At 38.5% G+C, this 144,179-nt stretch overlaps 3 protein-coding genes across 6 annotated transcripts in view; 1 reads left to right on the top strand and 2 right to left on the bottom strand.

Annotated features, from left to right (window-relative positions):
- CAPSL (calcyphosine like) overlaps positions 1-21,273 on the top strand; it is a 22,276-nt gene extending 1,003 nt beyond the window's left edge. Inside the window, exons 2-6 of one of the 4 annotated variants that reach the window (XM_039709821.1) lie at positions 5,091-5,206; positions 15,744-15,877; positions 16,716-16,893; positions 17,539-17,748; positions 20,392-21,273. In XM_039709821.1, the coding sequence (XP_039565755.1) occupies positions 15,744-15,877; positions 16,716-16,893; positions 17,539-17,748; positions 20,392-20,493 (624 nt within the window). In that variant the 5' untranslated portion in view covers positions 5,091-5,206 and the 3' untranslated portion in view covers positions 20,494-21,273. Of the gene's footprint in view, positions 1-5,090; positions 5,207-11,945; positions 12,183-12,397; positions 12,438-15,743; positions 15,878-16,715; positions 16,894-17,538; positions 17,749-20,391 lie in introns of those variants that run through there. The other 3 variants (XM_039709820.1, XM_039709819.1, XM_039709818.1) reach the window with 3 other exon arrangements.
- Positions 21,274-29,726: 8,453 nt separating this feature from the next.
- IL7R (interleukin 7 receptor) lies at positions 29,727-45,496 on the bottom strand. Its single transcript, XM_039709937.1, has 8 exons — positions 45,197-45,496; positions 40,284-40,422; positions 38,897-39,051; positions 37,068-37,222; positions 35,152-35,329; positions 34,211-34,301; positions 32,311-32,386; positions 29,727-30,338 (listed from the first exon to the last, which is right to left on the bottom strand). The coding sequence occupies exons 1-8, from the start codon at positions 45,285-45,287 to the stop codon at positions 29,835-29,837; spliced, it is 1,389 nt and encodes a 462-aa protein (XP_039565871.1). The 5' UTR covers positions 45,288-45,496; the 3' UTR covers positions 29,727-29,834.
- A 26,298-nt stretch (positions 45,497-71,794) lies between these two features.
- Positions 71,795-140,967, bottom strand: SPEF2 (sperm flagellar 2). The gene is made up of 35 exons (XM_039710015.1): positions 140,751-140,967; positions 136,470-136,607; positions 135,371-135,441; positions 134,289-134,505; positions 128,944-129,132; positions 127,493-127,680; positions 126,066-126,234; positions 121,431-121,647; positions 120,835-120,965; positions 120,540-120,618; positions 119,948-120,045; positions 119,751-119,816; positions 119,554-119,619; positions 119,357-119,422; positions 118,252-118,355; positions 117,517-117,764; positions 116,005-116,107; positions 115,059-115,216; positions 113,281-113,471; positions 111,725-111,852; positions 111,489-111,627; positions 107,003-107,140; positions 104,594-104,754; positions 103,537-103,711; positions 102,586-102,745; positions 100,460-100,561; positions 98,713-98,851; positions 97,327-97,568; positions 84,808-84,914; positions 83,629-83,811; positions 81,503-81,595; positions 80,715-80,888; positions 77,273-77,461; positions 77,016-77,138; positions 71,795-72,051 (listed from the first exon to the last, which is right to left on the bottom strand). The coding sequence occupies exons 1-35, from the start codon at positions 140,919-140,921 to the stop codon at positions 71,968-71,970; spliced, it is 5,007 nt and encodes a 1,668-aa protein (XP_039565949.1). The 5' UTR covers positions 140,922-140,967; the 3' UTR covers positions 71,795-71,967.
- Positions 140,968-144,179: the final 3,212 nt, after the last annotated feature.

Here is a 144,179-nt window from a genome sequence, read left to right as displayed (position 1 = left end):
GGAAGAGAGGTATTGCTTTTTGTTCTTCCTTTTCTTTCCACATGCCTCAGTTTGGGTAGCAGGGGTAAACTGAAGTGTTGATGATAGATAAAAAACTACACTGACCTGAATTTCATACCTAGAAATGTTTTGTATTTTATTCAAAGTACAAGATCCACCAGGGATATACCTGGACTTGAAACTGCAGGATTTAACTCCTTGAATGTATTTATCTAAAATCTATTTTATCTGGCTGCATTAGCTTTGACTAGGAATAACATGGTAAAGAATTGGACATGCATGGGGAAGGAAGAGAAAACTTCCACTTAATGACTTGTGCAGCCTTATTTCATTATTTGAAGCCTGTTACTTAAAAAGCCACTGTCTGGGACTGTGAGGAATGGAGATGGGATTTGCAGATAACTCAAGCTGCTTAAGGAACTGTACACAGTAATGACAAAGACAGTGTACCTGTCCTCCACAAACCTGTCAGTACTGCTGGCAAACCCTATTTTATACACAGCAGTGCAGTCCTGGCCATCAGAGTAGTTAGTACCTTGCTAGGGACTCAACTACTCTCATTTTAACTCCCATGATAGTTCCACTATTTTTGATTGGGAGACATTTTCATATACTGCCTTTGATTCAGCCTTCATTTCTTTTTCCTGTGAATTCTTCAGAGGCTAAAATTAATCTTTTCTTCACAAACAAGGAATAGGTAACACATGTTTTCCCACCACTTTGGGGTAAAAGGGGGCAAAGAGTTCACAGTTTGTTGTGATTTGAATCACATTTGTGATGATGGCTGTAGGAAAAGAGGTCAGGCATCAACCTCTCAGAAAGACCCACTGCCTGGGGGCAAGCAACTCAGTCACCCTCCCACTTTACCCATGTCCCTAACTAAGAAACAAGCACAGTTTTGTGTCATGTAATGACAAATCCTCCAAGATATGGCTGGAGCTCCAAATTTTCCAAAGGTCCTGAGCCCTCTGTTTTTCTTTAGATAAGGTCTGGTTCCTTATAGGCAATGAGGGACTGGTGTGACAGTGCAGTTAGGAGTATTTACTTGACATTTGTATCAAAGCACTGCTGAAAGCAGCCAAAGCCACCTTCCTTCTTGATGCTGAATGCCTTTTTGGTGATGGCAGGACAGGACTGTGCCAGGTCAAGTGCACGCAGGGAGCCATGTCAGCAGAAAAGCTGGACTTCTACACTGGAGTTTCTGCTCAGAGGAGCCTCTTACACTCCAGGAAGCTGCATGTCATGGACTGCAGCACAGCACTGCAGCTTCTGTCCCTGGCAGAGACAACTGGTGGTGGACTGAATGTGCCACTCTTAAAGCTTACATAATATTTATAGTACAGTTAGAATGAACATTTGTCTTGTAATATTCTATTCTAAGAAAAGTTTTGTTACTTTTTATGAGCTTTTTTTTTGGTTTTGGGTGGGTGTTTTAATTTGTTTTTTTTTTTCTTCTTGGCATCATCAGAAGAGCCATCTTTGGTGGCATCCGGGTGGTATGACTGTTTGTACAGAAACTTGTGAGGTTTCATCCATCAGAAGATAGTGACTTTTCCCTGCAGATAACAAACATACCAGATTATGCAATTTCTGGGTAGATAATGTTAGCAAATTCTTGATAGTATTGTCTGGCCTCAAATGCAGGAATGGTGTATGAGAAACATGGCAGTAGTTGTAGTCTGGTTTCTTGTTCACGTATCTGAACTAAATTTTTCACTAGTATGAATGCATTTGAGACAATATGAATAATTTGTTTTTAAAAAGGATAAGACTTCAGACCGAGAAAGTAGTTTGCAAGCACTTAAATGCTTACTTGTGGCAGTATCCTAGGGTAATTGTGTCCTGGTAGCTGCAAGTGGTTTGGTCTGTGCCAGGATCCCCATCAACATCAGTGTCTGTAATGGAGATGCACAAGACACAGAGCAAGAACATTCACATGTGTGAAGGGCTGGGACTGGGTGACTAACTTGAGGGAGCAATATGATATCAGGCACTTCATTTCTGTTGTCTCAGGCCTAAACATACAGGTTAGATACTACACTTCTAAAATCACCAGGAACTTTGTTAGGGAGTAAAGTTATGACGAGTAGTGGAAAAGATCTTGAACCACAGCAGGGTCTGTAACATGCTGTAATTGGGCAAATGGAGTTTGAAACATTTGGGGAATCCTGCTACCATTTCTGCAGCACAGAGTGTGCCTACTTCTCTGCATTTCCCTCTTTGATGCCCTCTGCAGCATGTCCCTGTAGAATGTGCCACTGTGCCACTGTTGAATCCTCCTTGGTTCCTTCCCCCACAAAACACACAGGTTTCTACTGCACTGCCAAGGTGGGGCCGTGAATGATGGGCTGGGAACAATGCTCTCCTGCTCCTGGTGGCTCCTACCCAACCTGCTGCTCGGCAAGAGCATCTGGTTTATAAAAGAAGGTTTTGGGTGCATTTGGGGAATTTAACATATATTTTGTTGTTCCCAGCAGATGCTAAACTAGAGGTCAGATAGAAGCTTTCTGGCTGGTGTGCTAGAAAGAGTAAATCAAAGAGAGGGCATGCTCCCTCACAGGCTGGACAGGAGGGTCTGTGGTGGATGATCCAAATAACCGATGTTAAAATCTTCTGGGCATCACTAAGACATATTATCATCTCTGTTTAAAGTCATTCTTGATTATCAGCTAAACAGGGGCAAGTAAGGGACCTACAACAAAGACATCACTCACTACCCTGCAGCCTACAGAGAGAGAGATATCACCTGCCTAACTTCCCAGCTAAGAAGAAAACCACCATCCCATGTCAAAGGAAATGGTAACAGGGAGGGGCAAAGCAATCTCACTGCTGAGACAGACCTCAGCTCTGTGGGTGTGAAAATAATGACACAAAACATAACAGTCTAACTTCCCATTAAAGCAGTTCGCAGCTGGCAAAATGTGTCACCTTCCTCAGAAAGAGCAGGAGAAATGCTACAGAGTGCCTTTTGGCCCCCTGCTAGGAGCTGAGTTTGAAGAGGCCCTCATACTCCTCTATCCTCCACTGTGTTATGTTCAAGGTCTTGTTTATGGGCAAAAAGAGCACCTTACATACAAGAAAAGCCAAGATTTTATTGTTTATTGAGATCTGCAGAGTATGTTATCTCTAATCCAAATCCAATAGAGAAAAATAAAGAATAACAAGACAGTTATTCTGCCTTGTTAGGAAGGGAATAGGTCCCTTCCAACTCCCTTCTCAGTTGGAAGGGACCTATCAGGATCATCTAGTCCAGCTCCTGGCCCTGTACAGGCCATCCCAAGAGTCACACTGTGGGCCTGAGAAAATTGTCCAAACACTGTCAGGCTGGTGCTGTGAGCACTGCCCTGGGGACCCCATTCCAGTGCCCAACAACCCTCTGGGTGAAAATATTTTTTCCTGATATCCAGCCTAAACCTCCCCTGACACAACTTCAGGCCATTCCCTCAGTTCCTGTCCATGGTCACCACAGAGCAGAGTTTAGTGTCTGCCCCTCCTCTTCCCCTCATGAGGGAGCTGTAACTGCAGTGAGGTCTCCCCTTAGTCTCTTCCAGGTTGAACAGCCCAAAAGACCTCAGCCACTCCTCGCATGGACCTCTTCAGCATCCTCATTGCCCTTCTTTGGACACTCTAATAGTTCAATGTCTTTCTTACACTGTGGCACCCAAAAGTGTCCCCACCACTGGAGGTGAGGCCACCCCAGTGCCAAGCAGAGTGGGACAATCCCCTCCCTTGCCCGGCTGTTGATGCTGTGCCTGATGTCCCAGGACAGGGTTGGCCCTCCTGGCTGCCAGGACACTGCTGGCTCGTGTTCAACTCACCAGTGACCAGGAGCCCCAGGTCCTTTTCTGTAGTAATTACACGTCTTCTGAACAGAGAGAGACATAGTTCTCCCAGGAAAATCCTGGGAAGCTGTGTAAAAACTATAAGAAACTTAGATGAAAGAATTCAAACAATTATTATCTCTCTTTCTGTAACCATTGTTTATAGGTATGGTTCTTCAAAGTGTGCTATTCATAGTTCACCAATAGTGTAGATGTTTCACTTTGAGACCAATCAAGTATCACCTTAGTGAGTCACATTATAAAAAGACTTGCTACTTTCATTAAACACTTTTACCTACTGAAGGTATTAAACACTATTACCTATTAAACACTTTTACCTACCTCCACCTGAAGACTGGAGTCTTCTTTCTGTCCCTGATTCAACAGCACCATCTTTCCATGGCAGTGCTTTTCCAGCCTCTCCTTCCCCAGTCTGTGTTTTCATCCAGGGTTGTCCTGGCCCAGGTGCAGAGTCCAGCACTTGCCCCTGTTGAGCTTCATGCAGTTGGTGATTGCCCAGTCCTCTCATTTGTCCAGGGCCTCTGTGCCCTCAAGGGAGTCAACAGCTCCTCCCAGTTTTGTATCATCTCTGAACTTGCTTAGCATCTGTTCCAGTCCTGTTTCCAAACCATTTATAAAGGTGTTGAAGAACACAGGGCAGAGGATGGAGCCCTGTGGAACCCCAGTGGTGACAAGTCACCAGCCTGATGTCACCCCAGTCACTGTAACCCCTGTGCCCCACTCATGAGCCAGCTGCTCACACATCACAAGGTGTGTTTGTCCAGCTGTGGGCTGGACATTTTGTCCAGAAGGATCCTTTGAGAGACCGTATCAAAAGCTTTGCTGAAATCCAAAAAGGTTATATAATTTGGCTTCCCGTGATCAGCTAGGTGGGGTCCCCTGTTGCAGAAGGAAAAGAAGTTCCAGAAGCATGACTTTGCCTTCATGAACATATGAGACCCTCTTCTTCATTGTCCATTGTGCATGCTGAAGACATAGACAAAGAATGCCTTAAACAAATCAGAATTTTCAGCCTGCAGACTTAAAACTAATTCTTCAGCTTCTGGTGTCCTTTCTTGAAAAATTATCACATTGATGCTCTAGGATCTTATCAAGGTCATTTGTCTATTTCCTAAGATGCAATTATATTACACTCTTTTCCCCCCACACATCGGCAGCTACTTTTTACAGCTGAATTTACTGGTATATGGTTTATTCCACATACACTAAAAGCTCATTTTTTGTTCTCTTTGTATCTCCTAAACCCAGCTTTGTCCAGCTCCAAGTCCATATTTCTCTAACTGACCACTGCTGTGGAGCTGCAGGGCCTCTGCTGCCAAGCCTGTGCCCCAGATTTCATCATTTCATGCCCTGTACTATTAGGTGTAAGTATCTCCATTACTCATAGAAGTACTAATTGTTATTTCTACCTATATAAATCTGCACCATACAAAGAAAAACAAAATTTAAATTAATTAAAATTAATTACCACTCACGTAATTACTCATCATTTAGAGAAATTACTGTGACAGAATATGAAACAAATCTATGGGCAGATCAAGAAAAGTTCAGACAGAGCAAGCCTGCAGGCTCTTGTCCTGAAGCTCTGCAGAAGTATGGTGTTTGTTTCTGGCAATGGCAGTGCCAGTGCAGGTCTACCCTGCAGCACTTCTTGCCTGCCCCCTCAACAAATTGGGCAAACTGTCATGTGGAGAAGGCCTTTAAATTGTTGAGTAGTAGAAGTAGTAAATCCAGTGCCAGTCCATATGTCTCATGTTGAATGTTCATTGATGGAAGAGATTATCCAAATTTTGGAATTTATAGAGATCAATAGCTGTGAATGAAACAGTAGAGCAAGGAGCTGGTTTTTTTAATTTTTAATTTTCAAATCAAGCCTTTAGTGCACAAACACACATTTCAGGACCTTTCCTACCACTAATACTGTGCTGCCTAGCTGGAATCAAAAGTTTATGTCAAAGGCATGAGAAAATCTTTCTTGTCCAAGAATTCCCTCAGCACTGTGATTTTTTAATTTCTGTGGTTTGTAATACACAGGGGGTAGTAAGCAGATGGAACTAGTTTATATTTGCCCATTCATGTGAATTCTTTTTTAAAAAGTACTTTTATAGTGAGATCTGTTTTGCTGGAGCCTTTAAAGTCATTGTCGTAGAAAGAGACAGAACAGTATAGAAAGACATCTCTAATTGGATTCCCAAAACTGCAGTGTGGGGATTTGGCCGTTTCTCCTGCTCAGCACTGACAAAGCCACAGTTCACGAGTTCTAACTGGGGCCTCCTGGCTCAGTGGTCTCCTTCGTCTATGAGGAGCATGTCCAGACTGGATACTGGAGGTTGATACTGGAAAAAAACAATGCACAAGCAAAATTATACAGGGCCAGAGATAGTGGAGTAGGGGCCTGTCTTCATCTTTATCCCCTGAGCTGTGGGCTCATGTCAATACCCCGTGCTGTGATGGCAATTCCCCTGCCTCTGCTGGGCATTGTGAATGTCTGTGTTTGCTCCCTTGGAAGCTTTGGGGGAGGTTGACCCCAAACTCCCTTGGGCTTGACTGGAATGTGCCAAAGATACATACACATGTTCAGGTAGGGAATGCATGCACTTATTTTAAGAGAGACACTTACCCAAAGATCGAAATTTTAGAGACTTATGAAACTGGAAGGGGTGCTAAGCAATTTTAATTCCACCAAGGCTGAAGGTTAGCATGCTCAGAAAGCCTAATGACGTAGACTGGAATTACAAATGTTTAAATCAGACTTCTCTACCAGGGCAAATGGGAAGAAATGAGGAGTTTGCCAGTGTGTGCCTAGGTGACCAAGAAAGCCAATGGAATCCTGGCCAGGATCATCAATAGCCAGCAGAATCAGGGTAGTGACTGTTCTCTGTGCTGGGCACCATACCTTTAACCCTGGCTTCAGTTCCGGACACTCACTTCAAAAAGGACATTGAGGTGCTGGAGAGAGTTCAGGGAAATGAAACAGACCTGAAGGGTCTGGACCACAAACCTGATGAGGAGCAGCTGAGGGATCTGGGTGTGTTTAGCTTGCAGAAAAGGAGGGTCAAGGGAGACCATATAACTCTCTACAATTTCCTTAAAGGAGAATGTTAGCCAGGTAGAAGTCAGTCTCTTCTGCCATGTCTCAAACCAAAGGATGAGAAGAAATAGTGTTAAGTTATGCCAGGGAAGGTTCATACTAGATATTAGGAAAAATATTTTTTTTTCTGAAAGAGTGGTCAGGCATTGGAATAGATTGCCCAGAGAGGTGGTGGAGTCATCTTCTCTGGAAGTGTTCAGGAGGCACCTGGATGTGGCATTTGGGAATATATTTAGAGGTGATTATTGTGTTGCTGAGTTGACAGCTGGACTGAATGATCTTGAATTTGGAATAGATTGCCCAGAGAGGTGGTGGAGTCATCTTCTCTGGAAGTGTTCAGGAGGCACCTGGATGTGGCATTTGGGAATATATTTAGAGGTGATTATTGTGGTGCTGAGTTGACAGCTGAACTTAATGATCTTGAACGACTCCTCCAACCTTGATGATTCTGTGATTCTGTCACTCAGGACCATGCTTAGACTTTTGTCTCCTGGTCTTCTTGTGCATGTGCATCTGTGCTATGGAGGCATTTGACCTGGTTGCCAGCAGTGCTGTTTCCAGTGCTGGAAAATGGTAGGGCCACCCCATACCTCTTCTCCTTCTCAGGCTTTTGTCACGTGTCCCCGCAAATCTGCATTAAAGCCCCTGTCGCAAAGTTGGCAAGCCTGTTGGCAGAGACACTCCTGTGGGACTTTTACGACCACATCACCTCTTTCCTTCCAGCCCTTGTTTATGAGTGAGGATGCATTCATCTGTTTTGAGATCTGACTGTCTGTTCTATGTGCTGACTCATCCCTGAGTTTCTTATTCACAGACAGAAAAGAGACCTTTGCTGAGGCACAGCAGCTCCTGTGCCAAGGTGGCAGCCTGGCACAGGCCTGCTGTGCAGTCCTCTGGCAGTACCTCATGCTCTGGGTGACAGAAGTCAGTTCTGAAATGCAGAGGCTATGGAGAGAAGGGGCTCTGGGACATCACAAAGCCCTCTAGAGTGAATGTATATCACCAGCCATGCTGATGAGTATCCCCATCATGCTGAGCGCTGAATTGTGCTGCCATGTCAAGCGTGCCCTGGTTCCTGGTTGGAAAAGGCATTCAGCTCACACTCACATACCACCAGCACATTTCTGGAGTCAGAAACCAAAACAGTTCCTGATAATTTGGAGAGGAAGCTCCAATGAATAACAAGAAAAGAATACATCCCATTTGTGGTTGTTCAAGAAATGATACCACACAGGCCGAAGTCATAGCTGCAGTCAGTTTGGCTCCACGGGCTGGCAAGCACAGAGTTCCCTGCCCTGGCAGCCAATACAGCTCCCCCCTCGTCAGCTCCTCCAGATACTCCTGCAGCAGTGCTTGGCCTGGCTCTGCCCTGTATGATACTGACATTACTTCCCACCACCTTTTCCTCTCCTGCCTAATTAATGGTGCTTGCATCATCCAAGATAACTGTAAAAATCCACAATTCAGAGGACTGGCAAGGTTGTAAAAAAATGATCAAGACTCCCCCTCTTGGCATATGTCTGTGCCAAGAGCAGACTTCACAACTGCTCTTCCTTCCCCAGGACATTCCAGCACTTGGTGACTGTCTTTAGGGAGGCCTCTCTGAGGAGCAGTTTGCTGAAACCTTCTCCTCTCTGGTTTTGGCTCCCTCCTCTTTGCCCCCTTCATTGAGGACAGATTGTTCTGGTTGTTGTTGAAGCAAGCTGCAGACTGTTCTTGTTCTATTCTTTGCTACTTCCCCCACTTCGCAATGATTAAGGACAGCTTTTCAGCATCAAAAGGTATTTGATCCTAATAAATGCTGGGGCAATTTAACTGTTTTCTTCTGTGGACAAAAGAGAGAGGGTTGAGCACAGAAGTTTCTCATGCATGTCAGACCTCCATCACATTGTTTCACTGTGGTTGACAGAAAATTGCCAATATTTTTGAGAAATGCAGTAGAATAAGAAAAAAAACCCTAACACCCACAACATTGTTTTTCTATTTGGCCTGAAATGTTCAAGAACTTACATTGCCATTATTTCAAGGCACAGGATAAAAATAATCAATTTCTAGTAAACATTAGTTGCTTAACTTCTTAAAAACTGAAATATGTAGTGTTTTCATTTTCCATCCTCCAACTGAAAACAGATTTGTGGTAGATCTTCAAAAAAAGAAAAGTTTTAAAGACAACTGCCTCTTTTTCTGGAATGTTCCTGGTCTCAAATAACCTTCAAAAAAACTAGTCAAGTGCATTTATCAGCTGACATAGCATGAAAAAAACCAAAATCTGCTTCTGCTTCCCAAGAGCAAGGGAAAAAGGCAAGCGAAGGTGCAGGTTAGGAATGCTGTAGTTGTGTAGGCAGGCAGAGCAATCCATCACACAGGCGCTGCTGGCAGTGTGCACCCTTCGGGCTGGAAACGCTCCTCAGCGCGGAGCGGCGAGATCAGGGTCGCTGCTGTGGGGTCAGACCTACATGGGGACGGGGCTGGGGCTGTCACACAGCAGCTCTGGGGCCGGCACCCAGCAGGCAGGTTGGTGGTGACCACTCTCTTAGGAATTAGCTCAGTAGCATGAGTACAGTCTGCATGTGCCAGCTGGTGTCTGCTCTGAAGAGAAGACAATTAATTTCAGCTGGATAGCTACAAACCACACAGGGAGACAGCATTTTTGGATATAAGAGCATTTTATTCAGAGTCAGAGTTCAGTTGTGTTTGGAACTAGATGATCTGTAAGGTCCCTTCCAACACAAACCATTCTCTGATTCTGTAATTTAATTGGATTACATCTTGGTTTAAAATCAGAATACTTTTCCCTTGACAATGTACTCACCATGAAGGTTTCTTTTTTAGTGTATGTGAAACTTGCTTAATTTTAATGGCAGGAAAAAAACCCAGAGACTTATCCTGTAATATTAATCTTCTTTGCTACATTGTGTTCTGGGACTTCATGCTTGCTATTTTTTTTAATCTGTATTCCACACAAACAACTCTACTGATTTCTCTACCAAGGACAAGCAGATATCTCATATCTGTTCTTCACATAGCTGAGGAGCTTCTCCACAACAATGGTCACAGATGGCAGATTAAGAAACTGCTAAAACTTGTAAACTAAACTGCAAAACACAAGGGCCACTTTTTTTTTTTAAGACACTTCTTACAAAGTTTATAAGGCATTACACCTTTCCTCCTGCCTAAATTCAACACAAAATCTGAATTTTTAGAAACTTCAATTGACTTAAATTTACTCTGTCATGAGTTTATAGATCATGTTAGGCCTCATAAGATATTTTTCTTAGTTAATTCAGTCCAGTGCTGAGCTACAAACTGAGCAGACAGCCCAGGCTGTTCAGAAAAAAAACCAACAATCAACTAGGTATGTATGTATTCAGTGCTAGTTAGAAAATGATGAGGAAAAATGTCAGAGTTCTGATGAAATCTCTATATCCTTTATGAAAAATTCTGAATTCACTGAACTCTGCTCACAGCTTTGTGCACAGTAACAGAACAGGTGTAACCAAATAAATTTCATCACACCCTGATACAATCTGAGACACCTGAAAGCCTGTTAATACTCATTAACCATCTCAGAAATGTCACAGTCCAGTTTCCAGAGGAGTGTAGAGTAAACATCCATTGTGTTTGTGTGTCTCTGGGCTCACTGGCAGAGGGAAGAAAAGGCAGCAGAATGCAGTTGAGTGTCCAGATATTGAATTAACTTTCTTTTTTTGCTTTCAAGAGCCCATCCCTGTTGTTTCAATCTGCTGCAAACCTCTGAAAGTCAATGCAAAATCTGCACTTGAAGAATTTCTTTATTTGGGTGGGAGGCTGACTTCCAAGGAATTTGGAATTTCAACTTGGAAAACCATTTTTCTGGCCCTCAGTGCCTCTGTTTTGTCTTTGCAGAGTGTGTGAACAGGCGGCAGCCTATATAATGTTCATAGCCCTTTATCTCTTCTGTATTCCCAGAAAGTCTCTGGAGATCAATTCACAAAACAAAGATAGTGGATGGAAGGATGTTACATTTTCACAAAGGAAGTATTTCTGAATCAGTAAATGATTAAATAAGCCTTATTCTCTGCTTGTGCATTAATGTGCAATCAGCTGCCATATGAGAGACATAAAAGAATATTCTAAGTCTTGCACAAGCTTCGGTTTAGTACCAGGAAGTACCTGTTGATGAGAGATAAGCAGCCTGCCAGGATGCAAGTCTAGCAATTGCCTAAAATAATTTTTTGCTTTTGCCAGGAAACAATGCACATTTTCATTCTTGCTCAGTGTTTCATCCTTGGCCAGAGCAGGGCTCTCCCTTAACTTCCCACTCTGTCAGTGCTCTCACACTGACTTCTACATTCTGCCTTTGCCATCAGCCTTGATCTTACATGTTCACCTTGCTGCTGCTCCACAGGACCAGGGAACACACACAGGCTATTTCCTACCCCTAAGGATCATCTTGATTCCCTACCAAAGTGGTACATTATCTTACTGACAATGTTTGTGACCTTCTGCAGACCAAGTTGCTAATAGCTGTGTCTAGGTAGAGAGCAATTTTTCCTAATCGTATGGGTGTTTAACCTTTTCAGCTTTCTTCTTGCTACAAATGAACACAAGCTCAGCATCTCCCCAGAGGTTCTAACCACCAGCCGGTCTTCAAAGTGGCAATTAATCATCAGGAAAAGGGTTTTTTCTTTGTGAACCACAACTGACAGTCTTTTGCTTACATGCTTCTACTATGTTTTCAGTAAACAATTAAACCAGAGAGTTTTTTCAACCCTATCAACTATGAAAGCAGGGAACATGTTCTAGAAACACAACTGTGCAATGCAGCACTTTTCCACAGCCACTTTCCCTCTATCTTATAACTCAGCAAGGGGCAGCACAAGGTGCCTCCCACTCTCTGCTGCTCTTCAGCCCATGTGGGCAAAGATAAGAAGAAAAGGCATTGTTTTTAAAAGAAATAAAATAAAAAGGATCTCAAAACACCAGAGCAATTGTCCAGGGAAGCAGCGCAATTGCAGATTGGGCCAGCCACAGCCTACAGTGTCACCTTGGAGACTAGCTGGCAAATCCAGGCCTCCCACAAAAGGGGGGCCAAGGCAGCCGTGTGTGTAAACAGGTAAAACGAGATGGATAAGGAAGCTTTGCAGTGAGGCTGTGGCCCATTATCACCTGAACTTGTTGCTTGAGCCTGGAGGCACAACACTATCCCAGCCTCTGTAACACCTTCCAGTCCTGAGTGGAAAACCCTCAGGTTCAGAAAAACATTGCAGGTAAAGGATCTTTTTTTCCTGTTTGCTACCTAACAGTAAGTTTCTCTGATCAGCCAAGAGCAGTTTAATTAATTTCAATTAAATCTATTTTTAATCTGATTTTTAAATTTATATATATAAATATATGTATATAAAGTTATACATATATATGTATATATGCAAAAGAGCAATTGCAGTAATGTCCACCTCTCAGAAGGGTGAAGCTGGATGATGCTGGTCATGATGGAGAGAGACATGGGAGGGAGCTGCAGAAAGGTCAGTGAGGCTGGGAAGCCAAATTTTTAAGCAGGTGTTTAGACGGTTGTCAAATACTCCTGCAGTTTTTGTGCTTTTAATGATTCAATGAAATTATTAGAAGTGAACTAAATGTGTGCAATTGGTTTAGGCCACTTAATTTATTCTGAGATCCTGAGATCTTCTGCTCTGGAGTGAGTGGTGTGCTGCTTGTGTCTTTGGCCAAGACAGCAGCTTTCAGGAGCCTGGGCAATCCACATGGAACTCTGCCTGACATACTGCAGTGGCTTTAGGATTTTCATAGGAGGCTCTTGGGTGGGCTCAGCTGAAGGATAATATCTAAACAAATGTTGCAGAGCTTAGTCTGAATCTGACTCTTTTCAGGTTTAATCCTCAGGCACAGAGGAATGTAAAGTGATCTGGTTGCTGAACAGCCTAAGATTCTTCTGGAAAAATCCAATCCAAAATTTAAAGTTTTGTATTTGTTAGAAATAAACGCAATCATTTCTGTTTGGCCTGCACAACACAACATCACCTATAGAAACAAACAATGCTGACAGAGTGGGGTAATTGCTCATAGCCTAGGCTGTTAAACAAAACAAAACTCTCTAGCATTCAAAATTCAAATAAACACTGCTGGTTAATTTCACTGAAGGAGACATCTGATGGTCTTGGATGAGATACACAAATTAAAACCATTTGGAATTACTTTTATGAGTTATTCTTGTTTTATTAATGGTATTAACTTTTAGCACATTTGTCAGAGAACAGTTATATTCAACAAACCCTGACTGCATCATTATGACTTCACATTATTCCGAAAGGAGCAAGAGCAAAATGAAAGGGGAGGAAAGAGGATGTGATTCGTCCCTCCTTGCACTGATTTGCAATCTCTTTTCTTACAATATAGCCTAGGAAGGGTTTACCTTGAACATAAGCCTGCAGCCAACAGAAATAGGAAAGTGATATAAGTGACACTATGGACCAGGCTTGCATGTAGCAGGTTTTATATTTAACTGGTTTTCTGTATCTTCTGGATGTATAGAAAGGGTTCTCAAATGCTTACTGCCATGTGGAAGCCAGGTCCTGTTTGAGAGGTTTTAATGTGATGCTAAAACTCAATTACTTTGCAAACAGACTTTAATTGCTAAGTTTTGTATAGAAACTTGTTGGTGATTTAGTTAGTGAACTTTATAGAGAATGCAGATTTGCAAAGAGCAGCAGAAATATTTATTATTAGTGGTTTTAACCATGATATCTGGGGCGAAAAGAAGTGGGAATATCTTTACCTATGATATTAGTGAGATTATTGGAGTGCTCTGACCCATTTCAGAAAGAACACTGGGAAAAAATTGAAAAGTTCAAGAGCAATAGCAGAATTATCTGACATCTGGAAATTCATTTTTTGCCAGGAGTCCTGAGCTATGCCTAATTACTAAGCCAAAGTTAGTTTAAAAGGGTACTTCGAGTACTTACACCTGGACATTTTTTAATAGGTAGCTCTTTAATCTTGTAAGAGTAAACCAGCATCTAATATGGTGGAAATTCGGACTGGAAACAGCATACATCAAAAGAAAAATTATTCAGTGCTGGAACAGCTTAGCCTAGAGATGGTGAGGCAGAAATGCTCATAGATGTAGAAGCGAACTTTATTCTTACTGCAGAAATTACAGAGGACATAACATTGTGTAGAGAGAATCACACTGCACAATGATACACTTGCATCATGTACTCTGTATATAGATGTATAGTTGCTACATATTATAGATAAGCAATAGTACATTTTTATATAATGTAAATATAGTTTGCACTGTATTTCTGTAACCTCATTGTATTTTAAAGTATTTCCCCTTTAAGGACAGGTCATTGTTTTTAAAAAACATTTTTGGCTGCTGATCTCATACAGCTGTGAGATCTGCCTGGTCACTGGTTAATGAGTTCCCAGAAGAACTTTTCTTGCTCTGTCTGAAGCAAAGGCCAAAATGCTCTGTATTTTACTTCTCTAGACTTCTGCATTAAGCTAGTACTGAAACCATTTGGGGAGTACAAAACCATTTTATTTTTCTGTTTTTTGAAGCCCAGCTGGAGTAATCTAAAGTGGTTATAAAATTCAGCATATTTGGTATTACCAGCAGCCATAGCCAATGCTCTGTAAACAGGAGTGGATGAACAGTTAAGATGAAACAGTTTAATTCCATGTTTCTTAGATGTTTTGTCTGATCATTTAAATTCACACTTCTTCACGTGGAATGACAATGGGATTGGAAGTGCCTCACAGGGCTGCTCAGCTTCATCTCCTCATCCCAGCATGGCCTCAGCACAGCACCAGCCACCCTCTGAGTCTAGTGCTCTGTTGTAACTTCTGTGACTCTTGTGTGCCTCCATCCCATGACGCTTGAAAGGCTGGAAAATATTTTGGGAATCTTCATGGTCTGCTGCAGACCCATCAGCCAGGCTATGGAACAGCAGTCTTGGCAATGAGCATGTGCCCAGGATTCATTGTGACCCCGAAATATCAGCATGGGCATGTGCAGTCCCACTTTTCTTAGCACTAGGCACAAATAATCCCTGTGGGAGAAGCAGTGGGTCTCTGCCAGCCTGGGCATGCTTCTCTTGGTGGTGCTGCTGCAGCACTGCAGAGTCACAAGCTGGTTTTCCCGATTTTTATTCCACTGTTTTCCTCTGAGGGAAGGTGGAAGGCCTTTGTTGTCAGCATGTCAAATCCTGGGGTGCTAAATACTGTGGAAGTTTAAGGTATTAATTTGTTCTGCAGTTGTGTTTAAAAGCAGTAGGTGTCATGTGTAGGTGACTGCTGCTGCTCATATATGCAGTGGGAGAAATCTCTGCTCTGCAGAATCGGGACCTCAGTGGAACAAAAGTGAATCAAAGGCAAAGGTCCTCAGCCAGAAAATTTTTTTTCTTCCTGTGGTCAAATGATAGCTGCAAATCTGGCCATGTGGAAGATGTTTGGCAAGGATGCTATGGACACACAGGGAGTCACACACTCCTGAGTACACTAATCAGTTGTCACAGTGTTCTCACACTGTAGGCAGAAATTTCTCACACACAGTTTCCTGTCTGCATCTGGATTAATCACAGGGTGGTTGCCTGAGCCCTCCTTTCATGGTCAGTGGCCTATATTGGCAATTTCCCTTTCTGATAGAAGGATATAAGGAAAAGGAAATAGAGGGTCAAAATGGGTCCTCATGAAAGAGTTGCTACCAGCATTTTGCAAGTTAGGAATTTGGGATGCTTTGTATACTAAGGTAGGTTTCAGCACTGTGTCTGAATGTGAATCCACGCCACATAAGTGGTTTGGTCTTCCAGATGGGCACATCAAGGCATGACCGAGAGTTGGCAAACGTTGCAAAAAGAAGCCTGCCCAAAATCACTAACCCTTTAGAAAGACTTCGCCTGCAGTGTTTAGCAAGGGGATCTGCTGGCATCAAAGGACTTGGCAAGTGAGTATGCAAGATGTCAAATCTGTTATTCAGCCTAATAGTTTTAGGTGCAAGAGGCTCACACCCTAAACAGGGACCAAAACTCGAGTTTTCAAGTTTTCCTTGAGTATTCTCATTTCAGTGTAAATGCCACAACCCACAGAGCCTGCCACTGAGGCTTATGTGTTTTGGGATGCAGGACTGACCTGATCTTTTGAAGGATTGAAGACTGTGAACCCCTCATGAGAAAGTCCTTCTGTGAGACCCAGAATGACTCCTGCCAGAGAAAAGAAGGGAACATTAACCATATATCTCTCCTTGGTGTTTTCTAAAATTATCTTAAGTATTTCAGCACTGGAGATTTTAAGCTTCCTTCCCTTTTGGATATGATAGCCTTGTTGTAATGGTCTATTAGGTGTCTAGTTTATGGGAGGCACCTAAAACCTTTCTGCAAGCATCCCATCCCTAGGAAATGGGTGTTGTATCTCACCCTGAGATCCCTCCCAGGCCCCATACACCACAAATGGACCCAGATGGTGACCAGCTAGAACTTCATCTAGATGTGCAACTTGCAGGGGCAGAGAGCTATAATGAACAAGAGTACTATGTCAGCCTTTCCCTCATTTAACTTCAGACATTAATATTCATACACCCTATCTAAACAAGTCATCTCTACTGCCAACAAGTGTAGGGGGTTTGTTGGTTGGGGTTTTTTATTTTTTTTTCTCCCCTCAGAATACAGAACAAGGAAGAAATGTTATTTCAGTAAGGTGACTCTCTACTCCAGTAGTGTACTGAACCACTGCAGCATTCTCCATGTCTTCCTATGAATTTTCCTCAAATTTCATGTTTTCCACAGAGCATTTAGGATTATTGATGATAACAATAGCAGAACTCTTGATTTCAATGAGTTTCTGAGAGGACTACGTCATTATGCTGTGCTGATCAATAAGGAAGAAGCACAAGAGCTTTTCCAGATATTTGATAAAGACGGCAGTGGAAAAATTGATTTTGATGAATTTCTTGTTACACTGAGAGTAAGTCTTGGTATTTATGTTGTTATTGCATTAAATTGATTAAGATATAGTGGAACAGAACAGAACAAAGTAGAATAGAATATTTTCAAATAAGCAGTTGTGATTTTTTCTTTCAATTAATTGAGGCCTTAATTTAGATACTGAAATTCCTGTGCTGCAGTCTGGGTACCTGTGCAGTTCAACCCTTCAATCTCACTTCTTTGTCGGCCATTTTATGATGCATCTCTTTATAACGTTAACTTATTCAGGGGATACTTTCTCCAATCCACCACAGTAATTGATTTTGTCTGAGGTATCTTTGTTCTGCTGATGCCTAAACAATTAAGATAGAAAAGACTAGTACTTTGGGTAATTAGTAATTTATTGTTGGAAATATTTAAAATGGGAAGCTGATAAAAGTGTTCTAGGTAGTATTTTCTCTCTTATTTTCCATTTGCTTTTGTATGGGTAGACACTGAACAGTCTCAATCGTATTCCTCTTTTGAAGATATGTTGCCCTTTCTAGCTCCTGGACAGTGTAAACTATCACCAGTATATTGTCCCATCTACCTTGAAAGTTTTGCTATTAGCAACAACAAGTACTTGAATTTGGAACTGGGCAAGTAGTTGGCAAAAAAAAATTATTCTGTTAATATTTCTTTACAGCCTCCCATGTCCAATGCAAGAAAAGAGATTGTCATGCAGGCATTTCAGAAGTTAGACAAGACTGGAGATGGTGTCATAACAATTGAAGACTTACGCAAGACTTTTAATGCAAAATATCATCCCAAATACCTAAATGGAGACTGGACAGAAGATCAAGTTTTTAGAGCCTTTCTGGATAATTTTGATTCACCCTATGACAAAGATGGGAAAGTAAGTGAAGCACCTGATTGCAACCTATGAAATCATCATCTGACTCAGAACTTGACTTAGGTTATTAAGTGGGGGAGTAATTGCAGTACCAAACATCCATTTGCATCACATTTATATGGAAAATCAAAGTAGATGCATAACCTGTGCACAGCATCTGATACAGCCTTCGCACATTCTGAAGCAAAGGGACTCTGCAGGAGGTACAAGGGTGGTTGTGAGATTGCATTAAGGCTTGTAGCCTTAATAATCAATTTTCATAGATTACACTAAGTACGTCTTCAGACTACCCCACAAAACCACATAAATTGGGGGATTTTTCACTTTTTAGGAGAACACATACTAGGATCCAGTTCAAAAGCAGGCTCCCTGCTTTTTTGAATACTTTACAGTTAGTTCTTCTCCAGTGTAATTACTGAGACACTTGACTTGGATTTATATACAGACAGTAGGAGGGAGGATGGGGCTGGGGCTATTGCCACAGGCGTGTACCCTGAGGAGCCACAAGCTAGGACAGAACCATGAGCTGGGAGCCCTTCCTCCATTCTGGCTCAACTCTCTGGCTCAGGTGCAAAGCCTAGGCACTTTTATGATGGACTTCTTATACATCCTCTGCAACCATCTCTGAGCCAAGCATGCTCTTTCCCCCTTTTATGTGCCTGCAGACTTATTTGGTCTGAATTTACATCTGTTGACCAGCTCAGAGCAATCCTGTATCTCTGTGGTTCACTTGGTGATATTCTCAATCTGAGCAGTTAATAATAATAAACTAGGCTGTAAGTTTTTATCAATGCTTTGTGGAATGATTTTAACACTTCCCACTCTCCAGGCAGCACATGCTTTTCAGGCCTGCATTGCACTGGTGACTCCTACCTGTCTAATGCTCCACCCAAATCCTTAATTTGCTTTGTTCTTACCATTCAGGCCCTCTGTTTTAGAGGTGATGGCATTTATCTACTTTAGGCATGACTTTGCACTTAGTAGAGCTGAATTTCATCCCCTCTGCTGCAGTGTCATCCTCAGAGACACCAGTTCAGAGCCAGCTATCCCCTTCCACCTCCAGTGGTGACACCTAGCAAATTTCAAGCAAAATGTTCCTGCTTTTTGTGCTGAGGTCATACGTGAATGAACACATTAAATGAGTTCCCAAACTGATCCTTGATGATCAGAGTAACCAGTGCCTGGTTACTCTGATCATCTACCCCTTGGTCAGCAATCCTGATGTTAGCTCACCTGATTACTGTTTCTTCTGAGAACAGACTGTGGCTTTCCTGAATCAGAAGACACTAATGATACTGAATACCTAAAATGCTTTTAGCAGAAATGCCTCAAGGCTGAGCATTTGCTAGAAAGGCCCTCTTCACCGTGGTCTTGCTGGGTGCCTCTACAATAGGGGTGCCTCTACAATAGGCAGTTTTAGTGAGGCTTGTAATCATCTTGTGATGGTAGAACAGTCTGAAGTGGTCCCTTCTCCCTACTGTCATGTTTTATTAAGTTCTCAAACACACAATGCAATCAGAGCAGATATCATGGAATCACAGAATATGCTGAGTTAGAAGAAACCCATCAGGACCATCAGATCCAAATCCTGGCCCTGAACAGCACACCCAGAAATCACACCATGGGTCTGAGAGCATTGTCCAAATGCTTCTTGATCTCTGTCAGGCTGGTGCTATGACCACTGCCCTGGGGACCCTGTTCCAGTGCCCAACAACCCCTGGGGAAGAGCCTTTTCCTGAAGTCCGGCCTAGACTTCCCCTAACACAACTTCAGGCCACTCCCTTGGATGCTGTCACTGGTCACCAAGGAGCAGAGATCAGTGCCTGCCCCTCCTCTTCCTCTCATGAGGGAGCTGAGGCTGCAGTGAGGTCTCCCCTCATGTCCTCCAGGCTGAACAGACCAAGTGACATCAGCCATTCCTCACACAGCTTCCCCTCTAGACCCTTCAGTGTCTTCCTGGCCCTCCTTTGGACACTCTATAATAGCTAAATGTCTTTTTAATATTGTTTTGTATTTTTCAAATTTTTCTTTGTTTATTCAAAGAATGACCTACACAATTCAAGAGTTAAGGCATCACAAGAGACCTGCACAGTTTTTGTCTTGGCTAATTTGATTATTTATTTTTATGGTAATTTTTAAACCTCAAAATATCCATGAAAGCTATTCAAAACCTTACGTATTTGAAATTTGCTTCATTAAGGGAGACTTGTTTAGAGCAATGATATTTTCCCTCTAGAGGTGTCTATAAAGTTCCAAGCTGTCTCTGAATTGCATCAGAAACCTCACCCACTTTATTAATAATTATGCGAAGAAGCAGATTATAGCATCCCTGGAAAAAAGTGCATAAAAAATTTGTCTTCTTAGTCAGAAATGATTTTAACTTCAGTTCCTGGTAAGGTTAGTCAAACTTCACATGTTTCATCTCCATCCAGGTGTTGTGGAGGACAAGAATTCTTGTTTCTAGCAAAATGAAATTAAGGAAATTATAAGTGTCTTAATTCGTCCTGTTGGATTCCTTTTTGTTAGCCACAACATGAAATAGCAGATGTTCAGTTTCATTAAAGGTTCTTCTCAATGTGTTGTTTTGACTTACAGCATTAAATAAAAGCAAATATTAATTTTCCTATTCTTATTTCTCTGTCTCAGGTCACAACAGAAGAATTCATGAACTACTATGCCGGAGTCAGCGCTTCAGTAGACACAGATATCTACTTTATCATCATGATGAAGAATGTTTGGAAACTCTAATTGTATACTTAAAGAAGCAAGACTTTTCCTTCACCTTTTATAGGCTCCTCTAATAAAGCGTACATACAGCAACACTCCCTTGTTCCATAACAACAGTTTCCAGTAATTGTGCCAATTACTTTCAATCTGCAGAATTAATTCCCAGATACTTCAGTAGGCTCAGCCTCAGGGAATCAGAGCATAATCAGAGAGCAGATCTGATCTGAAATTTGGCCACCCCACACATCTGTCTTTTTCCTCTTTCCATCCCTTTTCTGAGATGAGCTGTTCTTTTCTTTTCTGACATCTGCAACAGGTCGCTGTGGCTCCTGAACCTCCCCTTTGCAATGTTAGATACAGCTCTGTTTTGAAGAAGATGCAAGAGATGGAAACCAAAATATTCTGAAGTCTGGTGGTCTTGGACAGGATGTTTTAAATGGAAGGCAGTCTCTCCCAGGAAGGTCATGTAGACCTGTCACTTGTAGCACTGCAGTATCTCTTGGCTTCGTGGGTCTCAGTAGTGTGATAGAGCAACTGCTGATCTTGCTGCTGGGAACATGTGAGTTCCCAGTACTGGGAGGCTGGAGGGGCAATCAAAGACGGGGAGACATGGACCAGGATAAATGAAAAATGCTTTTTAAAGCCCTCTTTTTTATCCTGGCTCACAACTAAACATACAGACAACTTTCCTTGTTGTGCTCATGTAGAATGTATTCTGGAGATTGTTTACCCGAGGTCACCCATTGCATCCACGTGTGTGTATGTGTCAGGACTGTCGGGAGACAGTCACAAAATTCAGTGCAGTTGGGTGCTTGTGCAGTTTCAGTTTAGATGTAGTGTAATATAGAATAGAATAGAATAATATAGTATAATGAAGTAATTAATTCGCCTTCTGATATCATGGAGTCAGATGCAGCATTCTTCCCAGAGGTCGGGCAAAAATATCGTTGATATTAACCCCCTCCTCCTGCTTTGATTCCTTTATTCCTGTACTGTGAGGTCATTTTACTTCTATTTTTCTTCAAAGGGGATACATGTGTTACAGTAATTTTTTCCTTCTGTTCCTGGAATGTTTCTTGACCTGGTAGCAGTTGCTCTACATACCTACACTAAAAGTTGTTTACTACTTATTTGTATTTGCAGTGATATATGACCAAGATGTGACTTCAGAGAGTTTTCCAAAAATGAAGACCTCATAACTTTCTTATCTTGCTGTCTTCTGTTTCTGATGCTGAATTAGGACTGGGAACCTACCCTTCTTGTCTCATCAATGAGGCTGTCTAAGTTCATCTGTTGTCCTTTGTCCATACAGACAGGGCAGAAATGGTACACAAAGGAAACTGGGAAAAAAAATCCTGAAAAAACCTAGTGTGTGGTGTCTAATTTTTCCTGCTTTGATACCTTTTTCTTTTTCCTTCTACTTTCTGCTCCTGTCTTATCATTTTGCTGCTCTCCCAGACTGAGACGCTGCTGCTGTAGCAGAGAATAAATGCACTTGCATGGTAGCATTTGCTCCATTTCAGGCTGGCAGCCAATTAAAAGCAGTACAGGCTGATAGAATGGACTTCAAAACAGCCTTTCTCATGAAGTTGCAGCTCTTAGCCTGGGTTGCTAACAGTTCAAACACTGAAGTCCTGAGTGCTTGCTGCACTGATCCTCTGCAAAACTGATTATTCTTTTGTCCAGCAATGATCTCAGCATGACTAAAATCTGCTTGCAATTCCTTAGTGAAGGTTGTGCAAGCTATATTAGTTTCTACACCAGTAAGACTCTGGATCTTGTATACTGGCTGACACTGGAAACTGGTGGAGAAACTCTCTTTATGATTGCCAGCCATCATAAGAGGAGCCTTTACTTACTGTAATGCTACTGAAGTGCCAATATATATGAAAACCAAACTTACTATCAAATAGGGGCTGTATGTGGTCTGGCAACTTGAATAGAATCCATTCACTTCTCTTTTATTAATTGTTTTCACAACATGGTGTCATGCTATCTGTCCTCTCTTTAAAACAAGAGAAAGAAAGTAAGGTGGATGGATTGTGGGAATCACAAAATAAGAGAAATATTTCCTTTTGACTTGCTATCTCATGTCTTCACACCCTGCAGTGCTCTGACAGGCTGATATTTGTTCAAGGAAAGTAGCAGTTTTAATTTGAGTAACTGCAGCCAGTTTGTCTTTGGTACTAATACCTTCCAATTTTATTTAATCCCAAACCAATGTACATTTTCAGAAGGGAGGATTGGTACTGAAAACAACTGTACGTTTTGGGAACCAGCAGAAGTTTTGCCACTAGGTTCTGGGAGCCTTAGCTGGGCCTGTGGCAGCTGGAAAAAATCCTGTGCTTCAGGACAAGAGTTTTACACTGAGCTGGACAAATGGGGTTTGCGTGGGGACTTGAAGGATGCGATCCAGGAAAACTTAAAGCCCCTCACTTTGGTGGTGTATCCCTGGTACTTTCAGAACCAGTTCCCAGCTCAGGTCTGCCTGCGTGTGGACCTCATTACTCACTGGATATGTTTTCTGAGAACATGGTTCCCAGCGGAGTAATTTCAACATTTGTACAGAACCATGTTTCCAAGGGGTGGTTTCAGGTGCTTTGGAAGTAAGGGGAAAAGTTTCCTTCTACTTCTGTGGAACAGAATTGCTCTTAGAGCAGTGTGAATAACAACTGGTAACTTCAGAAAAGGAATAGTGCTTGCACGGGAAAAAAAATCTGGGAACAAAAAACCCATGATTTTTCACTAGTAATCAGATGTTGTAGAACTCAAACTGGAATCTGTCCTGTATGAAATGTAGTTTGATTAATATGTGTGCAAATTAATGGAACAAACACCAGCATTAGCTGCTAGTTAGTAAAATCTCTACTGGTGAACATGCAGCCATAATGGCACACTAGACACACACACTGGATGTTCAGAGGAAGTACTTTTCAGGGATTAAAAGGAAAGTTACAGGGATTTGAACCAGACAAGAGGGATTTTCAAGACTAACACCAAGTGCCCAGATCCTTTCTTCAGCACTCCTCTCTTCCTCTCTGTGATCTGGGAACCCAAAAATGAAGCTGAAAGGCCCCTTTTCAGCTGCATCTGCAGTGTGCTGGTTACAGACCCAGCAGATGTAGGAGATAGATAAGTGGTGATGCTGTCCTGCCAGCCTGTGGCTTCACAGCACACACAGCAGATTTTGTGAGATAGGTGGCAATGCACACCATTGTATCTGGTGCTAGCATCAAGATGGGAGATCTTGGTTGGTGCTTCATGTTCAAAGCATTATTTCTTCATTTTGATTGTGCAACTGCTGCTGAACAGGATGGCACAAACCACAGGAACATCTGATTCTGCAGGGCAGGGGGGCAGTCCCAGAGGTGCAGGTTTTGCCTGCAGCTCGAGTTCCAGCCTGCTGCCTGGTACAGGATCTTGTCAGGAATAAGGTCTACCCTCCTCAACAGCATGCACTGAAGTTTGCTCCAAAAATGTTGGTAGAGCCCTGTGGGAGCAAGAGAAAAAGGCTCCTATAACTCTTCCAGAACTCTGCCCCCACTTCTTGCCTCTGCATGAGCCATCAGAGCACCTTGGTGACACCACCCCACTACCCCAAAAGAGCACAAGGTACGGGAAAAAAGATGTGTGGGACGGCCTTTTCTCCTGATGTCTTCCTCCTGGAAAGCCAGCACTTCAGCAGCTTCCTTCACTACATTTCCATTCTGGCCTCCCTGTGCTCTTTGTGGCTTCATGTTTCTGTCTGTGAGAGGAAATTTTTGGCTTGATGTGATACAGAAATGTTTTCTGTTTTATACTGCATTCTGCAGAACAAAATTCTGATTCAAGCACCTGAGTTTAATGCAAGCCTCACTCTGCCATATATTCTTGAAACTAGACCACAAGAGATTTGATTCATTCTGCTGCTCTTGTGACACAAAGCTATCCTGGCAGAGGCAGATGACAGCAGCAGAAGTCTTGCAGATGAAATCACCTGTGCACATTGCTGTATGAAAGCCAACTTGCCTTTATGTAATTCCTTGCACACTGCTACCTCAAACCTCTGCAGCCATGTGGGCAGAGCACGGCTTTGCCATCACAGAGCTGTCACTGGCAGAAGGAGCAAGACCAGTGATTTTGCTGATTATTGTCTTGCATTTCCTATCCTCCACGCTGGGAGCAGTAGCAGCAGCAGCACACTGAGGTTTCCCACTAAAGAGGTAATGCCAAGAGCAACCTGGCACTGCCAGCAGCTGCCTACTGTCTATTGTCACTGTGATTATAGCCCACCCTGTTCCTCTAGCTTTCCTCTCTTGTAGGGTGAGCAGAAAGCAGGATTCCCAGTAGCCTGTGCTTAACAGCAAGCCCTCAGGTGGCTGAAAGCTGCCTCTCTGTTTGCAGCAGCCCCCTGGCTATACTGGTGTGCCTCATCAGAGTCTGAAACCCCTGTGGTTTTAAAGCGAGCTTGGTTTTGGCTCTAGCACCTCTTCCACGCTCATGCCCGGAGGTTTGCAGTCACCCCGGGTGCAGCAGCCCCACCTCCACAAAAACAGGGACCCAGGCTTCCCTCCAGCTCACAGCACTGCTGCTGATCCCAACGGGTATTGCAGCTGAAGACTAGGGACAGGATACAGCCTTTGTTGAATGTCTTGGAAAGAAAGGACACACAAGGTTTTGTGGAAGTTGAATCAAGTCTTGTTTTCTGTGGAAAAGCAGAGATTGTGGTAAAATGTGAGAAGTGGCTTTGTGTTTTTTTTTTCCTGAGATAAATCTGTTCCTTTTTTTATTTAAACGTGGTATTTTTTCCAAAAGCTGCAGTCTTTTAGTCTTGTTGGGTTTTTTGTTTGCTTGTTAGTTGTTTTTTTTTACTTTCAAAAGGTGGAGTGTTTTTTTTAGCTTAAGTACATTTTCCAGAAACACAATTGTCAGACTGTGTTGGAGAAGCCCCAGCTTTGTGGCATAGATTTCTTCCTTTAGATATTTTCATCAATGTATTTCTGCTTTGTGCCTCATTTTTTCTGTTGCTTGGCAAACTTTTGGGACTTTTTGTAGTCATTTACTGATGGTCCTGATGTTGGACTAATCTTATTTTGCTGCGACATGTAAGTTATGCCATCAATATTTAACAATAACTGGGATTTTTTTTTTTCCCAGCCCATAGCAGCTGCTCTGTTTCCCAATGAAAGAATCTCAATCCATTTGCCTTAGTGTCATTAAACTGAATTCTGTGTTGGAGCTTGCTGCAGCAAAACATGTAAAAATCAGACTTCCCTGGAAGATGCAAAAGAAGCTTTTGCAAAATATAGATCTGTTGAGTCACAATATATAGCCATCACCCTTGTAAACAGTGTTTTTCTCATTCTTAGGTTACAAAAGATAAATTTCTGAGTTACTGCTATGGAGTTAGTTCTTCTGTGGACACTGATGCCTACTTCATTTTAATGATGAATAAATTCTGGAAACTCTATTTTTTGCTTTTTATTTGCCCAAACTTCTTTGGGGCCATAGACTACAAATAAGTGAAATACTGCTTAGTTTGTTGTGGGCTTGATTGTTCCCCCAGGTCCCATCTGAGCAACGCTTTTGGAGCTGCACGATGTGATGGCACCAGCGAGTGTCCAAGCGCTGGGCTCTGACAAGTGGCTTGGTGTTTCAGCAGGTGGCGCTTAGAAGCCAAGGAAAAGCCATCCTGACTGAAACCTGGAGCTGCCGCGTGAGCAAGGGAGTCGGTATAATTTAGCAATTGCATTTTCTGGCATTATCACTTCTTTTCTTGTGTGTCTGTACATTAGATTTGTTTTGCCAATGCTCTGTGACACACAGGAGTGCTAATTTGGGTGGCTTCATGATCACAGTAATTAGGAGGTGTTTGACTCCACAATAATTCTTCACAGAGGTGGTAAGACTTCTTTACATCACATTTTATCTGTTTTTAAATGATAGCTTCAGAAACCCTACAACCACTGAGATAACTAGCTTGATTTTAAAGTGTATTGACTAAAATCCAACTGCTTCTCCCCCCAGGCTGCAGCACTGCTGTACTGCTGTACAATACAGGCCTTCAAATCAATAAACACTACTGCTAAGAAGCTGAGAAGGGGCTGTACTCATGCCCTGCAGAAATACCCTGCCAGCATCACCACGTCCTTTGCTGCCAGAAGAGATGGTTTCATAGTCAGCTTCTGCCTGCCAAAAATTGCCCTGGAGTCAGCCACACGTCCCTGCAGCAGTGCTTGTCAGGCCACCCTTTCAACGTTTATTTCGTAGCCCAGAATTCACTGCACATCACAGGCATTTAGCCACCCCTCCACCCTGGCAGAAGCAGCCCTCCTGCCTCCCCACACTTAGCTAGCTGGTCATCTGCTGCCCCACTGACACACACAGCATTTGTGTGCGTTTTTTCAGCCTGCCTAATGAATGTGCACAAGGGGAGGAGATGTGGTAAACAAACTAACGCTTTAAGCGGGGGCTGACTATTGCCTTGAGATGTAATTAGCATTTTTCAGCATCATTAGAATTAGACCATGACTCATTGTTATAACTGACTATAGTCTAAGTTTGTTTGTGTATAGCTAAGAGAGGTTTGCATAGTGCAGGAGAGGAGTGCTCATAGTGCTAGGAGGTGTTTGCATGGGCTGCACACTGTGTGCAGGGAGAAGCAGAGATGGGAGGGTGTCTGCGTGGCACCACGACTGCAGGAGAGGGGCTGGAGCCCAGCGGGCACGTAGCAGGGAGGAGCAGGCAGCTCCAGGCACTGTGCCATAAAGCAGCTACAGAGAAACCAGTGCCAGCAAGCTGGGTCTGGGTGTGCAGCTGCGTAAGAGCAATTGGAGGCAGAAGGGGGAGAAGGAAGGTTGTGCTGAGCGAAAGGAAGTGCATGAAGTATGTGAAAGCTGAGCAAAACTCCTGGGTGATTACTGAGGCAGATGGGAATTTGTGGACAGCTCTGGAGAAATTGTCATGTAGAATAAGGAGACTACTTGACAGATTATCCAGACATAGCCATGTCCTCAAATATGGACTATATATAACTTGGCCATAGACAGGAAATGCTTGTGGTGCTTCTGGCTTTGGTGCATATTTGGCTTTATTTTTTTTTTTTCCCCGAAACAAAGCTGAAAGTGATTATATCTACATACATCCAACAAATGTGTTACAGAACTACAGAAATATAAAAATTGAAGGAAGCATAGCACATACTGCAGAAGATTTTCCTGATGTGCTTTTGCTTCTTCCTCTATCCCCTTTTTGTTTGTCACTGACACTGGAAGAAGGTATCATTCTAGTATAGTCTGTCTGTATCTACAGTCACACTGTGCAATTTCTCACAGTATAAGCATTACTGGCAGCTCTGTTTGAAAGGAAGTACAAGCACTATAAAGAAAATTAATGCCCAGGGCTTTGCTCTTTTTCTTCTGCATCAATTAATGCTTCATTTGGTGGTAAACAGCAATGAAAACCATTCTGTAAAATGTCACTGGAATACCTTGAGCCAAATCCAAGGCCCCTTTGCACACAGTAGCTGTTAAGCTCTCCCCACTCGAAAGTTTCCCTTGCGCTGGGTGGAGGTGGAGGAGGTGGAGTGCTGTCTTGGGAAGGCTGGTTTTGGCTTGACGTGGTCCAGAATTGCTGTTTGGTTTGTACTGTCTCCTGCAGCATTAAATTCTAATTCAAGCAACTGAGTGTAATGCAAGCCTCACTCTCTGCCATATATTCTTGAAACAAAGCCACAAGAGATTTTCAGTGATTGGATTCATCCTGTTGCTCTCCTGGCACAAAGCTGTCTTGGCAGAGACAGATGGAAGCAGCTGAGGTTTTGCGACATCTCCGTGACCATTACGAGTCAGAACAAATGAACGTCTAATCCTCTGAGGTTAAAAGAGGACTGTTTTCATCCTTAGACTCTGGGAGTGTGAATATACCTAGGTAAAGGAGAATTTCAAAAAGCTAGAGGAACTGAGACTGCACAGTGAAGTGAACCCCAAGTCCAGAGTGCAAGAAAGCAGCTTGGATGTCCCATGGCCACACCGCTTTGCTGTCATGCAACCATGTGGCTGTAGCAGCTTTATCTCCAAGTGTGTGCTCCAGAATGTGCAGCATCCAAGGACTGTGAAGTGGCTCAGCCATAATGTAAAAAAAACCCAAAAACATAATACCATAAAAAAAAGTCACAATGAAAAAATAATTAAAACTTAAAAAAAAGAAAAAAGAAAAAAAGAACACCCACAAACAAAAAACATCTCCTGGTAAACTATAAGATATTTAAAAAAAAAAAAAAAACCAAAACAAATTAGGTCTTGTGATCACTGGAAAGGATCCACAACATTCCATCCATCTTCCTCTGTTAGATGTTGCATGAGAACCTTGCCTGTCCAAATTCATAGTACTTGTGTGCAGTCACAGCCATTGGGGATGATGCTAGTAAACAAGCATGGTCAGCCCAGTCTCTGGAATAGAAAGCACTTATGCTACACTAATAATTGCATAAGAGCTACAGAAAAGGACAGCATCATGCAATTTACAGATCTAATTCAGCTTCTAAGAAGAGAAAGGACTTTGCTTCTCATAGTTGGTACATGAAATGTTGAAGACCTCAAAAGTATTAGCAGAAATACCTGTGCATCCTGTAGTTGGCTTAAGGGCAGTTCTCTGCCAATAGCAAAAAGTAGTGGCATTTAGGATTTGCTTTGTTTTAATTTGAGTCTCAAAAAAAACCCCCAAAATAACAAACTACCAAAAAACCATCAAAACCAAAAACTAAATTCATTTCAGGAAACAGCTCCCTCAGATGGACCCATGTAACATTTTTGCTGGGCACTCAGCTAACTCTCATTGTGGTGTTCAAGCTCCTGAATCATCAGGTATCTAATAATTGATAGCAACTCTAATTTCCTGTTTTTTTGTCTTTTTACTGTCTTTTGACTGACTGGGGGGGAGTTAGTCTTGACCCACCAGTGTTTAAAAGAGATTGGGTTCTATTTAAAAGGAATTTACTGTCATATTTCTTGCTAAGGCATTAATAAGAGCTTAACTTTGTAACCAAGAGGGTAACAAAAGAGTTCATTAATTTCTATGAGACATGCTGTGATCCTCAGCTGGGACTGCATTGTCACTGCTCTGGATTAATTAGATTTGAAGATCAGAATCAGGTTAAATTAAGTTTAATTTCTGCTGCAGTGAAGACTGCTAGCAGCACACTGAATGCTGAGATAGGCTACTTCTCACTGCAGTGTAGGAGAACCCCCTTCCCTGCACCGTGAGCAGAACACCGTGAGCAGAGGGAAGTGGGAGCTCATAGGATATGGGAAAACAAAACCAGAAAGCTTCAGTATCCTGCGTGTGTTAGAGAAAAAAACTGCATGCTGTAATTCTTGTGAGATTTACTGAATTTTGTAGAAGTTGGACATTGTGACGTAGGCTTCCTCATTGTTTGGTGATCTCATGTCACTGTTGGGCAGCATCTGGGATCCGGTGTCGTGGCTTAGGGGCTCTGGATGGGGCTGGCCTGAAGGATCCAGGGGACAGGTGGAGGAAAGGTGGAAACCATAGCTGTGCAGGGGCACCCTGTTGCTGTGGCAAACCTCATACGTGCTGGAGCTGCAGCTGCCCTCAGTGACTGCAAACTGGCTGGGGCCCAGAAGCCTGTGCAGGGCTTCAGCTGGCCAGACTCCTTCGTAAGACACCGGCAGGTTTGGGTTGTTTTTGTCTGCCATCGCAGGGATCGTCTTCAGGTCTGATCCACTCCTGAATTTTTCTGGAAGGCTTGTCTCTGGAGCAGTTGACGGCTGCAGAAAATTTTCCAGTTCAGCTTTTGCCCAAAGGCCATCCACTTTATGGATATGAACATAACCAAAACTCTCTGGGTTAAAGCTTATATCAAAATTCTGTGTGGCAAAGGGAACAGCACAGTTAGTCAACAGTGGGTGGTAGCTTAGGATAAAAAATACTTTGATAATTTATTTTAGAAGGGTATTTATTATTTCTTTAACTTTCTTTAACTCCAGATGTAACCCTGAGCAGTTACAGTAGGTTAGCACAGAATAAACTATCCCATGGCTGAAAATCCCTTTCCCTATTAACTTCATTTATCCAGTGTCCTCTTCTGGGCAGTACCCCTGGCGAGTGTTTTATGCTCTATAGAATGTTTCAGAGACATTCACTAGGAAGATTCTTTCCTTGTATCTGGAAGAAGTTTGCCCTGAAGCAACACATGCTTGCTGCCTCTGTTACCAGAGGCATGTGTTTCCTGTCTCCACACAGCCCTGTGGTGAGGGCATCTTTCCCATCTCTCTACATATACCTTATGTATTGGAAGGTTGTAAAGAGTATTCCCCACCCAAGCTTCCTTTTCCACCGGCAGGTTTGGGTTGTTTTTGTCTGCCATCGCAGGGATCGTCTTCAGGTCTGATCCACTCCTGAATTTTTCTGGAAGGCTTGTCTCTGGAGCAGTTGACGGCTGCAGAAAATTTTCCAGTTCAGCTTTTGCCCAAAGGCCATCCACTTTATGGATATGAACATAACCAAAACTCTCTGGGTTAAAGCTTATATCAAAATTCTGTGTGGCAAAGGGAACAGCACAGTTAGTCAACAGTGGGTAGTAGCTTAGGATAAAAAATACTTTGATAATTTATTTTAGAAGGGTATTTATTATTTCTTTAACTTTCTTTAACTCCAGATGTAACCCTGAGCAGTTACAGTAGGTTAGCACAGAATAAACTATCCCATGGCTGAAAATCCCTTTCCCTATTAACTTCATTTATCCAGTGTCCTCTTCTGGGCAGTACCCCTGGCGAGTGTTTTATGCTCTATAGAATGTTTCAGAGACTTTTGTGAGACACACATTTATTGCCTGCCTGCCATTTCACAGGAAGGAGTGTGCCCACCCAGGTGGTTTCTTTCAGTTTTGACTTCCTAATTTAGCAGCATGGGAAGAAAAAATTTGCCATGACTTCCTGAAAAACGTTAGGAATCCCTCAACTGGGGAGCAAAGGGGCTGGGGGAGCTGTGTTAGACCTCCTATGAAATTAAGAACATGCTAATAATGTACCTGGAGTGAACAGCACTAATGACTTGTCCATCTGGCTTTTAACTGGCAAAGGAGTTCATATACTGCATGATATATGAACAATGCTGCTGACCATGTCAGGGTGCATGGACACCACCAGGAATGTTTGGAAGAGGTCCCCATCCAGCCCCATGATCAGTTTTGTAGAATCACCAAAGCACCTTGGTTGGAAAGGAGCTGTGGAGTCCAACTTTCTGTCAGAAGCAGGACCTGGATTAGGCTACTCAGAGCCCTATCAAGCCAAGCCTTAAACCTATTCCCAAAGGGGAACCTACCTATCTCTGGGCAGGCTACACAGTGTTTAATTCTCTTCACAAGGAAGATTCTTTCCTTGTATCTGGAAGAAGTTTGCCCTGAAGCAACACATGCTTGCTGCCTCTGTTACCAGAGGCATGTGTTTCCTGTCTCCACACAGCCCTGTGGTGAGGGCATCTTTCCCATCTCTCTACATATACCTTATGTATTGGAAGGTTGTAAAGAGTATTCCCCACCCAAGCTTCCTTTTCTTCTATAAAGAAACTTAATTCCTTCAGCCTTTCTTCATACATCAACTTCCCAAGACCTTTGTAGATACTTTGCACAAGTCAAACCTCAGGACTAGGTCAACTGTGTGTTATTTCCATACCCCTGGCTGACATCTGCATGAGCAAATGTGGGCTCTCTTCAGTGAAATGTAGAGGTAATTTCTGAAAGATGTCCTAGTTCATGCAGCAAATGCACATGCTGTGTCTCATGTTAGTTTTGTCCCCAAGAGTCTATACTCAGGTGGAAAGAACAGTGGAAGAACATACGTTTTTTGGCTTCTTGCATAGTTGCTCCAGCGTTTTTTTATGGTCCGGAAGGCTTGGCCAGACAGCAGGCTTGATCCTGAAACAGCAACAGTCGACAAAAAGCAGCATAAGGGGGCTATGGTGAGGTATCAGAGGTTCATATTGCATCATTTGTACCAGCTCTCACAAAGCCTTAGGGCTGGCTGGCATTATCCAGAATAAAGACAGAGAAGCCTCAGGATAAATTAGACAAGAGAAGAGGAATTGTAAAGATCACCAAAAAGTCATTGTTCTTTGGAGTGCACAAATTGCCATAGTTAAAAGAAAACACTTCACTAAGTACTGGAAATGCAACAAATTATGCTGGCAAAGAGTCTGTTGCTTGTTTTCATCTAGCTGTGTAAACAGGACTCTCTGTGGTGAAGCTGTTTTCCCTAAGTGCAAGAAGATGCTGTGGTTAAAGTGGAAATTTGCTGATACTTGCTTCTGTATGTTCAATTAATTCAAAGAATGGCATATTATCCCACTCCTTGGCCAGCAATTTGAGTTTTAGACATCTGTCCATAGCCTTGTTCCACAGGTCTCATTTTTACTGCCTTGATCAGCAAAGTTCTCATGTTGTGCTGCTTCATACTGTCAGCTATGATGTGTCTAGAGGATGTCATCCAACTGATATTCAATCATTGCAGGGTTATAATTATACATATATATATTTAATTTTATTTATGTTTCTGTGTGGCTGTATATATGCACATGCATAAAACCCTCTTCTTTCTAAAATGGAAATCAAAAAGTCAAAAAGTCTCATCTGGTTTTGCTGCAGTTTTATATAAGCAAGACTTGTAGCAAAGTTAGATAACTGCCAGTTCCCAGCAACAGTAAAATGCAGAACAAGAAATCTCAAGCTCCCTCTATACTTGTGAATAAAGTAGCACTAGGGCAGATAACTCCAGTGTCTAAAATGTTAATTATAAAAATTGTTTGTGGCGTGGTATGGCTGAGATCAGCTAGCACTGTGCAGGTAATCCCCTTGTATTACTCTGGAGTCAGCACAGCCCAAGCATTGTCCCAAGAAGCAGCTCACACAGAGTTACCTCTCTTGAGGTCAGTGTCATGGACAGACTCTTCTGAATGTTGTTGAAGAGTCCTGGGCTTTCTGTCTTGCAAGGAGTTCATCTTCTACAGATAAACTTGGATTTTATCCCTCCAGATTCTAGTTTCGTAACATTATCTACATATCTGTTCATTTTCTTAAGCTTGTCAGCTCTAGTGAGCCATGTCATTAAAAACATATCTACAGTCATCCATCTACTGCTATGTAGCAGATATATGAAAAGCCCTGCTGCAGACCAAGGACTGCTTGGGTAATTAATGTATCCTTAGTCCCAGTTTGGGCTGATCTTGCCTCTTGGCTGGCTGGAAGAGGATTTGGCCAGGCTGGTGTCTGACACCAAGTCCTGTTGCAGAGGACTCTGCCCTGCTGCTTCTGAAAGCCCTGCAAAGCAAACACCCTGCTGACTCAGCTGTGAAAGGGAAAGAGTTCATCAGTCTGGCATTCTGTTTCCACACTTCTTAGAAGTTTACTAAAACCCGCCGGTTCCTTTCTTTTCTGGATTTTGCTTGAAGTTTGTGAGTCAAATTTGCCTCCAGTGGGACACTGAGTCTGTTAATTGTTTTGTGGTGACTTTGGCTCACCAAAGGTCCCAGTGTTTTGAGCTCAGGACTGAAATCCTGTCCAAGTGGCAGGTCATCTTCTGCCTGCCAACACTCTCTTGTATTGCTCATTTCTACTCTTTGCTTGCCATCAGCTTGATACAGAGTTCCAGAGATGGAGAGAGAATAGTTCACAAGTAAAATGGGGAAAATAAGACTGTCAGAAAAGGATTGGGTTCCAAAACCTTTTCTGATGCAAAGAGATTACCTGTTTTCCCAAAAAGCTACGATCAGTGCAATCATAACAACGGACAGCATGAATCCCAGGATGGAGAATATAACCATGACCACACTGCTATCTAAAAGAAAACAAAGAACATCAGCCAATGCATGTAAATGTCTCACTGTTAAGCCACCATAACAGTGATGTCTTTTCAGATGATAAATTAGAAATTAACACCAACCATTACACTTGCCTATCATTGGGCTGAGCTCACTTCTTCTGCCTCCATGAAGGAGGTGGATGATAGGCTGCCACAGCATCAGCACTTGGCTGAGCTGGGTTCACACTCTGGATTAAAGGAGCTTGAAGTGTGCTGTCACCTCCTATGCATTGAAATCAGCATCCACTGTGTCCTCACAGCAGCACAGAGGTGACTTCTAACACCTGTAATTCCAAGGTGCCCCTGGGGACTGAAGGGACCCAAGGACCACAAAGATTATTCATGTGCAGTGAGGAGATTTCATCCTGTGATGCATTAATGATTCAAGTCCCATGTTCACACCCAAGCCCAGGCTTCTGAAATGGGTCATGTTTCACAGCTCTTTGTGCCTTACCCAAAATGCCTGGTGCAAGTTCTTCCTTCCCCTGGCAAGCCAGCCAGCAGCAAGCAGTGAGTCAGGCTTCATCTCCCTCTGCACCCACACCCTCATGCTGTTATGGCAGCACTTCCTCTGACCTTATTGCCTTTGAATGAGATTTAAATCTTCATGGAGAGCCAGCCCCAGACCAGAGTGAACCAGCTGCTCTGTGAGTCACCTCCTTGGGGTGCCTGTGTCTGTGAGGGCTGACCCTGCTGTGGCTGTGGGCTCCTCCCTCCCCATTCTCTCATCCCTGCTGCTGCTGAGGCTGGCCAGGGAGCCCAGACCCGTCCCCCCCCCCACCACTCTGCTTTCCTCCAGGAGGACCAAAGTGTTTTCAGCCCTTACAGCTTTCTGTGGAGTGCTGCTCTCTTGCTGTCCTGAAGCTCTGGGAAGTGCTCCATTCACTCCATGTGCCCTTAAAATAATCTCCATTGGGCTGAGAACGTACTTTCACCTCATATGATGCTTCATTTTCAAGGTTTTTCCCCAGCAATTTTATCTGAAGGTATGGTGACTCTATTGTCTAAACACACACACACACACACAAATACAATTATTTTTCCAGCAGACAGTGGAGAATTATCCTCGAGTTCAGCAAAATATGTGAGATCAGGTGCATCCCTGAAATACTGTGCTGTTTACTCCATCTGTCTAGCTATTACACAGGTGCTTATCAGGGCATCAGCCTAGTTAAACAGGAGCGTAGTCCAGATAGTATTGAGAAGAGAGACAAATGCTGGGTAAAAGCTTTTTAGGAAAACAGCTGTGAGTATTAACTGTGCTTTGCAGCAGCTGACACTGCTGTAGGAAATATATGCTCCCATGAAAAGGCTCAGAGGAGAGATGGGGAAAAAATACATTTTTGCAGCATAAAATGACAATGTCTGAGAGGAGAGTTACAGGGAAGAAGCTGAAATTCTGCAGTGCAGCTCTGGTGCTCTCCATTTCAGTGTATTTTGCTGCCTGAATCCATTTTCTTTTCCCCTTAAGTTCTTTGATGTTTGATCTTTATATATTTTCAAGCCTAATCAATCAGGGAGGGAGATTTAATCTGTGAAACGGAGAGCAGCTAATAACCAAGCTCTAAATGATGTCCAGATGTTAGAAAAACAATTACTAGTGAGTAGAATTGCCTTGTTAAAATTTGGGTCTTGACATGCTTCGATGGTGTGAGACCTGGGAGGAGGTTAACAAAGCTTGGGAAGGAGGTAGTGATGGTAATGGACACAAAGAGTGCAGAATTCTTGGGCCATAGTAGAGGACACTTGGTAGATCCCCAGGATAAGGAAGAAACTAATAAAGACAACTTGGTAGCTGTGCTGAATCAGCTCTAAACTGGCTAGAAGATAATTCTGGCAGGAGCAGATCACGACTGCTGACTCATGGCCCACCTGGACAAGAGAGCCACCAACTCAAGAGAAGACAAAGATTGAGCCTGAGGGCTAACTAGCATGGGATGGGAGAGAATCATTAACCAATAGAAGATGGAACACTAATTAATAAGAGAACTGTGTAACTTGTGGCCAAGTTACAAACTAATTAGTTTGTTTGCTAAAATGTATAAATAGTAGAACATTTTGGTAGTTGGTGTGCTTGATTTGTGGAATACCACTGAGCACCCAGGCTTGTGCCACGGAGCAGTCAATGTCTCTCTCCACTGTGTAATTACTGCCTTGTTGCACTCCAGGTAACAAGTCTGATTTTGGTGGACAGCACTGTGTTCCCTCTGTAAAACCCACGCATAGTCCATGCTCTCAAACACTGTGAGTGGCTTTTGCATGGCTGCCCTGGTGACTGGGGACACAGAGATCCCTGCAGCTGGGCAGCCCCAGTCACACCCAGTTCACAGACAGCTGCAGCCTCAGACAGCCTGAGGGTGGGAGAGCTGAAGGCCTGCCTTGGAAGCCTGGAAGGATTAAACGGAAAAGGAGACATGAAGAAACTTGCAAAATAAGTAAAGAGGTCACAAATTTTACTGACTTACTGATGAGCACAGAAAATAACAGCAAAACCACTACAGCAAAGAGCAAACTTAGAATGGTTCAACACATTGCAAAGCCCATATGAATTAAACTGATTTGACTGATTTTGAAACTAATTTTGACTGATGACATTTCCAAATGCCAAATATTGCACCTTTCCAAATTTTCAGGTGGAGATCTGCAGAAATGAAGATTTGATCATTTTTACATGGTACAGGTAGTTCTGATAATGCTTCATTTTGGAGATTAGTGTAAGCACACCTATACATCACCACTTACCTTCCAAGTACCTCCTTTCTGCCGATAGGCTACTTGGTGCACTAATTTGTCCTTTAAGTATTTCTTCCTTGAGTGTGGTGTACAGTAACGAATAAGATATTCATTTGCCTCCCTTTCATAAGTGATGTTTATAGCGAATGGTACTTCAGGCTTAACTGCAAATGACAACAAACCAGGATAACACAGGAGCAGAACAATGTTACTAGAAAATAAACAGGATTTGAAATGTAAAAACCAGTCCACTTCAGGTTACAGCCCTGCAGGGTGACCTGTCTTGAGGAAGAGCTGTCCTGAGTTAGGCAATCCTCATGTTGAGCCCCAGCTCATCCTTATGCCCTAATCCCGAGAGGGTGTTGGTTTTGACCTGCTAGAGAAGTAGACTGAGGGAGCAGGGGAGCAGCTTGTGAGGGATATGACATTTAGTCTTGGAAAGCAATTCCTGAGCACGCCCACCCTGTGGCAGCTTGAAGGTCTGAAATTCAGTCTCTCTAGCCTGTGCTCTGAGATGGAGGCCCCTTGGCAAAACCCAGCTGGGAGGAGGTGCTAGGGAACAACCTGTGCTCAGGTACCACTGTGGCTGTCTGTCAGGGCAGTGGGCAGAGGGTCTGATGGTGTTAGATAGAGCAGAGGGCGCTGTGGCTCCAGACCCTTGCTATGAACCCACATCTGACCTGGTCTGCAGGAGACTGTGATAAAGACCAGCCATGCAAGTACATCAGGTTGGAAATGAGGCCCTCAGAGCTCTCTCCAAGCTGAGCCTAAGTTGGGCGGGCTTGAGACCTGCAGGGACTTGTGGCTGTGTCACTGAGGCTTCCTGAATTCACCTTGATAAGTACGTCAGCTCTCACAGCAGCACAGAGCCCCCACCTCTCTCCTCTCAGGAAAACACATATAGCCATAAATTGCTCTCACTCCTTCTACAACTTCCAGATACACAGATCTTCCACAGTTTTTAGAGTAGGGACGGCCAGAGATAGTCCAGGCTGGCCCATAAACTAAGAGGTAATGTAAGACTGTTACAAAATATTGGATTGTGGCAGAAATGCTTCGCAAGAGAGGGATGTTGCAGTGCTTACTACCAACCGGAGACAAAGCACCAGAGAAGACCAGAGAAGAATCTGTCCTACACAGCCCTCTCTGCAACCCTTGAATAACACTGGTTACCAAGAACAGTAAATGCTGTGCATCCCCTCTTCCCCTTGAGTTTCCTATTTGTTGGCTCAGGCAGGTCCCTGGTGTGTCTTAGCCCATCCACAATTACCAGTGCAGGATGCAGCTTGTTCAGGCAACAGGATAACTCCGCGATGTGAAGTGAGACCTTGCAACCTTGTGTTCCCTGTGCTACTGGGCTCATGCTATCCATGGGGTGGCCAGTCCCTAAACTGCACAATCTCTCGTCAGAGATGAACAAAATGTCCCTGCTTGGCAGTTCATCCACACTCAGGAACAACTGCTTCAGCCCTGGATTAGGATTCAGTCTATGTCCAGGTCTGAGCAGTGTCACAATCAGCCTGAATTCAGCTACACATTTTGAATGGAGGTTAATAATGTCTGGCTTTGAAGCAGGGGAAATACTCTGATAACCATACTCTGATAACATCCCAATCCAGGCTACATGCTCTTCTTTGAATGGAGGTTAATAATGTCTGGCTTTGAAGCAGGGGAAACACCACACTCTGTTAACATCCCAATACAGGCTACATGCTCTTGAAGATGTTACTTTATGCTGCCTTTATGTCATCCAGATTGACCCTTAGGTTTTGTTCTGGGCTATTTTTCCCCCAGTAAGCCTATAACTGTAAAAATGTCCAAAATGTTAAGTGTCTCACCAATGTCAGTTACAACCAGACTCCTGCAGACCCTTCTCTTCGTCTCAGAGTACATGCAAACATCTCTGTTCGAGAGTATATCAATGAACTGCAAGAAGAATACATCTTCCTGTTTCTTCATGTTGGAGCAGGCGTAATTGTTGTCTTCCTTGGTACTGTTGGCCAAAGTGACACAACAATAATTTCTTCTCAGTGTTAATATTACTTAACTACTTACTGTAAGGGATGAACCCTGCTTGCTCCTTTCACTTATCTCACTGAAGTGAGACTCCATGTGAAATAAGAAATAATGCAATGCAAATAAGGAGTTTGAGAGATTGATAATGTTTTTCCTTGTGGTCCTTGAGCACAACAGTAAAATGATGTGAATCACATTGAGCATCACGGAGTTCTTGAGAAAAAAGTGTAATTAATTGGAGGTGCATGTGTTAAAACTTTTGCATCTTCAAAAATTACCTTACCACTGCTATTTTTAAATATAGGGCAATGTGTTTTGATGCTCTCTGAAGATATGGAGAAATTTCTTATTGACTTAGGTGGTAGCAAGTAGAGGGTCAACAGTCAGACTGTCCTTGAGGGAATCACATGGCAGTTTTAGAACTTTTTTCCATTTCTGTGGCTCCTATGTTTGAGAACTGCCATAAAACTTCAATCAAAACCCATAGTTCCATGAAAATAGAAAATTTCTAATAAACTATGAGAAAAAAAGGGAAATTATTAATGACTAGTATACAAAGATTTACAAAAAGTATCTACTTCTTTTTTGGCTGCCACACAACTTTCAGTTTCAGGAAAACCAGAATATGGGAAAAGGATCTGTATGCTCAAGAAACAAAATATGATCTTCAGCTTGGCACAACAGTGAAAAAAAGGGTGGAAAGAGTTTCAAGGCCTCAATAGGAAGTGGAGATGTCTGATGTGTTTGATAACTGTTGGAGGTTTGTGTGTTTGTTCTAGTGTGTTTCTTGTATGTCTGTGTGTGCAAAGACAAAAGCTGAGTTTTTGTCTTAACCTAGATGAAGGCATTTTCTCAGATGTGAAAAATTAACCTTCTGCTGAAGAATGTTCTGTGGAAAGGATTTGTGTCTTCAAAAACATTTTTTTAAAATACCATTTAAATTAAAGTAAAAAACTCTCAGTTCATGCTGGGCTACATCCTTATTTCAGAGCAACAGAGGCAAGATCAGAACTATTGGAGACACTATAATCCCCTTTAGAGCCGCTTCCAGCTCTTTCTTTTTCTCATTAGGGAGTTATGTTCTGCTTCAGTAAACTCCTCTTCTTTGCTGAATACAGTACTCAACTTGGCAAAACAGGATTTTGTCTAGTTTTGCTGCCCCTGTTTCTCTGGATGTTGTTTACCAAGGGGCAGACTGACAGCACTTACCACAGAGACAAGGTGTAGTTAGTGTTGTAAGGGGACAGCTCGGTGAAATTGCAGGTCAGGCTGCTAAAGGAGTCCTTAATTTCCAGCTGGCTGAAGCAATCAATGTCAAAATTGTCTGGTTCATCATCCCCAAGAGTCCCTAAGGAGATATTCACAAGATGTTACTGAAGTAAACCCGTGAGTGTATTTGATTTGCAGCTCCATTGTATAGGAGGTTGTTTCTTCATGTGGTTGCCTGAAAGAAAGAGACTCAACCCACCTGTTTTGTAAGAAGCAGAGAAACCTTGTCCAAAACGAAGCTAAAAGCTATTTGCACCTCTCAAGGTTGCTCTCTCTTCATGCCAGCAAGTCCACCCACATGCAAGAATATTTTGGTGCCATGAGGCAGCTAAGCCACATTTTGATTGTACTGGAAAGCTTTCTGAAATGTCATGAATTTGGGCTCAGGTGGGAAATCTTAGACTTTCTGCCAGAAGGCATGGCTTCCTGCAAATTTGCTTCAACGACTAATAACACAATCATGATTTGAGTAAAAGCATAATTCTAAAATCCTACACTTGGCATGTATGAGGCTAGTGATGCAAAAAATGACGCTTCTGAGAGAAGTCCTCTCTGGCAGAAAATGCCAGTTTAGCCTCATTTTATAAAATCTCACCCACTATAGCCAAGTGGATAGAGAAAGGGTTATTGTTATGACCCCTTGAATGGATCCTTGGGGCAGGAATGCCTCTGACTCCTTTCACCAGTGGTTAAGGGTAGCTGTTACAATACATAAACCTCTTTCTTGAGTCAAGGGATTATGCTCCATCCTCTGCTATCAGACAGGTCCTTGCCATGTGGGGCACCTGATACAGTGAGAAAAAGAATCACAGAATCAAAGAAATGTTTGGGTTGAAAGGGATCTTAAAGATCATTTGGTTTCATCCACCATGGGCAGGAATGACACCCACTAGATCAGTTTGCTCAGGATCCCATCCAAACTGGCTTTGGACCCTTCCAGGGATGGGACATGCACAATTTTTTGGGGCATCCACAATTTTTTTGGGGCAGCTTGTTCCAGAGCTTTGCTGACCTCTATGTATAGAGTTTCTTCTTATCATCTAATCTAAATCTCTCTTCTGACAGTTTAAAACTGTTCCTCCTTGTCCTATTGCTATCTGCTGTGGGGTATCAGTGACTCAGACTCACAAACAGAGCGGGGAAATGCCTGTTAAAAATTTCCAATAGAAAATCCTTCCCGGAGAAAAATATGGTCAACTCTTGCATCTGCAGTCAGACTTTGAGTAAGATAGGTCCACAAGTCAGTCAGAAATGCAGAGAAACACATGAAAGCAGTGCAGGCAGAGGCTAGGAAGAGGACTGTTGCCACTAGCATCTGTGATGGGATGGGAGCATCTGATGCTGCACTAATCCAGAACTCACAGGGAGATCTCTCCCCCATGAGCTAATATTTAGTGGCCATTTGTCACCATGAGCAACTGTGCTAAGAAATCATTACTGGTCTGCTCAGTACAGCTCAGGGAGCCCAGATCTCCCTGAAGGACAGCAAATGCAGTGTACCCTAGCAGTGTTGCTGCTCTGAGGGGAGAACCTGTGCAGCACAAAGACAGAGACAGAAACGCAGACACAGACAGACACAGACACAGAGAGATGCAGAAATACAGCTGCTGTATTTAACCATCACTTTCAAGACAGAGACACAGAGATCAGCCCAACTCTGGAACAAGTTCTGCAGCAGTTTCACAGAGGTGATTCTTGTCCAGTGCAGCCCTGTGCCATAAGGGCAGACATGCTTGTGCAGGAATATGTACCACACACAGTTGCATATTTGTGGGTAAAATTGTGTACATAAAAATATGTGTATTCAAAGTTTGGGAAATACCAAGTAAGCTGAAATGAATCTGTTTAAAATGGAAAACAATGCACCATATTTTATACAGATATATACACCCAAAGCTGACATGCACAGATACGTGACATTCTAAGCCTCTTAAGATTTTACTTGCAACTGCCAGGAGACTTGCTTTATACTCAAGGCAATATTAAAAGTTAAAGGTTAGGATGACTAATCTGCCTTTCTATATGACTGCTTGGTGATCTCTGTATATGCCAACTATATACACCAGATTTTGCATCAACTTAAAAACCTGACAATCATCCTATTAATAAATTATTTATTTTAAAAAAATCTACTATTCACTACTGATTTGCTGAAAAGTTACAGACATTTGAATTAATTCTCTATCAGTTTGGTTGCAAAATGAAAAGAAGAAAAGGTTTAGTCTTGCAGTTCAAACAGGCATTCAAGGTTTAACAAATGCAGTGAAGCTTTGGTGCCACAATGGAAGGAAAGCTGACTTTACCAGTTAGACGCTGAACATTCACATTGTGATTACATGGTTCCTTATTCAGGGAAATAACATAATAACCATAGAATATATGATAATTAAACCTCAGGAACAGTGTTAAGTAAGAAACTTGAAATGCTGTTTCTGCTATGGTTTTTCCATGGGCTGACTAATTTTTTTGTCTGACATAAGTATGCACATAGTCTCAGCCTCACTTCTGCCCGAAACCTCAGAACCACCACGCACAAATGTGTTTGCTACGTGAATGGTTTTGGTGAGTCTGACATGACTCATACTGCTAAGGACTCTTCACTGACTTAAAAATTCACAAGACTGTTGTAATATTTGCCTTGAGAAGTGCATACCAGGCAGAGCCATGAACCTGGCTCTGCTGAAATCAAGGCAGGGCTTGGGAAGGAGTGATTCTAAACTGGGATAAAAACTGCTCTCGTAGCTACAGTCATGGCAGGTCAGTCCTTCACAGAAATGGTTCTCTCTTGGGTTTGGACAGCATCCAGCAGGATGGTCCAAACCACAACAGGAACCTCAGGAGCCTTTAGGAAGTGAAGGGTGTTAGCAGAGGCTAAGGACATGTTTCAGCTTTATGCTCTAGATCCTGCCAGGACTGACAGCAACACGTGGCACAGGGGCACAGCTCAGCACTGCATGTCTCCATGGACAGAGCAATGTGAGACCTCTAGCACTGAAGTGATTCAGGCAGATCTTGTTTTACAACAATTACAACAATTTAGATGGGTTGGACAAACCCTACAAGTGTGGGTAGGAGGACCACTGAGGGTGCCCTGCCCCTGAGCCTCCTGTGCCACCTGCACCCTCCCTGCCTGCCCCTCCCTAGCTCTGCCTGTAGCTCCCTGAGGCCTTTTGGGGATCTCCACCTCTTCTTCCAGGCTGGGGGACAGCAGCTGGGAGGCAGCCTGATGCTCAGAAGAGAGGAGGAGATGGAGGCAAGTGCTGCAGTTAGCTCTCCCCTCCTTTGCCCGTAAGAGTGCCAATAACTTCATGCCTGAGTTGGCTACTGGCGCTTTGTCAGGAGTCAGGGCAAGTCAGAGAGGCAAAGAGTGAAAGTCAAATATCCATCATGGGTGATTTTAACCGGGATTACCTAGTTTGTTGGCCAAACACAGGAGATTCATAAATAAGTCATAAAAGCTGCTAATTGCTCAGTGGGGATATTTTGAATCTGTCTTCAAGTATAAGGAAATAATGATTTATTCATGTTAGTGTCAAAACAAGCAAAGGTCTGATCATATCTGATTTTGGGAAGCCCTGAAGATTTCAGTGAAACCAACAATAAATCTCTAGCACTGAACATTCATCACCATAGCTGCTTTCCAAAGCTGACTCCAAACAGCTCCAGTTACACGAATAAATGGCAAATAAAAACACCGGGGTGATTAGATGCAGTTCTGAGCCAGTCCCTTTTTTCTTTTAATGAAAAAACTTATCATGCATGTCCTGTCTATGCACATGCATATGTATGTACAACTGCCCAGATACATGTGTTACAATACAAAATGCCCAGGGAAAAATGAGATTCTCTAACTAAGAGATAGCATAAAAACACCACTATTCTCCTTCTAAAAATTGAAAACTCTTCTGTTCCCAACCAACGGAGCTGTACCCTACTGAGTGATAGCCCATGTCCAACAAGCATAGTGCACAAACTCTTGTCATTGCTGTTTGTTTAGTATCAGACAAATAAGAGTTTAGCAGATTGAGACTGAATCTCTGAATAAAATTTTTCATATCCCTGTTGAAAAAACAAACAGCAGCCTGAAACAGTGGTTTTATTTCTGCTTTTTTAATATTCTGCTTATTTTGTTTTTATATTCTGCTTATTTATGTTTTTCATCTTGATGCTACTAAATAATTTTTAATTCCTTATATGATATCATAAATAAGGCTACAATAAGGGTGAATTTAAAGTGTTGTTAATTTATAATTATTTGCTGAGTAGGGCATGAATGCTGCTAGTAATGTGCAGTGAGAACCCCCTGGCTGAGTTGCTGCATCAGCCATGCTACAAGGGACACTGGGACTATATCCCATATACAGCTGATGAAACTGCTTAAAGAAAATGTAAAAGTTGGTCTTTTGAAGTGGAACAGTTTGGGCCAAGTTTGAGTTACATCAAAGCATTTTATTTGGAGGAGACTGGCAAGAGCAAAAGAGGCCAGAACCTCACCCCTCTCTAATAGCAGCGCAGAGTGAGCATGGGCTGCAGAAGGGTGAAGTTATGCCTGTTCCCTGTTCCCAGGCTTAAGTCCCCACCCAAGCACCAGCTACAACAAGGATTACCAAGTCTGGCACTGTGCATATAGTTATGGGTTCCCTTATTTCATGTGGATTTGAATTTTATAAGGACAGCAGATTTGGGGATTAAATTAAATAGGAATCCTCCACCTCCCCCTCAGGCACTGTCACTAAAGAGAGATTGGAAGTTAAAACACGAATGTATTTAATCACACAGCTGCATTCTGGATCTCTTAGCTGAGGTTTTTCAAGATCATACGTGAGTGGAAAGATGAAGATGAAATGACTCACCATCACCGTCTGCAGAGGTGCAACCACTTTCCCCAAAAGCGGTGTGAAGGACCATGGCGAAAATGCTCAGCACAGTGGTGGGCTGTGCCATCCTGAGCAGGCTGCATGTGTGCAGTGTCTGTCTGTCTGTCTGTGTGGGTGTGTGTGTGTGTGTGCAGGCCCCGCGTCGCTCCTTTATAGGGCCCCGGCCCCGCGGCCTGCCGCGCACCTCGCCGGGGGAAATGTAAACATGCCTACGCACCACGGCCAGGCTGGTGGCAGCGGGCAGGAAGCCAGGGTAGAGATAACTGCTGAGCTTTGCTGCGAAACAGCTTCCCCCTTCTGGATCAGCACCTTCTGGATCAGGCCTGCCAGCGCTTTTGGGCAAACCTGGTAAAGCCCAGAGGGAAAGGGAGCACAGACTGCTCCTGACCCGGCTGCTGGGAATTGTGCTGCTGGTTTCCCTAAGAGCGTGGTTTGGTGCTGGCATATACTTTGCTCCCAAGAGAGTTGCATAGGTCCAAGGGAGAAAAATCTTCCAGGTAGGAAAACATTAAGTGTGATTGCTCTTGTTTATTATTTAACTACCAGGGCCAAAAGCAGCACTGCCAGCAGGTGATTCTTCACTCTTGTGAGACCCCCACCTGGAACACTCCATTCATCCCCAAGATAAAAAGGACACAGACATGTTGAATCAAGGCCAGAGGAAGACAGCAAGATGAGGAGAGGGCTGGAACACACCTGCTGCACAGACAGGCTGAGAGAGCTGAGGTTGTTCATCCCACAGAAGAGAAGGCTCTGGAAGATTTTATTATGCCTTTTCAGTATCTAAAGGATGCTTATAAGAAAGATGGGGAGAAATCATTTACCAAGGCCTTTAGTGAGAGGACAAGGAGAAATGTTTTTAAAATAAAATAGGATAGATTTAGATTGAGCTTAAAGAAGAAATTCTTCTCTGTGAGGGTGGGAAGGCTCTGGCACATGTTGCCCAGAGAAGATGTGTCTGCCCCATCACTGGAAGTGTTCAAGGCCAGCTTTGAGAAACGTGGTCTAGTGGAAGGTGCCCCTATACGTGGCAGGGGGGTTGGAACAAGGGAATCTTCAAAGGTCCCTTTCAACCCCAAACCTTCTGTGATTTTATGAAGTCCTGCATAAGGCAATGCTGACCCAGAAGAACCTGTGGTTTAAAAGTCTAATTCTGCAAAACCTGGCTCCTGAGAGCAAAGTGGCACATCTCACATTTTTTTCAGACTTTGGACAAAGCAATGGTGGAAAGCGAAAAATAAAGATATTTCCTTTGCACCCTTTCTGTGGCTGAATACACTGACGCACACTAGAGTGTAAAGCAGGGCTGTGCACAGGTCTGACTGATGTGGCTGACTACAGGTGAGCTGAGGGCCTGAAACAGAAGAGCAAATTCTGGCACAGCCCTGGCTGCACCAAAAAAAGCTTCAGGTTGGAGGTGTAAAGAGAACTGAGGACAAAGTTTGTAAAAATGCCCAAGCAAACACAAAAATTATGACAATAAGATAAGGAGGCTTAACATGGAAACTATATCAGGTTTTTTGTTTGCAAGGAAATAATTGAAAATGCTCACCAAAGTGAAGAAAGCTCAGGTCTCATAGCTAGGAAAAATTCCTTCTTTCCAGGATATCAAACACTGGCCTGCAGTGTCTCTCACTGCTCTAGGCAAGGGGCACTGGGTAGCCAAGGCACAGTTTCTGGACTCCCTTGCCCAGTTTTAAGAGGAAGAAATGTCTCCCTTTCCATAAGAGTTTAGCGAAGCTGACTGGAAGATCTCCAAAATCTGTATCCAGCCCTGCCTTATGGAGCCTCCCTGGGGCTCCCCACCAAAGCATTCCCTGCAGGTGCAGTGAGCCTGGGTAGGTGCAGAAGGGCAGGTTGGGCTCCTTGGCCACCATTTACTGCGTGTATTACTGTGTCAGGACTCTCCTTGCTTCACTTCTCTCTGGTCAAGGAAGGGCACAATTCCTCTCGTCCTAACACAGACATACTAAAAAGATGAACTCTAAACCCCTAAATACATTTATTTCTCTCCACTGAAATAAGAGAGAGCCCAGGGTGAGGCAGGCTAGGTATCTGCTCAGCAGACCTCTACCATGCCTCTCACCCACCAGCAGGAGAGGGACCTGCCTGGCCACCCACACAAAGCAGGAGCTGGACATGGGGCAGGGGCCACGGAGCCACTGGACGTGGCACCACCATGGCCTGACCGTCCCTCACTCAAGAGCTTGACTTCTTTTACAGAACTGTTTGTGTCGCTGCTAAATTGACATGGTGTTCCTTCAATAAATTCCCTCTCTCTGACTCAGCTAAGGGGAATTTAGCAGCTCCTTATTCTCATATCTCATGCTGAAGTTTTCTGTGCTCAGCCAAAGTACATTGCAGCCAAACTTGAATTAGGGAGTCCTGTTGAACTCTCATGCCTAAGGCCTAGCCCTTGCTTGCTTTAGAAAAGACTAGTTGAGAATTTCAACACTTTTCTTAATAATCTTCCTTATCATATTATTCTGGAAATTACCTCAAGGTAATTTCTATCTCATTTTCAGCCAAAAATGTCATTAAAGAAAGGCTCTCCTGTGCAAATTGGCCACTATGCAGAAATGACACCTTCTCACTTTAAATTTGTCTTGTTTATAATTGAGTGGGCTATCACTTTGATCTTTTTTTTTCTTTTTTCCTGTTTCAGTTCGAGCAAACTAAAAGAAAAAGTCTTTAAAGTCATAATATTTTTGTTGAACATGAATAATCTTATTATCAGAGCTGTGCTGCTCAGGGGATTTCCATGTTGTCATGGCTGCATTTTGTCTGGGTGGGGAAATGAGGGACCACAATGAAAAGAAAAAAACCCAAACACAGTATTGAGAATACCCTGAAGCAAAAGTACATTTTGTTTTAGTTCTGCACCTCTGCTTCAGAAGCTGTTTCATTTCTAGGAGATATTTGAGTTCATCTATCTCACCTTGTTGCCTTTCTGTAATGTCTGGGACATAGGAAATGAAATCTGTGAGACTAATTCTTAGGACAGCTGAAGGGTTAGTACCCAGAAGAGGCTAAAAGAAAGATGGATTACTCCTCACTTGCAATACATTTACACTGCTTCTGCCTCCTCACTGAAGATTCCACAAAAATAGTGAACAAGCTGCAACCAACAAAACCAACTCACAACAAAAACCCCCTCCAGTTTAAACAGGTAACTTTTGAAGGTCCAGCAAAAATATACCTGTGCTTCATTGGTATGCCAGCTCTCTTTGGGTCCCAACAGTCTGTCTTGGATCTTCTGAGTCACTGTATGCCCTCTTACATTTTTAGCCATTAATGAAGTCCAGGTTACAACCTCCATGACTATGAGAAGGAAGTTTTTCAGTGCCCAAGGTGCATAGGTGTGGGCTGTCCATACAGTGTATCAGCTCCTCAGCACTTTCTGCTGACCCCTACATATCCTTCTGTGATTTCTTGGACTATCACTTTTGTTGCAGCTATTTACCAACCAGGCAAGTCATCCACAAGTTAGCATCCATCTTTTCTTCATATACTGTTTGTTCACTCATGTTTGGGGTGTTTTTTTGTTTGTTTGTTGGGGTTTTTTTGTTTGTTTGGGGTTTTTTTGGTTGTTGTTGTTTTTGTTTTTGTTTTTTTTTCCTTAGGATACAAAAGTATTTTTTGATTCTGCTTTGGCTCCAAAAATTGCAGAAGGTTTTTCTGTGCACATGCTAAATTTAAATCTGCTATCAGTATCTGTTTAGAAAGATGGAGTTAATAAATACCTTTCTTCTATCAACAACACTTTTCAAAGGCTCCAGGGAATTCCTGCTTTTTCTGCCTTCAGGGAATTCCCGGAACCTATGTGAGACATGAGTAGAGTGGATCCTGCAGACACATCCAGGATCTGGAGCACTGGATCCAAGATCTCCAGCACTGGAGACAGGACATGTGTACACTTATGGATGGAGGATACAGACATCCTTGTGTCTGAGGAGCTCAGTGGTGTGCCCTGGTTAGATACCCATGGGTCCCCATCATCCAGCTTGGGACGGGGTGTGGAGGGAGCTTCTCTCAAGCTGGTGATAGTTGGCAGAAGTTGTTGGGCTTCTTGGCCCTCTCTAAGGCACAGGGCCTCCTCTGTTCCTGGGCTGTTAATTATCTCATTATTTCATTATATCACATTTCATTATATCATTAGAATTTGTATTATGTAAATGCTCAGACTTCATACTTTTATTTTTTTAACCAGATACACCAGGAACCAGAAATCTTCCAGCCAGCTTCAGATGTAAAGAGGAGGACTTCTACCAAAAAAAAAAAAAAAGTCTGGAATCTTCTTTTTTGTCGTTGTTTCTTCCTGACATTTCTTGTCCTTACCTGCTTCATAAACCTTGTTGCATGTATCGTCTCCCTGGCAGAGGCATCTCTCAACAGCTCCTCAGCTGAAGGTCTGTGGGTTAGCCTCGGGCTGCTCTAAGGAATGTTCTGCTGGCCCAAGAGCAGGAGCATGCGGGAGCCAGTCTTGCTTAAGGCAACAGAGTCATGAGCATAATTGAAGCCTTGGGTGAAGAACAAAACCCTGAGATTAAACGGATTTACTCTGCAAGATGAGTTTCACTTATCACCAAATTATTTTGGTCTGCAGAGTGTAAGAGCAATGCAGGGTGGGAGATACACAGTTTGTCATCATATGGTCCTGAAGAATGGATCCTTCTGTGACAAAGAGAAGAAAACTTTAAAAATTTTTCTGAACTGTCTTTGAGGTTTTGCCACTTAAAATTGTTTTGAGCTTCCTCGGGACTCATAAATTGGCACCATAATAACAAGGAGGACTTTATATTGAGGGACACTTCTGGTTAAAGTGTAAAGAAGGAGGAACTGATGTGCACTTTGGTCTGGCGTTTAAGTATTCTGAGATCAGACTAAAAAATAGCAGAACAGGCTTTAAAAAGTGAACTTTCTCCTCCTCCTTCTGTCCTCACATAACAGATAGAGCAACAGCAGAAACAAGAACTGTCATATTAATAGGTCTGTACTTCTTTTATTTGCTTGCTAGTTTTTAAGTCTCCAAGTTGCTCAGGATATTATTTTCAACTGTCCTCTACAATAACCAGAGTTAAAACAAAAAGACATGAAAGCTTAAATTGTTTACATGTTATTTGTTTTAGGTCTAAAAGAACATTTGCAAGATGTATTATTACTCACTTTTGAGATCTGGCAGGAGAGCATCTGTACTTGCTCATATACATTTTTCAGACACAATGTTGGGCCAAACCCCTGTCACTTTAGTGACAATGTGGCATTTTGTGCATTTATCTTAATTCTGTAAAGTGTTTCATTCTGACCCCTGCAACTTTTAAATTAAAGTTTTTGATTTTCATTCTGTTTAATCAATTTGGTTTTATAATTGCCTCTAGTTTCAAAATGTGAATTACTAAAAACTGATTTGGTTTCATCTGAATACTTTCTTTAAGAATCTGTCCACACCAGCTGTGGTTGCTTTTGTATATTTAATATCTCACCATAGCCTTCCTGCATGCAGACCCCTTTCCAGAAATAAAAGCCAAGAGAATGTAGGAGGCACAAATCCAATATATGACTAGTACATGACTCAGAGTTGAACTCTTTTGTAAGCTTCAGATGAAAAACAGGTGTAGACCTCAGCAAAGAGGAAAAAGGGAAGGAGCAAACAGAGGCGTGTCCCTGAAAAGGAGAGCAGATGGACAGAAAAAAATATTGAGGAAGCTGAGGCTGGTAGCATGTGTGAAAGAGCAAGAGGAACCTGAAAAGGTGTTTGTAATATTTATGTTTATTGTGCTCTGGAGGTGCTGCCACTCTCCTGCTCCCCTTCCCCACCTGGGCAGGTGCAGGTTCTGCCTGGCCCGGTCTCGTGTGCGAGTACTGCCAGCAGTGGCTCTGCAGCTACAGGGGTGAACGACAGCAGGAGCTGAGACTTCAGGGAAGACAGCCGGGGGTGCAGGTGTTGTGGCAAAGGCAGGATGCCTGTGGCCCCCAGGGAACAGGGGACAGGTGGGTGGGAAGGACCGTGGCTGTGAGCTGGGTGCCCTGGTGAGAGGCTGACCCTGCCGATGTTTGTGCCCTAGCACCATTGCCATGGGTTTTGTGCTGCAGCCCTCAGGTGCCAACCCCAGCATGTCATGGTCCTCATCCCTGCTCCCAGAGAGCAAATCCTCCGGGGATGGGTTGAGGAGGATGATGGGTTTCTAAAATAAGGTTTGTGCTGTTTAGGTGAATTTAGCAGTTTGTGTGGATCATCTACTAAAGGCAACCTTGAATATCTGCTTAGGTTCCCTTTGCTTCTCCTCACCCACCTCAGCACATCCCAGTCTTCTAGTGGCTCAGCAAGCAGCACTGAAGAGGCACCTACAGCCACACTCCCTGTTAGCCACGGGGATAACAGAATTTACTGGTTAAATATATCATGATTTAATGTAGCCTTATTGGTAAGGCTAGAGTCGCTGAAATATTTTGAAGAATGTTTTTTATAAAGCATTTACCTTAATCAAATGAGCACTAGATAAATATTATATAACAAATACAATTTGTTATATAATATAAATGTTATATAATAACAAATAAATATTAGATAACAAAAGGTCACAGGGGAGGGTAATAATTGAAATGCTTTTTGAATATGTTTAAAAATCTCTTCACTCTTATAAAACCAACTTAAAAGTAGAGCAAGTGAGAAAATCAGAAAAGAAAATGAAATCACAACTGATTGCAAACAGGTATTATCAAAGGTAACAAAAAGGTATGTATTTAATGTGACTTGGTTTGGCCCAAGTTTTATGCACTGAGATGTTTAGATGTTCAAAATTAATTACATCTATGTTGTACCAATTGTATAGAAGTAATGTTTGAGATATCATTAGATTGATGTCTGTAAACCATGGGAATATATGTGAGATCTGCCTGAAGACTGGCCTCCTTTTAAAACATGAATGTGGGAGTAGGGAAATCTCTATAACAGGGAAATGTAATTACACATTTTCTCCCCATTCATGATGCCAGATTAGCAAGGAGAAGAAGAAATATGCAGAAAAGGCATTGATTTCAGAGGGCTGTGACAGAACCCCATCTGGCAGAGCTGGCATGAGGATCTGTTTTCATCCTGTCATAACAGAAAGCATTCAAAAACTACACAGAGATGGTTTCACGTTTGGAAATGCACAAACTCCATCAGATTTCAGTGCTGTCCAGGATAACATAGGAAGCATTCTCCAGGCTGGCTCTCAGCCCAGCCACCAGCAACAGCCTCCACTCTTCCATCTGTGCCCTTTGGGAAGCCTCTTTGTTTTAGTCTCTGTTTAAGGCTGCTCCTGGCTGCTTTTGGCTGTCTGCATTCCTGCTGCCAAATACCCATTTGCTGTCTCACTCCCACCCCTCCCATCCCTCCCTGCTCCTCATGCTCCACATTTCTCTTCTGTCAAGCTCAGGGACAGAACTGCTCTTCTCACATTCCCCATGGCAGTGTGTCACAGCCACCACCACAAGGTCAACAGGCAATGCTTTTTTGCCCTGCTTCTGCCAGGGCAGGGAACAAAGAATTTCATTCAACCACTGAAAAAAAGTGAAGAGCCACAGGGAAAATGTAGACCTGCTGGATACCTCCCTAATCCCAAGGGACACATTCTTAATTGCTTCTTATTTCTTGTTTCATTTTTAAGTGTCTCCTCCCCCATGCAGATCAAAGCAGGCAAACCCCCAAACCAAGGATGATTAGTCTTTCTTTCTCTGGGGGATTAAATTGGTCTATGTTAATGGTGTGAAAAAAATGAAAAGTGACCTAGGACTGAAATCTAGTGCACAGTGTCTGCTCAACAGGGATCTTCAGCTGTGGGGTCCAGCAGGTCTATATAGCACAGCAGAACACTGTTTGACATATTATTATTATTATTATTATTATCATCATCATCATCATCATCATCTACATGGCAATTCTTTATGAGTGATTGCTGTGGCAGTGAGTCTCTACTCTGTAGTCATACGGGACTAACAAGACTTTCCAGCTCTCCTTTGCTTCACACTAAAGTATATCAGAAAAATGTTGAAAGATATACAAGGAATTTCACCACAGCAGTGTAGAAAATGGAAGAAAGAATATAATCTGACTCAGTGAGAATTTAATATTTCCTGAATGGAAGAACTGAGTGAATGGTAAAATCAAAAAACCTGCTCCCAAATATGCCGAGCTTTTAATGCAATGTGTAAACTGGCCCGGCAATATTCTTAGTCCAGGGAAGGCTGGTGGCACAGAGAGCACCTCAGGTTCTGTACATGTGTAGATATGAAAGCTGGTTGTTAAACAGCATTATTAGCACACAGCTCTGATGCCCCTAATTTACTGTGCTGAGAGGTGGGCTCAGAGCACTCTGTGTTAGCACAGCTGCATCGCCACTGCTGTTCCCTCCCTGGATCCAGACAAGCTGTGCTCCACTGGGTGCTGTGAACGTAACCTGAGGCTGTTCAAGGTAGAACAGACTGCCCTGATGTGATATTCCAAAGAATATCACCCTCTCTTTATCAGTTCTAATTGTGATACCTGAGTTATTACATTGCTTCTTCTCAAGATCTGAAGTGAAAGAGGAATTAGTGCACACCTGTAAATTTGTCTAAACAACTTTCAGACAGCAGACCTTGCCTATTTTGGTTTATAAAAATAAATCATCAGAAATCCCTACTCACACAGCTTATTGCAGTCAACAATCAAATTATCATTTTATCATGTTTTTGAACACATAAACTAAGCTGTAAGACTTTAAACTTCTTAGTCAGTAAAGCAGATCTTCCTGACACCAAATTTTCCTTCAGCTTTTTGCTGAAGTGTCCAGAGCCAGACACAACACTCTCAGTAAGAGTCTCACTAATCCTTTTGTGGAGGGATATTGTCACCATTGCAGTATTCCACATTCTAGTGCTTGTACACTCATTCTGCATTTACTGGTAACACCTGCTGCATTACGTGGCCACAGCCTTTCCTAACTTCATTTTGGAACCATTAGCCCCATGAAGTCAGAGCTTTATCTAATAAAAGGGCTGAGAGAGTACAGACATCGATCAGATGACATACAAAATCTGACTTCTGGGAATGTGAGGCTGATGCTTAGCACACCTATTTTAGTCGGGCCCATTCAGGACACTAATTGCTTAATTCCATGGGACTGTTACTGCCTTGCTCACATACCTTCCCTACAGGCTGCAGTCACCCTTCCAGCTGCTTGGTCTGCCTATCTGGGGTGTCCAGCACGGGCTGAACAGACATCACTACAGTTAAAAATTGTGTCATTAGGGAACACATTACCCCAGTGGTTCTGGTGAGCAAAGAAAGGGTCATTATTCTTTATAATTCCAGCATTATAATTTAAGAGAGAGTAGAAGAACAAAATTGAAAGGAGCGTTAAAAATTGTAATGTAAAACAGCTCTCAGTGCCTGCAGAGGCAGCAAAAGCAGGAGAAGCAGGACATCCTACCCATCTTACAACTTCTGAGTGACCACCATGGTGCTTGTGGAGAGATCTGTCAGGAGCTCTGCAGTGTCAACATCAAAGGAATGTATGTGTTCCGGAGAAGGAGGACGAAAGGCCTGAGCATTTTTGGGGTCTCTGCACACAGGCCTGGTGCAGCACATACCAGCCCTGAAGCTATGGCTTCTTGTCAACTAAGGGATGATCCCTCCTGCAGCATTACAGGGATTGTTCCTTGCTGTGGGTAGAACATAGGCCAAGAAGGAGCTTTTTGCTCGCTATTCACATTACTGGGCAATGTTATAGAATCGCAGAACCATTAAGGTTGGAAAAGACCTCCAAGGTCACTGAGCCCAATCTTTGACTGAACCACCTTCGTGCCAACTAAACCATAGCACCAAGTACCACGTAGATTTTTTTTTTTAACACCTCCGGTGATGTTGACTCCACCACTACCTTGGATAGCCTATTCCAATGTTTAACCACCCTTTCCATGAAAAAATTCTTCCTGATAGCCAACCTGAGCCTCCTCTGGCACAACTTGGGGCCATTTTCTCTGGCTGCTGGGGCTCATCCCCACCTGGCTGCACCTTCCTTTCAGGGAGTTGTAGAGAGTGATAAGATCTCCCCTGAGACTCCTTTTATCCAGGATAAACATCCCCAGCTCCCTCAGCTGATCCTCACAAGACTATGCTTTAGACCTTTCCCCAGCACCTCAGTCTCTTCCTTGCTGTGAGGAGCTCAGCTGGACACAGTGTTTGTTCAATGTGTTGCTTCACCAGTGCCCAGCACAGAGGGGCAGTCCCTGCCCTGTTCCTGCTGGCCACACCATTGCTGATACATTCAAGATGTCCTTGGCCTTCTTGGCCACCTGGGCACGCCCTGGCTCATGTTCAGCCACTGTGGAGCAGCAACCCCAGCTCCTTTCCCACTGGGCAGCTTTCCAGCCATGCTGTCCCAGCCTGGGGCACTGCCTGGGGTTGTTGTGACCCAAGGGCAGGGCCCAGCACTTGGCCTGGCTGAACCTCACACAACTGGCCCTGGCCCATGGATCCAGCCTGTGCAGATCCCTCTGCAGAGCCCCCTGCCCTCCAGCAGGTCAGCACTCACACCCAGCTTGGTGCTATGTGCAAACTGGCCAAGGGTGCACTTGATCCCCTCACTGAGATCTTTGATAAAGGTACTGAACAGGACTGGGCCCAGTACTGAGCCTTGGAAACCTCACTAGTGACTGCCCAGTCACTGGGTGCAAATATTAGCTTTGCTGGCGAGATCTCTTTGCGGTCAGCAGAGGTGCATATGCTGCAGGAGGAGCCAGCCACATGCAGACCCTCAGAGGGGCTGGGCAGCTCCCCTTCCATCCTAGTATGTACTCTCTCTTTCACAGTATTAGCCAGAATTTTCTATCCCTACACAAAGCTGATTTCTCTCCACTATAATGCATACAAGGAAGACAAAAATATATGCTGGTTCTCACTGTCTACCATGGCACAAATTAAAATCAGATTCTGCTGTCTGACTTGCAGGAATGACACCGAGTTTTGTACGTGACACAGTTTTTAACTTAATTTTCACTCCACAGTGGTTTAAATGCCTTAAAAGTGAAGGAAAATGTCAAAACTAAGTCAGAAAATGATCAGTCATATGAGCCTGCTCCCTCATGAAAAGGAAGCAATGTTGGTAAAAGCAATAAACATGGATTGCTTGCAGGTTATGCAGGTTGCCCCACCTTTCAGTGACCTTGGCCTGAGGTTTGTTTGTTTGAACATGGAAACACACCTACCTCCCCAGCTTTCACTTTTGAAGGCAAACACAAGCTTAGCCTCAGAGCAGCTGGAGCATGACTGCCATGGGAGCCATGAGGTTAAGGTGTTTCTGTTCATGGCCAAAATGTTCTTCTGCTGAACTAAGCCTGTGCCAAATCAGCTCACCCTGTAAAGGAAAACAAAAGGGGGGGAAATCTAGGGAGTGAAGTAAAATTTCAAATACTGAGCAGCCAAAGAGAAAAACCAAGCCACAATAGCCAGCAGGTACTGAAATGCACACTTGTTAGAGCCCAAGATTCAAGTGATCAGTGAGGTACCAAGTGCAGGTACAGTAGGAAAGGATGGCCCTGACCTTTGACTTATGGGGCAGTGATACTGTTAATATCCTCTTTCTTCCTGCGATCAAGTAGAAAAGGATATCATGAAGTGCACACCTCTTTTCTCAAGGAGACAGTGGCAAAAACTGTGGAAGGGTTGAGGAGCTCTGGGGTCTCAGGTCTCCACTCTCCACAGCTCAGCTGGCTGGAGGAGCCAAGCCGCCGCAGGGAGGGAAGCCATCTGCATCTTGCACAGAAGAGAGCAGGTTCCTGCTCCTGTGAGGAGCAGGAAAGGCCAGGTGAGACACAGGGACACTGAAACAAAGGGCCCTTTCACCCAGCATTGCTACCTGGCCCAAGACACGCCAGAGGGCAGGGTGATAAAGTGCCTCATGGCTTGCAATCTGCTCTGGTAGCAATACACTAAACTAACTAATTAGAGTGCAGTATCAGTATTCAAACATTTCCCCATGTCACAGAATCACAGAACCACAGAATTAGAGAACCCCAGAATGCTTAAGTTCAGAAAAGGCTGCCAAGATCAAGTGCAACCATTAGTGCAGCACTGCCAAGCACACCACAAAACCATATTACTATGAGCCACATCTATGTCCCTTAAATACCTCCAGGCATGCATCATGAAAAATGCCATCCCTCCTTCCCAGAAACTGTGCAGGGTGACCAGACCTTCACTTGGGCAAACTGAGGTCAACTTCAGCATTTGCATTCCCTTCCTTAAATGTTTCAGATCCAGTACATTTTAATAAACTGTCTTCCAGGTACTCAACCACACTTGGAGGAAAACCAGAAATTTCAGCTGCTGGCTGCTCTAAGAATTGAGAATCAGGGGTGTGTAGTGAGATCCTCCACCACCACAGATACATCATTCGTTAGTTTCTACAGGGTAATGATGTAATTCTCTATAGAAACTCCATTTCACTTTCCAGTGAATATTTTTAGTGCTTGCCAATGTTTCTCTAATTGGCTTCTCCTGTCAATACCTTTTTTGCATGCTGAAGCGCTCGCCATTTGTGAATGCTTATGTGAAGTCAGCTTTGCAGGGAAAAGGGAGTAGCAAATGGACTGGAATCACAGTTTCACACTTTCTCAGCTCTTACATTTACGTTTCTCAGCTTCTAATTATTACAGGAAAAAAAGTTCCAAGTGGTATTATCCAGTTTAACTCCAGCTCAAGTGAAATATTTTCAACGTAATAAAATAAAAGAAAAGGGGAAAAGCAATTTCAGTGGGATTTGTGCTTGCACTGGCAAGCTTTCAAAACTCCCATGATAAATATTTTGTTACCAAAAGTTTATCTTGATTTTCCAGCTGATCAACACCTTACATTTTTCTGTCACAAGTTGATAACTACCTCTAAGTAGTTGACCGTGTATTTCAGTAACTAGAAATGGATTTCTGTCCCTGAATTTTAGGAACTATTTTGAGAAGGACTGTTCATGGTTTCTTACATGGTTTCTTACAGAGAATAGTATTCCTTGTATTTCACAGCCCGGTTGCTGAACTGTGGGGCTACATGGGGCAGTCTTATTGATTACTGTGGATTATCATTCAGCAGTTAAGGGAAAATGTATGCAAAATATTTTTGAGAAATGCCCAGAATTGGGAGTGATTTTATGTTGACTCACTCATGGCTTAGACTATGCACTGGAAGTACTGCTTTCTCTCTGCAGTCTGATGCAGTTACCTTCAGCCTCACAGCAAAGAGGATGTAGACACTATCACAAGCATGCATTGAAAAAAACAGAGTGGAGTCAAGCTACTTGCAGCACAATGATTTGGAGCTATTGATAACAAACCCCACAAAATCTTAGTTTTTAAGATAAGTAAACACAAACATCATTTCACAGAGAGGAAATATGCTCTGCAATGTGAACTGTGAATCCTGCCAGCATCCTGATCCTTTAGCAACCTTTTTTTTTTTTTTTTGGCCCACTTGTCCATCAAATTCAAGTACTTGAAAAGGATGAGAAACTTGAAAGAGGGATTGAGTATTGTTGGTTAGGCAAGCAGATTGGAAAGGGCACCAACATTTAAACAGAACCACATGGTTTGGAATACTTTGTACTCCTGTGCTATGGAGACTTAATGATGACAATCTTGTTAACAGTGATTAGTAGCCAGAGGCACTACGTGAACAAATATGCATTTCCAGTGAAGTCATGGTAGCTGTCAAGCAGCATTTGTGAAAGTCTATTACTTAGAAAGTAATAACAATAAGAAATCCTTTCTTCTGCTCCTTTCTGAAACCACAGAAAGACCATACCAAAAAAAAAAGTGCTTTCTTGATCATGAGAACTTTTCATTTGCACTTATATATCAGTTTCACTTTATTTTCTCTGAAATTGCTCACGCAAATAAAACCATGATGAGAACTCTGGATTTCACTGCGTAACCAAGCCCAGCAACAGGCTTTGTAGTGTGGAAAATGTACCATGAATCAGAACAGCACATAGCCATATTCTTTCTCTGCCACACATATGCAGCTTTGGCTCCTAAACAGGTGCACTCTATCTGCCCCAGGCACCTTTGCTATCTAACAGAGGTTTACACTGTCACAGAAGTGGTGTTTTAAAAACAAATGTAGAATCTAGAAGTTTCCTGACAATTGACTCATATGCACATACAAACGAGAAAATGGTGTTCAGATAGGAAGTTATCAAAAACTATGCTTTCCTGTTTATGTAGTGGGGCCAATACTTAGAGCTTGAAAAGTTTATTATAATCCTGAATGCTATTATAATGTTCTTATTAATATAAAAATTACCAACCTTTCATGTGCACTGAATTTTTCTGTTCCAAGGTAAGAATAGGCAGCTGATGAAACAGAGGGTTCAGCATCAGCTAGAAACTGAAAATATACCAGCACTGAGGACTGTGGAGAGAAACAAATTTGTCTGGTTTGAACTTATTATTTAGTTGGGCTGGAAGTCTACATAACAGAGGTTTTGGAAAGAGAAACACACTGGATATCTGATTTGTTGTTGATCCAGGTCCATATATGTTGCTTCCTGTGCTCAGAGGCAGTGGAACACAGCAGCAGGGGGGTGACTTCCTGTGCAAGGGATTTTATCATAGACACCAGTGAGATAAAGATACCTTCCAGCACCTAATCCATGTAGCTTTCTACCTGTCTTCATCTACTGTTAACAAATACTTTTAGGAGGAATATTATTTTTATATAATCACTTGAGAATTGATGCCTAATTTATTTACTACAAACAACTGCATTATCCACGCAAATTACTAAAAATATGTAGGACTGATACATACAAACTTAAAATTCATCTTCCAAAACCTAAATTAGGTTTATGAGTCATGAGTACATTGCCATATCTCTGGATCAGTTTATGAATGCCTGGCAAAGATGAAAGGAGCTAAGTATTGGGTTTTTTTCCAAAAAATATTTGAAAATAATAATTTCAACAATTACAAACAGTGATGAATTTGATAGCTCTGCTAATGATGCTTGTCATGCAATTTACTCTGAAAGCCTTCTATCTACCATAAAACCACAAAAATCTAGTGCCTTCAAATCTGCTGCAAGAATTTACTACATTTGAAAGGACAGTCTGTGACTGCTATTTTAGACAGTGAGCTCCAGATTCTTTCCGTAAAAGAAACTCAGACCTCTTCCTAGGTTTCTCATCCTGAAAGAGATACACAAAACTCTTGTTATCATGTTTTGTTCCATGTCTTCATTTAAACACATTACCTAATAGACTGTTTTTTTGTGTAAAAATAAACAAAAATATTTCTGAAAATAAACATTTGCCTAGCTAGATTTTTTTTTTTTTATTTACCCCAGAGAAGCAGAAGTGGTTCATATAGGTGTGGGTGCGACGTGACACTTTTGCCTGTGGTCTATGTGCTAGAACTGTTTTATCTAATGAGCCACTAGCGTGCAAGCAACCTGCTGCTGGCTGTACGGCTTGGGAATGAATGATTGTGGTCTGCAGGTTTCTCATAGATCAGCACTCTGCACTTACTTAATTGCATAAGAAAATCTCTGTCTTTTGAAGAAGTTTCACTTCTCACAGGTGATAATGGAAAAAATCTAATGCTTGGCAAGATGCACAGTCCTTCTCCCTTCCCCTTTCTTAATCTTTCCTTTCCCATACTTAACCCTTCTCTTCCTGTCCCTTCCTTAGCCCTTCCTTTCCTTAACCATTCCTTTCCTTAACCTGTTCCTTCCCTTCCTTAATTCTTCCTTGCCCTTCTCCAGAACTGAAGGGAAAAAAATCATAGCTTCCCACTACAATGCCACTACCATTTTTAAAAAACATTTTTAACAGAAGAGGTTAACTGGACCAACTTCATGCCCTCTCTAATCCTCCACAGTCACAGATCCTCTGAAAAGGCAGAGAGATACTTGCCCTTTCTGACTAAAGAAAGACAAGAATCTATGTGAAAAAAGAGGAAAGTTACTAATGAAAGCTATCGATTCTGCATTTTAAAACCACACGAGACTTTGACAAGGAGGATGAAGCGGTCCTCCAGTGCTGCACTGCTCTGACAGCGTGTATCTTTTCCATCTATTCAGATAGGAGGAAGAAAACTGACTTGATATGGAGTTTCCTGATGATATTCACTGTTACAATGTTTAAAACATGGGTTAAACTCATATATGTAAATGATTATGTCTGAGTTGCTGCTGCTACAGCAATTAGTGAGACAGTAACTTAATTTGTTTTGTCTATCTGAAAAGTTTGCAAAGCCCTTCACTTTTAAATAAACATGACAATCAATTTAATGCAGGGACCTTTTAACCACAGTAACGCATGAGGACGTAAATTAGGTCAGCTTATGTTTGCGAGTTTGTTAGCAGGGCAGCCTACTCAGTCAAATTAGGTCAGCTCACGGTGTCCTGCTTAGTGAAATGTGGCTCTGGAGCAGGAGATGCAAAACCTTTCAAAACAATAAGTGAGAAAGCCAGAGCAATGTGGGAGTACATCATCTTGTCTTTCAGGTCAGCATACCACATTTGGCTTTTATAAACAGAAGTGAGAAAACATACACCAAATATCTCTCCTCAGAAATATCATTATGTATCTCCTCCTCCAATACCATTTACCTGTTCATTTCAATTGTATGTCTGTCTGAAAACAATTGCTTTATCAGTCAGGTGAATATCATCCAGGAAATTCTACAATATATTCTCTGCACAAAAAAACCCCACCAATAAAAACTTGCATTTTCTTCTTAATCAATTCCAAAAAAGTATTCCAGTTTTTCTAAGTGTTATGTTTTTCATGTTCATGAATCCTTTGGCTAAGGAGAAGTAATCAGATAGCATATATTGACATTTTCCTTTTCGTTATACACATTCTTCCCTCACTAAACCTTTAAACATGCTTTTGTTTCCTTAAATAATCTGTTTGCAATCTGTTCTTACTGGGTATTTACATTCCTTCATTGATTACTACCTCTTTAATGCTATAATTCTACTAGAATAAGAATGATTCATTATCTTACAGCTGCTGCTTAACAGTATTAATTCCCCATCAATAATGCTGATACATACAAGTCTTTAGCTTATAAACAGAGGAATGCACTTCACTACAGAAACTGTGGCACTCCTTACATCAAACTAAAGCATCTGATGTACAAAACCTTTTATTTCAATAGAAACTGACAAAACTCTTAGCCAGCCATCCCCAAAACCTGCCTGGCCTCTGTAATGTGTATGCTACTCTCAGGTGTGCTTAATAGCCTTTTCAAGAGCAGGAGTTTAACAGAGCCAGCTCCATTAAAACACCAAGGCAAAAATGTTATCTTGAAAATCTCTGACAAAATATTTCTAAAATATTGCACAACTACTGCCAAAAAAATCTAATTCTACTTGATTTAATGTATTGATTCATAAATCTTTGTTATGGGAGTTGAGTTTGCAGTTCTAAATATAGAGCAGGTAACTGGTTCAGAACTGGTATCAGCACTTAACTGTAGATTAAAAAGGACAAGTGAATTGATCTGAAAACCCAATTTATAATGCCTAACTCCATTAACCACTTAGCCTGGTCTCCCACTCTGACAGTGCTTAGACCACTTATAAACATGTATAATCTAACTTAGATGTGAGCTCTGTTTCATAATTAAGCTTCCAAGAGTACTAATGTGATCTAATTACACACTAATGTATGTAAAACTCACCAGCAAAAAATTAAATATTAAATACTTTGCCTTCAAATATTCTGTAGTGAAATGCTAAGAATAATGATCTCAAAATACATTCCCCTATTTATAAACTAGACTTGTATGTGTCAACATCAAAAGTCTCCATTGGGAATTACTGAAGTTAAGATGCACCTGAAAGATACTTAATCAATCTTATTCTAGTTGTATTATTAGACAGGCATTAATCAATGAAGAAACATATGGTACAACATAAATACCTAAAATGGCACTTTCCCTGAATCCCCTTGAGTCCAAGCAGAGGATAACTGCTGCCAGTAGAATATTTTAAAGCAAATTGCATCCATATTCTACAATTACTAATTTTCCAAAGACATTTTTTAACCTTTCCAACATATGTGTTTGAATTTGGCCTTTTTTACTTTAAAAACACATCAGAAATCTTTGTTAGCTACTTACTGGGGAGACAGAATAAAAGATGGGAGAAGAATTGCTAATAGCTGATTTCTAGATGGGCTTAACAGAACTGAAACTGCGAAGTCTGACCAGATACCTGGGATGCCTGATTCCAGAATGTGAACTCATTAATGCAGAGAAAAATCCATACAGACATATGGGGAGTGGCATCAGAACTCTTTTTTTTTCCTCTATAAAATAAAGAAAACATGTGGTCATTTTATCTAGCTTCCAAAAGAAAGAAGGTTTTTCAGCTTAGAACAAAAAGTAAAAAGTATAAAAAAGTCACTGGACTGTGGAGTTAGAATTCAACCTGAACAAATATGGAAGGTTTTCTAGAATTGGAGTATGAAAATAAATCAGTGTCTGGTGTTCTGTGTGCTCTTTCTCATATTCTCTTGCAATTATAAATTAAAATTGCCAAGAGTGGGCTTTTTGTTAAGAGTTTTGGGATGAAGTTTCTTGCAGTCAAAGGTGAATCTCCAGATGTAAACTCAGTTTAGTTTGAAATCAGAATAAAACTTCTGATTTCAGTCCACTGATTTCAGTAGAGAGAAAAATTTAACTTATGAATATAAATACTCCAAAACAAACTCTTGATAGGAAACAGTCTTTGATTTTATCTGTGTACCAGCTCTTTTTTTTTTCTCTTTTTTGAGTTTGTCCTCATTTTGTTCCTTACCTTACCATTGTTTTTGTTGTTTGTATGTTCAGATGTGGGTAGTGGTAGAGAAGAGGAAACCTGTTTCTTGCTTCTAATTCATCTGTTTTCTCAGAAGCCACCCTAGCCCTTCCTTTGCTCAATTTTGGATCTTTTATGGAGTCTTGCATTTTAACCATTTGGGTTTACAAAAAAATATGAGAACAATGAAGTAACAGAAATCGTTCTTCTTTTCCTTAGAACAAGATTGAAGAAAGATCAATTAAAACTAGTTTTCTTAGGGAAAAAAATAAAGCTGTGCTGATTGTGGAGTAGCCTGTATAATTCAGATAATCAGAGGTGAAAATATGCCATGGGCCAAGCTTCAGAGTGCTCATTAAATTCAACCAATTTTAAAGGAAGTGGTGGGGGAGAAAAAAAGCCGAATAGACTGAGGTACTGCAGAAATATTTTTTTTAGAGAAAAAGCCAATTGCTGCTAAAAGTGTTAAGCAGAAAATGTGAAGAAGTTAATGTTATTCCCTGAAAATTAGGAAAATAATCTTCTATGGATTCTTTGAGGTGTTTTGAAAAAGAAGCTGAAACTTTCTATTTCCTGCTCCATTTGCCAATGACAGAGAACAAAAAGGGCAATTTTTTTTAAAATGGTATTTTGCCTTCTAAGGATGTATGTATGCTGCAGAAAAATTGCCAGCCTTTGATTGTTTTAGCAAAATTAGTGTCTAAACTAGGTCAATAAGCTGCAGCCAGTTGTGACTCCTCCATATTACATTTCACCTGAACTGGCTTGATCTTAGGCCCAGTTCTCTTCAACATCTCCATAAATGACTCGGATACAGGACTCAAAGGGATATTAAGTAAGTTTGCAAATGATACAAAACTGAGAGGAGTTGTTGACTCGCTCGAAGGCAGAGAGGCCTTGCAGAGAAAACTCAACAAACCAGAGAGGTGTGCAACCACCAACCACATGGAGTTCAGCAAGGGGAAGTGTCGGATTCTACACCCGGGATGGGGCAACCCTGGATGTTCAGACAGACTGGGGAATGTAGAGGGGCTGAAAAGCAGCACTGCAGAAGATCTGGGGCTCCTGGTCGATGGCAAGTTGACCACAAGTCAACAGTGCCCTGGCAGCCAGGAGGGCCAGCCCTGTCCTGGGGCATCAGGCACAGCATCAACAGCGGGGCAAGGGAGGGGATTGTCCTGCTCTGCTCTGAGCTGGGGTGGCCTCACCTGAAGTGATAGGGTGCCACAGCATAGAAAGTATATTAAACCTTTAGAGAGTCTCCAAATGACAGCCAGAATGATGTACACCATCTGGTCTGGAGGGGAAGCAGTGTGAGGAGCAGCTGAGACTGACAGGACACCTCACTGCAGGTACAGCTCCCTCATGAGGGGAAGCAAAGGGGCAGGCACTGAACTCTGCCCTGCAGGACACCTCACTGCAGGTACAGCTCCCTCATGAGGGGAAGCAAAGGGGCAAGCACTGAACTCTGCCCTATGGTGGCAGTGAGAGAAACCGTGGGAATGGCCTGAAGTTGTGTCAGGGGAGGTTTAGGCTGGGTATCAGGAGAAAGTTCTTCACCCAGAGGATGGCTGGGCACTGGAACAGCTCCCCAGGGCAGTGCTCACAGCACCAGCCTGACAGAGCTCAAGAAGTGTTTGGAAAATGTTCTCAGGCATGTGGGGTGACTCTTGGGGTGTGCTGTGCAGGGGCAGGAGTTGCACTTTTTCCTGTGGATCCATTCCAATTCAGGATATCCTATGATCCTATGATTCTGTTAGACACAACCTTACTGCACAACTCTAACCACAAGATCTTCTTCTCTTTTAGGCTTCCTCCTACAAACAATGTAAACAACATGTCCAGTTTAACAACATTCTCATTTCATTGTGTCACTAGTAATCATTATCAGGTTAAAGAGGAAAGCATAATCTAAATCAATTGCAACATATATACCATCTGAGTGTCAGTTATTATGGTATTGTAAGGATTTTTTTAAATGTTTAATCAAGGCTTGAGTATATTGAACCTTGAGTTCCAAGAGATTTCAGCTCATGCAGTTTTTAATTTTCTAGAAATACTAATCTGATTTTTGTACATGCTGTTATTTCCATTAACAAATTTAAAATGCCCAATGAAAATCCTACCCTGACATAACTAAATATTATTTATCTAAAAGTAGTAATTTTTCCACAGGATGAACTATGATTAAGACCTTCTCCTAAACTTTATCAGAACTACCGTATGTGTGAAGTTCTGCAGTGGATCAGATTTTGAGTTCAACAGTTATAACTTTGCACATTAAAAAAATAATTTTAAAAACCATCTTGAGCACTGGATGTCATTTGCTGGAAAAACAATAATTCATGGTTAACCAGGACAAAATTAAACTTCCTCACATGAAAATGTCAAACTGAAGCCTTAAGAAGGTTGGCCTAGAACAGAAGCTCTACAGAGTAAAAATAAAGTAGGTATTCATTAAAAAGGCCTTAATGGATACACCTTGGGCAGTACAAGAGCCCAGCCAGGGCTACACCCAAGATGTCACAAAATGTATGACTGGTCACGAGGTCTCTCACTTTTATAAGTTTCGGTCCATTTGCATATTGGAGTTAATTGTCCAATTATGCCTTTAGCTTATGAAGTCTCATCCTTCTTGTTTTCTCTCTTCAGTCCAATGTTGTTGATGCTTTTAGGCCTGAAACTTGTATCAGTTTTCCCTGGTCCCCAGCTAGAAAAGGAATTGTTTTGTCTACCTACTCTGTGGAAAGAGCTTACTATCTCCTAATATGAAGCTCAGAACTACACACTAAAGCAGCACAGAATCTGAAAAATATAAAAGCTAAAACGTAAGGCATCTAATTAAGCAAGAAAAGCTTTAGCTTTCTCTATGCATACATGTATGTATATATGTGTACATATACGTAGACATATGTATGTGTAGGTGTGTGCAGGTATACATATATGAATATATATATATACACACAGATATATAAATACACACACATGTATTGGAAACAAACAAAAGGTGAACCTCTGTCATGAGAAAAGTGAGGAAAGGTGAAGGTTTTGCCTAATTTAAACCATTAATCATGCGTGGGCAAACTCCTTCCTGACACATACTGCTGCTACTTTTTAATTAACAGGTACAACATTCACAGCACAAGATAAGTACAAGTTTTTCAAGAAGTACAGACAGCCACTTTTGTTACATTAATGTAGCACAGTCATGAGCTGGAAGATTATCAAGCCTTTATGCTACTAAGTCAACACTCTGCTACTGTGAAGTGTAAGGATGTCCAAAGCATTGCCCCGAGGCCAAGAATCTGAGAAGTCTTGAATGTGAAGTCTTGATGCAAGTGAGAAGCACCCTATATGTGAGTGTTGATGTCTTCCTGGTATTGGGAGGTCCAGAACTGTAGTCATCACTGTAAACATGATAAGTGTTAATTGCTTGAGGATAATGAGTTTTCTCCATCTACTGCAAGCTGTGTTCCTGTAAACAGGTGCCAAAACTGCTCTTGCTGCCAGGGCACATAGCTGGCTCATGTTCAGCTTGCTGTCCACCAACACCCCCAGGTTCTTTTCAGCACAGCTGCTCCTCAGCAATTATCATTATGAGTAGTTACACTTCCCAGAGGGGCAACTTTCTGCACCTCAATTCATGAATTTCCAGGGATCTTCTGTGATGAGATGTTGACCTGCAGAATTTTCATGACACATTTTATTTAAAATTAACTTTAAAGAAAATAGTTGGGGTTTTTCTTCCAACTGCCAAGGATATTTTGTAAAACTGGGAGTTAAATTCAAACACTTTTCTACTTACAAATAAGCATATTTGTTATAGAATTTATTGAAGGGAATAAAAGCAGCATCAACCCAGGTAATTTTTATTGATAAAGTTAACAATACTACCACTTCTGAAATTTTCTGATTGATGTTGCTTTAATTTCATAACTAAAACATTGCAAAGAAGTTTGTGTAGTGTGCTTGATTTTCAGATTGCGTTTACCACTTTGTTCTTTCAATGGTTTGGAGAGCTTCTCTTAAGCTGTCTACACACTTTAAAACTTCAGCAGAGCTAAGAGACTTTTAACAAAACAGCTGGCTTCATCTACAAAGAATAAAAAAAGAAAGCATGTCTGAACCTCATGCTCAGTGGAAATTTTGAGGTAAGGACCACAGAGCAGATGGAGGAACTTGCTATTATGGCAACTATGTGACATCACTCAGCTATTTTAAAGCAAAGTAACAAAACAAAACATAACTGTCTTTTAAAGTGTTCTGGTTATTGCAAAATTTTGAATCTTCCCGTACCATACTGCTTTCTGAGGAACAAATCTGGAGGTATTCTACTTACATAAAGGAATGGATTATAACCCTGAAAAATACTAATATGGAGCCTGAGTTCTGTACAGAGTGAAATGTTGAGATTGACTTATGCTGGGAGATTTTATGCCAAATAATAAAAGTATAGAAAACATCTTAATTCAGCAACACCTTTTGGTTTGTAGATCTTTTGAAAGAAGATTTTTGCAGGGATGGAATACAAAAATTTTAGTTATTATGAAAGTATTGATAACACAATCTTTGTTTCATCTTTTCTAGAGCAAACCATCCAAGGCATTTTCTGTGCAGCATAGACAAGAATATCTGAAATAAGTGAAATTAAGGACTAAATAAAACATTAAAAGACAGCACACTGTGAAAACAGGATTGAGCATGTTGCATACAAATAACTGAAAGCCAAACTAGCCTTTCTGGTTCAGTTTTTGAAACCTGTATGTTAATATCAAATTGACAGTTATTTCTTCTTTTAGTTCCTGTCACAAACTGTGTCTAAAAGAATTACCTACCTGGATTTTACAACTCTCTGATGAGGAAATTGGCTCATTTAGCTAGTTGCTTCAACAGTTCATCTACTTCCCTATTCAAAATCTGTTTGTTATTTTGAAGCCAAGGGTTCCAGCAATTTAATCTACATAGTGTCTACCAGAATGAAGATGGATTCTTGTAAAAATGATATTTGAAATCCCATTACATTTTCCTTAGGTGAAGTAAAGAGACCAGGTTCCTAATACTTTCTTATACATCTTATACATGATTTCCTACCATTCTTGACATTATTCTCTGAACACTTTCTAGTTTCAACTATCCTGCTTGAAGTGTAGCTATAAAAGCTGAACATGATATAACTGCAACTCTCCTGCTATATCTGAATGCAAAACTACTTAACATTCCCCCTTCATAAAAACAAGGACCTCTTTCATGTCTGGGTCACAGCTGGGCTGGGAACTCAAAATCTCTTGAATAACTCTTGTGATACTCAGCTATACTCAAGTAGTAACTGTTGAAAAATACATTGCAATTTTCAGGCCACACATTCTTTGCTTTGTAAATTATACCTTTACTTTCCCATAGAGGAGTATGTGCTCACTGTATGAAGCCTGACACTTCACACAACCTACTTCACTTTTTACTATTTTACACTGCTCTGCAATCTGCACTTAATTTCAAACATTATCAGTAATGATTTTATGTTCCATTCTGAGTCACAGGTAAAATTTATGAACAGTGTATGAGAAAGGAGGAATACTTGAAAAATCTTACCTAAATAGAAATTTATGGTTTTCAGTAGGTGAATCTTCTTCCTTCACTCAGGTTTAAGAACTGTAGAGAAGACTTTTTGAAAATAATACCTTTTTTTTTTTCTAATGGAGATCTCCAGTGTGCAAAGTCAGAATTGAACACTAAGGTAATTAAAGCTGGTTTTTAAGAAGAAACTAAATGTGGAACAAAAGAAACAATTTAAAGATTATTAAATAAGCAAAAGGCAGAGAACTAAATTGCAATTCTTTTCCATTCATGTAATAATTTAATATGGAATAAAAAGCCAAATACTTGTGTGAATATATACACTTTATGCTTAAAAAAATATTGGGGATAAAACTGACCAAATTTTCTACGTTATGTGAAGAAATTATTCTGGTAAAAAGAATAATTTGTATGCATATCATGAAGTCTGTTGTCACATGTAAAATGAGGATGTTGAGGTTTTAGCATGGTTTGTGGGGGCACAACAAAGTTACATCTGTTTCTGTGCTGGTGTGGTTAGCACAAAATATGTAGACTGAAGAGACATTAACATTTTTTGCCTGAAGTGATAAGCTGACTGGGTTCTATTCTGAGAGTCATATATCACATATAGATGCTTTGATCTGCTACCCCTAGACTTTCCTTTCAAAATGTGACTGTCTTTAATCAAAGAAATAAATCTGCCATTATTGACATCAAGTTCTAAAAATCTGAAAAAATATTTGCTGCCAGATTTATTTATCTGGTCTCTTAGTTGTTGTCTAAACGTTCCTCTTTTTTTATATGCTTCTATTGCTTTTTTTGATACAGAATTGTTTTATAACTCAGAAAGGCAATCTAGAAACCTCACAAGGAACATCATCATTTGTGGGTACTATACTATCTCATGCATACTCGGCTAAAAGTAATAAAGATATATTAAAATGAAAAAAGATTCTGTGCAGACAGCATTCTCAGCAAAGTGGAAATTTTTGTGGCTCCCTATGGGTTATATGACTTCAATGAGATTATTTGTATTCTTAAAGAGCATCATATGTTCAACTACTTTGCTGAATCAAAACAGGGAAAAGACCATTTAAACATTTGTGAAATTTTTATGAGAGTAAAGATGAATGCAGAAAAAAAATATACTCCAGAATGAAGGAGCAGTGTTCAGATACAAGCTACTAAGTCAGTGTAGAATGCTGGAGGTTTGCTAATATCTTGGGCAGCTGACAGACTGAAAATTAGACCCTATACTGAGTTCAGATAATCACAGTTACCAGTTTCCTATGTTTAGTCTTCAAAAAACTTGACATTGTAGATCAAAAGAATGCCAGAATACCACTGAAAACCAAGAATTTTTATGCAACTCCATTTTAAAATCCAGGGGAATTATTTACAAAGAGTATTCTGAAATGTATATCACACAGGTCCATGAAAAAATAGTTCCTATCAACTTAGAGTCAGCCATCACTAGACACAAGAGAATGGAGAAATTGGATAGAACTGCATTTAAAAAGGAAAAACGGGAAAAACCAGTAACACTCACACTTCAAATAGAAAAATAAACACCCACTTAAGCTGTAAGGAGAGCATTTGACCAAGACTCTGCTTAATCTGCCAGAGAAGTCAACATTCTCCAGGTGTCATGGTGTGCCATAGGTATTTTTAGACAAGCACCTATCACACGTAAAAATCTGTAGCATGTCTGAATTATGTGGTGCCCTTGAACACACTGTGTCAACAAAAAAAGGACAGCAGGCAGGTCTTTAGCAGGTGGTAGAGCTGAGATGTACTGCAAGGTTAGAAATAGAAAGGTTCAATGGCAAAGATTCATCATCTCCACTGTCAACAAACATTCTGTTTTCGTGAACATGATGCCCAGTTTATCCTGATCTTTGAGAAAACAGTTTTCATTTATTTTATTAACTAGAAATTGCAACATGCTTTAAAAGATTAATTGATTACAGCATTTAATGAATTAAAAATTAATTAATAAACTGTACATATAACAAAAGCTGAATAGATATCTTAGTACATTTAGAAGAATTGGACATATTCTTTTCTTTAACCAAATCTTAATGACGACACTACCACCTCCATTTAAGTTTAGAAACTGGTTTAATTTTATTTAGAAATATCATCAGACTATTTAAGATGAGCAAACCATAACTTTCCCATTTTGTGGTTTTGTTGTTTTTCTTTTTTTAATTTTAAAGTAACAGAAAATGTGTAGTTGGAGTGGGATTTTGCTCTTGCAACAATAAACAAAAAACTTTTCTAATTGAAGAGAGGACTGGACCTGTAAGACACATTTCTTACAGGCTTGGAGAAAAAAGATTTCTTAATGTTCATAAACAGTAATTTTTCATACATTTATGTCTTCACATGTGTTTTGCTCCCCATCAGTTGATTGTGCTTCTTTGGATCTTTGGAGAAAGACATTTATATCCTATGAAAAGGAAAAAGGAAATATTAAAAGTAATTTCATGTTGCAGCCTGAAAACTGCAGTAATAACACCTTAAAACTTGCAGTAATAACACCTGTCTATCCTCGGGGTGAGCTTTCCACTGACTAGATTATGGTGAAAAACTAACTTCAGTGGAGGTAAATTACAGAGTCCCCACGTTACAGACAATGTCTTCCAGCAGGGCACTGTAACTCATTCAGCTGAGGTGCTATAATATCACTGAGATGATGTTTTCATGGTATCCATGGGACTTAATTTCCTTTGGTGGTTCTACCAAACAACACTGTGTTAAAATGCAACTCTTAAACTGAGATCTTAAACATCATCTTAATATGTAAAGAGAGGTATCAAGAGTGCTGTTTAAACCAGTAAATGTTATTCAGAACATACAAAGACAAATTCTTCAATCAAGTGGGGTTTTTTTAGCATGTCATATTTCAGACTCGAACTTTAACAACAATTCCAGGGAACAGATACTAAAAGTATAAGTAACTAATACTTTGAATAACACATAACCTCAGGTTAATTTTATGCTTTGTTCTTTATACCATATTGTCTGATTTGTTAATTTTCAATAATTTTGTATTAGCAGAATCTTCTCCATTTTCCATTTCAGCAATACTATCCATTGTAGGATGTGTAAGTAGGATGAACAAGGAATTTCTGTTTTAAAACAATAACATGCTGAGCATTCAATATAAAGATAAGTATTTAACTTTCTAGCATCTCCTGATACTGTCAGAATACACATCTTTTCCTTTAGGAGAATAATTAACAGTCAGATTTTTTTAATTTATATGTAGTATTTTTATATACATGTAGTGCAATATATATTTTGTGCATAATTTGAAGATACAACCTTTTCTCAAAAGTAGAAACTGCCTGTATGTAATGATGCCTCACAAATTTGCAAAATACCAGAAGCATTTCAGTGAATACAGAACTATGCTAAAAGAAATATTACCACTCACTGGTTTTAGAAGATTGCACTAATATTTATCTTTGATTCTAGGAAACACTTCACTATAAGAAGGAATTTTTCAGCAAGTTGAGTCAGCAAAAGTAGTTTCAATCCTGGTTAGATATAATAAATGTAAAATACATAAAATATATAAATATAATGTAAAAAAATAAAATAAATGTAGTACTAAATGCTGTCAAAAACTGGAGATAGAGTGCTCCAACAGTTTTACTATATCCATCTTTAATGAAAGAAACATTTTTTTAAGATGAACACATATTATTTATATTTCTTTAATATAAGAAACAACATCTTTTATGTATATTAAATTTTTAAAATTTATTTAGGGATGGGATACATCATCAAGAGAAGCATAACATAGGTCTCTTTTTTCAATTAGGTACTTAAACACTGAGTTAGATTTTCCTTTTCTTGCACACTGGGACATTTAAAACACCACATGAAAAAAACTACTCCAGTTTCATAAGTATTACAGTTACAGTTTATGACTAAACAGTGATTCAGCAGTACTTTTTTTCTGTCAAAACCTTGACACATGGTCCAGTTCATAAGATGTATTTAATATAATCTGTATGAACAGTCCCTATGACAAGATGCTCTTTTACGTTGTGAAATGATACATGGAGTTCTGAATGTTTGTTGGTTAATGTTAAATGGCTGCTGCAGGTATAAACAGGTTTTGTTCAGACAGGTTCTTCAACATACTAATAAACATTTTTTTAAAAAGCCATGTTAACTACACATTAATAGAAATCCTGCTTCAGTGGAACTGCTATCTGACAGAATACCTGGATTATGTTACTGAAGTAACATAATGTTACTGAATTATGTTACTGAAGTGGTTAACAGAATGAACAACATTAACAGCACTAACCATATGACAAACAATATAGATGGAACAAGCATAATGCAAGGGCCTGTGCTAAATGTATTCAAAACATAAATACCAGAAATATGATGTGATATCCCTATTTTCAATAAAAGTGCTTTTTTAAAAGGACTATTCAGGATTTGAAAGCAGACTAAGAAATAGAATGCAATTTATCCAATGCATAATAGTTTTGATTTTAATAAACTGAATGCTAATTATCAAACTACCGTATCTTCACTGATTATAAGAATGCAGTTTACTCAAAGTAACAAATACTGCATTAGGCATTAAGAATTATAGAAGTAGAATATATCCCAGACTCTTTCTTTAAATTTATCACAATCAAAATGCAGAATTACTAAAATATGTGGTTGTTTCTAAATTACCATATCTGTGACTGTCTCAGAACAGATGGTAAAATTTGCAGCAATAAATAATGAGGCCTATAGAAAACTCCTTAATTGACCAAAGCTAATAGATGAACACATGCAGTGGAAAAAGCAGATTGCTTGCTTTTCCATTTTGATCAGCTGGTGTAATAAAAATCTTCTCTCATTTATTAAAGTTAATCAAAGAAAATTTAATTGAGCATTTAATGAAGTTCCTTCATAAACATGCACATGTAAGTGTCATCTGCCTATTCTCATGGAATAAATTTTATCTGATAAGTGAAAAAAATGTGTTGATATTGGCAAACACTTGAAAGTTCTAGTTAGGACCAGAAAACCTTGTAATCAGGTCAGAAAAGACAAGATGAAAAAGTAATAGAATTTCTGGACATATTAATTTGTAGACATTTGTCCTAAGGCTGACAGAAAGGTCACCATTATGTAGGATGGTGCCAGCCCACTAGCAGAGAAAACAAAATCTCTGCAAAAGACAATAAATCTCACATGGAAAAAAATAATTTTTTGAGATATGACAGATAATAATGGTTTAAATTGAATAGGTCATCAAGATCCAAAAGAATCAGGTATCCTAACTTGAACTGGAAAAAATTGTAAGCTAGATGTTCCCTTTATAGTTTTCAGCAAAACATTTTACTTTCTGCTGTTTATGACTGCATGAGTACAAACATTTTAACTTTGAGAAACCACACCCTGACTTGCTATATTTATCTTGTAAAAGATCTCAAAATAACAGCACTGTGGTTGACTTTCATTTTTATAGAAATCTCTGAGGAGAATTTTTGCAAAAATAATTGATGCTAAAAATATTTTCTTGGAAAGAAAAAAGTTCACCTGTTCCCCAAATAGGGAATTGATACAGGAAAAATCTTCTTTGGTCTGTATGTAATATACCAGAATTGCAACATACTTAAAACAATGGGTCCTAGGTCTTTATGCCTGTTTGCTGGTGAATATAAAAGTTTTTTGCTAAACCTGAGTATTGATGTCATGCATAAAACAAAACTCTGTATTTAACAGTACAGTCAAGCAATGAAATAGTTTGGGTTTAAGTACAGAAAACATAGTGTACTATATTTGAGATACAGTCAGTATAAACCTTTTCAAGAGGAAGTTTTAAGTATTACAAATGATAACTGAAGCTCTGCATCACCTAACTGTTGAGTCAGGAGATACAGGAATCAACAGAACATGCCAAATAAGTGGGAAAATGTCTCATTTAAGTGGAATGATACCAATATATAAACAAGATGGGAGCACCTCTGGGCTAGAGTATGTGCACTGAAACCCTCAGTTACTGCCAAGATTCATATGCACTATCCTGCAGCTTTTCTTATAGACTGGCAATTTTTATACCTGAACTGCCCTGAATATATCCTACCAGCCAGAAATAACACAGGTAATTGATGGCAGCTAATATAATTTAAACATGTTTTACAATCTACTCTTTAAGCTACGTAACAAAGTACCTCCTAAAAATGGTAAAGGAAAATCAGAAATTTTAATAGACAATAAATATGGTGCATTTGATTTTCAGCCATTGGCCAGTGTGAAAACATTTTAACAAAGAGTCTCTCTAAATTGCCCAGCATATAGGTAAGGCTTTTCTCAGTTTGCACCCTAATTAAATTTTACTTTAGGTTTCATCGTGTTTGGTCTTCATGAAAAGGCTGCACTATATTAAATGCTACAAAGTCAGTGAGCATTTATGTAAACAACAGCTCTAGAGAGCTGATTTAAAAAACGCTTTGGTTCTACAAGAAATTCAGAGAGGTTGGGAAAAAAATCAAATTAGAAAATGCAGTATTCAATTAAATAAAAAGAGTCAGGAAGAAAGAATGGGGAATGGAAGTGAGGAATGACTTAACATTGCATGGCATCTGTCTTCCCAAATTGACTGAGACATCATCATAGGCAGGATGGACACACATGGATAGTTATAATCTTCAATTTTATTGTCTTGTCATTGTCTTGCATTTTCTATCACATTCTACTGTAGCAAATGGATTTTTAACCCTCACTTTTACTGAGTAAATTTATTATTTTATTCTTATGTTTTATCTTTTACTGTCAACGTTTATGAGTGATACAATAAATGCTGGGCAATTTGCATCCTACAAGTGAGGAATAAAATTAAGAAACAGCAAGTTACTTTTATGCTATCATGTATCTTATTCAGATTTACATTTTGTGGGATGCTACAGGGCTGATAATCTAAAACTTGTGAAGACTGTTTATCGTTTATTTACTGTTTATTGTCCCATTTGAGCTGGGACATGCACATGCAAGCATCCTCTCATCTTCTCATGCTGTTTTCTTACACCCTGTGTATCAAGTACTTTTACCATAGTTTGATATCTTAAATAGGGAGATTCTTTGGCCCAAACTTGCCTTTTGTGCAACTGTGTTAATGTATGTTTAAACATAGGTGCAGGGAGCAGGGAAGCTCTAGACAGTGGCAGGCAAGACTTGCACAATAAACAGGTCCGAAAGTGGTCCAGTCTTTGACGGATGGAATTTTCACAGAAAACAAAAAACCTGATCTACCCAACAGCTGCAGGGCTGTATAGCTGATTTACATTGTGAATTGGCAGTATCTGCATTAATTACATGTATGTTTCTTGGACAATGCAAATTCAAGCATGTATGCTTACAAAGTCTTTGGTCCCAGACAGGAATACTTACAGGTAGTTTGTATTCTTGGCATGTGTTAATCAAATTTTCCATGAAAGGATGCTTCAAAAGGAGTTCAAATGCAATGGGTGTCAGATCTTCAGCACCTAATTCTTGGTACATCTTGATGAAATGCTTTAAGTAAAAATAATATGCGGTCATTTCTTGTAAAAAAACAAAACAAAAAAACTGTGGAAAAGCAAAGATCACAGCATTTTTTTAAATATATGATTCAAGCTACAAAACCATCCTTGAATCAATCTGCCTACCTTATCATAGCTGTCTGCCTTCTCCAGACAGCTGAATCTATGGCAGTCTTCATCTTTACTTCCTCCAGTATGAAACACTTTGAGTAGAGATGCCACTGAAATAATTTCTTCACCTGTGTAATTCAAGACTTCTTTTTCATCCTCTCTTAAAGTCTTTTCATTTGACAATATGTTGGGACCTGAAGAATCCTAAAAATTTAGGCACAGGTATCATACTTGGGGATAAACAGTTTGTCAGTAGATGATCTGTTTCAGTTAAAAAAACCCCAATTAATAACCAATGGATTACAATTCCAAACTTCAGTTCTTACATAACAAAAATCATCAACTTACACAAAATTGTCTACTTCACCATAGGATGGAGGAAAAAATCCTGACAGTTTAGAAATAGCCATAATCTTGGCATGACCAGAAATTGAATAGATAGCTTTTTCCAGGAATGTGGCCAACATTGCACAGAAAATCCAGTATTTCTCAGAGCAACAAAACATTAAAATATTTAATAGTTACTAACTACAATACCATTAATTTGTGTTTATTTAAGGAGTAAACCTGGTAATTCTGGATGTTCACATGAAAAGAGCAACAAAACATTAAAATATTTAATAGTTACTAACTACAATACCAATAAATTTGTGTTTATTTAAGGAGTAAACTTGGTAATTCTGGATGTTCACATGAATAAAACCAGCATGAATTTTCTAGTCCAAATCCAGTCACTGCAAGAACTCGACAGTTAACCAGCTCTCCACAGGAACAGGTATTTTCTAGTTTATGCAGAAAAATTAAGTTTACTTTAAGCAAGCAATTTGATAATTTTAGAGCTGGTCAAAGAGAAAAAAATCCCTAAAACTAAACAAAAAAAAACCTGCTGCAGAGATTTGTGAACACAAAGATGAGAAAGGACCTCATACAGGTGAACAGTGCTTTGACTAGATTACATCACAATGTAGACTAACCACTAGCAACAGGAAATTGCATGTAATTGAACAAACCATTTCTTTCCTCATTAGGAGGGGGAGACTGCTGAGGTTCTGTCACACCTGTGCTGTGTGCCTTGGGCCTTAGTGCATTTCATTTTGAGCACAGGAGGAGTAGAGTCTTTTCCATTCTTTTTAACACACAGTAATCAAGATTACAGAAATATCAGTACTGAAGTTTTTTGGCCTGTCATTGCATTGCTTACACTAAGCTGTGAGACCTACACAACCAATAATAACATTATTTAGACATAAAATGAAGTTAGCAAAAGAAGTTTCAAGAATATGTTAGTCTGAGCTTCTCTTAACAACATGAAGGCTCCAGATACATTTGTGCAGGCAGATACCAATGAGAAGATGTTACAAGTCCCAGCACAGAACAAGAAAAAGAGAAGCAGCAAATTAGGTGAAATTCTGTAAGTGCCTATGTAAGAGCCAGCTGCCTAAGGTGTAAAACTTCTTAGAGATGAGCTAGATAGCTCTTTATATTTCACTGATGAATGTTCCACTGATAATATTTACTACTAATATTTCCAGTACCTGGACTGAGAATTGGGATATTTCAATGACATGTAAACATCCACAGGGAAACAAAGGTTTAGATTCTTAATTTGATGCTGAAACCACTTTGGTTATCTTCAGGACTCTGTGTATTTGATGCTCCCCTTCACTTGGCTCAAACCTGACACAATATCAATGCACCATTTCCTTTTCCCTGCCTTGTGTTTGTGGAATAAACGTAATGAAATTCTGTCTCTACTAATTCTGTCTCTACTCCCTCTCATTTACTGCAGTGGTATGGGATTTCTTTTGTTGCCTTCTGTCCATACTCAACATTATCATTAAGTGGAATGGAACAAAAGGCACGGAACAAAAGGCATAAAAATATTTTTAAAATGAAAAGATTTAAAAATAAAATATTAAAATGATGTTTGAACATCTGTCCAGTGATTCTGTGCACCAGCCTAGACAACTATAAAGTCAAAGAGAATCCATATAAGCAAGATTTGTTTAACATCTAATTCTTGGATATTCCTAGGTTTCTGAGGGGCTCTCCAAGGTGAATTAGGCACTTAATCTGTCTGTTTAATACACTGTGGAACACAGATCAGACACAGCACAGATTCACAGAGCCAATGCCTTGAGGGAGAAAGCAGGCATGAGGAAATACTCAGGTTAGAAGGGACATCTATTTCTCCTCAGAGATCCAGTTAATTCTGGGCTGAAGGCAAATGCTCCCCTTCACTCGTGACTCACAGCCTTAAGAAGGTGTTGACACATAGTTGATAATGCCAGTCTCTTACTTATATACCACCAAACTTCCAACCAAACAGGTGAAACCAAGCAGAAAATGGCAAAGAGGAGAACCAGTTACAAGGTGTAGTTTTATATCCAGTGAGACGAAAATTAGAACTTTTCACCAAAATATGGGAAATTAATACCACAATATCTAATTGGGAGCACTTTGTGCTCTCCTTCTTCCTATGAAATGTGTAAAGCCTCATTGTCTAATTGTCTCATTCAGTCTCTCCAGTGTACAAAAACTCTGTTATGCCAAACAAAACACAGGGAAGTATAGTAACTTCTGTCATGTGAAATTATAAAATGCTATTTTGCATATGTAGATGATTACCCTGCGTAGTAAAATAATGCCTTTGCTATGCTATTTCTAGAAATCTCAATTATACTTTAAGTTCTGGGCAAATGCTGGAGTCACTGTGGTTGCAACAGGGCAATGAATCATTTTATTATCTTGAACAGCAAACTCTTTCCAAAGTGTGTACAGATAATTTATATCTCAAAAATGACTTATACTTCAATAAATATAAGTATTCATTGATAAGTAACTGATGCATGCAGTGGACTAATTCCAATTTTAAGACTTTAATAATAAAAACATACTTCAGAAATACTAGTAATGTTCAGATGACTAGTTTTCTTTGATTTAACAATGCATTCATCATGGCTGAAAAAATAATTTTAAAATGATTTTGTATGAGACAAATTATTATTATACCTTCTGGTTTACAGATAAACCTAAGCAATTGGAAATAACACAACAAAGATGTGTCTGAATACCCCAAAGAAACGTAGTGGAAAATAAAGTAAGACCAGCAATAATACCAGGTCTTACATCTCGAGATAACATCACTGTAAGCCACACTGCAGTCGAATTCCAGGGGACTGACAGCTGGTCAATTAAGCAAAAAAATTACTTCCATTCATATACGTAAGGAGCAATCACCAGTAAACATCTTAAACTTTCATTAATGGCAAGCAAATTTCCAGACTTTTGAAAGAATCCTTCTGAGTATTATGACCAATGCAATGTTCCCATGAATTCAGTGAGACTACTTGTAAGGATTGGAGCTGCCCAGGATAAGCAAATGTAGAAAAATCCAGATAATTTATAATTTGAAAGTACTACTACTATTCTCTAGTATTTTTCTGTAATATTTTACCACACGTGGAAGGGAGGCTTTCTTTTTTCTGTGAATATTTGCTCCAGTAGCAATGCTAAGTGCTCTGTATACACCTTCAACTGGATCAGAGTGGGAGGCAAAATAAAGCAGCATCTCAGTATAGTCCAGCAGAGCAGGGTCTTTTTCGGTATCCGCAAATAAATGGAAGAAAAACTATAAAAGGGCAAAAATAAGCAAATTAATTTCTATACGTGGACTTAAATGAAATACAAATCAAGGACTGTAGAGAGAAAAGCATGAAATACAGTAATTACAGCTAATAAGAGCTACTATGCTTAAGAGAATGTTGAGACTGTACAAACCAAGGCTGTGATAAATCATAAATATGTGCTAAGTAATTCAAGGAAAGAGAAATTGAGTTTCACAGAAAATATAGAAATTAATAAAACCTTGTATCATGACAAATATGTTTAAAGCATTTTTTTTATTGAGATTATTATTAGTCCCCTCTTTCATGGAAAATTCTATGAGCTCAGATGCAGTGATCATTTGCCTCCCATTCTTTACAAAGCTAGTTGCTGTGTAGCAAAATTAATGCCATTCACCCAAGAGCAGGAGTAATTAAATCTTTCTGAGCAGACTAGGATTTAGAATGCTCAAGGATGACTCTTGGATTCCTCTCTACATTATTCTGAAGCACCACTTGACCTGAAAAAAAATCCAAAAAAATGCACCATTTATTGAAAAAAAGAGACCCAAAAACCTCTGAAATGAGACCTATCATGTTTGAATAGTGATTTCTTCAAAATACCAATGGTTTCAGTTACCTTTATGAGGTGTTTTAGCCTTTCTGAAGACACAGGTTCTTCGCAACTTTCTGTTATGCTCAGATCTTCATTTCCATTAAACCATAAGCCAGCCTGATTTAATAAATAAATAAATAAATAAGTTTGCTTATTTTCATACATTGAAATAAGGTGGTATTTATACTCTAGCTGTTCAACACAGAGGTTACTAAGAGCCTAATTTCTGGACTCAATCAAATTGAATTTGTTATTAATATACAATGATGAGAATAATGAAGTAGCTGTTTGTATGTTGTAACAGATACTTGAAAAGTTACTGAAAATCAAATAGGATAGAAGTGAACGCATGCTTTTGAAAAAAGCGAAAATTAACTATGTAGTTGTAAATCTGTGCTGCTGAAGAAGCAGAATATATATGGAGTTTCTATGCATATTCTGGTTTCTTCCTACTAGGACATCCTTTGCTAACCCCTACAGCTTTTCTTCAGACTGTACTTTTAGAAGAAACTTTCCATACAATTCACTATGATGTAGGATGGAGCCACGGCTCTCCCCATGGTTGCCTGCTCCCAACAAGATGACCAAGAGTCCTACAGAGCCAGAGCTACAACTGTAAATTAAAAGTGCTCAGAACCAATGCTGTAGTACTAGACTCTAGACACAGGACGGATCAGCTAGATCTGGATAAGCATGAACAAAATTCCTACAGAAAAATTCGCTTGTGTGAAGCCACATCAGGTTGTACAAACAACATCACAGCAGGGACAACCCACCACCATTACCTGGAGATGGGCCCCAGCACTGTGTAGTTTACCAGCGTATGTGCAGAGAGAGAGGACAGGTGAAGCAGCTCAAATTCCCAGTGGAAGGGTATTCAAACCAGTTGTTTTATTGCGTATTTACTACCTTGTAATACTGAAGTGATTAAATTAATTGGTCAGTGAATATTATATTTGAAATAGGATCCTGTGATAAAAATGTACGTTCTCGGTCTGCATGTCTTGTGACTGCTAGCTTATTTGCAAAATCTTCAGCAAAACTTGCAACAATAGAAAAAAAAATGCACATAGACCTCACATTTTTTGTGGGTTTTCTGGCTTTGCAGAGTTTGTTTCTTAGAAAGTTTGTGGTGGGCAGGGATGGGCAGGTGCTCCTGGAAGTTTTAAATTAATCAAAGAAGTTCTGAAAATTACAGGCCTCTGGACTAACACAGTGTTTATTTATTCTTCTTTAAAAACCAATGCTAGGTGAGTGGAAAACAAATTACAATAAAGTTTCTATTAAATGTATTCAAAACAGTTGGAAAATTATATTTAATATTGCCAAACAAATACAGAAACTGGCAAGACTGGAGTACCTACAGACACCTATATGTGTATATATATGATACTTACAGATAGTATAGCCCAAGAGAGTGAATTAGCAAGTATAATTCTAAATATGATTAAAATGCAAAGTAAAAGTAAGTGAAAATGAGCAGAATTTTGAAAGAACAAAAATGTAGTCATAATACTCTTTCTGAGAAACCTTGCTGAACTATGTCACAATTCAAACAGAAGCTGTCTTCAGAAAAATGATCAAAGAATTTTATAATTTTCCATGTATTCAAGGCTTGAGGAATGATCTTGAGAAAATTAATTATTGGAAAAAATTCAATAGAAACATTTAATTAAAACACAGCTGATGAGATGAAACTAAAATTCTTATTTTTACTTGAAGCAAATTATCTTATTCAGTGTCAAGTAAGTTAATAGTCATCAAAGTGCACACAGAACGGTTTCTTTAAAACAGAAAGGATTTTCACTTGAGATTAATTTATGGGAAAAGTAGGAAAATCAAGTTTAAAGTATGTTTAATTAGCCTGATTTGTGGAACTATGGACAAGATACATATTAGGTCATCAATTTCCTAAAAAACACTTTTCACTACAAAGGTCCCTCAGACCTAAATGATTTGTGGAACTATGGACAAGATACATATTAGGCCATCAATTTCCTAAAAACACTTTTCACTACAAAGCTCCCTCAGACCTAAAGCATTTAAAAGTCAGACTGAGCTTCTCAAGGTGAATAAACCAAATAATATACCATTCAGGGAGTTAAACAAAATAAAATTTGATTGAAAAAATCAAAAAAAAGGATTATAACCTGTAAATAGTGTTCCTGTGTAATGAAGCCTGATCCAGTGACATCAACAGACCTGAAGACATGCAGTGTTTGGAGGAGTTGTGTCACCGAGGGCACTGGCCAAGGCTGTGCTGCTGCCAGCAAGAATCTGCGCCAGTCAGTGAGTTTTGAGTTCACTGTGAATTCAGACGCCAGATTTTCTAACTACAAAACCAAAACAGCAAATATAGTCAAATGTGTACATAAACAGTCTTTCAATATCCTATGTATCCTTAGGTATTTCCTGGGGGTTCTGCAGTGAGGTTTCACTCAACAGAATCAGTCACAGGCCACCGTGTGTCAACTGCCATGTGCAGCTGACATTGACTCAGTTGACTCTGAGTGCCCAAATAGGCATTTATATATACCCTAGCTTGAGAATTTCCTTTTGTAAGTAAGATCTTGCTCCCACAATAAATTTAAAAGTTTCATGTAAAACTGGTTATTTTAAGGAAAGAAAATTCTACTATTAAAATAAAGATAGGATTTATAAACACTAAAAGTTCTCAAAGAATACAGAACATGGGATACATGCACATTTGGTCTATTAATAGACAATATTTGACTGATAGCTTTCCTTGGATAATTAATTTCCTGTGCTGAGATTAGGTTTTATATAGTCAAGATGACAGACGTGATTAGTTTTCACTAAACTCTCTGGAACTACACCACTTTAACATTAAAATGTACTCATGTACTTCATCTGTGTAAAGAATATATGAATAAAGTGATGAAATCATATGAAATCCAATTAAAATCTTAATGTGAATCATGGTTTACTGTCAGAAATAGTTATTAAAACATGCTACCACAAGTAAATATTTTCATTCTGTAGGTTTGCCAGTAATATCTGATGTTTGAATCTCAAAGAGAAATTAATTCAGTATGGAGGATTTGGAAGTTTTCATGTTTTTAAATCTGAAAATCTTGGATGGCATCTTAAGAACTAATATAATTTGCAAACCGGAAAAAAATGAAGTGCTGACAAAATGTCTGGCACAGTGACTTCCATGATCCTTCCCTAGTGAAACAGAAGAATTGTAAAGAAAAACTGATAATATCTTATAATATTATTATCTTCATTTTATCATACTAAGGACAATGCTGCATCTTCTACACAAACCAATACTCCAGTTGAAGAGAATATAGGGTTTCACTTACATCTGCAAGTGTTAAGTTCTTCCATGCATCAGGAAAGCAATTTATTCCAAGATTCAAACTAACCAAGTCACTAACAGCTTCAATAAATAATTTCTTTGGTAAAAAACCTAACAAAAAAAAAATCAATATAGAAATATGTTTAGACTTTAAATAGACCTCTTCTTAAAAAAAAATTAAATTTTAATGGCCATATGAGAAAGTTATTTACTTTCCTATTATGCACTATTGATAATAGTGCTAATATTTTCCAAACCAAACATAAAATCTCCTTATTTAAAATTAATCATATATGACCTATCTAATAGCAAAATTTCAAATATTTCACTACACTGCAATTCTTCTGGTACTTGTCCTGATTTGCACTAAAATAACTAATCTATCCTCACATGGTCTGCACTGACAGTTAATGAGCATTCACAGACACCAATTTCTCAGAGTTCTGTGTATTGAATACCTACCAACACTTTCTTCCACTCTGCTTTATTTTAATCAATCATAAATCCATCTTCACTCTTTGAAGCAAGTGTAAGCTAGAGAATAGGGTAGAAAACATGCACTGTTGTCTGTTGAATTCTGAAGCAAAATTCAACTGTTTGAAAAGCTTCTCAGAACTCACATGTGGGAGTTAGAAATAGCTCCATTAATTTTATTTTTAAAGAAATCCTAAGAAAAAAAATCAGTTAAGTGCAGCAAACCCAATTTTTTTTAAAAGCAGGAATAGAATTGCTTATGACCAAACAGAAACTTCAAACTTCATGTATGGCATTAAAGCACAAAATTATGTATAAAAAATTTTAAAACAGATATGAGTCTTTTCTTTCAGAAATGGACTTTGCTGGGTCAGTGAGAGTTCACTGTAAAACCTCTGCAGTAACAACAAAAAATGTAAAATAAGTTTGAAGTTATTTAAATTTTGAGAGATAAAACTGATTTGGTCAGGTTGTGATCAATTCCATGGCATCAAAACAAGAGTTTTCAGATTACCTTTAAAAGCAAACACAATCAGTGAAATGTTGGGAAGACTTACTTATTCTTTTCCTTTTTCCAGTCAAACTTCTTGTCCATTTGAAAAGGCAAAGCTGTGCACATTCTACGGCTAAGACACTTTGTTTGATGTGAAACAGTGAAGTGAAATTTAGGTTTATGAAAAAGCTATGTGATAGCAATATGAAGAATGTGTTTGAGTATTAATTTCATTGTGTCATTATTCAAAATCAAGCTGCCAATTTGAATGGTCTGCATCTTTGTAGACCTGTTTATCTCCAATCAGAAAAACCAAGATTAATGCCCCAGCACATCTCAATACAGCAGAGAAATCCTATACATATATAAACTTGGAGAGAGGAAGACAAAAATAGATTTGGGAAGCTCAGTCTGTTGGGACAGAAAGAAGGAAGGGAGAGACACCTGGACTTGAAGCCTTCGTATCTTCCCCCCACATTTCAGCATGAAAGTAAAAGCTGGGGAAAAAATACTGTCAGACTGGTAACAGTGTTCTGACATCTTGAAAGTTTTTGAGTTATCTGCATTGAGAAAGTACACATTCTAAAAATTGTGATAAATCATGTGTGGTTTCCTGAAGCACCTTGGATTGCTAATATAATAATTTTAAGGTAAACGGAAATTTGTTTTTTTTCATGAAAGCTTCAATCCTTAATAATCAGATTATTTCCATATAGCACAATGAAGCCTGCATCACAGGAGCATCATTACCGGGACACTTCCTCTAAGATTCCATAAACCAGGTAATATTTCAGTGATTCATATGGAAAATAGGCTATGGTGCGTGAAGGAGCCGGTGAACAACAAAAAAATGTCAGGGAAAATTTTTACAACTTCTTTGCAGTATCAGATTTTCTAATGCTTTATCATAAAGAGACCAGCTAACAATATTTGGTTTTTGTTAAACATTTCCCTTTCCATTTGATCACTGGCAGTCTAACTTAGCTTTCTGTCACATCTTATGTTTTAAACTGTTCAACTCCCACTATGATCTCCCTGCATGAAAAGATGTAGTTCCTGTATTTCTTATGCTTTTCTGACTTCCTGAAATGAAATTTAATTTTGATTTTCTTCACAGAATTCTAAAAGGATATCCTCATAACACTTTTTGTGAAGCTACATGAATTCAGAAACATACATTGAAAGTATGAGGGACATTAAATTTAAAGAACTTGCATCAAAACAAATGTCAGAGATGGGATTAAAGGATTGCAATCTAAATCACAATTTACATAAACTATTTAATTGTTTATATTAACTACAGAATTGCTGATGTGCTGTAGGGCAATTACTTTTACTTTACCACCTCCTTCTGAAACATCTGATGAGGGATAATTCCAGAGTTATAGTAGTTAAAAATCTTCAAATGGACTGTGACTTAATTCCTCCTACTGAAATATGTAGGAGAAGGGAAGGTTTGTTTTTTTTCATGAAAGCTTCAATCCTTAATAATCAGATTATTTCCATATAGCACAATGAAGCCTGCATCACAGGAGCATCATTACCGGGACACTTCCTCTAAGATTCCATAAACCAGGTAATATTTCAGTGATTCATATGGAAAATAGGCTATGGTGCGTGAAGGAGCCGGTGAACAACAAAAAAATGTCAGGGAAAATTTTTACAACTTCTTTGCAGTATCAGATTTTCTAATGCTTTATCATAAAGAGACCAGCTAATAATATTTGGTTTTTGTTAAACATTTCCCTTTCCATTTGATCACTGGCAGTCTAACTTAGCTTTCTGTCACATCTTATGTTTTAAACTGTTCAACTCCCACTATGATCTCCCTGCATGAAAAGATGTAGTTCCTGTATTTCTTATGCTTTTCTGACTTCCTGAAATGAAATTTAATTTTGATTTTCTTCACAGAATTCTAAAAGGATACTAATGTCCTCATAACACTTTTTGTGAAGCTACATGACTTCAGAAACATACATTGAAAGTATGAGAGACATTAAATTTAAAGAACTTGCACCAAAACAAATACCAGAGATGGGATTAAAGGATTGCAATCTAAATCACAATTTACATAAACTATTTAATTGTTTATATTAACTACAGAATTGCTGATGTGCTGTAGGGCAATTACTTTTACTTTACCACCTCCTTCTGAAACATCTGATGAGGGATAATTCCAGAGTTATAGTAGTTAAAAATCTTCAAATGGACTGTGACTTAATTCCTCCTACTGAAATATGTAGGAGAAGGGAAGGAGTCTCAGAGAAACAGAGGAAATCCCACACAAACATGAGGTTTGATGAAATACATTCCTCACTGTTTTCAGGATCTTTGTCTAGACTTAGTGGATTTGGGTATATATTACAGAGCACAGAACTGGTTTTGAGTATCTGATTATAATACCAAACAATAGGTGACTCATGATTTCAGCTCACGGGCTGTCAGTGCTCCATAACCATCAAGAGATGCTGAGAGTGGGCAGCAACACAGATGGTACTTAGAAAAGAATACTGGTGTCTGCAAATGGTACTCTGCCAGTGGTGAAAGAAAATAATGTCTCCTAGGAAGGAAAAAGGAAGACAATTCCGAGAACTCACTTTTTCCACTTAGAAAGACTCATTTCAAAACAGGTATGATCTTTACAAAATCCTTTTATAAGTCCAAAATAAAAGAAACCAAACCTAATAAGTTTTAGCTGAATAATGTAGGAGACTGAATAGAAAATGAAACATTTTTAATCAGAAGGAACAGCAGGCATCTTGTAAAGAGAATCACTATTCACAAAGATTTTGAAAAACTGAGGAGATGGTCAGGGTCAGTAAGTAAGTTTCACCAGACACAGATCAAAGCACTTTTTGGAAATTGACTGCACAAATTGATATATTTATTACACTGTACATAAAACAATTCAGGAACAGACTTCTAGCACACTGGAGAACACGATTAGAATTCAAAGTGAATGTTAAAAATTGGAGATAAAGTCTAGAATAAAAGGACACTATCCAATAAAAATAAATGTCAAGTGCCCCACTGGGCTAACATAATGAACTGAGTAAATGTCCCAAGGGGAATCTTACTGCCAAAATAAAATTTCTATGGAAAAGTCTCTAAGGATTATAGCAGATTACAATAATATGAGAAAGTACATGGGAAGTCATTGGAATTTATCTTCCCTCCCCCACCCCCAAATGTTGAGGCTTCTGCTATAATACAACTTTGGAAACTCTAGATCAAGAAGGATGGATGGATGCAAAATAAGGCTGCCCAAAAGAAAGCAGCAAGAATCATCACAGGTTTAGAATATATCTCCTGAGATGTGATGTTGAAGGAATTCTGCTAGTTTCATAGATGAAGAGTATGAGAAAACGTGCTCCTACCCTGCATCACGGAGGTGACTTCAGTGTTACAGATAGAGAACCACCATTTTTTGGTTTTTCTTTCTTTTGTTGTTTTCACCTGTTGGACATCCTTGAGATGCATTTTCAAACTTTTTCTAATCTCAGCATAGTTAAAAATCTCCATTTGAAAACTTTGAGGGAAAAGAACTCTCCTGGTATTATGTGATTTAAAATAAAACCCTTGAATTCACAATTCTAATATATAACAAGCCACATATCTAATAAAGTAATCCATGAAATATATATCCTGTTGCTTATTAGGCAAAGTATATCTAAACTTTTTTTTTTTTAAACTGCAAAATCACAAGTTCAGATATTTTGTACAATGCACTGTACTGATCTCTATTTCTGACACAGATTATCTCTACTGGAGTGAACCAATATGCTTTAATGAGGAATTCCTTCAAAACCTACTCAACTCTGACACATTGTCTATATCCAGAAGAAGCATGAACATCTATGCAAAACACCAAAGACACAGTATGTGTGTATATATATGTGTGTGTGCGTGTGTGTTTGTGTGGTATAGCATAGCACAGTACAGAGTAGCTGAGGAGTACAGCAGGGTGTGGGGTATTGGCATTACTACATACATTTTATATTGAAAGTAGAGTTATCTTGATTTAGCAGATGATTGATTCAAAGGTGAATGACCTCATATTCCTTTCTCCCAAATTACCTGTAGTACATCTTCATTTGCTGCCGGAGGAACCAAGAAGGGTCTTTAATGATTCAATTTTAGCTATCTTTTTTTATAAATCATTGCTATTTCCTTGATGGTAGAAATATAGTCTGCTGGTATGCTTTACATTTTTAAATTATCAAGTAGAAAGGTGCATTTAGAATATGTAGAATTATGAAAATATATATTCTCTAAACCATACTCATTCTCAGCTCCTAGACTAAAAATCAAGATACAGTAATCTTATTACAACACTTACAAGTATTCTAACAGGGAAACAAAAAACAGTTCAAGCTGTGAAGCGTATTAATCACATCCTGTCTGTAAAAGTACTTGTTATGGGAAGAATAATTAGTGCAATAAATAATCAGGAATGGGAAGATGGATCTGTTCTGCCTCTGTAGGGAAGTTTTCAGAAGGACATGCCTGAGAAAGGTCATATTAAAGTTTATCTGGTTTGCACATTCCATCAGGGTCTGTATAGGGAGAGCCAGATTTAGCAATAGCATGGTATCTTCTAAAAATATTTTCTACTCTACCCAATGTTATGGAGTTCATGCTCTTCAACATCTGCTCAGCAGAAGCTGCATCTGGTGAAGCAGAACTGGCAGCTTCCATGCAGGTAGCCCAAGCATGAGCTTCACTACTCTGGTGTGTGTTTATAAATTCAAGTTTGAAGTCATCAGTGCCAGAACAAAAATTATGAACATTTTCCCCCAAATCAACATTATGTTTACGACATGGTACACAAAACATTATTCCCCTTTCATCATCATATTTTAACCAGGAGTATTTTGTTAGCCATATTTTTGGAAACTGGTGATTCCTCTTTGTTTTGTGACGTTCCAAATCTTTCTTCTCTTTCCCTCTGTCACCAACTTCTCTGTTGCTAGAAGAATTAGTCTTGCTTTTAAATTGCTTCAGTGCTTTTATGGCTATAATTTAAAAAGAAACAACTAAATATAAATAATTTTTATTTGATAAAATATCAGTTATATATTTTATTTTTTTGTCCATTTTTATCTTGTTAATTTGGGACTAGAGTGTGACTTGAAATGAACAGCCATGAAACAGAACAAGGAAAGCAGACCTACTCTTAAATAATTGAAGGCTACCAAGGATTCTTGTAAGAAATAGTCAGTTTTGATTTTGACTATTAAAAGTTTGTCAGAGTATGCAACCCATGAAGTGCAGCAGTATCAATGCTATTTTTGAAACAGGGAAGAGCAAAGTTATGAAGAGGAATTCAGAATGGTCTTTTAGGCAAAACATCTTCAGAAAATACTGCTGTAGTCACAAATTTATAATGTCCATCATACCTGGCATCAGCAGAAATGTTAACTTGGAGCAAGTCTGTAAATACATAATCAAAAACTGGACACAGAATGCCTAAGATGCTTATGTTGTAGCTGACATGATCTTCCAAAAGTGTGTTTGCCTGCAAATTATATTATTACTGCTTTCAGAACTGTATATGCATTCTTAATGACTGAGATTGTTCTGACCTTTCCCCAAATTGTTCTGAAGATGGTCACCCTTGTATTTTGTAGGAGCAAATCCCATAAGCTGACATTTAAAAAATTATATTTCTAGATCCCATTTATCTCCTACTTTTGGCCAGTAATTTAATGATTCTTTTAGTATACCATTGCCATAATTTTAGGACTTCGAAAAGAAAGCAATAAATAAGCAAGAGGAAATGCATGCAGAATGGAAGCAATAAAATGGGACATATATTTGTTCACTGGGAAATAACAAAAGTAACACCCTGCAGATGACCTAACATCTGGCTCTCCCTCCTTATTGAGATGTGTACGTCAAGAAGCAAAATTAACGAGTACATTAAGATAATCACAGAGAGAAATGCTATTTCTAGTGCTTTAAAAGGTCTTGAAAAAAAGTTTTTGTATGCCACTCTTTTCTACTTTAGAAGAAGAAGCAAATTTTTTATATATGTATATACTATATAATTTGTGAGAACTGATTGTTCCCATTGTTGACAAAAGCGACAGTTTGTTCCATTCTATTCTAAGCATCCTAAAAGGCCATAATGTTAATAAAGGAAGTTAGAAACATGCAGTTTAAATACATTTCCAGTGTGAATGATTCTTGTAAAGAACTTAAAATCGGAGGCAGCAGCTGTGGTCTACATGGACAGAAAAATAAACTCTCTCAGGAGGTTTTTCTGACCTGTGCCCAGTTACCATAAACAGAACGGAAAAGAAGAAGAGAAATACTCCTAACACACAGTAAATATTAAAAAATTTCATTAGGCAGAGACAAAAGCACAAGGTAAAGTGAAAAAGAGGTGGAGGGCTGGAAAACTGGACCTGCATCTTGAGAAGTAAAAAGGGTATAAGGGACAAAAACAAACTTCTTGATGCATAAGGATACCTGTGGATATGTGCTGGTGATTAGGGAAATAGGGATCAGAGTGGACCTATGATCCACTATCAGGGATAATATTCCCTGTAAGATTGGCCTTCGGTGTTTCCAACATTTTTTTCAATTGACAAGGAAAAACTGGGAATATAGGAAAAGGTGGGAACTGTTGCAGTGATGCCATGGAAAGAACGGAGGATACAAGGAAGCCAGCCTGTACTACATATGAAGCAACCTATGATGCAACTTCTTCACATTAAGTTTGTTATCAAATGAAATCAAGAACAAAACCAATGTGGGAAAAGCTACACTAGGTAGAATTGTTTTTCATTAAAATCTTCTTAAAAGGCAGTATCATTCCTTGATACAGTGACTGGCAAGCCTTTATATGTTTCAATAAGCAGTGCAGAACTTCAAAAAAAGGAAAAAATATATTTAGTGAAGATATTATGAGCACTAGTGAAAGTGAAAACAGAAAAAATAAAAACATTTAAAAAGGACCATTATGAATGACAGCAGCATAAGTTTACACTACACCCTGCGAACCAGGTCTGTGACATTTTAAATGGAACCTGTGGCATTTAAAGAGTAATCACTAGGTCTCAGTTATTAAGGCAGATATACAAAAGAGAATATTTCTTAGTGATACACCAGTCAGTAGAGTATTTTCTATAGGCACTGTATAAAAATATCTCCATAAACTGATGTAGTAGAAAATCTCTATTAAACATTCAGATTATACATTTACACAGGCAACAAAATATTAAGAGATTGTAAACTTATACTAGAGATGAGAATTATGTTACCATTTATTCCCTCATCATCAAGTTTTACCAAAACGTGAGAATTATGTTACCATTTATTCCCTCATTTTACCAAAATATTTGAACAGATTAATATTCCCTTACATTTTCACTAAGAAAAATGTTTCCACAGTTCCTGTCTAGAGTTATGGATAATAATCCATTGCAAATTACACACCAGACTCTGTAGCAATTTTATATGAATGAATGAGTGAAATAAACCCTGAGGGCTGAATTACATTCTTTTAACTTAAGGACTCTTAAAGGTAATAATATGGGATACTTCTACCCTTAGATGAAAAAGATGGGAGTCTCAAAAATGTGATACTTTTCATCCAAGTTGTTGATAGACTCATCACTCCCTACAGTCAATTTCACTGTAAATATTTCCATAATTTATTCACTAATTATTACTGGTGCTACTATATGTCCACTCTTCATTAAATAGCAAGAATTGGAATTTTAAACTTAGAAGCACTGAGAATTAAGGTATTTTTGTTGCTGTACAGATGTAGTGAGGAGTGAGGTCCTCTGTCATGCTGACTGAAATCTTAAAATTGTATATATGTGTATATATATATATATACATGTATTCAAATGCACAGAAACAATACAAACATGTTAAATATGTTCCACAGATTTCTGAAATGAGATAACATACATGATTAAGTAACAGACATAACAGGAGATGTAAAACTATTGGTAGAATTGCTAAGTTTTCACCAAGAAAGCGATACTTCCTCTGTCCACAAATTTAAAACTTTCATATTTTAAAGTCTTAAAAATACACATTGAAGATAGTCTTTGAAGGATGTAAGTTAGAGATGATAAAACTATTCCTATGCTCCCCTATGGACTTCAGTCTTTATTTGCATCAAAGTCAGGCAATTGCTATTCTTCAATTGTTTCTACAACAGTACTTGGGGAAAGAAAGTATAATCTCTAGACATTATTCAGGGTCACCATATAATCCTTACTCAATAAAACACTACATTGAAAAGGTAATATTTCAGCTGATCTACATGCACACTTTAATGTAACTGTCTGCTCCAAATCTACCAATACAGTAAAATTCAATTCACAAGTTCAAAATTTGAAAACAAACAGCAATGCAATATGGCCATATCTTAGCAGACAATTTAATAGTTGTATAAAAAAGCATTTAAAACATTTTTGGTTATTGGATATAGAATTTTTTTAAACCTGACTGGTGTCTATTCTGTCTAATTATAGAATAATTTCTATAATTAAACTGAAGGTTGATAAGGATCATGCCCGTGAAAAAAAATAAAAATTAAAAGCTCCTGTGTGATTCAGTCATAAGATAGAGAACAAATCTGGCATAGAATCTACTTTGATCTGCTTGGTAATACAAAACCACACCCAAATTGCATTCTCTGAAACAACTTTAGAAGAAAACGGAGACATCGCATGTGTGTGCTAATTGTGGTTATAGAAGATCATAGTGCTCAAGGGAATCAAAGGGAATGAGATCTAATAGATATTTTAATTTTGTTGACAAGAAAAGCATGCACTCAAAAAGACTGTAAGAGAGAAAATAAAGGTGAATGTTATTAGCTCTATTTAAGAGACATCACAGCTCTTCCTATGAAAAAGCACTCTGAAGGTAATATATTAGAGTACTGTTAAAAACTTGATCAAAGAGTTAGTGAAGTCAATTAGCATCAACTCATGCTGACTTTGGGCAATAGCACTTCGGATAATAATAAAACAAAAAATAAACTTCTTTCTCAAATGAAAGACTGTCAGTGGGTAGGAAGGTCCAGCACAGGCTGGTTTTTTGTCCATTGGTGCTTAGAATGGAGAATAATGTGCTTCCATGGAGAGCCAAGTGTGCAGTACAGCAAAAAGTTGTCTGTGAAGAATCAGCAGTTCTTTAAAATTTTAGATTCCTAGGAAACACAAAACTGTTTCATAAGAATTCTTCCATGAATATCAAACATTTTTAAGTATACTGGCACTCCCACTTTTAGCTTTAATTTTGGCAATTTGTTAAATATATTTTGAAAATATTTCCTTTTGACACCAAATATCTTGTGACAAACCTGTTTACATGTTACTTTCTTCTAATATAATTACCCCTCCTTTGTTATTCTTTGTTTGATTGCATTTCTAAGTAAAAATACGTCATCTCCATGATGCTTTAGAAAAGCCTAATTTCCAATTTTCTGAACAACTTCAGGAAATTTATTATTCACTACTACTTCTATTTCAGTACAAGCAGATTGGTAGATGTATTCTATTTAGACTTGCCCAATAGCCTATGCCATAAGTGCTTTTTTATGTGGATTTCCACAATGAATGCTGAGAGATATGCTGGAGGAGGTAAGAATCAGAAAAAATAAGATGCTTGACAGCAAATCTAGATCTATTTGGAGATTCTCCAAAAGGCAGGGGCTTGTTTATTACCTTTTGGTATCTCCTTTAGAGATGCTGTTCAACAATTTCACTGCAGCTGTGCTGGGTGCTTTAGTGTTTTCCCCTCTTTTGTTCAGTGAGACTAACTACTGAGATGTGTATTTTTTGTTGACCATTCTATTGAAAAAGGGGAGACAGAAGCCTATGAAAAATTTTCCTGATGTTTTAGGAAAGAAAGGAGTATATAATGAAGTGGTCACCTTAGGAAACCTAGGATGTCATTTATGCTGTCTTAAAATGTGTAAGAGACTGGGAGGGAAGTATTTTAAAGATGACTTGCACAGCTTGCGCTTTCCATCCTAATTCAGCTATCCAAAAAAGGTAATAGTCACCAAAGAGAAGATAAATCCATGGGGTATAGGACCTAATTTTAAACTATAATTCTTTCCCATTTTCTCAGAGAACAAGCAACAGCATTCTTTTACAGTCTTGTGGCTGCTAAGACAAAAAATCCCTTTTTCAGATAGTCATGCAAGTCATGTTGGGTCATTTTAGTGAATATAATAATATCAAAAGGGAAATACTGTAGAATTATAAAGACTTCAATTGTTTTCCAGCTAATTATTACAAATTTACGAAGAAAATGGTTGTTCTGTCCTAAATATGTCAAGAATATTAAAGTTTGTGATAGAAAAAAATTTTGTTTTAAGTATCTTAATCATGAATTATCAAAAACCAAAAAAGCCCTTTTAAGTGGAAATACCAATTAAACTGGTATCTGTGTTTCATTCTATGGCACTGCAAATGATTACAAACACACAGATTTTTAGTTTCGTGTGGCATTATATATGCATTACTATCTGCAGAATAGGTCTCTACAGAAGATTTTGAAATGCTTACACACACATCTACAGTCCTACACTAGAGATAACATGATATGCATCTCTCTATGGAAAAACTGCAATATCTTTCTCCCTAAAGTGGTTTTATATGCAAAAGGAAATTGGAATTGCTCTATAAATATACATGAAAAGAATTTCCCAATAAAGAATTAAACTCGACTTCATTGTGCCTTTGTGGCCTTATTACACTGGAAGAGTGAGATCTTGAATTGTAAGCACTTGTTTACACATTGTATTTCACAATCTTACTGGCAATAATACTAACATTATAATTTTAATATGGAACACTGGTAATGAAACACTCTGCAAATACATGTGTAACTACTTTCCATCTCAGTTTAAAACTGCCTCACATAAATTACTTTGTAACATTTATATGGTCCCAGAAACTATTGCAAGTCTTTTAAGGCATCCCAAGCCTTAAATTCCCATAATTAGGGGGTAGAGACACAATAAATGAATGTTTAAAGGTAAAAAAATTACATGTCTGAGCTAGTGCTTGCAAATCACCCAAACAACAAGCACACATTGACTTGAAGAATATAATAGTTAATATTTAAAATAGACCCTATATAATAGTTCCATGAAAATACTGATAATTTTAAATTGTGTTTTAAAATAATATAGCCTGAGTTCACTGAGCTCTCAATTAGTAAAAAATTTTAAAACGTGCATATTTAAGTAAAGTAAGCATGATACACACAGTACTGAAAACCTATTACAGAGACACCTGTTAGAGGAATACTAAACATGTGGTCTTGATAATAAAAACCCCTAGGAAAGCCATTAAAAGCTTTCAAGTGGTCTGTTATTTCACATTTTCAATATCCCCCCAGTATGACTTTGCTTTTTCTATGCTGCAGGATCTTTAACTGTAGTACAACCTTTAACACTATAGATAACTAATGTTATGTTTAAAAATACAGACAACTCACTAAGCTCCCAATTACTCTAGATTTTAAGCAGATAACCAACATTCCTTCGGGAGTTAAAAGGAAAAAAATTCTTACCTTTAGGTGCCAGCTGTAGAAACTGCTTATGAAGTGTAGCAAGTTGTGAAATAGTTAGAGTACTGCTTTCAGAGGTTTCTATGCGTTGAAATTCTGGTGGAGGAACAGGGTCAGGAACAGGGTCAGGAACCATTTTTACGTCTCTATTGATGTAGAAATCTGTTCCTTCTAAAGTCATTTCATATAGGATTTTGCTAGAACTCTCAATATGATGTCGTGCAACCTCTACCAATTTTTCAACACTGAAAATATAAATACAGAAACTCATTAATATAATACACAGTGTTAACAACGTAGCTTTAAATTCTAATATGCTTATGCTTTTAAAGTTTTCCTAAAGTAAGAATTTCAAACTTTCTGTGTGAATTCTGTAACTACCAAAATCATTATGAAGTCTACTCTTCCTCTGGATGCAAGAAATGTTTGACTGCAGTCAGAAATTTATACGAAGTCAGATCTAACACACAGAAGAGACCTGATGGAAAAACATGAAAACACTTCCTAGGCTAGCATACTGGAGAGGCACATATCTCCTCCTTTAAGTGCAATGAGTACAGTTTATACAGAGAAATACATCAGCTGTCTATAATGTCGAACACAGATTTGGCTTGGAGTGTCAGGTCAAAGGATATGATATTCCTTAAATGCTATGTCTTTGTTAGCACATGTCAGGAAAGCAAATAAAACTGGCTGGAAGGAAGAAGCTTTGCCTCTTTGAGCTATTTCCTGTTAAAGTCTTCACAGTCTCCATTTATGCCTCTCTTCTTGGTCATGCCCTGACATGGATCAAGCAGCACTGTCTCAGATATGATTCAAAAGCTATTATAGGCCAGGAATACTTTGCAAAAGGCAAAGTTACTCCTTTCCTTTAGAGAGGAAAAGCCCTTTAATGATACAGACATTGGTCATTCTATGCCAGATAGTCTAATGTGCTATAGCGATCCCAAGTACTTTTTATTTACTGGGACAGAAAAAATTGTGAAGGAGAACATTTTTTTAATGGTCCTTGAAATAATTTTGAGAAACGTAATATGTGGTGATAAGAACAACAGGTGGAATTTTCCAATGTGTGTAAAGAACAGGAAAGAAGCTACTGAAATGACTACTGAATAGAATAACTGATTGTCTGCTCAGTAACCTGCTAAACCTGTAGTCAAGAAAAATAGCATAGAATGATATTTACCTTTACAGCTACAAGCAGAACCTTTTAATCAGTCAAGAAATGAGATACTAGCATTCAGGTTTCTGAGATAAAACTACATGAACAGATTATTTTGTACATTTTTTACATAAATTACTTCTGTCTCCAGACACAACTATATTTACTACCTTAATCTAGGTTAAAAAAAAGAAAAAAAAATCCTATATAAAATGGATACACGTTACCTTGATCTTTCCTCCAAGAAGGTGGATCCAAGCCACTTTTCCATATCTTTATAAGCCTCTTCTGCTTTCAATTTTAGATCCTCAAGATATACTAAAGCTTTTTCTTTTATAAGTTCTAGCCGAGATTTTGTGGCTGCCTCTGTTTAAATGGTAAAACCATAATGAATAATATTTATAAAATGTGAGGAATGTTCTCAGTCTAAGCAGCTAAACTTCAGCATATTTAACTGTTTTTAGCTAGAAGTACCTTAGAGGATACTTGCTGCCTGGCTAGTCACTTTTCTGTAGTACAGTTAAGGCTGATGTAATTGTGGCTTCTGTACATGTTCTTTGAGCAGCTGCTATCAGTATGTTACAGAGGTAAGTGCATGACAATTTTTGTCTCCCTAAATTTTCAGAGGTAGGTACTGATAAAGCTGCTCTCTTAACACTAACAGAATAAAAGGCAAGGTACATTGATGCAACAGAGAAATTAAATATTAAATCAATGTTAAAAACTTAGAAACTATACACAACTAGTACCTTTGCTAGTCTCTATCTATCTGTATAAATGAAAACCACAAGTTACTGAAAGGCAACTGGCTAACAAAGCAGCAAGCAAAACTATGATTCTCAAATACCAGCTATTTGCCTGTGCAAATAGGAAATAGAGTTCAACATGTTCAGCCATTCTTAAGTTCTTGGGTTTTTTTTTCTTAAATAGAGGATGAATGTCAAGGAAAGCAATGCCAAGGAAAACAAATACATGTTAATGAATTACTAAAATTAATCTTCATGCAATTAGGATCTTCAAAGTTATTACTATTCTTCTCATTACCCCAAGAACTTGGAATTTTTATTCTGGAACTGCTTTTGTATTAAACCATGTTCAAAGATGTAGATGTACAAGTATTTGGTCTGACTGGATCTACAGAAGGCTTAGGAGTTTGTGGTTTGTTCAATAACTGCTGTTTACCCTCTATTTTTCATAATAAAATACTATGTAATAGCCCAACAAAGAGGTACCATATGATGATGGGCTTGCCAACTGTTGCCAAATAGAATCAATAAAAGCTGGCTTCTCTCTTCTCTTTAAAAGAGTTTTTCTTCTAATCTAAACCTATCTTAAAAAAAATTCTCAAATCATCTTCAATTTGGGACTTCCTTTGTTCAGACATCTCCTTTTGGCTGAAATGAACCATTTTACTTGAAAGTTACTGGGTAAGACTTAAAAAGAGGCAGAATGACTGAACAATATATCGGTTTTGGAAGAGTGTCCATAAAGCAGTTTGGAAGAACAAACACAATCTATGTCCTGCTGCTTGAATCCCAAGTTGCTTGAAGAGGATGGAATCAGAGAAAAACATCAGTGAAATATGCAAATGCCAAAAAATTTTTTCCCAGAACAAAACATTTCAAATACTGAATCCAATTCAATTGAATATTGAAGTGTGAGTAACAACTTATGCAAAATATTTTCTCTCAAGATGAACATTTGCTTAGTCATGACAAATTAAATCAGATGAAATGAAACAGAAGGAACGAAAATCATATTACTATATTTACTATATTTACCAGAGAATGACTGGTTGACTGGTGATTACCACACCAAAAATATTTAATGATTTCTCCAGACACAACTGACTCGCCTTCTTTTTCCTTCTTATCCATCCGTTTTGCCTACTGTCTCTGCTTAGTATTGACTAGCATACTAGTCAAATTAGAAATAACAATCACCAACAATACAAATAACCAAATAGTAACATACCCTCATGTTTCAAGGCACTGAAATATTCTTGCATTATTTTAAGTGCCAGTTCTTCTTTCCTTAATTCTTCTGGGTCTATAGAAGCTGGAGTAGCTTTTGCTCCTGCAGAAAAACAGACCTCTTAGACTTTGGATTTGCTTATACATTTGTGTATAATGAAAAATTACATTTTCCACCTTACTTGATGTGACCATTTATGAGAATGCAAAGGTGGATACTTAGCTGCCAAATGTGATTTACATCTGCAAGTCATGCTAGGGTTAACACTGCATATAAATACCCCAGCATATACAACTGTACTAAAGTTGGTTAAATAACATCCTAAAATGTATTTCTGAACGGAAAATCATGACTGAATAACTGTCCCTCTCACTTGATCCTAGATGGTCAGAATGTCCTGTTTGATGTATTTACTTACCAATTTATCGCAACCAGAACATAAATAAGTATATTTTGAATAATACTTGTTTCTTCTGGAATAAATGAAAGTTTAACAAACTATAGTAAAAATGTTATGGTGGTAGTTAACATCAAAGCAGTGAAAAGAATTATGCTATTAAAAAACAAAAAACAAACAAAACAAAACAAAAAAAAAAAACAAAACCAAAAAAAATACAGAAAGAAAAAGGAGATCTGTTATTTCATGCCCCTGCACTTCCACCTTGTTTTGACTTACTTATCTAAGATATTGTAAAGGTATTTTATCATGTTTTTAGAGATTGCATGGAATTCTGTAGCCATACCACTTTTACTGAACAATATTAAAATATTTGTAATTGCTTTATCCTAGAAGAAAAGCAGATGGAGATGTTACAGAAAAAAATATAATGATATCTGCATGATACATAAGATCCACACAAAACAAATCTCAGCTCTAGAAGTGATAAAACTACCTGTGGTAAGTTGTATCACTCTGTTACAAGCCCATAGCCCCATCCTAGGGAGTTCTCATGTTACAGGAACGCTACAGTAACACTGTATTTGAAATTAAATCAAAGCCAGCACTTCAGTTACAAATCCATCAGTTCATACTTCATCTTCTACTAGGAAGAATGCATGCTTTCTAGCTGCAGTTCTAATTTTCTGATTTCAGATAATCTTGTACCAGGTCTGAACAAAAATTTGGTTCCAATAAGCAATCCATAAACTTCAAACTAGCATGCAACAGCTGCTGATTTTTATCACAAAACCCTTCTATAAGTCTGAAAATCTGCTATTCTCTTGGCTAAATTGAGATGCTAAACTAATCCTAAGGCTCCCTGGAGCTCACAACCTGGCTATGTATTTGCAAGGCTTTGCTTCTGTTCACTCTGTATGGGCAGAAATAACTAGAGAGAGAGAGAGAAAGAGAAATGAGCACAGTGCAAACCAAACTTCTGTCAAAGAAAACAATTCAAATGTGTTATGCACAATAACTCTGCAGTTACAGTTTTCTCATTTGGAGTACCCAAATTTCAGGCTACCCTACACCCACAGGGCTTGAACTTTTCTCTTGCTATGTAGAATATCTTAACAAAAGACAGAAAAGTTTGGGCTACAGGCCTTGCTTCCTAATGAAGTTATGACGTATTGCAGACAAAAGGTGAAGATTACATAAACTACTATCTGCACAAGGAAATAGCTGTCAGAAAATGTATAAACAGTCTTGTATGCCACAATTTCTTGCAGCACATTGCCTGTTTTTGTCTCTTGGAAATAAATTTTATGTTTTCACCTGGTGGGATAGATTCTTGCCAGGCTTATGTGCAAGACCTACCTCAATAGGAATCTGCTCTTTTTTAGGACTTCAGCTGTCAAGTAGGCATAATTTAATAGGATTTTATTTAACTTGATAAACTAGCTTTAACTGTTCCATTGCAATACAGAACATGAAGAAAAAATAATATTTACTTCCCATTTAAAATATTTTTTCTACATATAACAACTAACACGTTTAAATAAATTCAATTGCCATTCAAAAGTCTTTCCCCTCCTTTATCACTACTAGCTTTTTATGCTGACATCACATTTTTAAAAAGAAATTATATCCATATCAAATGTGTTGGGTTATTAATTTCTGTATTATTAATATATTTACATTTCAGTTATTTCAAGCACTGCTAAAACAAAGCTTGCATTTTAAATACCTTTTTTTTTAGGAGGCGATTTGGAAGATGCCTTTTTGGCACCTTTGGTATCTTTCCCAGCCGCTTTGCCTGGTTGTTTCTGTGCAGCTTTCGAAGATTTCTGTTTTAGCTGAAGTTCTTGTTCTTCCTCCATTTCTCTAAACTCTATTTCAGCTGTTACCTTGACACCACAGTCACACATAATACAGTACATAGTATCAGCTCTGTGCAACTACTGTTTTAAATAGCCTATGCTTGCTGAAATTACTTGATGAGAAGTAGACACATTAAAAAAACAAAGGAGATATTTTAACTAATTGACTAAATTTTTGTTATTTATCAAAAATAAAATTCTGCAGCAAAAACACAAGACAGAGGCATACTGAGTTTAACTCTTGCATTCACTGCCTTTGCTTGAGGAAAACATTTGAAAAGCAAGAATTAACAGTACAGAAAGAAAGCCTAGAGCTACATTATAAGGGTGCAGAAATTAGTTTATTTTAAATGATCAAAGAGAAAATAAAAATCTAACCTAGAAATCAACCATCTGAAAATCTTATCTAATTTACTTTAAGCTACGTAGGAAAAAGGATGCAACCATAGGGTCTGAACATGTGAAAGGTTTGAGCAAACACTGCATCACAGGATTAAATTTAATCCATCTTCTCACACTTCTATTGAGGGATAAGAGAAGAGTTTGCAATGGAAGAAGATATATCGAGGCAACATTTGAAATATTCCTCAGTAATGGAATGAAAGGCTCAGTTGTAAGTATGGAGGTACAGAAAATACAGACTCCAGCATTTTCCTCATAGAACTACAAACGTATTCCATGGAAATATCAGTGCTGGAGAAAGACATATGAAACTGAGATAAAAAAAAGTGCAAAGATTATGTGTTTAGACTGCCTACTGAATGGGGGGCTTTGACTGTACAGTCCAGAAATCTTTAAGTAAATAAAACATTCCATACCATATCTGATACCGCTGTTACTGCTGTTTGCCATGTATCAATAACAAGATTTTTATCAGTCCTGCAAGTGGTCACTCCACTTTCAGAACTCTTATCCTGAAGACTCCTCTTCTTAGTTCCACTCTTTTCTGACTCACCACCGGGTGAAGGTGGTTTCAAAGAAACTAGAGGAATCCTCAAAAATAAAATATAAGGAATAATTTAGATACTGCTTTATAAAAAGTGTTAATATCTACATTGGAGAATGCACTGAAAGAAATTATATTTTCAAAATTTGCAATAGCAAAAAAAAGGGACAAACTTTCCTTATGACCAAACTGATGAGGTGTGTGTATGGCCAGAAAAATGTCCAGTTTAAGTGCAACAGCTAAAATATAATAACAGATAGATAAAACTACATCAAATGACTGTGTGATCTGCTGATGAATTCCACATTCAAACACATTACTCAGATAATTTCTAAATTCACTATAATTAAGTTAAAAAAATTAGGTGTTATTACTGATGGCATTTTCTATATTGTGAAAGCATCAGCTGGTATTCTTCATCTTTTAATATGGCATTCAGTTTGGTACATCTTTGTAGGTTGCTTTGATTTGCACTTGTTATTACGTAACAGTTAATTATATTTACATTTACATAAAATTGATAACATTTAATTTTATTTGTTTGCACAAATTTTAAACAAACTAATGTTCCACAACAATAATTTACATATATGAGGATTGTGCTGTAAACTATCAGCAATATAAAGGAAAGAAGGAAACATTTATATAAAAGTAGATTTCCTCCTGAGGCAGCTTTTAAAATGTTTTGCAATTCAGCCATGCATTGGTGAATATGATACAGGTAAATAAGTAAAAAATTAGGGATAAATGTAACCTCTAAAATTATTTGAGATTCATTATTTGACTATAATCCCTGGTTAAAAAATTCTTATTTCTCCATCCTTTGAAATATATACACATCTAATTCCACATACTCCAAAAATCTATCAGTGCATTCTATTTGTTCATTTTATGTGTTCTGTTTGTTCAATTTTACTGTGCATTTCTACCTTCTTGATTCATCTTGATCTTCTTTCTCTTCTCTATTAATAATATTTAACAATGGGATTCTAGTAAAATCTTGATTATCTTCTGTTGGGATTTTTCCTTCCATTGCCCTATAATAGTCATGAAGAAGTCTCTTTGTATCTTGGAAACGATCCAGTTCAACCTGAAGAAGAAAGGACAAAGAGATTGCAATACAACATACCACAGAACAAATTTTTGTTATCACATGTTAAAAGAAGCAATTCTAAATCTTAAGAGTCTGAGGGAGAGTAAGAAACACAGTCATATTTGTTTAAAATTTATAATATACTGAATGCATACTTCTATTTACATCTATAATGTATTCACACTGTCATTTCTAGGCAGTAATAAGAATCTTAATTGTTAAAATAGGAAAAGCTATTTACAATAAATAATGTTCAATGCATTAAATTTAATTACAATATATTATGATGAATATATATATTTCCCAGTAGCAACTACACTGGTGATGACAAATTACATGGATCTTCTTGTTCAGAAGAAATAAAGTCTTAAAAGCATAAAATAAAAAGAGTTATGTGATGGAGAAAATTTTAAAAGTCATACAGTTTTTCTGGACCTAAGTAATCAACGGACTTTGAACACCTAAGTGTCGTGATGTTTTTGTGTGAATCATCTCAGAAGAAATCAAGTAAGATGCAAGAAACATTTAACACCTGTCATGTTTTGATTTATTGATTCAGTATGGTGTTAGTCTCTAACTGACAAAACAGTACGAAATATTCATGGGAAAATGCACAAAACCACATTCACAAAACAAAGGATAAAACCTTTGTGGTGTAAACCAGCACTTATCCATAAGTTAAGGAGGAAATATCTTCTAGTATAAGAGTGCACATAGAAAGGAATGAAATCTGATAAACGGCATTTATACAAATCTATGTGTTTACACAGTTACAGAGCCACCTGGGGAATATATGTAACCTCCAACAGAAAACCCCACAAATGGAGAAGTCAATGACAAAGACGCCTATTTTTGGCTGCTCCTAAAAAGAATATTTATTACATAAAGTTATAGTTACTATATTTTTAGTCCTGTAGTTTTAGGATTAGTAATTCATTTCTTTGGCAAAATATGTACTAAGTAAAGCAAGAAGTAATGTTTTCTATTAAATTTTTCTTTATGAAAACAAAAGCTTGCAGTTAATATGTGTTAGCAATTTTAAACAGCTATTGTGCATGTCCACAAAAGACAGATCAAATTACATTCATAGTGAATTTCCACTGAACTCCATCATACATGCCCACAAAATTCTGTTAGAACTAGGATTGCAAGGCTATAACTAGAATAATAAAATATTTAAGCTCTGTAGTGTAACTTCGTCTTCTTTATGCATACAGTTCAAGATGGATTTTTAGAATATTCAGGACTATAAATATCCTAGTTACAGGACCAGAGAGGTTCACATAGTCAGCAGTTTTTTGATATTTTGTCTCTCTTTTGTCAGTGGCCCAAAGTCTTTATTTAGGGCATTATGTAGACTCTTTAAAACTGAAGTTAACAATTTCCTTAATACAGCACTGACTATTTCACAAACTTTTCTTGAATTTCCACAACACTCACATGAGATATGAGAGCAGCTCCCTTTTTTATTAAACATATAAAAATAGCAGAAAGAATTAAAGGGCTGAAAGCTCACCCTAAACTGCTTAGGCCTGGCTTTTTCAGCTAAATTAGCATCACAAGGCATGTGTTTAAAACACTGTTTTCATTGTCTTTAAATTTGCCAAAACTTTTACAGAATGGTCACTCCAGTTTGCACAAAAGCCTGTATAGCCAGTCTAGTCAAGAATACTCCAATCCAGCTCTAAACTAATTTTATGCACCTAGAACAGCAATAACAGGGAAACCTTACTTTACTGCAGGACTGAATGGACTCTTGAAAACTTTGAAGTTACATATATGAAAGCTCAGTCATATTTGAAAAACAGCAGCAAATGACATCTTAATCTCAAAACATAACTTGATTCTTTAGGGATTCTTTTTGTTCAGCAGCAGATAAAATTTCAAGCCACATCAGTGAAATAAAATTGAGATATGGGAAATACATTCACATCAAGTTGTGAATGATGTAATTAATAAACTAAAGGGAAATGTCAATATGATCACAGAAGGATAAAGAGCTGTAACATTTGTCACAAAACTCAAGATGATTCATTGGAGTTCAAAAACTGCAAAAAGTATCTATATAATAGAGATTGAAAGTTTTGGGGGTTGAACAACAAGATGGTATTTTTCTTAATATTTCCTGTAATCCGAGGTTAAATGTATGGAATGCCATCTCTTTTGCTTAAGTAATTTTTAATCTTCCACATATTTGGAGCCAACCATATGAAATTTCTCTCAGGCTTACTGCAGCAGTCCATACCTGCATAAGTGTAAAGTAATGGTTCATTGCAATCCCCCTACGATCAGGTAACCACTCTTCATTCATGATATCAGTACGTTCCAGCTCTGCTTCTTTCCTTCTGATGTCACAGATATCCCAGAGAAGATCTCTTAGGTCCTAAAACAGAAAACCATATATGGTAATTAAGTATGAAAGAAAACTTAGTTTTTTAATTTTTTTTTTTTTTTGCCTGTGCATTGGGGGCTTTTCCTTTATTGTTATAAATATGAACACCTGGTCAGGTCACATGCCTACAGAGGGCTGACAGAAAATTTCTTTACAAGTGTGCCAGAGCAAAGAACACAAAGATATGAGTTTAGTGTGCAGGCAGGCAGCCTGCCTTGCTTTCCTCAGGCAGTCATAATCTACCTAAGCTAGACAAATATGAATAGCTAAGCTCCCAACTGCACCAACAATTTTGCATTTGAATGGTTTGCTAATTAATATGCTAAGAATAGTACTCTCAGGGGATAAGATATGAAAACTGCTGAGAAAATTGTGTCTGATTTCAAGTGATTTTCAAACTTGAGTCGCTTCCACACCAGTTTTCTCTAATGTTCATTTAATTAAGGGCTCTTCAGCTAGTGACTATGTCAAATAGCATTACGGGGCTCAAATAGCACTACAGGGCTCACTGATAGCACTGAGGTCCTACTAAGCATAAAACATTATGCAACTTGTTTGTTCTCTATTGCCATCTCTGCATGGAAATAGTGTGACAGGCCACTGTGTGTAAGAGGTTATGGGAGGAGAAGAGTGCTGTTAAATACAGTGCCAAGGTAGGACAAGATGAGATGTCTCTGGCTCCAGGCAGTTCTATCCTAACTGACTTATTCTGGGACAGAAGAAAGGGAGAGGAGCTTAGGCTTCTGGTGAAGTGATTCCATATTCACCAGGTCTTGGTTGCAACCTATTATGCCAGATTCTATATCCCTCCCCCAGTCTGAAGAGTTCAGATAAATCCACTTGTCCTCTGTTAGACAAAAGCCACAAGGAAGTCCCTGGGCCACCTAGGACATCAGTGATGGCTAGAAGGTAGTCAAGGTGCAGGCAATCAGATATTCATGGCTGTTCACACTGTAGAATATGCACATAAGAATATGCTGCTGGATGAAAAATATTTATATTTATATCTATCGGCAGTGGTGAGTTGCCCTTTGCTGGTTGCCAGCTGTCCACCAAACTGCTCTATCACTCTTCCTCACAGGAAAGGGGGAGAAAATATGATGGAAAAGTTCATGCACCAAGATAATGATGAGGAGATCACTTACCTATCACCATCATATGCAAAACAGACTTGATTTGGGGGAATTAGTTTAGTTTAATGCAAATTAATAACACAGCAGAATAATGAGAAATAAAACAAACTTAAAAACACCTTTCCCCCATCCATTCTTCTTCCCAGGCTTAATTTCACTCTTGACTTTTCTCCCTCTTAAATGGCACAGGGAAAATGGGGAATGAATAATTAGGGTAAGTTCATTATAAATTTTTATCTGCCACTCCTTTCCCTCACACTCTTTCCCTGCTCCAGGGTGAGGTTCCTCCCATGGAATAAAGTCCTCCATGGAATTTTCTGATGCAAGTCCTTCCCACAGGCTTCAGTTCTTCAACAACCACTCCAGTGTGGATCCTCTCTGTGTGTGCAGCCCTTTAGGGCTCCAGTGTCCCAGTGTGTGTACTCCATGGGCCACAGCTCCTGCCAGGAACCTGCCCTGGACGGGCTCTCCACAGGCTGCTGCTCCTTCACAGCATGTCCACCTGATACAGCCTGGGTGGACTGCATGGACTGCAGGGTGGAGATCTGCTTCCCTGCAGTCCTCCAAGTGCTCCTGTGGAACAACCTGCATCACCATGGCCTTCACCACAGGCCACAGGGGAATCTCCACTCTGGTGCCTGGAGCACCTCCTCTTCCTTCTTCTTCACTGTCCTTGGTGACCATAGAGCTGTTTCTCACATTTTCTCACTCCTGTCTCACAGCTACCATGCTTTCTTACAGAAGCCACCTCTGCAGCCCCTGTGCCACAAAAAAAACTTTCATATAAATGCAATACTGCCCAAAAACCCACACTAATGTTTGTACAACTGATGTATAACTTTTTCCAGTATCTTTCTTAAACATGTAACATGAAGGATTTTACTCTTTGTCCTCATATTATTTAAGTCACAGTTTTGATTTACTGTAATCAGTGGAGAAAACTGCAGAGGAATACAGTGAGTTATATTCCTCTGGCAGAAGCTGAAAGCATGTTTTGAATCTTCTTTTTCTCTCTCTTTTCACAGTGAAGCAGCTTCTCTCTCCTTCTTTTATTGTAGTAAGGTCGTGAAAAAACTAAAAAGAGATGCATTTGCTCAGTCCTCTCCTATTTGGAACAAGAGAAGTAGCAACTAATCATATTCAATGATAGCAATGCACTGAGAGAGAATTTGGAGAAACTGCTGGAAGACAGATAGAGATGTGCTGCTGAAGTGCATTTTATCCACAGTAATTCTGTGGATATTTAGGATGTGTGCTGGTTTTGGCTGGAAAACAGTTAATTTTCTTCCGAGCAGTACGTATGGGTTCTGGTCTGGACTCGTGCTGGAAACAGTGCTGATAACACAGGGATGACTTTGTGTTTGCTAAGCAGCCCTTGCACAGAGCCAAGGTCTTTTCTGCTCCTCGTCCCACCCCACCAGCAAGGGGGCTGTGGGTACCAGGGAGCTGGGAAGGGACGCAGATAGGAGAGCTGACCCCAGATGATTAAAGGGACACTCCACCCCATATGGCACCATGCTCAGTATGTAAAGCAGAGGGAGAAGAAGGAAGCCGAGGGGACACTGAGAGTGGCTGTGTTTGTCTTTCCAAGTCACCGCTAGGTGTGCTTGGACCCGCCTGTCCTGGGGATGGCCAAACACCTGCCTGCCTATGGGGAGTGGTGGAAGAATTCCGTGTTTGCTTTGCTTCTGTGCACAGCTTTTGCTTTGCCTGTTGAATTGTCTTTACCTCAGCCCACGAGCTTCCTCACTTTCACAATTCTCTCCCCCATCCCACTGGTGGTGGGTCAATGGCTGTGTGAGTCTTGAGTGCAGGCTGGGGTTAAACCACAACATCAGGCCTAAGTCTTGGCTGCCCTCTGGCCTTTGGGCCTTTAAGGAATTTTACATACATCACAAAATGGGGTGGGTTTTTACATTTCCTGGTTGATATCAGAGAAATTTATTTTTCAGATATTACAGCTGGTATCTTCCAGTGTTTTAGGAAGGGTCCAGCTGAGATGATAGTGTTGAGAAGTCTGTGAGTTTGAGGAAAAACATCATGAAGATTGTCACTCTTTTCATTTCCTCTTTCCTTCTAACAGCAAGGAAGGATGGCTGACAAAATTCATACATTCAGGGAGATACAATGAGCATGGCTTTAACAGCATAGAGGAAGATCATCTACACAGTCAGCCACAGGTTTGGGATTCACAATGAGTGAACGAGTTATTTAATTATATATTCACTCCAAAGTTCTTAGGCTTATCACAGTATCTGAGTTTCACTGCATCATACAGAACTATAACCTCCTCTTCACATAATTTGAACTGGATAATGTCAAACATGGATTTCTATTCTGAGCAAAAGGCCAAATGTTTTGATTTTGTCTTTCTAAAATATAGGACAGAGTGATTCCAGTCTTTTTAAAATGCCATTCAGTAGAAATTAGGAATATGGATGGTGATTTTTCAAGCTTCTACTCCATTCTCTTGGAATATTTCTATGGAAAAGGACACCCAATGCTTTTTCCATCTCAGATGAATTAATCCATTATTCCTCAAATGTTCCCTTCAACTATAAATGTTGTCAGTATTCCTTTTCTCCTTTTTGGGGAGCATTTCTGATAGTACTGAACTAAAAATCATGTCTGTTCTGGAATGGAATCTGATTAATTCAAAGATAGCTCTATTTTTGGCTTATACTAAATCTGGCTCTGAATTTGTTAGGACATTTAGTGAAGGATTTTTGTCATAAAGAATTCAGGACATGATCTAGAAAAGATCTACCTGAATCAAAACATCCCAAGAAATTCTATGTACTTTGTAAGAATTAGTTTTAGAAAGCAGAGACTATCATATAATTTACAGAAAAAATAAAATATTGCCACAATTTTTTAGATTGTAATAGAAATATTCAACTTGTAACATCTCAGAAAACCACAAAATGTAAAAAAAAAAAAAAAAAAAAAAAAGAGAGAGCAGAGAAATATTAATTTTACATTAATTTTACATTGTACCACAATACCACAGCAAAATGTAAGAAAATTATGGACAAACAACAGTTGAATAATTTTAAGGGACCGATTATACACAAGAGGAAAGGACATAGTTTAAGAAGAACTGTAAAGAGGAAGAAAGGAGTAAATAATATGATTCATGTTATATCAAGTTTGTATACAAGGAAATAATAGTCTAGGGTATATTGCAATTTCTGTCATTTACTTACAGTAACCCTTTGGTGTAGTTCAGCTTTTGTTTCCTCATCGTCTTGCAGCTCATTAGCAATTGAATTAAAATCTGCTTGCCACTGAGATACAAGCTCCTGCTTAAGATGTGGACGTTTCAAATAATCTTGAAATTTTTTTCTGTAAATTACAGCAAAAATAACTTTTGGGCTACAGTATGGGGCATGAAAAATACAAAATGTTAATATTAATGTAATAAGATACTATTCCTACTTACCTAATATCTGCTGTGTAATGAATTATAGTGTACTTTTCATCCCTCAGACACCTAAGTACAGTTTTGATTGTATTCATATATGTATTTTCTACCATTTCCCAGTAAGGTACTAAAAAATCAATTATCTCCTGTGAATTTTTAAAAACATCAAAATTAGTTTATTTATTTCTTGGTAATTCATTTATCTGTAGCATTAGCAAATACACAAAAATATTATTTCATGAAATCATATTATTGATTTTTTTCCCACTATGTGTTTCCTTTGGTTTACAGCTGATTACACACACATTACCAACATATACTTTTATCCTGTGAATTTCTTTGGGAAAAAGTGGTAGATCTCTAAAGGAATGGAAAATTCCAGCAGAATATTCCAGTATCTGTTGTTTTGGATATTCTCATAAAATAGGTGATGATACTGAATGATCACTGAATAAGAATATTTGGTCACTTATAACTGTTTGAGCTCATAAAAACCTAAGCTAACTGCCTAGTATTGCAAAAGTGATGTTTGACTGACTGACTAACTGCTATGAAATGTAAATAAAGGCCATGGCCAGAGGAAACCCAGCATATGTGAGCTGATGGTAGTTAACAGAAAAAGCTGGTAAACATTAGGTAAACAATTACAGGACAAATTTTAAGTCATCATTGTCCAGCCTTGAAAAATCTGCATCTCAGAAAGTGCATGCAGTCCCAGTCACTCCTCTCAAAAAATTTACAGAAGAAGTAGACAGATTATAACTGGATTGGAGAACAAAAGAAACATTCAGCAAAATGAACATTTAAGAGATTCTTGTCGTATCTTAAATGCCCTCAAAGGTTGATTATAGAATTATTATTCATTGTAGCTCTCAATATGTGAATTAGTGTCACCGTGAATTAGGGTCACCAAATGATCCAAGAAAAGATCATGGTTTAAATGAAGAAACAGAAATATTTTTCCAGAATTAGGATAATTATACAAACTACGTCACAGAGAAGAAAAAGTGAATGGCTTCAAAAAGCTACTAAACCAAATAAAAAACATAATCATGAAAGAAAAGTCCATTGAGAGCTACTAAGCACTAGATGCAGATATACAGCCATTTCAGAAAACTCCTAAATTTCAGATCACTAGAATCTGAGTAAATGTCCTTGGGGAGAAAATATTAGGAAAAAACCATACTAGGACAAAGATTAGCACACTCCTCATTCTTACTCTTTGTATGAGACCCACAAATTATCCTTGTCAGAGAAAGAAAAGTGATCTAGTAAGTTTATTTTAGTATTTCATAATAGTAAAAAGAATTACTGCTTTGGCAGCTGTATTCTTCATTATATTGCATAGAATTAAAAAACAAAATTAAATTTAGAAGTAAAATTCCTTATCTTATGTATTTTAGTAGAAACTGGTCTTTGTATATCTATCACAAAGTAATAGCATACCTTTAATTGAAAAATATTGAAAAAAACCCAACATGCAATGATGTAAAAGGTTTAGGTAGGACATACATAAAACACTAAGAAAAATATATACTTTGATATTTAAGATTTTCAGTTGGGAATTAGTGTACCTGGGGAAGTGGTTCATCTACATAAATCCATTCATCTGATCCTGGTTCGATCGTTGGTGGTTCTTCAGGCAAGGGAGAAGGCTCTATAACTGGTAAAACCTTTTCTTCTTCATCTGTGACTGGTAAAACCTCTTCTTCATTTGTAACTGGTGAAACATTTTCTTTTTCTGGTGGTATTTCTTCAGCAGCCCCTTGATATGAATGTGCAATTAATACTTCCAAATGTATTTTAAGTATCAATAAACAAAATTAGACATATCTGCTGCTCTCATAAGTTCAAAATAATGGAACAGATTCACTATTTCATTACTTAGGTGTTGTTCATTGAAAATATACTCATGAAATCAGGGAAGATTGGATCAGTTAACACTTAAACAAACTCAACATGCATAAATCCAAGGGCCCTAACAGGATGCATCCCAAAGTGCTGAGAGAGAAAGCAGATGTAATAGCTAGCTGGCAGACATGAACACCCAGCTCATGATCATCTTTAAGAGGACGTAATAGCTAGCTGGCAGACATGAACACCCAGCTCATGATCATCTTTGAGAGGCCATGGAGATCAGGAGAGGTGCGTGAGGACTGGAAGAAAGCAAATGTCACCATGGTGAAGAGGCCATGGAGATCAGGAGAGGTGCCTGAGGACTGGAAGAAAGCAAATAGTCTTCAAAACAGGGAAGAAGGAGGACACAGGGAAATACCAGTCAGTCAGCTTCATTTAAATCCCTGGAAAGGTGATGAAGCCCATCATTCTGGAGACCATCTCTATCCGCATGGAAGACAAGAAGCTGATCAGGAGTAGTCAGCATGGATTCACTAAAGGGAAAACATGCTTGACTAACCTGATACTCTATTCTGCTTATATGAACCTAATAGTGAAGGACAGCTTGGAGGCTATGAACACAGATACTGAATTAAACTTTATTAATTGACCCCAGGTATTATTTTTCCTTAGGGAGTAAATAGCCCTTAAATACTTCTATATAACAGCTGGATTCTAACTAGAAAATCTTCACTCCATTTGCAACAATAGGAATTTTGCTATTGAATCTAGCAGGGCCATGAACTATATACCAAGCATATAAAAAACCCCCTCTGAACTAGAAACGTTGCACAGCAGTAATGTAATAAACTTTTACTGTTACAAGTGCTTTTAAAGTTTGGGGTTTTTTTTATTTTGGTGTTAGAAGACACATGAAGATTTTCTCATAATAGTTATGAAAAAACTCTGGTTATTTAGAGGTCGCTCTTGCTGGTTTATGTGACGCATTTGTCCCCTTGGATGCTTCATCTGTTTTTCTTTTATTTTTTTTAAATGATTTAAAATTATTCCTTCTTTCTGGATAATAAGGAGGAAAAATGAAACAAATATGTACCAAAATTAAATGTCAACACCACTTCTACTTATCCATACTTCTATGCTGCTACTGATATATGATATATGATATTGACTATATGTTCATAATGGCAAGTTAGACTTTCTTATAGTAACCCATAGATGAAGATGCTGGCTGTAATTTTTAAACCAGGAAGAAAGGACTGAATTTAATGCTTTAATTTTATGTGAAATTGGTCCATATATTCCAAAAAGGTAAAAACACAACAGAAAAGTTCAGGCTTCTGGTGCAGTTATCACTAACTGGCAAGTCCTCAGATTTTTTCAGGGGCAGCAGAAATGTAGGTTGACATATAATTTTATATAGTAATTATTAGTGTTAATTATAAAAGACAAAGTCTGTTGTTACTGAATTCTAGAAAGTAAGACTATGAAAACTTACTTCTATTCTGATTTTTCACCATTTCTTCTATTATAATTTCCTTCACTGTTTCACACACAAGACTTTCTTCTGTCTCTGCATTTACTTTCACTAGATTGTTTTGATGGCTGGAAAACCATTTCTCTAATTTTGGCCACGTCTTTAGGAAGCCTGAAATCCTACAAAAATCATATCAAGGTATTAAATTAAAACCTAACTAATGGAAATGAAAACATTTTCTAAAATTGATAACTAAAATAAAAAGCAGATCATCTAATTTAACACTAAAACAACTCCGCCCACATCAACCCCATAATTTTAAATATAAGAAAGTTTTCAAAATTCTATTGATAACTAATAATGTATTTTTACTCTTTCATATCACAAGTCATATTTGCTTTCTAATATCACAATTAAACCAATAGTAATACACAATATAACAGTCTGAAACAGTTAACAGTATCAAATATTCAGAAGAAAGAATTGTTCTTTATTTTCCTCTTTGTGTAAAGTTAAACATCTAGTGATTCAATTTAAATTAAAAAAACTAATAAGTGGGTTTTGTAAAAGTAGAAGTGGAAAATAACATTTTACAAAATCTCTAACTCAAATCAAATGTATTTCACTTAAGGGCAGTCATGTGTGACAGACCTCAGATATAAGTGCACACATAGATACACATATATATACAGACACTGTTCATGCACTATATACCTGAAAACTAAATTCCCCTTGGAACAATACCCTAGAAAATCAAAACACAAGAATTCTTATTTTCCAGGAGGATTTATATTGTGCAGAAAATGAAAATACCCTTTAGGCTCCACATTATAGAAAGGTCTGGGTAAATTCTTAACATTAAACATGTAAGTATTGTCCTATTGTCCTGCATCACATATGAAATTCATATCAGTTACATGCCTAAACATCTGGCTGAAGTAATATTTTTGTACTTCATGTAACTTACCTATGCAGCACCTGCTCCCTGGCCAAATCAATATTCTCTTCTAGGATTTCGGCATCTGAATTTTGATCGCTGCTCTGTTCAGCCTGAGATGCCTTTCTTTCACCTACTGTGTGGAAAACCAATATATAAGCATATATTGAAAAAGGCAATTACTCAGATGGTTATCCACCCAAACTAAGATAATCATAAGAACAAATTCAGTGCTCCTCAATCTTATGTTTCTTCACTTAAAAGCTGGGTAACAGCCAGCACCAGCCAACACCAGCAGGGTGTCCTGCCTCTTCCTCTGTTTAAGTGCATAGCCAATTATAGCACTAACATTTCCTAATGGATGCTTTTCAGCCAGAAAAATCTCCAGTTCAAGGGATGGAGCATTCCTATGGGCGACTACTTCAGGTTTCTCTACTCTACCAATTAGAAGGTATTTTCCCAATTTCATCCAAAGTACCTACTTTTCACAATGAACAGACATCCCACTTCATTAAAAGACAAAGTATTCTCTCTGTCTGAGTCTTCTTTAAATTTTAAAAAGATTTAATTCATTAGATTTTCTATTGTTCCTTTGACTCTTTCTATCATCACATTTACATCTTATGAAATAAATTCTATGTGTATTACTGAGATTATATTAAATATAACCATGTTACAAGTGTTTTGGCAGCACAAGGTCTTAAAATTAGCAGTTTTCAAGTGTCTGTACATTTATCCTCACATTTATCCTCACCAGAATTTTAGCAAAAGCTCTAAAGATTTTATCCCATCCTTACTCCTACCAATACATAAAAATGGTGCTTTAACTCAAGCTATTTGCCATCTATGCACTGCAATGAAAACATCAAAGAAGAATCTCCTCATAATTTGGATAATACACAACATACTCATTAAAAAAACTTCTGTTTCATCAAGGTCTTAAAATGTGTGGTCTGGAAGTGAAACAGCTCTCAAAAAGCCTTCGATGCCTTTGCCTTGGTTGGCCAGAATTGACTTCGATTTCTGATAATTCACTGACTAACTGAAGAGAAGACAAAGGCAGTAATCAATAGGGTATTTATTCTGGCATTCTCAGGGAATGAATATTGGCACATCCCTCTGTTTACAATTTGCTTTTTCCCTTTATAAGTGTGTCTCCGGAAGAAAAACACTATTTACAGACACTCACTTGTAATGCAGTATATTCAGCATCTATTATAACTTGTGGTTTTTTCCTGCTGCTGTTTTATGTGATATCTAACACCACCCACTGTGCTATCTCAGCTGCAGTGAGAGTTCAAATACAAAAGAGAGTACAAATAAAAAAAAGCATATATACATGCACTTGCACACTTTTGATCTGCCTTTGACTGAAACAAATAGAAGTATCTGAAATAACCTGGAAGTATTCAAGGCACAATTAACAAAAGTTATACAGTGAGATATACAGAAATTGTCCAGTAATGTTATTTTGCATTAATTACTAGAACTTACAGATATCTGATTGTCATTTTACTTTGTTAACAGGATTTGGAAACTTACACTTCATGTCAGCTGCACGTTTCAGTACCAGACTGTCTGAAATATCCAATAATATAGAAACATCAAATGCAGGTGAGGTAGAAGGAGGCTTGTTAGGGGTTCTGGGATCTATAGCAAGGGAAAGCTTTTCAGAAATTGGATCTTTTGCTTCTACATCAATCCCTGTATAGGATTTTTCAAATAGCTTTGCCTGATTAATTGTCATTGGAAACCCCTCCACAATCCACCCCTTCTCTGGTGGTATTTGGCTAAAAGGAAATGAAGAACCAGAATTACACAGTGAAATGATAGCTTAATAATAAAACTGAAAGAACAGCTTGCTCTAGCCATCCTCCATTTTTAATTCAGTATGTTAAATTTCCTGATGCATACAGAATATGACAGATATTATTAGACTGTAAAGTAATGGCTTTTAAATCAGAAGAAAATAACATCAAGTCTAATTAAAGTGAAAAAAATCAGAAACAAAAATTTTTTGCTGTCTTGATAAATAAAGGTTTTAAAACCACTCTATAGAGACTGCTCAGAGGTATAATTTAAGTTTTCTCAAATAACTTTTTTTCTGAAATAATAAATAGGAAAATCTATTTTACAACTTACAGTATACTAATGGGAGTATTACAACTTAAATGATATTCATGTAGGAACTTAAGTGCTAACTGTGCTTCAGGATAGTTGAGACAATTTTCTGTCAAACAAGAGTAGATAAAACCAAGTATCTATAACATTTCATACGTAATGGCTTCCAAGAGGATGTCAATTAGTAATTCATCAGGAACACTTTTGCCGTTCTTCAGCCATTTCTGTGATGCAGCACCAAGCTGGGCACGTACAGACAGCTGTGGAAGAGTGCAAGGTATGCTCAGAATGCCCATAACAGTCATTGACAAGAGTCTTTGAAAAGTGTATGACTCCATATTTTATATCACCTACTATTTATTTATTTATATTGGGGATGGTGGCTATTATTTATCAATGTTCAATAGTTGGGGGGGGTCTATTAAGGACAATAGTTTTAATTGTAAAAAATGCCTACTTTAATTGAAATCTCCAGCAGATTTCCATGATTACACTCAAAAAAATGCTGAAAAAAAATGATAGAAAAACCAAGGATATAAAGGCCAAAAAAATTAAAATTAAGTGTTCTGGTTCTCAGCTTATTCTGATTTCCATTACCACTGATTATTTCATACAGCAGCACATCAATTCATTAGTTTTACAGGGATTCTTTTATATCATAGCTCTGGAAGTAATTTTGAATGAGCAGTAGGCCAAAGAAATCACTGTAGAATTAAGCATTTTTTACATAAAGAAAAGAAACCTTGTCATGGGATGAAGTATCTGCTTGGCAGCAGCAAGAAGAAATACATTTTGCTAACTCAGTAATGTCATAGAAAATATCACATCTTATGTAAATTATGATCTTGTAAGATTTCACAAGAAAATATAGAATTTTAACTAGATGTACAATTCTAAACAACATACAGAACAGATTTTCACAATAAGCCCTTTTCATATTTCAGAAAAACCAGAAAATACTTGAACTTATGTCAGTAATTCCAAATTATGAAAACGGTGTCACCATTTAATTGACTTCACCATTTTAATGTCTTTTTATAAAGTAGAAATTAAAATTGAATTACTAACCTTAAATAGGCCATCCTGACTCTTATCCGATTCAAATTCCTCCTGGATTTCATCCTGAGATGGATCCTTTTCAACAGCACAATTGTTGAATGATGGACAATTGTTCCAAATTATGAAAACGGTGTCACCATTTAATTGACTTCACCATTTTAATGTCTTTTTATAAAGCAGAAATTAAAATTGAATTACTAACCTTAAATAGGCCATCCTGACTCTTATCCGATTCAAATTCCTCCTGGATTTCATCCTGGGATGGATCCTTTTCAACAGCACAATTGTTGAATGATGGACAATTGTTCCAAATTATGAAAAAGGTGTAAGCATTTAATGAATTTCACCACTTTAACGAATGTCTTTTTATAAAGCAGAAACTAAAATTGAACTACTAACCTTAGATAGGCCATCCTGACTCTTATCCGATTCAAATTCCTCCTGGATTTCATCCTGAGATGGATCCTTTTCAACAGCACAATTGTTGAATGATGGACAATTGTTCCAAATTATGAAAAAGGGGTAAGCATTTAATGAATTTCACCACTTTAACGAATGTCTTTTTATAAAGCAGAAACTAAAATTGAACTACTAACCTTAGATAGGCCATCCTGACTCTTATCCGATTCAAATTCCTCCTGGATTTCATCCTGAGATGGATCCTTTTCAACAGCACAATTGTTGAATGATGGACAATTGTTCCAAATTATGAAAAAGGTATCACCATTTAATTGACTTCACCATTTTAATTAATATCTTTTTATAAAGTAGAAATTAAAATTGGACTACTAACCTTGGATAGGCCATCCTGACTCTTATCTAATTCAAATTCTTCCTGGATTTCATGCTGGGACGGATCCTTTTCAACAAGACAATTGTCTAAAATAGGTTCTAAAATAAAGTTTGATGATCTATTACTATCAAATTCATCATTACAGATAAAGAATAAAAGTACATGGCTTGTTATTGTTCTTTGAACAAATCAATACAGAAAGTACATAAAATTGTTAGAATCGTAGAAGCATTGAGAAATTCAGGTTGGAAGCAACTTCTCGATGTCACCTAGTCCAAATACAAGCTTCTGCTCAAAGTGGCATCAGTTATAAGGTCAGACCAGATTTCTCAGTTGTTTACCCCATGTGATCTGGAAAACATACAAAGATGGAGACTGCACCACCTCTCCAGGAAATTTGTTTCAGTATTTGACTTTCCTCATGGGGAAAAGGCCTTGACTTGTGTCTAGCCAGAAGGGTAACAAAAAGGGCTTTTGCAGATCTCTCCACAAAAGGAGGGCTGGGGAAAACGTCTGCGGGGACATGCAAATGACTGAGGTGTCCCAAGGCTCTGAGACACACAGAAAAATCTGTGCAAGAAGAAATACTTACCTGTGGGAACTTCTGTTGTGGGCTCTGTTTGGAGCTCCTCTAGAAGATTTGGTGGTGAATTTGGTAAGTTCTCCTGGGCCTTGTACCAAATATGACAGGAAATGGCTTAGAATGAAAATTACATCTCACAGAAAAAACAAGCCTGTAAATTCAAGCTGATTCTTCCAGTCTTACCTGTCAAAATTTAGAATTAAGTTTGAAATTGAGTAAAAAAATTCAAACATGCTTTTTTCCTTACACATTTAATCCCCTTCTACCTGTTAGAGCCAAGACCAAAACTAGGGAATATACTTACCTCATTTTGCTCTCCAGAACTCTCTGCTTCCTGTGAAATTATGCTGGATTCACTTTTCATTTCATTATTAAGAAAAGCTTCAATGGCCTCCTGAACCAGAGTACCAACAGATAGTACCTGAATATTGCAAACTAATACACAAAAACATTAGATAGCTACAATGTGAGTTGAGTATACATACAGAGAAACTATTACAAGCAGTTAAATTAATTATTTAATTTGGGCTTCTAATGTAAATTGTTTTCACTCTTTCTTCTCTGTAACTATTTCATAGTATTTATCAACAATTGCATAGCTATCTTGCTAGTCTCTTCTAAAACCAGTATCTCCAAAGAAGTTTACCAAACTCATTTTCCAATTCTCAATGAAGAAGTATTGACATTACAACATTAATATTACTTTCAAGGTCCAGTGTTTCTAAGTTTATTTTGGAATATAACAAAGAATGACACGCAATCAACCCCAGCAAAATACAGATGCATCTGAGGTTCAAGAATTACTAATGCAAGGATTTGCCCAAACAATTTTAATTTAAGAGTGGTAGTTTAACACAAACATTTTAAAGAATTTTAGCCAAACAAACAAACAACCTCTACCTTTTTCAACAAACTTTGCACAGGTAGTTTTTCCACTAAACATTTTTCCCAAAATACATCCCTTGACGGGAAATGAAGGAAATTCACGTGAAGATTTGGGTTTTGGAGGATAGAACATTTCCATCAGTCTACGAAGCACATGACCCAATATGTTATTATTAAGAGGAGGTTTGTTTTCACTGTTCTCTTCAGTTGGGCTCCATTCCCCTGTCATACTCTGTATAAATGAAAAATTAGCAAATCTCAATATTGCTAAAATCTTGCCTTCCACCTTTCTAAATATATGTACTTATTCACATAAAAAAATACATAAAATAATGAAATTTGAATAGTACCCAATAATAACAGTTTTTTGAATAAAACCTTATTAAAATCTGTAATTATGCCACAATCATTAAATATTTATTGATAACTAGTTGAGAGTCAAGTACTTATATAAACATTTTCATATATTCTGTGATTCTGCCTCTGGATGGATGCCATAGAGAAAATACAAGAAAAGGTTAATGATTTAAGGACAGGAAGAGATCACTCACCAATTACCATTACGGGCAAAACAGACTTGACCTGGGGAAACTGGTGGAATTTACTATTAATCAAAATTGGAGGAGGATAGTGAGCACTAAAACAAATCCTACAAACACCATTCCCCCAGCCCTCCCTCCTTCCCCGGCTAAACTTTATTCTAAATTTTGTAGCTCCTCCTGCCCAGCAGAGCAGGAGAACAGGGAATGGGGGTTATGTTCAATTCATCATGTTGCTTCTGCTGCTGCTTTCTCCTCAGAATGGAACTTTCATCTGCTCCAGCATGCTGTCCTTCCCACAGGACCCAGTCCTCCACCAATATATCCAGCCTGAGTCCTTTTCATAGGCTGCTGTTCACAAACCAAGCTCCAGCTTGGTCCATTCCATGGTGTACAGCCTTCCATGAACATGCTGCTCCAACACAGGTCCCCCATGGGGTCACAGGTCCTGCCAGGAACCTGCTCCAGCACAGGTTTCCATGGGCTCACAGCCTCCTTCAGGCACATCCACCTGCTCTGGTGTGGGCTCCTCCAGGGCTGCAGGTGGATCTCTGCATCACCATGAGCTTCCATGGGGTGCAGTAGAATCTCAACAACGGAGCACTTCCTCCTTGTAATTCACCACGGACCGCAGTGTCTATGGAGTTGTTCCTCTCAAACCTTTTCACTCCTCTCTTCTCTGACATCTGCACAAAAAACTTTATTTTCTTCTTAAATATTCTATCACAGAGGCGCCACTGCTATCCCTGATTGGCTCAGCCTGGGCCAGTGATGGCTCCATCTTGGAGTCAGCGCTGGCATTGGCTCAGTTGAACATGGGGGAAATTTCCAGAAGATTCTCAGAGAAGCCACCCCTGCAGCCCCACGCTACCAGAACTTTGCTGTGCAAATTTAATACAGAATCCTGTATCACTTTTTAAATTCCATAAACACGAAAAATAATTTCACCAATACTATAGAATTAATCAGTAGCAGATTTTTGTATTAGAAATCTACTATCCTAATATTCTGTATTCTAAAATTGGGCAATATTATTGCCCAGTATCATTTTTAAACCTCTAAAAATTTCATGAATAAAGATTTCAAATATATGTATTTGCCTAACACACATTCAATAGAGAGAAAAAAAATCAAACCAAAGCCAACAACTCAAACAAATTCTAACATCATTGAGGGAAGGAAATACTAAGAAACTTCCAGTTCATCTACTCTGAGATAAATATAAATTTATTATTTGTATGATTTACTAGGTTTTACTGGTAAAGATCATTTTACTCAGTCACACTGGAAGAATGAAAGAATGTAGTCCAAAGAACGGAACACAGAACTGTACTTTTACTCTACCAGTTTCACTTATAGCACTAGGAAAGTCTGGCTGTCCTGGAACTTATGCTGTGAGAAGCTAAAAGATATTTTACTATGCAGAATAATACCAGTCCTGTATTGATATTTATTTGGTTGGAGGATATTAAACAGCTCTTTGGAAATATGTAGATTAATAATATTTCCAACTAGATTCCAGTTGTCACTTCATTTTGGGTGCACAACAAAGCTTTGAAGGCAAAGTCAAAGGTTTCAGCCAGGAACATTCCAAGCAGAAAAAAAAAAAGGAAGAAAAAACTGGTTCACAATGAAACTAGTAAAGTATGGGAAAAGATTGCGCAGAGAGTCTGTGAAATCTCTATACTTGGAATAACTGAAAGTTGACCAAACAATGCTAAGCAACCTTACCTGACTCAGAAGCTGGCCTTGCTTTAAGCAAATGAACTCCACAAACATTTAATCCAAACAATTGTGTAATTCTATAAATTAAGTATTTCTTCACCATCAACAGAAGTGAACAATGCTAAAGTTCTACTCAAATATAAGGTTTAGAACTCATATTCTGGGTAGAATATACAACATTTTCCTGAATTTACTATCTGAACCATGTATTGTCATAGCATACATTCTACTAGTAGACCATGATCAATGCTGACTTTGAACATGTCTACCAGACAGAAAAAAACAATTTAATTATCAGTCTAAAATAAATTTAAATTAAAATTAGAAGTCACTTATTTTTAATCAATATAAACAAATAAAGTAAATGTTTTTGGGTTGCACCATATCCCCTCTCTATCATCTCTCAGAAAACACACTTCTTCATGTGTAATTGAAAAGATATCCTTTAAAAAACCCAAATATTTGCACTATCTGAATAACTTTTTTTTTAAACCTATAGGCAGAGATGGATCAGTTCTTTAAATTCTATTAGACCTCTAGAAAAAATTAATTCAAGTGGAATGGGTTCCCCCACTTTTCAGTTATCTTACCCTTTTAACCAGAAGATTGCTAGACTGTACCTGTCATGAGGTAAAATAGCTTACCTTTCAGAAACAAGTTTTCAGGCATCCAGGTGGGAGTTATGTAATTCCTGGTCAATACTTTTGAATGAATCCAACAATTATTTGAGAAGTACCTAAAGCTATGCTTGGCTTTTAGTTATTGTATTAATTTATTAAGTGATTAGCCACAACTTATAACATGGTCGTTTCAAAAAATATTCTTACAATAAAATATAATATGTAATGTGGAATGGACTGATGGCACTGTATTTTCTTGTATTTTATCAAATACATCTGACACTTTTAGCTGGTCTGCCTAATGTATGCAAGGTATTCTTGAGAGATGCCAAACTGTCCTGGGCTTTTTTCACAAACATTAGGAAAACCTCTACAAAAGTTGTCAGAATGACCTACCAATAAATTTTTATCTAGAAGCAAGACTTTGAAAGAATTAGCTGTTCCCTTAGGTTTTTAGAAGACATAAGTATGAACTGGTGCCAACAATTTCACATGTCATATGATGTCAGTTTTTGATGAATAATGATTCAGAAAGGCATAAGAGTAACAACATCTGGGAATAAATTAATTATGAAATAATTTGAAATACTCTGGCAGGAAAAAAGAGGCCTTCAATGAGTCAATACATTTTTGTGACATTCAGTGATGCTACACTTAGAGAAGATTACTGAGACTTCATAATGTAAATAAAAATATGACTGAAAACCTTAATTTTTCATTAGTGCTTTCTGTTTCCTGCCTGTTTTTTATGTCCTCCATGCTGACTTCATATATAGCCCTTTTTTCACCAAAGAAAATAATCACAAAATTCCTACATGAGTTGGTATGCTGTTAATTAGGACCTTATAAAGAGATAAATCAGAAAGGCATATGTTAAAAATGAAGCTACAGTAAATTGAGCTTTCAGGCATTCATCACAGAAACTCATAATAAACATCTATACTCACTGCAAAACAAAAATGTACCAAGTGGCTCAGGATGTGGACAAAAATCAAACATGTATTGTAGTTATAAATCCCTAACAAGAAAAAGACTGGGTATTTGCCATGATTTTGTCACATTCTACTCACCAGGCTATTTGAAAAGTCTAAATATGTAGTGAGATTTAATGAATATAATCATGAATATGATTTTGAAAAAATTGTATAATATATTTTAACAGGGAATCATCAACCCTTAATATTTCTATTTTGAAATAACATTGACATATTGAAAAGTTGATGAAGTTAATATACCCTGAAAAATATTTACTTCTATTCTAATAGAAGATTAAGAAAAATGCCAGCCATTTTTAATAATTTTCAAGAAAGGTTACTGCATCAAAGCAAATCGTTCACTCGAACCAATAAATCTTGTTAGAGAGTTTTCATTCAAAATTGATGAAATTAAGAGTTCAAGTTTTGCAACATGTCTAGTATTTCATTTTACTGCTTTTACTGGTTACTTTCTGTTGTATTTTCCAATCCGGTAATAGTAATTATACATTTCAATTCCAATTAGCTGAAAAATCACTGCATTGCAATTAACATGCTGATCCTACAACTCAAGAAATATAATAAAGATTATATATAAGAAAGGAATTATAACTGCTACTAACATCAAATACAGTTTTCATATAAAACATCAGGCAGTGAAAAGAAAATGCTTGTCTAAATTTGACAATAGAAACCAATAATAGAACAAAATGCAGGATCACAACATGAAGTTTATGATTATGAAAAAGCAAGGTGTATTATCTTCCATTACGCCTCATCAGTTTGGTGTACCTTGTATTCACCATAATCTTTTTCATCTAACAGACTCATTTTATTCAGCTCTACAAGTTGTTCTGGGCTAGGTTCATCTGGTAAAGGTTGAATTGAGGCTTGTTCATATATTGGTTTTCCATTAAAAAAAAGTTCTTTCCAATCCAGCACCAGTTTTAGTGGAACACGGCTGCATAAAAATGAAAAATGAAAGAAGGAAAAATCAAAAAAAAGAGTTTTAAACCAAAAGTTAGAGGGTTGGATATTTGACAATAGCGTATCCAAATTTACAAGAACTCCAATCATGAAACAAGCATATGCTATACTAGTTACAGTTTGTAATGCATCTTGTAATTATTACAGCTTTTTATAAGTGTTTGTTTGCTTTTATGACAGCTTGTAGGCTGCAGTGTTTTCACAAATGTGTCATCACACAATATTTGGCTAGCAGAGCTGTGCAGTAGCAGTTTTGCTATCATTACTTTTCCCTGCCCCAAAATATTCTTTCCTTTTGTGGTGTAAAGCCTCCTCTTGCCAAAAATATCTATGCAATTATTTTTTCCTCAAAGTCAAAATTAATTCAGAATTATATGAATTAAACTTTTTCTTTAGTTAGTAATTTCACTAAACTATGTGCCCAGTCTGACTATTTCATTATATACTGAATAAGTCTAAATTTATATAATTTCCATGAAATACAATAATGTGTAGTTCATATGGTTACACTTTTATTATTTTAACATATAATTACACTAAAAAGCAGTAAGATTTTGGCATACCTTCTAGTGCTGTAAGTCTAAACCCACAATCAAATGACTGAATATTAATGAAAGAACCACAGCAACAACGCCCCACTCCATGATATTTGAAACACTTCTGTGGCACAGGCACTTGGAGATTACTGCCTTTGCAGGACCTTCTCAGAAACCCTGTGCAATTAGGGCATGGCACAAGAGGGAATCACAGCATGGAGGACTCAGAAGAATCTGAGCTCAGTTGATGTACTTTGGACGCTCCAGGCAGTTTATGTAACTTGGGAAATTCATCCTATTTGTGTTATTCTGAGGAAGTGCTCACCTAGTGAAGCAAACTAGGATGAGATGAGTACCATTCAGTTTTAACTTTTAATTAAGGAATTTGTTAATAAGAAAGGAAATCAGCAGTTCCACAAACTGTGGCACTAGTGGATTTTGGTGTCCTAAGAATTCAAGTCAGTTGAGTTTTCAAGAAACTATGTTAAGGCTGTAGCATTAGTTCACTCTGTATTACACACCAGTCAATCCTCACACAAAAACAATGTTACCATTCTCACATACAAACTAATTGCAGCTGCCACATAAAATATCTGAGAAACTACATAATTTGCTATAATGCTTAAACCAGTCTGATTAATGCAGCCTAACAGCTACCTAAGAGCTGTTATTTTTGCCTGGAAGCTACATACTCACTTGTTTGTCAGCTGACGATATTCTCCTACTTTTGTTGATATATCAATGATTTGGCATATAATTTCCCAACATATAGAATAATGCTTTTTATAGCGTGCCTGAGCTCTTTCAGCAGCAATTTTCTCATGGTATGCTCTTTCTCTGGCTATTTGTTCTTCGTTATCAATAGTTTCTTGTTTTGCAAGAGCCTAGAATTGTTTTTAAGGAAAAAATTTGAGACTGCAGTGAAAATGAAAGTGCAGAGATACACAGTCTCAAAAATGAAAATTAACTTAAGAAACAAAACCAGATAGATTCTCACCAGTTGCATAGCCAGCAGGCAGACTAACACATAAACAAATCTAAGCATTTTTATTCACTCTATAAATTCCCATTTGTTTGCTTTCCAAAATAGAATAAAAAAAGGAGAAACCCATTACTTCTTTTATGACAAACAGATTAAGACATATTCAGTCCTTGAGGGCAGTGAAATTGCAGCTTTCAGTGTAACAACCTGTTTAGAATAAGTAATTTATCTTACTAGATTCTGATCTTCAAATAATGTCATATTATTGGTGTTGTTCAATCTTCGAAATATTTCTGGTCATGGTAGAAAATCATCAGTAGTTCCTGTAGTGGTGTGCTCCACCACCACTTCCTGTGGTGGTAGCTGAAAGCATACTTAAAGAGGTGATGTAATCAATAGCTATAGCTGCTGATTACACAGGATTCCAGCCGTGCTGGAGGATTTGGAGTTGCTGATCATTTTTTACAGGAGAAAAAACTTCTAATATTATATTCTGGCCTACTATGAGCAAAGCACTTGGCAGTTTTCCAGAGAATTTTAAGTCCTTTTAATCAACTTAAAGCTTCAAAGCAGAAATTAGCACTCATGAGTGAAACTACTCCAGCATTTTTCAAAAACAGACTTTAACAAATCATATCTAAATGAAATTAAGAACATGATTCCTGAAACAGGACCTTAGGTTATTGTCCTGTTGCCTCTGTGAGACTGTGCCTTTTAAAACTCAGCACACAGACATGTCTTCCCACAAGGTTAAAATCAGTATGGAAGAAAAATCAGACTTTCAGTTACTCAGTTTTATCACCTGTTACAGGATCAGGGAACAATAGAATGGTTTAGGTTGGAAGTGACCTATAGAGGCCATCTAGTTCAAACCTGCTGCTGTGGGCAGGCCTACGTTTCACTGGATCAGGTGATTAGCTGTTCTTTCCCTGCAAAATTCTCCCAAACTTTTAACACAGTACAAAATGCACTCAGTTCCACAGTTACAGCTACATCCTTATTGCCTATAGCTGTGACTTTGAACAAAGACAAAATAATATATTTATCACTAAATCATCATGTCCCTAGAAAAGTCCTGAAGTCTAACAGTTGACAACACAAATTTCATTCTGTAACAGGAAGGTACTCTAGCACTCCTGCAGCAAATCAGAGATCAATCTTTTACCGCTTCTCTATCAAGAGCTTCCTGGAACTCCTTCTGTCGTCTTTCTTCATATTGCTTTTCCCTGAAAATTCTGTTTTGCCTTAGCACCTCTTTTTCATGCCGAACATGCATGAGTTGAGTAGCAATCCTTCGCTCATGCTGAGATTGTTTCATTAGTCTGTAAATGAGCTGCTCCTCCCGGTAAGCCTTCTAAAAGATAAAAAAATAATAGTACCAAACACAGTTATATAATTATTTCCTGGAAAACTGATCAGTGTCTAATATGAGAAATAGGAATGCCATCATATGACAGCATTCACCTGCTTACATGGGAGATAAATTCAGAACAACATTCATATCTCTTTATTAGTACAATTTGCACAACCTATGTAAAAATTCAAAATATGTATTAACTGAGATATCCAGTAAAAATACATCTGGTCAGACTAACTCCATTTTAATGTGGTTATTTCCCATGTGCAAGGAAACTGCAGCATATTTCAAATAACAGCTTCTTATTTAAACATATGCCCTTTCCTCAAATCATTAATTTAACCCTGTTATTCACCAGTCCCCATTCTCAGCCATAATCTTCAGCATCCTTGAGCAATCTATTTTCTACAGATTTGAATTTTTTTCTTCTTTTGGGGGAATTGGCTAATTATATTCTCCATTCGTCCCTATTCAGCAGACATGGACTATGAGAAAGAATTCAAAACTGAACAAAATACAAGACTTCTGGGTAATAGTTCCAGTGTCCTCACTGGGACGTGAACATAATACACTATTATGGTATAAAGGAAAATCAGTCTGAACCACTGCTTGAGATGTGGTCTGTATACACAGACACTTTGAAGGCTGTGAGTTGTTATTTTTCAAAGTGTTCTTGAAACACAATAAAATCTTCTTACTGCTACACTTCTCCAGACTTTTCTTGGTATCTAAATTAATGCTTAATCTAACCTGAAGTTTTGCCTTACTATCACAGTCCAAAACTCCTTTTAAGTCCTGAACAAAAACATCAGCTTGCCTTATAAGCATCACTGCCAAATACCAATGCTACAGCGGAATTCTAGAGGAAATTTCTGATTTGCTGAACGTTTGCTTCTGATGCATCAAAACTGCTATGAAATGTATTCAAATTCAAGGACTTAAACTGGGATCTGATTTGAAGATCTTAAATTAATTCTCCTAAAAACAGAGGCACAAGTAAAGCCAGTTAGTAGTAATTTTAAAAAAACCAAACAACCAAAAAAACCCAAAAAACCAAACCAACTGAAATCCACCAAAATAAAGTATCACTTCTATTTTCTTTCAATCTGGTTTATTTTTTCATCAGCTGTCTGTGAGACAGAGGGCAAAATACCTTATGTAACTTTACCAATACATGAAAAATCCAACTTGATTGCATATGACATTATTTATTTTTAAAAAAATCTATGAAAAGGTCTAGATCTGTCCTGTACAATGGAGCCAGGGTACCTTTAATAGAATTCTAATGCAAAGCATGACTGTTGCAGTTGCAATAATAAGAGAATAACTTTCTAAATAATTTAGATATTTAATGTTGATGTTGGGGAGAAGCTGAACAAACAAACAAACAAGCAAATCTCTTTCCATATTTTTAAAGTTCCTTTCCCTTCACAATTGCTGGGAATTAAGTATGTTCTAATTAAATTCTGGTGACTTGAAATATTAAGCTAATATATAAATATCTTAACATTTTCCTTATTTTAGCCAAAATATGGACTCTGACCTCTGCTTTCCTAGCACTGAGTCTCAAGACAGTCCCAGTGACAAATGTGCACTCATCTCAGGCCTTAATCATAGATCACCTGGATGCTATATTATCTCTCTCTACAAAGCTTTTCACTAAATGAAGATCTAATTTTAAATGTGTCTCTTCTTTATCTGTAGCATACGATTTGTAAATTGTTTGTCTAAGGAGGGAATTACCATCATACATCTAACTGAAATGGAAAACAATGCAGACAGAACAACTTCACTCCATGTGAATTAATATAGATCAGGTGATACAATTTTCCAATAGTGCTGCCTATTGAAGAGTTAATCTATCATTCTTCTCTTACCTTCATGAGCTCAAGGCATTAACAGGAGGTACAGTGCCCTTTTCTGCCTCGATTCTATCCATTGTTTCATGATACTTAGTAATTCAATTAAGATTTCAAAGAAGAGCAGAGGTTACATAATTTACTTCCTATTGCAAGTAAATATCCTTTATTTTTTTTCATTAGTTGCTGCTTGCCCTCAACCACAGACTATTACAGCAGTAATAAACCTTCACCAGTGGAAAAATGATGTTAAAATCCTTATTTGCAGGGAATTGAAGGAGCCACCCTAACAGAGTGGTCATTCATCATACTCAAACCATCAACTGAATGGTGCAAACAGTTGGTCCAGTGAGAAATTAAAACACTTTCTCTAGGTGAATTTCTTCTTCATAAAGGAAATTGGAAGATTCTCCTTTAGAACACTTCACAGCAGCCAAAACAGATTTTCAGTAGAGAACTTCAATATTTGAAGGGGTCAAATACTTTGGCATACTCACTAGGCCTAAAGAGAGGCAGTAGGAAATTCTTGAGGAACAAGAAAAACAGAAAAGGCAATTAACTCAAAACTACATAACAGATAAATAAAGATTCAGAACACCAAACTCCAAACTCATAGTTTCAAAAAGGATCCTCATTGGATGGAGGAGTGCAGTATTAGTTGCTATCTTTCACACAAAAAGGAATGCAGAAAGTACTCAAGCCAAAGGCTGGCAAGTTTTGAAACTTCTGAACGTACAAGGATGCAAAATAAAAATTGTAGAAAAAGTTTTTGACCTAACATTTTGTATCAACATCTTCACAGAGAACTGTGAAGTGCTTGAAGAAATCATAAATACCACAAACAGGACAACTTAATAACACTTTGAAAAATTACTATTAAGAAAGTATAATAGATACTTTTTCAGTTTACCTACTTAAGACAACAGTGGCATCCAGTGGCCAAACATTAACGTGTTTATGTTTCGTGTGGTTCATACATAGTTACTATACCATGTCCTTCTATTTTTCTATTTCTGTGTTTGATTTACTACAAGTGAGACATTTTAGTGCTGTTGTGCAGTCATAAATGACCATTTTATGACCAAAACGTTGAGCTTAGCACACACAAATCTATTTGATTGACAAGTAATAAGCTAGTAACAATTTCTTTCTCTTCCCATTTTCACGTTCTCAATTTACTGCTGATAGTAAATTATGTCTGATAACTTTTAAAATCAGAGACATATCTGAACATCAGAGCATTAAAAATAACAAGTGCAAATCACCAATAATTTGTTGAAATGGTTGAGATAAAGGTTCAGTTGGGATGAAGACAACTGTCAAACACTTTCAACACCTGCCTATGAAAATCTGACTGGCATCATGCTGTGCTCCACCTAGAGTACTGTCGTGTAATTGTAAAGCATTTTCTCTCCAAAACTCCACCTTGCAGTGTACAAAAAAAAAAAAATTGAACAAGATTATTTTAATAAACTTTTATAAATATGGATATGAAACACATTACAGCACTCTGAAAGGAAGAAATTCCTTCCACTCTAAATGATCTCATGCCATGTTCAAAATTTACACAGTGGAGGTAAAACTCAGACCTGAGTGCATATAAGCTGCAATTTCAGTCAATAAACCTGTTTGGGTTCAATATTTAACAGATGGGAAAAGCAATCTTGAACTATTTTGTATATCCATTCATTTAAAAAAAAAAACACCTCTGTTTGCTCCCCACTTCTCTTAAGTAACATCTAATGTCTGAAATCTCATGAAGTTCCAACAAAACAGTTTTTCCTCTGTTAATTTAGAACCAAATTACCACTAAATATATTCTCTGATATGGTCAAATTACTGTTTCAGTCAAATGCTAACTTGTCTTTCCTTCTAGTCCCTGCAGTCTGTGATTTCAATTGCTCATATAGTGAAGCTGATTTTTCTTCTTGGAAAGCTAGTAACACTACTGCTAGTTTTCACTTTATTTGGAGCCTCTCTAGAGCCAGTCTGAGCTACTATGTCCACCAAGTGCTCTGGAGACCGGTAGCCATGGCTTCCAGAACCAATGGTCCACACTGCTGGGGCTGCAAGAGCTGAGAGTGCTTAAAGAGCAAGTTTTGGCACTGCAGTGATTTCAGGCAAGTGGGTTGCAAAACTTCCTTATGGCCTATGTGTATCAACAAGGACATGATATAAATCTCTTTGAATAGGAACTCGGAGACAGGATATATGCAGAGATGGACTTAGAAGTCACTACTGGTGTTTTTCAAGAATATAGGTCTGAGATAGACATTGAGCAGCATCTAACTTCTAGATGTTTACCCCAACCAACTTTTTTTAACATTTCCAAAAAATCTCCAGACATTGGGTGTCAAGGCTTAAAAATATATATATATGTGCATTAGCACATATTTTCAGAGATACTATACATCTGAAATGCTACTATTATGAGATATTATTATTACTAGTATTATTAGTATTAGCAGTACAGATAGGCTCAGCTATATCTGTTCAACACATATAAGGACTCACAGGGAAATACTAAAATAATGAGAAATCAAAAAAACCCAGTAAGATACAAGACTGTGTTTTGATAGAATCATTAATGAGATAAATGAGATAATAAATAAATGAGATAATCTGTGAAATTACTAATCTAAAAGCTGCTTTGTAAAGGAGGAATGTATGAAGAAGAACCTTAAAAGCCTTGTGCTTTATAGTACAGGATTCAAATGTAATGGTCTGCAACATTCATTTTCAGACACAACACAGACATTCTCCAGAGACATATTTTGTATTTCATAACACATCAAATGCCAAATCTCTGACCTGCAGATAAAATTTTGATTCTTTGTATCACCCAGTACAGCCATTTCAGAATTCATCAGTCCAGATCAAAACCTTCATATGACACATTTATAAATACAGGTTTTCAAACAAGGAACGCCATGTTTTGTTGTTTTTAAATAAGAATCTTCTTTAGAACCAGTATACATTTTGATAGCATAAGCTGTTCAAATTCTGGGGAAAGCACACAGGGAATAGAAGGCAGGTCTGTAATGGATTTTTAATAATCTTTGTTCAGTTGCCTTAATTTTTTTCTTTTAAGTTATAAGTATGATTTATGTTATAAGGGTGGTGATAAAGAACAGCCAACCTTCAGAGATGTTCAGACATGAGTGTGTATAAATCCCTCTATCCCTTTCAAATTTTATTCAGCCTTCCAGAAGTACTCATTTCATATTTGTAAGCACATTTTAGATTACTAATTAAATGCACATGGACTATGTACTTCAGCATACAATTTCCCACCTCTTGAGCCTCATGTTCTGCTAACTGATCCACTAGCATTTTTCTTCGTCTCTTTGCTCGTTGCTCTCTAGTGAATGTATCTTCCTGTACACGTGTTTGAATTTTCTTTATATATTCATCATCTGAATAAATATTTAGCAGCTCAGTTCTCATCTCTGGTATAGTTTCTAGACTTGTTTCTTGAAACTTCTGTGTTTGCAATAGTTCTTGCATATCACTGATTGAAAAAAAGAAAGATTGGAATTACCATTCTTAAGGGTCTTTTCACACAAATGCCTGTATGGTTATGTTCAAGTCTATCCAATGTAGAACTTCAATCTGTGGGGTCTGTGGCTACTTCTTGACAATGTCCACTAGGTCCAGAGGAAGTTTTCAGCACTGACATGGGCCAACTAATCATTAGTTTCTTTGTCAATACAAAGCCAAATTCCACAGAAAAAGGAAATTAGGATGGCTCATAGAATGCCAAAGAAAGTTCGGTTACTTCTCAATATAGCCATGCTATATTGAGAAGTAACTCAATATATAAACTCTCAGTAGTTTTGCAGCTATTAATCACAGGTTTACACACAGAAATATCCACAGCAGTATGCATGAGTGTCACATCGTCTCAGTAGGGCATACATATCACCAAGGGCAACAGAATGAAAATTACTTGCAATTATTCACAAATAAATCAAAATACAGATAAGTTTCAGGATAAAAGTTACTTCTTTTCTTTTCGAAATGTGTTAGTATGTATGCACATTCACAACCATTCCTATCTTGCAGCAAGGCTAACTGACCTTACAGATCCAATGACTAAAATGAACAGAGAAAAGATGCATTTTGAGCCTTTCCTTGCTGCACACATGGCAAAAAGTAGTGAAGGAAGCTTGAGCTGTCCCCAGCACAACTAAAAGTAACTTAAAAACACTGCAACTGTGTTGGACCTGAAATCAGTGCTAGTGTGGCATTCATCAAAAGAATAATCACAGTTTAAACTAAATGAAACATTATTCTTTCTCTATGTAGCTGTCTACATAGCAGCCACCTGGGGTAGGATCCTGCTTATTCTTAACAATTTAACATCCAAATGTTACCTGTGGCTGTGTACTTCAGAGGCATTTCCTGTCATAGATTTCTCAAACTTTTCTATCTCCTTGTATACGTTCTGAAGAAGTAACACAGAATTTTAGGTTTTCTTTCTCTTCACAAAGCAACACAAAGAAGGTTCAATAGAGCAAGTACTAGGGAATTACTTTTATGTCATGTTAGTACAACATAAATGCTTACACTGAAAATATTTTAAGCATCAGCTACACCAAGAATAAAGGCAAGATGATTTCAATCTTTCTTCTTTCACTTCCTTCCCCTCTTCCCCTTTTCTAGCTACAAGTACCTCCACCAGCCAGAAAATCCTAGAATTTTGCAGCCATTCTTTCTGCAGAATAATTCTGATTTTGCATAGGGCTCTAGCAGAGGATGTAAATCTTACCATATGGGGATTTGAAACAAAATACTCTGGAATGTGATCAGCTTTTGATTTAGTAGCTTGAATGTATCCCTAATAGTTATTCAAGTAATTGTCTTACTATAGGTTACTAAACTCTAGATTTAAAGACACCTTTTTACCCAGTTGTAAAAAGCAGTAATAGTTGCACCTCTAATGACAATACGATCCATGAATGTGAATTACAATCCATTAATTTTTTGGTACTAGACAATGCAGAATTTTTTTAAATTGCTGCATCTCTCTTGGTTTGGTTTAAGGTTATTGTCAATTTCAGCTTTTAGTAGCATTTAATAAGCAGACAGTTTCATAGTGTGTTACAGAATATTTCAAACATTATGGTGCAAAATGTTATCATGCACAAATCAAAATGGAACATTAATGTTTTTGTTTAATGTATTCTTTCTAGTAGACTCATAGCTACTCTCAGCAATCAAATTACTACCTATCTATGGTATTTATTCAATATTAAATTTCTCTTACATCAATACAATTCTTATTTTAAAAAACTTACAAAGCCATAATTGTGTAAATATTCAGCCCAATTCTCACAGGTTGAATTTATGTAATTTTGACAGTCAGCAGCTTTTGGATGGTGCAAGTACAGTATTTGTAACCATAAATGTTCCCAGAAATTGTGGAGTTTGAGTTAATGTAATTAGCATCAAAACAATATAGATGATAATTACCTCTGCTTCCCTCTTCTTCTTTAAGAATCTTTTGGCTTCAAAAGATTTTATGGTGGATCTTGATGGTTGTTTTTGAATTTCTATAACTGCTGTTTGAATCCTGGCCATTATCTCATTTTGTCTCCTTCCTATGTAATGCTGATATGAAGCAAATATAATTAAGCCAAAATTATCTTCCGGGAAGAAACTAGAAGAGATTATCAGGCTCCAGACTTGAGCAGATGAGCAGTGCTTTATAGACTTTAAGGGCTTTCATTGAATTCTAGGTCTAGTAAGGTACCTGTTTCAGGTCTGAATATAGCATAGAAAATGAGAATACCAGTTTCCTGGAACCGAAACTGAGAATACCATTAGGTAACAGATTAGGTAACACTAGCACAGATGATCAAGAAGTAACAATCATATAAATTACACTCATTTAAAGTGCACCAGACATGCAGGCAGGTAAAGATGGAATAAAGAAGAAAAAATAGTTTTTATACAAAGAAGTCAAAGATAGTTAAAAAATGTAATACATCAAATGGTATTCCAAAATTTTCTTTTAAAATGTTAACATTTTGAAATTTTTTTTGCTTGCATTTTCTTGTCTAGATACATGAAGGAGCAGTTTTTTGCCATTCTTGTTCATGTAGTGGCAATAGAACAGCTAAATAACCACAGCAAGATTCTCTCCCTTCATTAGCCACATAAAATAGATATCAAATTAATCAACAACTTTGTCAGTGTGGTTCAATACCCTGATACCTGGCCATTTCCTCTAAACTCCGCTTTGCATGAGTGCTCCCATGTCTAAAGTAATGTCTTCTTCCTTTTTCACATCATCAGAATAGCTACACAAAAGTACAAGATGTTCTGAGGCCAAACCCCCTAGAGATGCCCTTCTCCTGTCATTTTCCTGCTTTTGTACAATGCTCCATCTTTTCTTCACAAAAGAAGAATTACACAAAACTCTTCTGCAAGGACATCTCAAATGCATACAAGTTGTTATATGTGCACTTTGTCTGCAAATCTATAAATATTTTCCATGCTTGACATACTCTCAACTTAAGATGACCTGATTTTTAAATAGGAACAGTTTTAAGGTCTCGTAAGAGTACATTGGCTTTATTTCCATGCACACCTCTTTTCTTTGTTCTTCTATAAACAAGAGCACAGAATCAGGAAGCCTTCACACTGGTTTTAATTAAGTCATTAAGCACATAGCCTTCAGAAAATACTTCTTCAGAAGTCTACAAAAATAAGTAGTCACTTTTTCAGAATCTTGGACTTTTTGCTCTTCTTGGAGGTTCCGAGCCCTCAGCTGCTCTGCAACGTCCACAGAGCTCTCTTATCTGTTAGCATCTTGGATTTTGTTTCATTCTGATGTAGCACTACAGTTTTCAAATGTTAAACATCCAGCAGTGAAGAGTCAGAAACAGCAGTAAACATACTAAGATAAGGCAATTTTGAGACCATTGCTTCAAACTGTGTTTTTCTGTGCTAATGTATACAGAAAAACATACCAACATTTTCAAACTGAAAATCAGGACCAACTTGGTAGAAAAGAACTCAGAGATTTGAACTTGAATGATGCCAAATGTTTTTAGTTGACAGAAAAGGACACCTCATTGCTCTGTACAGCTTCTTCTGGAGGGGAAGCACAGAGACAGATGCTGTACTCTTGTCCCTGGTATCCAGTGAGAGGATGTGGAATAGAATCATAGAATGGTTTGGATTGGAAGGGACTTTAAAGATCACCTCCTGCTCTGGGCAAGGACAGCTTCAATGAGACCAGGTTATTTAAAGTCCCATCCAGCCTGGCCTTTAACACTTCCAGGGATGGGTCATCCACAACTTTTCTGGCCAGCCTGTGCCAGTGCCTCACCACCCCCCAGTAAAGATTTTCTCCTAATATCTAGTCTACTAGATACTACTATACTACTACTACTACCTCCTACTTTCTTCCAGTATGAAGGCAATCCCCCATTTCCTGTTGCTCCATGAAAAGTCTTTCTGCATCATTCTTGTAGGCTCCCTGCAGTTATGTCAGGTAATGGAAGGCTGCAATTAGGTAGCCCTGAAGCCTTCTTTTTTCCAGGCTGAAAATCTTGATTGTCTCAGCTTTTCTTCATAACAGAGGTGCTCTATCACTCTAATAATCTTGATAAAGATGTTGTGGACTGAGGAGTGAAGAATAAAAAAAAAAAAAAAAAAAAAAAATTGAGTATCTCTGCCTTCTTATCCTCTATTATTACCCATTTTCCAGCATTGTTTATTGGCCTTCCTTTCTGCTTGACATACCTGTAGAAGCTCTTCTTGTTATTTTTTGTGTCCCTTCCCAAGTTCAGTTCCAGCTTTGCCTTGGTCTTCATCACTCCATCCCTGCAATGATACTTAATCTCTATACTCTTACTCAGCCCACTGCCCCAAATTCAGCTGCCTGTGTGTTTGTTTTCCCAGAAGCTCCCTAACTGAGCCATGCCAGTCTCTTGTCTTCCTTGCCTGATTTCTTGTTCCTGGGGATTGCTAGCTCTTGCTCACTATGGAAGAATTCCTTAAAGATCTGCCACCTCTGTTCTCCTCCCTTGTCTCAGAGGGCAGCCTCTCAGGTGATCTATCTCCCTAAAGAGCTGGAAGTCTGCTTCCCTGAAGTTCAGGGATCTACCTTTACCCCCTATCTCATACCTCAGGACTAAAACACCATCAACCCAAACACCATCACTGTAGCCCAGGCTGCCTCCAGTCTTGATGTCCCCAGCTATATGTTTTGTACTGGTGACCATCAGATCCAATATCACATCCCCTCTGGTAGGGCTGTCTATTACCTGACTCAAGAAGTTATCCTCCATTCCAGGAGTTTCCTAGACTGCCTACAGCTCCCTGTGCTACTTTCCCAGCAGATGTTGGGGAGGTTGAAGACCTTCAGCAGGACAAGAGCCTGTGAGCACTATGCTACATGTAGCTGGAGCAGGACTTTGTCCAACAGGCCTGCCTTAGTCAGGAAGACTGTAGTAGACACCAGCCACAGGGTTCAGTTTTTTTCTTTGGTCTCTGATTCACAGGCTTTCAGCCCGCTCCTGTCTATCCCTCAGAGACAACTATTCATATCCAATCCACCTCTTGATACAGAGAGCAAACCCTCAGCCTCTTTCCCTCCACTCCTTTCTGAACAGCCCGCAGCCATCCATAGTTGCACCTCACTCCCAGGATTTGTCCCATGCTGCACCAGGGGAGGTAAGGAAGCATTTCTTTACTGAAACAGCTTTGTAGATATTCAAAACCACACTGAATAAGGTGCTGAGGAATCTGCTATTTCTGTCTTTGCTTGGAGCAAGGGGGATAAATTGAGTTCCAGAGGCTCTTTCCAACCTCTATTCCTCTCTCTATTTCTCAGCCTTCCTATACCATGATTCAAATGTCATTCTGAACTTGTCTAAAGACAGGACCTACTCTCAGTTGTTCAGTTCCTTAAAGCTATCCTTCTACAGGTGAAGTGATATGTTGACTTTTCAGTACTATCTTTGCACTTGTTGGTAAACATCTGCTTGAAGGCTATTTTTCAGAAATAGTGGCAGGAAAAAAAAGGAAAAAAAAAGTGAAATTTCTCCCAGCTGAATTTAATTCATGATATATAGCTTCTTAAAAACTCCTCATCCTGATAACAAATAATGGTCTGGATATACTGAACATTACTACTGAAAACAAGAAGGAAATCTTTAACAGAACCTACCACATCAACACTGACTTCCTCTTAGATGTTTTCTTCTCCCCTTTATTTTTCTCTTTTTGTATTTCTCAGCATATGGTTGCTGCACAATGGAGTGCAGTACAAATATATGGAGAGACATGCAACAGAATGAATCAAACCACTGTGGCACAGAGCTGAACATAGTTATAAATAGGTTTCCTGGAGGTGAAATTAGTCTGAGTTGATACCTAGACTGCAATGCAGTCTGCAATCTGTACTCAGCAAATGAGTAAAAAGGCAGCTGCTGAACAACAACTAGCTTTTGTTGCTATAATATTTTAAGTCTGGAGAAAGCTTCTAAACAGAGCAGGTAACACAGAATGAACCAAAACAAAGAAACAGAACAGAGAAGATCAATACCGTATTGAGTTCCTGGTAAGCTGTGCAAACCCACTGTATAAGACATAGCAAAGAACTGTTTCTTTTTCTTATAAGTACTTGGTTTTGAATAGGAGATTTACAAAGTAAAGAGGGAAAGCACATAACATGCTAGAAAGATACATGTAAATATGCTATCTTTTTTGTATTTATACAAAACCGACACAGTTAGTTACCTCTTGATTTCCACTTTCAGCAGACGTAAGCTTTGCAGTTGCTGCAGGTCTCATTGCTCCCACAGCTACCCCAGTGAGCTTTGCCTTCCTCTTTTTTTCTAAAGCAATATACAATTCATATAAAAGCTTTGTTGCAGCCCCATGCTGTCTTGTCATGATGTCTTGGGCCATATTCTCATTAAACTGCACACCAAGGAGGTGAAGTGTGGGTTCCAGGCGAGAAAAATTGTTAATTTTTGCATCTGCACCTCTGTATGATTAAAAACAACAACAAAAAATTGCAGAACTTCGACTTATTTTCAATTCCAACTTGCTGCATTAAGCATGGTCATGACACTTATACCAAGACAGGAGCAGAAAAAAAACAACCCACAGATGATTTTCTTTAAAAATGTGATAGACATATTGGTTTAAGTTTTATACTGCTGTACAGGTAACTGCATTGATTATTATGCATAACTTTTTGAAAAGACAGAGACCACATTGGATTATATAAATTCTGATATGCATGCACACAAAGAGAGTCTAGTAGCAAAAGCTAATCTGTAATGGCAGCTAATGGTATACCATCCACAAAACACACAAGGGAGTTTGAATAGAGTTTCTATATTAGGTGTATCAATCAAACTCTCAGTTAAAACGTAAGAAATTACAAAAAGAAAAAGGGTCTGTATTGTCTACTAACCTTTACAACATATTTTTTCTCCAAGCGTTGAAAACAAAGTCTATGTTCTAAATGAGAAATTTACATTTGAAACTAAGATAGTAGCTTGCAGGTTAATATTTCTTTTGATTTATAGGTTCTTATGAAAAAGTACTCAAGATCCACACAGACATACAGGGCAAAATCAAGTAACAATAAATTGTCAGTCTATAACTATCAGCATACCAAATTTTATCAGACATAGCCATAATTTCAGTCTGAGTTGGAAGATCATGCTTTCCATACTGCTCTACTGCTTGAGTTCACAATAGTTCCTTCACATGGAGCAACCAGCTTTTCAGGTCAGCCAAGATCCAGCATAATTCTACAGAAATGCCTAATTTTAACTGAAGACCTTCTGCTACCACAGTATTCATCTTATTTCTAGATTAAACTGTCCAGGAGCTCATTATTCTCACTGTAACAGTCCATGCTTTGTTTCTTACACACTGACACTGAACTGAAGCTTAAAAGCATTGAGCATTTTTCTGCCATTGATTCAAGGTTAAGATGAGCCCTCTTGCCAGTAATCATCTGACATGCACTGAGAAGCTCTTAAATTTTTGTTCTGTGAGGCTGACTGGCTTGTGCATCTCTACTTCTCCCTCTTTGCACTCCTTGAAGAGAAGAGCAGAGGTTGTAGTCTCCTGGTCCTAGGGACTCCCCCCATCACCACAAACTTTCAAAGATTATTGAGAGTGGCCCAGCAATGACATCAGCCAGGTCACAGCCTGGGTGAGTAAGTGCCATCAGGTCACATGGACTTGCACATTTCCAATTTATTTAAATGTTCCTTAAACTGTTCCTTCTCCATGAGTAAATCTTTCTTCCTACAGACTTTCCTGTATGTCTCAGATACCTTAGTCTTTTGCATGTCCCAGCAGGCCCACATTTTTCCCAGTTTTCCTTTTGCTGTGGACATACCTGTAACCCTTCTGCCTAGACATAAGACAATACCTTTTTTTTCCATGAGGGGCAATCATGTATAAAATACACACACATTTCATATTGAAATAAATTGCCTGGAGCGGTAGTGTAGTCTCCATCCTTGGAGGTTTTCCAGATCACACTGGGAAAACAACTGGTGCAGACCTACCCCTTAGTTTGAAGGACTTGGGATTTCTGAATGTGAGTTTTATTTAGCGGACTAAGATAAAAGAGGAATTAAGCATCTCAGCCTCAGCATGGCAGATACTCATTTGAGGATCTGAGAGGGATGCTGATGCATGGAGCCACACTCTGCCATCTTTTTGATGCAGGAAGACAACTAAGAATGGCCGCTACAGAGGCAGGTCCTGGATCTTCCTGCTCTCTCATACAGAGGGCAGCTCCTCTTTGTCCCCACCCTCCCAGCCTGTCCATCCTTAAGAGCCTATATCAAGCCATGGCAGCACACCAGTCCTGGGAGCTATCCCACTGTCCCTCTGTGATTGCAATGATTACCCAGCAACTGCTCATGGGCCTTGAATTTCTTCTGTTTGATCCCCATACTGCATGCATTACTGCACAGGCACTTCAGAGAAGCAGTCAGTTGCGTGATTTAAAAAAAAATTAGAGTAATTTAGAAAAGTTGTGAATGCTTCTCCCATAATCCTGTTTTCTTAGCACACCCTTAATTGCATGCATACATTACCATGCCTTAATTGCATGTAAACTTCTGCACTGTTCTGCTGCTCTTATTCACATCACCTTCCTCTTGCTTGCCAGCCTAGGCCATCACTTCCTCTCTTGTTTGAAAAGAAACCTCTCCATCAATACTCATTCCTAGTTTAAAGCTCTCCTCACCAAGTTTGCCAGGCTGTTGGCAATGATTTCCTTGTCCATCTTGGTCAGGTGGATCCCATCACTTCCTAGCAGTTGTCCCTCTCAAAAGATGATCCTATGGCTAGGAAAAGCAAATCCCTTTGATGGACAGCAGCTTCCATACAAAACGTAGATAAAAAAAAAAGCTAACTCTAATTTGCTCCTCTTCATACAATTTGCTCCTCTTCCCACCCACACTGAGTGGGAAGGGACCCATTGAACTGAGTCTAACTCTTGGCCCTTTACAGCAAACCCCAAGTGTCAAACACCACATGCCTGAGTATATTTTCCACACACTTCGTTAACTCTGTCAGGCTGGTGCTGTGAGCACCTCCCTTGGGAACCTGTTCCAGTGCCCAAACACCCTCTGGGGAGGAACCTTTTCCTGATATCCAACCTAAACCTCCCGTGGCACAACTTCAGGCCATTCCCTTGGATGCTGTCCATGGTCACCAAGGAGCAGAGATCAGTGCCTGCCCCTCCTCTTCCTCTCGTGAGGGAGCTGAGGCTGCAGTGAGGTCTCCCCTCAGTCTCCTCTTGCCCAGGCTGAACAAAGCAAGTGACCCTGGCCACTCCTTGTATGGCTTTCTGTCCAGACCCTTCACCATCCTCGCTGCCCTCCTTTGGACACTCTAATAGTTCAATGTTTTTCTTACACTGTGGCACCCAAAACTGCCCCCAGCACTGGAGCTGAGGCCACCCCAGTGCAGAGCAGAGCGGGACAATCCCCTCCCTTGCCCGGCTGTTGATGCTGTGCCTGATGCCCCAGGACAGGGCTGGCCCTCCTGGCTGCCAGGGCACTGCTGGCTCGTGTTCAGCTTGCTATCAGCCAGGAGCCCCAGGTCCTTTTCCATGGCACAGCTTTCCCAGCCTCTCCTTCCCCAGTCTACACATGCAACCAGGGTTGCCCCATCCCTGATGCA

The sequence above is a fragment of the Passer montanus genome, unplaced genomic scaffold, assembly GCF_014805655.1.
Source record: "Passer montanus isolate IOZ18808 unplaced genomic scaffold, ASM1480565v1 scaffold22, whole genome shotgun sequence".
Taxonomy (NCBI): domain Eukaryota; kingdom Metazoa; phylum Chordata; class Aves; order Passeriformes; family Passeridae; genus Passer; species Passer montanus.
Note: the sequence above shows the minus strand (reverse complement) of the source record. Positions and strands in the feature narration are given on the sequence as shown.

Bases quoted from the DNA above. Each gene is read 5' to 3' on its own strand.
- IL7R (XM_039709937.1), bottom strand. From the start codon at position 45,287: ATGGCACAGCCCACCACTGTGCTGAGCATTTTCGCCATGGTCCTTCAC. The intron at 37,223-38,896 runs GTGAGACACTTA...TGTCATTTGCAG, and splicing joins TCTGGTTGTAACTGACATTG to TTAAGCCTGAAGTACCATTC. The intron at 35,330-37,067 runs GTAAGTGGTGAT...GTGTGTGTTTAG, and splicing joins AGAAAGGAGGTACTTGGAAG to ACAATAGAGTCACCATACCT.
- SPEF2 (XM_039710015.1), bottom strand. From the start codon at position 140,921: ATGGCCCAAGACATCATGACAAGACAGCATGGGGCTGCAACAAAGCTT. The intron at 119,423-119,553 runs GTTAGTAGTTCA...GCTGTTGAAAAG, and splicing joins GTCAGGATGGCCTATCTAAG to GATCCATCCCAGGATGAAAT. The intron at 80,889-81,502 runs GTAACTGAAACC...GCCCTTTTATAG, and splicing joins GGCTAAAACACCTCATAAAG to TTTTTCTTCCATTTATTTGC.